The sequence below is a fragment of the Mytilus edulis genome, chromosome 6, assembly GCF_963676685.1.
Source record: "Mytilus edulis chromosome 6, xbMytEdul2.2, whole genome shotgun sequence".
Lineage (NCBI taxonomy): Eukaryota > Metazoa > Mollusca > Bivalvia > Mytilida > Mytilidae > Mytilus > Mytilus edulis.
The window spans coordinates 2,825,198-2,932,612 of NC_092349.1; the positions used below are offsets into that span (position 1 = coordinate 2,825,198).

The following is a 107,415-nucleotide window of genomic DNA, read 5'->3' on the forward strand; positions in this document are numbered from 1 at the left end:
AATGGAAATGGGGAATGTGTCAAAGAGACAACAACCCGACCATAGAAAAAACAACAGCAGAAGGTCACCAACAGGTCTTCAATGTAGCGCGAAATTCCCCCACCCGGAGGCGCCTTTCATCTGGCCCCTAAACACATATATACTAGTTCAGTTATAATGGACGCCATACTAATTTCATTCTTTTTATTAACAATATTAGACTTTTTAAACCTGGTTCCTTTAAAACACATGCGATCCTTATTTATTGCCTTATATGGAAATATAGTAATAATAATGGGTTTTGAATTGTATGATGCAGATATACTCATGATAGATACCAGGATTAGATTACGCCAGACGCGCGTTTCGTCTACAAAAGAACATCAGTGATGGTCGGATCCAAAAAAATTAAAAGGCAAAAAAAAGTACGAAATTAAAGATTGGCTGTCTTCATGATTGTACAAAAACTACATCTATCTTATTGCATTGATGCACGTACATATCAAAACTAATAAATGTTGGAAAAAAAGAGAGACCCCCCAAAAAAAAACCAACAAAGACGTAACCGATTCAAAACTTTTCATGTAGCAGTTGAACCTGATTCCAATACTTTTGATGTTGCAGGTGTACCTGATTTTTTTATTTTTGGTGTTACAGGTGTCAACTTTATCTAATGTTTTGATGTTGGAAGTGTTTACTAATTTTCATCCTTTTGATTCAACAGGCGTACCTGATTCGTATAATTTTGATGTTACAGGTGTACCTGATTCAACAACTTTTGATGTAACATTGATGTTCTGTTTGATCAGACACTTGGCATCTGTTAATAAGCCAATCAATGGATTTGACAGACTTCCTCTTCCAGTAGAGACAACTGCAGGACCTGATCTAGCTAGACTAAAATGGTACAGAAATAATCTAGCTCATCATGATAGTAATAAAATAGATACTGCATATTTCAATACAGCATGGAATGACATATCACTCGTAAGTGCAATACCAATAATTCACAAATATACTTTCAAGATTTAGGGGTGGCCCAACATGTTTTTTTTTTATAAAGATGCTAAAATGTCTTACAACCCTTTACCAACCCTAACGTGACGGTACCCAAATTACACCTATTTTGACAGTTTTTTTCAACTACGTTTTTTTTATGATCAAGACAAACATATCCATTTTGTGTTTATTTTGTATCCGAATCCTTCTTTATTATATAGTTACACCAATTTGATTTTCAATTCATATGGAATCTTAGAAAAATTGGTCTGAACTAACCTCCAAACCATCAATGATTCTGTAATGAGGAGAACCCAAATTGCATCCATGCTTAAATTTGCATCGTCAAAAGTCGAATAACAGAGCTTATGATTATTTTTTTCAAATATTTTGAACAATTGGATATATGTCCATGCTTACTCTCATTTTTTAAGAAATGGATACTTGAAACATATAGTATTTGCTAATTTTAAAAAAATGACGTTTTGATGACGTCGCATGGGGACATTTCAGTACATTTTGCTTTTTCAGTAAACACTACATCTGTTGAAAAATACTGTAAACGTTTTGTGTATATCTTAATATATTTACCTATGTTGAAAGACGTGCATACTATCGGATCATAAAAATACAACTTGTTTAGTCTTCCACTGCTATTGTTGCAATTTGGGTACCGTTACGTTAGATCCAAAACTTGCCATACTGTAACATCTCGACCACAAAGCATATTTCTAAACAAAGGTGTTGATTTTCAAATCAATGAAAGAAAATAATTTGAAATAGTTTATATTGAAATTTTCTAACAGAATCTCGTTAGTACGTTCATCCAAGACATCCGATGAGAGCTATAGTTGGCTATGTACTCTGAGTAGAACCATCATCATTAATAATTTTAAATGTTATGCTTTCAAATATATAACAATCCTCTACTGGGACATATCATATAATAACTATCTCGGCGATAGTTATGGAAAACACTGGCCTTCCCTTTTGCAAACAACAATAATGTTATATCTAAGGCCGTTGGTTCTTCCGGGGAGCATATGCCATTGACGAACTATAAATGATAAGGAGACTAATCTGTTTTATATATTAATATATACCACGTTTAAAAAGCTTGAGGATATCTAGATCGAAAACATGATATGCCCTTAAATTAAATTTTATTGCCCGATCTTGACCGATTTTTCTACAATAATACAGTCCAAATTGATAAAAATGGATCAACCTCGTTCTGATGTATATCACATGATCAACGTTAACTGTTCACTCATGAGATTGTCAGTAATTTGGATTTCCCGAGGTAAAATTTTTACTATTGTTTATATATTTGCCTATTTTTTAAAAACCAGAATGGACACGCTAAACTCTCACCATCAAAATAATTAACACGACAACACATTGGACCTCACAGATTCCATTCAAATACTTTTGTTGCAATTTATAAATTATCAAACAAAAGTCAGGTCAGTAATACAGGCTCCTTAAAAGTATTTTTGGTTTTGCTTACATATATTTGGTCTACAAACAAGGATGGCCTTTTTATTTTATCAATTTGGACTGTATTATTGTAGAAAAATCGGTCAAGATCGGGAAATTGAATTTAATTTAAGGGCATATCATGTGTTCGATCTAGATATCCTCAAGCTTTTTAAACGTGGTGTATATTAATATATAAAACAGATTTGTCTCCTTATCATTTATAGTCCATCCTAATTTATTTACATTATATGATTTTCTTGCTCTCGTCGTGATTTTGTTCAACATATGTATTTGATTGGAAAAGTTGGTAGTTCAGATGACAGTAAAATTTGTTCAACCCCATTACATATCAAGTCAGTCTATCTGGACCTTGTGTTGTTCATTTTGTTTTGTCTTTGTTTGTGTGCTGCTGGTAGATATCGTCTGTTGTACTTACCAATAGTTTGGCGTAATTCATACTACAAGTATCATTTAAATGTATTATGTCAATGTTCAACATAACAAAGACCGTAACCACAGTTAACAGATTAAAACAACTGAATAATTAAAAGGATCCGAAAACAAGCTGTGAATTATGTACATACTAAATTGTGTTTATTTATTTTGAACTTACATGTTATATGATAAAACTAGTTATACTAGTTCCCATCTATAAATAATTACTACAAATAGCAAACGGGAAAAACCCAATTTAAAACATATTTATACACAAATAAGATGTTTTGTATGTTCAACAGTTGACAATTTTACAGAGTTGGTTTGATTAGAATTCACATTAATTATTGGTCTAACTTCCTTTTTTAAGCAAAGCACCCACAACCTCCTATGAAAATAACATATAGTTTAATCATTTGCTTTATTTCAACTATGATCAAGCATCTTTAATTCAAAATCAGTCAATTTACATTGTATTTGCTGGAAGTTTCTAAACCAGTTTTGTTGCGAAATTTTAAACTACTGTTTGTTCAAGACTAGTAGGGTTAACCTTGTAAACAAATTACCCCCTCGTCTCACACATTAGTTAAGTGCTTGTCCCAAGTCGGGAGCATGTGATTCAGTGGTGGTCATTTGGTTTGGGTGTTGTCTCTTTTACATATACCTCATTTTCATTCTCAATTTTATTTCTTTAGTTGCTGTTTGCCATAATATTTCTTAGTTTGTGGTTTAATCCTAAATCATGCATGAGTTTTCTAATTTATTTGTTTTAATTCATGTTCATGCTGCTGGCTTTTATCATTGTTTATAGCTTGCTATAGCGTATGGGGTTTGCTCAATGGAGAGGTTACAAGAAGACCAATAGTAGATACATCATTTTCGGTTTTTTGTGTATATTTGTCTTATTGACAATCATACTCGTTTTTTGAGTTTACCTGACACACAAAAAATCTGTCATTTTACTAAATCTTCTCTCATATTATAATTGAAATATATCCATGGAAGAAATATACCTTAAACTTAAACTTAAACTGCATTAATGTTGTATGGTATTAGTATAAAGAGGGGGTAGGAGGGTCCTGATCCAGGAGTCCCGGGCTTAAAAACACGGAATCCCGTGGTCCCAAATTTAACTAAACTTAAATTTAACATCACGAAATTCAAAAAAACAATTCCTGGATCCCAAAAGGGTCAATCCCGAAATCCCGAGCTTAATCACATACGATCCTGGAGTGTCGATAAAGGCCATATCCCCCTCTATAAAGAATTGGTTTTTTTATTTTTCCCATCAGAGACGGTTTTGATAAAATTATAATCCTGGTACTTGAATACAAATAGTGTTAGGTCCGGTAAGGGCCGATTTTGGCCTCAAATTTCAAGTTCATCTAACGAAAGATTTTGGACACTTTTTAAACACTTAAGTGTCTATTTCAGTTGATTCAATAAGTTTTTTGGAAAGATTTTAAGTGATTTAGTCATTAAAAACGCTCCAATTCAAGCTTAAATATGAAAAATCCATTAAATATGCCAAAAAAACGTCACTTTTCAGATGGTTTTTGTAAAAAATGAAAGTGGGCCGCATCCGTGTTCATCCTCAACCTTTATATATGTTATGTATTATCACCAAATACAACTTACATTTCAATATTATGAATGAACACGAATGCGGCCACTTTCATTTAAGACGGAAACCGTCTAAAATTTAACTAAAATGCTAAAATTGTGAAAATTTCAGTAATTTAGCATGACTTAATGGTGCCAGTACCCGATATATGTCCATTGTATTGTCAAAAACAGCCCATATTTATGTAGCAGAAGCATTCTACTGTCCAATAAATAACTAAAAGTTTATATTTTAACGATTTTGTAAAACTGCTATATTTTGAGGCCAAAATCGGCCCCTCCCGGAATTACTCCTTTGTTTCAACATCATTTTTTTCTAAACATGTAATGTCCCTTATTTCTGTTTCAAATATATTTGCGAAGAATACAAACTTTTCATTGCAGTTGTATCCCTTTTCATCAATGCTAACTTGAAAGAACATTGATCAATTTTACGGGACAAGGTGATGCAGAGATTGATCACCATATAAATTACAAATATGAAGAGATTGTCAAACATTTAATATGAAGTCCCTGAATAAATGTGATCCGGATCAGTTTGAAAAATCGTGCAAACAATTTATACTTGTGCTCAACTTTCAATGAAATGATTCGCCGAGCGCAGCCTGATACGAAAAAATTGAAATGGTCTAAACCCCGCTATCATGTTTTAAAACGTTACATTATGTGTGTATGTGCCTGGAGACCGTTAGTTTTCTCTTTTGAATTGTTTTACATTGTCATTTCTGGGCCTTTTATAGCTGACTATACGGTATGGGCATTGCTCATTATTATATATATATTATTGAAGGCCGTACAGTGACCTATAGATTTTCATGTCTGTGTCATCTTGGTCTCTTCTGGAGAGTTGTCTCATTAGCAATCATACCACATCTTCTTTTTTCATTCTTATACAAACTATTTTATTTTATTTTTAATGAAAGATGTCTTGCCATTGCACAATACTTTGCAATCTGACATTTGTTTGCTTATTGCGCAATACTGTGCAAATGAAGATTAATTGCTATTGTGAAATATTTTTGCTATAATGCAATATTGTGATAATGCGCAATACTGTGCATTTTGATATTTATTGCTATTGCTCGATACTGTAGAATTGAAGATTTCTTGTGATATTGCGCCATATTGTGCAACTGCAGATATTTCTTAATATTGCTCAATGCTATGAAATTGAAGATTTCTGACTATTACACAATTATACTTATTTTTTTTATATATTTTTATATATCAGAAATAATTAATGGAAAATGGAAATTTTTTAAGGAAAAAGAACTAAAAAAATATGACCCCCCCAAAAAATCTTTTTTTTTTTTTTCCTTCTTGGAGTTATTACCCCCAAACTTTCAATTTATAGTATCTTAGAGAATCGTCCATAGATTTGATTTCTAATTCGAAATTTGGTCCAAAGGAAAATTTCAATCAATTACATTGATACCTTTCCTGAAACAATAGGTTTATATCTATCAAGTGGTCCAAAAAAAAAGTCATATGCATTTCTGCTCGTTTTTCCATAAAATTGCATTGAAAAGATCGAGCGCAAAATCTTTGTTGATAAACACTACAATAATTATGGACCTATGGACGGTACGGATAGGAAAATACGGACTGTCAAACAGATAAATGGCCTATGAAACATGCTGAAAACAATTTAAATATTCATATAAACCCACTAAGAAAGCTGTATTATTCTTCAATTATCTAAAAATCAATCTTATTGTACAAAAGCTTTCATATTTAAGGTAGCACAATACAACGATTTTTTCACTCCCAATCAGACAACTTTAATATAATGAAATTATCACAATTTGATAGATTAATCCTTCTTCTTTCTTTTGGTACCTCATTTATAAAATTTAAAGAAAGATAAGTGGAATTACATCAGTTTAAAGATGTCTGATTGGGGATGAAAAATCTTTGTATTGTGCTTCCTTAAAAAAATCTAAACTTGTAACTGTGTATTGCTACCTTAGTGGGTTTTGTTGTGGTAGCAATACACAGTTGTGAAAAAAAACTTAAAATTGACAATCCTAATTTTTAAACAGCTTCTTTCCCCTCCTTTCTAACAAATAAGGCTTTATATTTGTGTTATGCATGTATATATTTATAGAAAGAGAATCTTCCATAGATTTGATTTCTAATGGTCATAATGGTGAAAAATAACCCCTTTTGGGTGTAACCATGTCAGCAATCTGCATTTCTTTGATACAAAATATAGCATAAAAGTGGGGTGAACATGCCACAAAAGTCTCAAAATTTTGTCCAGAGGAAATTTCAATCAATTACAGTGATACCTTTCCTAAAACCATAGGTTTATATCTATCAAGTGGTCGAATAAAAATCAGATGCATTTCTGCTCGTTTTTCCTTAAAATTGAATTGAAAAGATCGAGCGCACAATCTTTGTTGATAAACACTACAATAAGTTATGGACTTATGGGCGGTACGGATAGGAAAATACGGACTGTCAAACAGATAAATGGCCTATAAAATATGCTAAAACAATCTAAATGTTCATATAAACACACTAAGAAGGCTATATTATTCCTCAATTATCTAAAAATCTATTTTATTGTACAAAAACTTTCATATTAAAAAATATCACCATGGCCATAATGCGAAACTAAACTTGTAACTGTGTGTTATTACCTTAGATGTGCTTGGCCGGCGAGGCTGTTCAGGATCGAGTTATTCAGTTATTCATTTATTCATTTATTAATCTTACATTCGTGTCCACCATATTATAGCTCTTGTGCGTACAAGGTTAACTTTTTTCTAGCTAAGTTGTACCTTATAGTATTTCAAGGTTTTTGTTATTAGAGAACTCATGACAAATGCAGGATTCAATTTGAGAACATGGAAGTCAAATAGCAATCAACTTAGCAACGAAGATACAAAGGCAAACGTACTTGATAAGGATAGCGAGACGACAATTCTTGGAATGCGTTGGGATGCGAAGTCAGACATATTGACATTTGCGAAACAAAATGAAGATAGTATAGATATTGATAATTCACAAGCGACAAAGAGAGAAGTATTGCGTAAATCATCGTCAATTTACGACCCACTCGGAATTCTTGGACCAGTGACTGTAAGAGCTAAGCTACTGATACAAACATTATGGAAAGAGGGATACGATTGGGACCAGGTGTTACCTAGCAACATAGTCAAATCATGGTATGAAATTTTAGATACCATCCGAGATGTATTAACTGTTAATACGAAAATCGCACGACATTATTTTAAGGATCAAAATGAGAACGAAAGCAACGAGAAAATAACATTGTTGATGCCAGCCAACGCGCGTATGGAGCCAGTGCCTACTTATGTAAAGGAAAGACTTCTTCTCTAGTAATTGCAAAAAAACGGATCGCTCCGCTCGCAAAATTGACATTACCAAAGCTAGAATTGATGGCTGCAGTAATAGGAGCTCGAATGGCTAAAAACCTCACGAAAACCCTAAAACCACAACGCACAGTACTATGGAGTGACAGTCAGATCGTTCTGCACTGGATTTCGTCTTTAAAATCATTTGGAAGATTTGTTCAGAATCGTGTGATAGAAATTAAAGAAACAACACAGCACTACCACTGGAAATACGTACCAACAGACTCAAATCCAGCCGACCTTCAAACTCGAGGAATATCATCAACGCAATTCAAAGAATCGACTTTGTGGATGCAAGGACCGTCATGGATATCGGATGAGACCAGTTGGCCTACATGGACCCCACAAGTTAAACAAGAGACTCTTTTGTTAACGACAACAGATGACAGCGATAACATAAAACCGTCTGTATTAAATGGAATTTCTAAAATAATCGATCTATCAAGATTCTCGTCATTGAAGAAGTTACTACGAGTTACATGCTACGTGTTTAAATTTGTGAATATATGTAAAAGTAAGCGACCGTATAACTTGTGGAAAAATGCTAGACACGGAAAATATATTACGAAAGATGAAATCGACCGCGCAACTCGTACATGGATTACAGATATTCAAAATGAAAAATTCAGTAGTGAAAAGGAGCAACTCGCAAACCCGTCACATGACAAGAATCTACCATTAGTAAGACAATTGCGCTTGTTCATAGATACAGAAGGTGTCATTCGATGCGCCGGGCGCATACACAATTCAAAGTTAGACGACTCCGCGAAGTTTCCAGTGTTACTTCCGAAGAAAAATCAAATTACGGACTTAATTATATTGAACGCGCACCTGCAGATGTTGCATTCTGGTGCTGGACAGACAATTACGCAAATCCGCCAATAATATTGGATACCCTCCATTAGACAATGCGTTAACCACATCGTTCAGAAATGTGTAAAGTGCCGAAAAGTGACCGGAAAAGCATTTCCACAACAAATTTCGCCTCCGCTACCGAAGGATAGAGTCACCGATATGATTCCGTTTACGACAACTAGTGTTGATTTCGCTGGACCACTATTCGTTAAAGATAATGGACTTGTTACAAAATCGTATATTTGCCTATTCACATGTGCTTGTATTCGTGCCGTTCACCTAGAACTTGTTTCAGATATGACAATCGAATCATTCAAATTAGCGTTTAGACGATTCGTTAGTAGGAGAGGAATTCCCAGTACTGTGTATTCCGACAATGCACTAACTTTTGTTTCCGCTTCACATGATATTCCGAAGGAAATGAACATTCAGATCAATTGGAAATTTATTCCGAAAGGAGGACCATGGTACGGTGGATGGTGGGAGAGACTAGTTGGAATTACGAAAACGACATTGAAAAAAGTGCTCGGAAAATCACAAGTAAATTCTGACATATTACGAACAACTCTGATAGAAATCGAACGTGTAATCAACGATCGTCCGATTACATATGTGTCGTCCGACATCCGAGATCCAGAGCCGCTAACGCCGTCACATCTACTGCAGGGAAGAAGATTATCACAAGAGAACAATTCTGATTCAGAGGACAATAATTTAAATTTAGATTTCACAGAAGCAAACAAACGTTTTAATCATAAAGTAACTTTGATTGAACACTTTGCAAAACGATGGAGAATGGAATACCTCACCGGATTAAGAGAATTTCATCGCGTCGCCGGAGACCAAAGCGCACATGTGAAAATCGGTTCCGTCGTACAAATCATGGACAATTCACCGAGAATGATGTGGAAACTAGCAGTAATAGACGATTTGATCACCGGGAAGATGGAGTAGTGAGAGCAGTCAAACTTCGTACATCAAATGGACTGATTACAACAAGACCAATTGTGAAACTAGTTCCATTGGAAATATGAACTGTAATTGTTAAAAGTGTTTTTTCAATACCCTTTTTATGAACAATACATGAACAGTAATTGCATTTTGCGGCCCCCAGAATGTTGTGAATTAGTTATAGTTTCAGTTTAGTATTTTATACTCTTTTATTTGCTTAACGTTTTACCGCCATTTACGTAACAATAGGCCCGCAACGTCGTCACTTGACGACGTCTCTTTGTATATCTTAGACTCTAATAAAGCATACGAAACATTGAAGACGCTTTTGTGTTTACTCGCCTTTATTATTGATACGTCCAAAACAGTGGTTATTACTTTTTTCATATGTTTATATATATAGATGAACACACATGTATGTAATTATTTTCCGGTGTCCACTATGCTTTCAGCAACACTATATACACGTTTACTTTTCTACATTGGCTAGAGGTATAGGGGGAGGGTTGAGATCTCATAAACATGTTTAACCCCGCCGCATTTTTGCGCCTGTCCCAAGTCAGGAGCCTCTGGCCTTTGTTAGTCTTGTATTATTTTAATTTTAGTTTCTTGTGTACAATTTGGAAATTAGTATGGCGTTCATTATCACTGAACTAGTATATATTTGTTTAGGGGCCAGCTGAAGGACGCCTCCGGGTACGGGAATTTCTCGCTACATTGAAGACCTGTTGGTGACCTTCTGCTGACCTTCTGCTGTTGTTTTTTTCTATGGTCGGGTTGTTGTCTCTTTGGCACATTCCCCATTTCCATTCTAAATTTTATATTGTATTCATTTATGCCCTATAATAGATATGAGCGAATAGGGTATACAAGTAATTGTCAGCAAACTGCAAAAGAAATTTCTTGTTGGCCCCTAATTCTTTACCTGCTGGTACCAAAACCCCAAAAATCAATTTGGTATTGAACCATCTAGAAAAATGTCATAGAGATCCATTCTCTTAGATTAAAGTTATTGTCCGGAAACTTAATGTGTCTTTAGACGACGCCGACGCCGACTAAGACGACATCATACCAATATATGACGCCAAAAAAATGTTTGCAGTCGTATAAAAACTAGTGTGCACAACTTTCAAACAAAGTTTGACTGATTCAATATGGAGAAGCGCACAAGTTATAAAGTCGTGCAAACTATTTTTGAAAGTAATGCACACAAATTTTTAAAACTTATGCCCACAAGATTACAGTTTCTGTTCAATATGTACTACTTTCTGGTATGTTATTTCTGGCCGGGCCCAAATTAGTGGTGTGTAACACCTCAATGGCAATTTTAATCATGTTGACTTATTTACGCATACTACCGTGCTGCACATTTTGCTGTTTACAGTTGATATTCATCAATAATATTAGCAATTGAGCGACAGTAACTTAACAACGGTTTGTCTAATGCTAAACAAAATTTCAGGATAGATACTCCCTAACTTCATGAACATTTTCACGAGTCAGATTTGCTCTAAATACTTTAGTTTCAGAGATATAAGCTAACAAAAGAATTTCACCCCTATGTTTTATGTTTTGTTACGGTGTCATCTTGGTTCACGGGAGGGGTCTTCGGATATGTTTTTAAAACTTAGGGATGATTTAGGCCATACTCGCTGTTTTGTTTTCTTTGTTACAACAGTTGCAGAGGAGAAGACGATACAGTTTTGACCCAATATTGAAATTTTTATGAAAATTAGCTTTTTTTTCTTGATTAAATGAAATACACGTATGTAAAAAATATATACCTTTCTGTAATACTTTTTGAGTAAAATGGGGCCGAATTTTCAGATATTTGCACAAAATTGGGATTACTAGACGTATTTTCCATTCGAAAGAAATACATAACTTATTTATTTTAAAAGATGAACACAAGTTGTTGTTTGCCCTTAAATTATCTGTGATTTCTGATTTATTAAATATTTTTCATAATTTAAGCATTTTTTTTACAGATAACTCATGTTATCAAATATTCATGACGGTAGAAATTAACGTCATGATTTGCTGTTTATTTATCAAATCTAAAGATATGCATTATGGACACTTTCTTGAAAAATGGTACAATTAATTTTCTTACATAATCAAATCAAATGTTATTTTAAAAAAGATGTGTCCATTATCTCGTTTTTAAATTAAATCAGTTTGAATGATAAAAATCAGTCGAAAAAATGCATCTTTTCCCGATATGTCCCAGTTTGACGTCGCGAAAACAATATTTTACGTTAGCAGCGTCATTACCTCCCCTGTAAACTTGGACCTTGGTTCAGTCACATTTTCCCACAAGAGCCTTCGCAATTTTTCGCTTGTTGTTGTTTCAAAGAAAGATTGAATGAATGAAATCATCGAGCAAAGTTGATTTTTTTGTAATTATCATATGTGGAGCAGGATCAGCATTCCCTACTGGAGCACATAAGATCACCCCTAAGTTTTTGTGGGGTTGGGGTTGCTTGATCTTTATTTTTCTGTATTATGCTTTGTAAACTTTTGCATGTTTTTTTTTTAGTCATGGCTTCGTCCGTTTATTTTTCATTATATTATATATTATATTTTAATGTCCCTCTGGTATCTTCCTTCCCTCTTTTTCACCACATATGTAGGTTGCTATGCAATAAGCAGTGTTACTTAAGATATTTTTAAATATAATATCATTATGCACATGATGCATAATTGATCTTTTTATGATATTTTTGTTTTTATCAGGTATTTATATTTTTAAATTGTGCTTGTTATCTATGAATTGGGCGTTTTCATTTTTAAGTATCAGTTGGTTACTAGGCATTTATGTCATGAATTTGTGTTACTTAGGAGAGTTTCGCATATCTTAAAGCACAATTTGACTGTAATTGTGTGGATTTTCTTTAAATCACCAGCAGACTTCAAGTGACACATTTTGTGTATTTTGTTAAAAATTAACATTGAATATTTACAGCCTCAGTTAGTTGCTATGCAAAACAGATGATTGCCATGGAGATTTTATGCATATTTTCCTACTTAATGAATATAATAATGAATGATGAATAACTTTTGTGTGACATTTATTTTGTTAGTACAAATTAAATCATATGACTTTTGTGTAATTCTTTTTATAATATTGACCCCTATTAGGTGACAACATTTGTAGTTTTGTACAAAATTGCCTCCGAAACAGCATAATGTTGGGTAGCTGCCACCAATATAAATACAAAATTCTACCAAATTTTATTTTTTCTTTGAATTATATGAGTAACTCATTTTTGTCAGTACCATATTTTATATTATATACATCTGAATTTTTTACAATTTGACCCAAAAATTGCTTATTTTTGTGTAAAATTTATAAACTTGAACCCTTTGATTTTGCTGTTACCATAGCAACCATGAATAAACATTTTTTTAGAAAAGATTTTTTTAGCTTATCATTTTAAGGTTATATTATTAAAATATTTACTTGCAATGGCCACTTTTGTTAATTCTGATATTATATTTCACGTCGGATTATCCTATTTTTTTACCTCAAATAGTGTCTCAGATTCACTAGTTTCTATTGTAACCATTATTTTACTGCCAAAAAAGTATTTTTTCCTCTCAAATGATTGCTATTGTTTGTCGTATGATGTTTTAAGACTAAGATGTTTATTTTAAGCAAGGTGTGATGATTTTTTTTTCCACTTTCCACCTGAAGCTCTATGCTTATTGACACAGCCTTTTAACTGCACCCTAGTGGATTTGAAACCCTAAAGCATTTCCAGATTTATAAAAGTTGGTCAAACAAGTAAGAGGCTACATGAAACAGTACAGTCAGGGGGAAATGCTAAGGAAAGGGAAACAAAAATAAAATCATAAATTGTGATGGTTATACATGGAGAATTTGTTTGACCTTATTCATTTAACATGTTTTTTTTTTAATATTTGCGTGTAGGCTATTAGTCGGTTGGGTGGTCAACCAATGCATCAAGAGTGCCAAAACTTGAAGGTTAAAATCTTAGATCAGTCAAACCAGGAAATTATGCTCGAAATCAAACGATCACAGGAAGATATGAAAGAATTGAAACAAACAATGGATACTATTGGGACAGAGCACTCAGAAGTGACAGAAAATCTGAGGAAGTTACAAGATTCATACAGTACCCTACAGACTGAAAAATTAGAGGTTACAGGAAATCTTAGGAAGTTACAAGATTCCTACAGTACTTTGAAGACTGAACACACGGCAGTCACAGGAAATTTGAAGAGATTGCAAGATTCCCACAGCACTTTACAGACGGAACACTTAGAGGTCACAGAAAGTCTGAGGAAGTTGCAAGATTCCCAAAGAAATTTGCAGACTGAACACACAGAGGTGACAGGAAATCTGAAGAAGTTACAAGTTTCATACATAACTTTACAGACTGAACACACGGAAGTCACAGAACTGTTTAGAGACCCAATACCATTGAATATCAGAGGTATCTTGTACTTATTACTACAATAGGGATATCTAGGTGATCTTTTCTGTTGGTTTAGAAAGCGACTAGGCAAAATGGAAACAATTCTTTAATAGTTTGTTCCGGACTGAAAATGTGTTACTTGACATAAACACTTATCAATTATACAAAAAAATCAGGTGGTAGAAAATTACATTTAAAACATCTGATTATGTCTGAATTGAAAACCCTTAGATACATATCTGATATATATCATAAATTCTACCAAAGTCTAAGAAAGGATAATTTGATACTTAATATTAAAAAGAACAACTTTGGGATGTAAGTGTTAATTTTATTGCAGAAAAGGTTGTTCAGTCTTACATATATCTTTAAATCATATGACCTTTTTATGCCCCACCTACGATAGTAGAGGGGCATTATGTTTTCTGGTATTTGGCTCTGTTCGTCCGTGTGTCCGTCTGTGCGTCCGTCCAATCAGGTTAAAGTTTTTGGTCAAGGTAGTTTTTGATGAAGCTGAAGTCCAATCAACTTGAAACTTAGTAGACTTGTTGCTTATGATATGATCTTTCTAATTTTAAAGCCAAATTAGACTTTTGACCCCAATTTCACGGTCCACTGAACATAGAAAATGAAATTGGGAGTTACAGGTTAAAGTTTTTGGTCAAGGTAGTTTTTGATAAAATCGAAGTCCAATCAACTGGAAACTTAGTACATATGTTCCCTATAGTATAATCTTTCTAATTTTAATACCAAATTAGATTATTACCCAATTTCACGGTCCATGGAACATGGAAAAGGATAGTGCGAGTGGGGCATCCGTGTACTTTGGACACATTCTTTTATCTTATAGTTTAATATGCAGCTTTTGTTTTCTCAAATTTAAATGTAAATATTAATAGGGGTAATATTAACATTTAAATTTGAGAAAACAAAAGCTGCATATTTGAGAAATGACGAAAAGGCTTCCTCGGACCTTTACCTTATATTTGCATTGGAATATTTTGGTATATTACCTGTTGAAAAAAAAAAACCAAAAAAGTAAATCCTTTAGGCAAAAAGTTTAGATCTAGTAAATTAACAATTAGTCGTATGTCGAATCTTCTTGATTTTTGTTAATTGTATAGTGCATGGCAGGTCTTTAACTGTTTCTTTAAATTCATAACTTGTAATGATTTTAGAAGAATTAGAATTTGTATAAGCATTTCTATCGTTGAATACAGTATTTAGCCTTATACATATAGTAAGGTGTTTTGGATTGCTGTCTCATTGTTGTATACTCTTTTTTTAATGCAGCCAATCTTAAAAGGACTTTAACATTTTAGGGGTAATTTTTGTTTTTGTTCTAGCACTGATTAATGAGAAATTAGAAGCTTGGGAGGAAGCTGACGAAATGTATATAGAAACAAATGGAGCAAACAGTGTATTTCAGTGTATTAAAAAAAATGGATGTGTTGTTGTCACTGGCAGTTCAGGTACAGGAAAATCCTCATTAGTGCGTCATGTAGCTCTAAAGATGCAGAAAGAAGGCTATGATATATTACCAGTCTCAAACCCTGAATGTATCGTCACGTGGCACAATCCAAATAAAAAACACCTGTTTGTAGTGGATGATTTTTGTGGAACATATTCTATAAATCAAATGCAGTTTGAAAACTGGAAAAATTTCATGGAACAAATCAAAACAATAGTAGAAAAACACACAGTAAAATTAGTTATGTCTTGTAGACTACAGGTTTATAATGATAAAAAAATGAGATCTTTGTCATTTTTTCAATCCCGTGAATGTAACCTTTTATCTGAAGGTTTGTGTCTATCAAGAAAAGAAAAGCAATCTATCGCTGAACTTTACATGGTTCCAAACGCTTATAAGATTAGTGAATTTTATGACATGTTTGACTGTTTACCTCATTTGTGCAAATATTACAGTAAAAACACTAAACTGAGTATTGTAAATTTCTTTAAGAACCCATATACAGTATACAAAGCAGAGATAGACAAATTACAAGAAGAGGGAGCACATGTTAAATACTGTAGCCTTGCTCTATGTGTCATGTTTAACAATCATTTAAAAGAGACTTTATTTACAGAAAGCAATGACAAAGGTATCGAAATCGTTATAAAGAATACGTTTGAAGCCTGTAAAGGGGTAGGAGGAATTTCACGATTAGCAATTCGCGATGAGCTAGTCTCACTTACTCAGTCGTTCATCAGAAAGGATGGTGACATTTTTAGAACTATTAATGACAAGCTGTTCGACTTTCTTGCATTTTACTTTGGCAGTGTTATGATCGGATGCTTAATTGAATATGCTTCAAGTCGTCTTATTTGTGAAAGGTTTTTGTTAAAAAAAGAAAGCAATAGTGATGAATTTATCATAATTGTACCACAAGAGTATCAGGAAATGTATATGAAGAGGATTGTAGATGACTGGACAAATGGAAATATAATCAATGTCCACGATAACATTAATTTAAACAACCAAATCTTCAGACAAAGTTTCTTAAAACATATTAAAGGTTTAGAAATAACGAAACAGCAACAATTGGCTAGTTCATATGACAAGTGTAATTATAATAGCACTTCATTGATACAGTGTTGTCTTAAAGGAGATATTGATCTAGTAACGTGGTGTTTAGAACATTGTAGCAGTAACGTAAACCACAGCCGTATTGGTGATGAAGAATCACCTCTGTACCTTGCTTGTCAGAAAGGTCATCTTGAAGTAGTTCAGATGTTACTAAATAATAAAGCAGACATCAATAAGGGTGTATATAATGGATTCACATCTCTGCATATTTCTTGTTACCATGGACATTTTAAAGTAGTCCAGATGCTTATAAAAAATAATGCAGACATAAATATGTGTGATTATGACGAAACTTCACCTCTATTTGTTACCTGTCAGAAAGGACATACCGAAATAGTGAAGATGTTATTAAACAATAAGACTGAAATTGACAAGTGTAGAAATACTGGAGAATCACCTCTGGCCGTTGCTTGTCAGAATGGACATACTGAAGTAGTTCAGATGTTAATAAACAATAAGGCAAATATCAATAAGTGTAATGCTCATGAAATATCACCACTGTTCACTGCATGTTATAATGGACACACTGAAGTAGTTCAGTTGTTAGTTAAAAATAAGGCAGACATTCATAAGGGTTCAGATACAGGAGCAACACCTCTGTACGTTGCTTGTAAGCAAGGGCGTACTAAAATAGTGCAGATGTTAATAAGCAATAAGGCAGATATTAATAAGTGTGATGCTAATGAAATATCTCCTCTTCACATTGCATGTGCAAGAGGAAAAACTAGAATAGTTAAGATGTTAATTTGCAATCAGGCAGCCATCAATAAGTATACACATGATGGTGCATCACCTCTGTATATTGCTTGTAGCCAAGGAAATACTGAAATAGTTAAGGCGTTATTAAATAATAAGGCAGATATTTCTAAGTGCAAAGGTAAGGGATTATCACCTCTGAGCACTGCTTGTTTTAAAGGACACATCGGAGTTGTGAAGGTCCTAATAAACAATAAGGCAGACATTAATAAGTGTTTAGATAATAGAAAATCACCTCTGTTCATTGCTTGTAACAGAGGACACACTGAAGTAGTACATATGTTAATAAACAATAAGGCTGACATTAACAAGTGTACAGATAATGATGGATTATCACCTCTGTTCATTGCTTGTTATCGAGGACATACTGATGTAGTAGCGATTCTAATAAACAATAAGGCTGACGTTAACAAGTGTACATATAATGATAGATTATCACCTTTGTTCATTGCTTGTCAAAGAGGACACACTGAAGTAGTAGCGATGTTAATTAACAATAAGGCTGACATTAACAAGTGTACATATAATGATGGATTATCACCTCTGTTCATTGCCTGTCACAGAGGACACACTGAAGTAGTACATATGTTAATAAACAAAAAGGCTGACATTAACAAGTGTACAGATCATAATGGATTATCACCTCTGTTCATTGCTTGTTATCGAGGACATACTGATTTAGTGCATATGTTAATTAACATTGGGGCAAACATCATTAAGTGTAATAAATATGGAATATCACCTCTGCACATTGCTTGTCTGAAAGGAAATACAGATATAGTTCAGATCTTAATAATCAATAAGGCAGACATTCTTATGTGTGCCGATAAAATAGTGTCCCTTCTATTTATTGCCTGTCAGACAGGACATACTGGAATAGTGCAAATATTATTAAAAAATAATACAGACATAAATAAGTGTACTAAATCTGGACATTCGCCTTTGTTTGTTGCTTGTAAGGAAGGACATCCTGAAATTGTTAAGTTGTTCATAGAAAATAATGCAGACTTAAATAAGTGTAGAGATGTTGGAGCATCACCTCTGTTCATTGCATGTCAAAATGGACATACTGAAGTAGTACAGATGTTAATAAATAATAAAGCAGACATGCATGAGTGTAATGATGAAGAAATGTCACCTCTTTACATTGCTTGTCGCGAAGGACATACTGAGGTAGTGCAGATCCTAACAAACAATATGTCAGACATCGATAAATGTAAAAATACCGTAGCTTCACCACTATTCATTGCTAGTCAGGAAGGGCATAGTCATGTTGTTCGGCTTTTAATTAACAATAAGGCAGACATTAATAAATGTAATCATGAAGAAGAATCCCCTGTCTTCATTGCCTGTAAGAATGGACATAGTGAAGTTGTTCAACTTCTAACAAACAATCAGGCAGACGTTAATTGGTGTAATAGTATTGGAGCCTCACCTCTCTTCATTGCTTGTCAGGAAGGACATACTGAAGTTGTTCAGTTTTTACTGAACAATAGATCTGACATAAATAGGTGCGATGCTGAGGAAACATCACCTTTGCATATTGCTTGTCGAGAAGGGCATACCAAAGTAGTTCAGATGTTAATTAACAATAAGGTAGATATTGATAAATGTGCATATGCTGGAGCAACACCTTTGCATATGGCTTGTGGCAACAACCATCTTGAGGTTGTACAGACTCTATTAAATAATACAGCAGATATAAATAAGTGTAGTGATGAAGGAATATCACCCCTGTCCACGGCTTGTTTTAAAGGACATATCAAAGTTGTTCAAATGCTAATTGAAAATAAGGCAGAGATGAATACGTTTTCAGATACTGGTTATTCACCTCTATTTGCTGCTTCAGAGAATGGAAATACTGAAGTAGTTCAGATGCTATTAAATAATAATGCAGACATTAATAAGTGTAATGACAAAGAAGTTTTACCACTACATATTGCTTGTGAGGAAGGACATACTGAAATTGTTCATATATTAATCAATAATAAGACAGACATTAATAAATGTACAGAAACTGTACCCACTCCTCTTTTTATTGCTTGTCAGGACGGGCATACTGAAGTAGTTCGGGTGTTAATTAGCAAAAATGCCGATATCAATAAATGTTATGGCGACGTTTCACCTCTACAAATTGCTTGTGTTGAAGGGAATACGGATGTTGTTCAGATTTTAATAAACAATAAAGCAGACACAAATAAGTGTACATGTAGTGGTTCCTCACCTCTTTTTCGGGCTTGTCAGAATGGAAATACTGAAATAGTTCAGATGTTAATAAACAATAAGGCAGACATTAATAAGTGTAATGATGAAGACGTATCACCGTTGTTTATTGCTTGTTACGAAGGACATACTGAAGTAGCACAGATGTTAATAAACAATAAGGCAGACATTAATAAGTGTAATGATGAAGAAGTATCACCTTTGTTAATTGCTTGTCAAGAAGGACATACTGAAGTAGTTCAGATTTTAATAAACAATAAGGCTGGCATCAATAAATGTACAGATACTGAAGCAACACCTTTGTATATTGCTTGTTTGTCAGAACACGCTGACGTGGTGCACGTGCTATTAAACAATAAAGCAGATGTTAATAAGTGTTGTGCTGAAGAAAAATCACCTCTTTACATTGCTTGTTTGAATGGACAAACTGAAGTAGTACAAATGTTGATAAATAATAAGGCTGACGTCAATAAGTGTAGTGATAAGGGAGTATCACCTCTGTTCATTGCTTGTTTCAAGGGATTTACTGAAGTTGTTCAAATGTTAATTGAAAATAGTGCAGACATTAATAGGTTTACAGATACTGGTTCCTCACCTCTGCTTATTGCCTCTGCGAATGGAAATACTGAAGTAGTTCGGATATTATTAAACAATAGTGCAGACATTAATAAGTGCAATGCCAAAGAATGTTCATCTCTGCACATTGCTTGTGGGAAAGGTCATACTGAAGTTGTTCAAATATTAATAAAAAATAAGGCAGACATAAATAAATGTACAGAAACTGGATTAACTCCTCTGTCAATTGCTATTCGGAATGGGACTACTGAAGTAGTTCGGATGTTAATTAACAAAAAAGCTGACGTTAATAGGTGTGATGAAAATGGCGATTCTCCTCTTGACATTGCATGCTGGAAAGGGAACATTAAAGTAGTTCAGATGTTAATTAAGAAAAAGGCTGACATCAATAGGTGTGGTTATAATGGGAAATCACCTCTGCACATTGCTTGTCAAGAAGGACATACTGAAGTAGTTCAGCTGTTACTTTACAATGAGGCAGACATTAATAAGTGTACAAATACTGGAGCATCACCCCTGCTCACTGCTTGTCAAGAAGGACATACTGAGGTAGTACATATGTTGATAAAAAATAAGGCAGCTATTAACAAGTGTGATGAGGAAGGCGTAACACCTCTGTTAAGTGCATGTCAGGCTGGGCATTCTGAAGTAGCTTATATGCTTATTACGAATAAGGCTGGCATTAAGAAGTGTAATAATACTGGAGAATCACCTCTGTGCATTGCTCGTAAGGAAGGACATACTGATATAGTTCAGATGTTACTACACAAAAAATCTTTAGGAATATCAGTTTTCCCGTTCAGCAGTTCTGTCCGGACAATTCGACATTTACGGGGAATGGAATTAGGTGCTACAAATATCAATACAAGATTACTGTGGTATTGGAGACAATTATCTATCAATCAATTACTTAATGATTGTCTAAGAAAGACATAACCTGACTCAATGCCAAAAATATTTGACATTGATAGAATTTATGACCGTTAGTTTAAAAAACGTGTATCTGTACATATGATATGTTTTGAATTTGAATTTTAGTAGCGATAAAAATATTTTCAAAGATATTGCTAAGATGTTAAATAGGTCATTCAAACATGTTTAAGGATCAACCATACAAATTGGGGATATGTAAAAAAAAAAAAAAAAAAAAAAAAAAAACACGACCAAAGTTAAGATAACAGCCGAAGGTTATTGATAGGTCTTCAACACAGCGAGAAAATCACGCACCGGAAGCGGTCCTCATTAGGCCCCTAAATAAAAATGCAAACTAGAGTTGTCTCATTGGCACTCATACCGAACCTTCTGATATTTAGTTCAGTGAAAATGGACGTCGTACCCGTATCATAATAACAACTAGTTTTAGAATGATTTTTTTTCCGATGCAAAGACCCTATGATTGAGTCAATATTAATACCAAAATATGCCATCTTTAAAGATAATACAACAGTATCGTTATAATATCACTTCTAAATAAGTCTGTTTAAAGGTAAGTTAGTGTTTAAGGTGAATGCAAACAATTATGTGCTTAGTAAAGAATATTTCCATAAAAGTTGGATGTGAAATTCCCGCATGTTTAAGATGTCTGCATGTTAGTTCAGGTTAACGAATGATGCTCTTTTACCGATGATAAAATTAGTAAATTTGTTGACCAGTTTGTGATTTCGAAAATCCCAGTCTAATAATTTTTCAGTAACACAGATATTTCTTTCGTTAAAATCAACAAGTTGAGACATATGAACAGTTTGAAATGGTGACAAGGGAACTCACAATCTAAACATGGATAACTAGCAAAATTAAATGAAAAATAATGTCTTTTATGAAAAGGAGTAGTTCCGGTAAGGGCCGATTTTGGCCCCAAATTTCAGGATCATCTAACGAAAGATTTTTTAAACTTTTTAAGAGCCATTCTCTGTAAGGACCAAAATTAGTGTTCACACCTATGTCACAGATTTTTACCATTCTTTGTACACATACTACATAACTAATATACTTAACAACTAACACTTTAAAAATTGATTTTGGGCTTTGTTACTATGGAAATGGCGGCCATTTTGATTTTGGGCTTTTTTTTCAATGAAAATTCTAAAAAAATTCCTAAATATCAATTCTTATTTTCCCGTTATCCTGACAGTAATTGATGCAGATACTTATCACATCTCAAAGCTGTTACCTTTGTCTTTTTAAAAATATATTACATATTTGGCTGACAATTGCGTACATATGCTTATTTTCTATTGGAGAAGGGGGTGATTCTGACATCTAAATGAAAACCAGATTTCACCAAAATTCATTGAAGCTTTGAAAAAATTTCCAAGATAGTTTTTTGAAAAGATTGTCAAAATCATAAAGATAAACCCCCCATTTAAAAATTAAAAAATATTCAGGGATGTGTTTTTTGATTTAAGAAAAAAAATGTGGATTGAAAACTATGGGTCTATGAATTATCTCCCCTTTATTGTTCTTCTTCATTGAAAACATAAAGAAACAACAGGAAGTACAAGGATTAATGCCCAAAATAAAGTGCAGACGAAATGCAGACACTGATAAAACCATTATAATGTTGGTAAAAATAAGATATTTCAAGGTAGATAGTACTATGGAGTGCAATTTCTCTCTAAAGTTTGTGGATTGTGATAAACTCATTTGATGAACCTCTTGCCAAACACTGAAACAGTGAAACACAGGCAGTACATACATGTACCAAATGTTTGCTATTTTTTTCTGAGAATGGTCTTAAACCATCAGTAGCTCTAGATCTTCACATCAATATTGTATTTCAATTAAATGAAGAAAAAACAATTCAAATTGTGCACGTCGCATGTTATGCCAACAAAAAGTTTTCATCCAGATATTGACCACATCAAGGATTCTGGACTCAAGTCGTTACCTTACAGAACTAGCCTTAAACTAGCAAGTAGTGGACCGAGGGAAAAGGATTTTATTCATCTTATTAACTAGACAAGAATGTGAGTAATGAAAATAAAATGAAATTGTCATGCCCCCCCCCCCTTTTCCCCCTTTTATAGTTTGGATTAGTTTATGTAATATTTAGATTTTCATAATTATCATTCATCATTGATTATTTGTTAAACATTCTCAATTACTAAGACAATGCAAACATTTATTTAGTTTCAAAACAGATATATAATTTACAATGTACCTCCTTTCATGACTTTCATGAGTGTAAGAATTGGGGTCCTCTAATTTTTATGTATTATTTACTTTTTACACATTTTCTAAAACAAATACTTATTCTGTACAATTGTAAGGAAAATGATTTTATAGTCAAAATGTAGATTTCTGTAGTAATTTGATTTCTTTTTAATGTTTGTCCTTCATTCTGAGATTTATAATCTATCTTGTCAGTGGCAGATCCAGAGTGGGGCCCACTGACTGACATAAGAGTGGGGCCCGCTTCAGTCAAGCTTCAGTGATTCCCTAGACAAGCAACTATTTTTTTTCCTAAAAAAGGGGGGGCGGCCCCCTGGGCTTCCCCTAAATCCGCCTCTGATTGTATAACCTTATTTTGTTTTCCACAGTTATTCTTCTTACTTTTGCATCCCATTATTCTCTATTTTAATTATGATCAATTATGTGTGCTTATTTACAAAATGTATCTCCAATTATTATGTTCATATTTATTTTTTAATTCAATAATTTGCTTATAATAATTATTCTTTGTTTGGTAAACCCTATTAAGCTTCTTAAATGATGTGTTCATGGTTTAATCTATTATTTTTACAATTTATGAATTATTTGTTATTGATTTCAAAACAGTACTTTAGCTGTAAAATTGTCAAAAATTTAAAACTCCTATTTTCATAACACCATTGTTGTGAATATAAATATTTGATTTGCATTTAATATCAAGCTCCCCACCCCCTCCCCCAAGATTAAATGTGAATTCTATATCCCTCCTCCCCATCTCTGAGATTTGATCAGGTTTTTAAAACATCCTAAATAATGAGTATCTTTTAACAATGGTTTGAAACTGTAAATAACCGGCTTCCCCAAAAAAAATATATTGAAAAAAAATTGTATAATGATAGAAAACAGATGAGTACTCTGTTGCAAATAAAATCTGTGTATGGTTTATTACCTTTTACTTTAACATATGAATAATTGGTATGCAATATTACAGCTAATTTCTTAATGCATGTAGAATAAAATTTTGGTTAGCCTGCTTGCTTTGTTTGTATATTGTACACTCATAAGGATAACACCCAATTAAATTCAAATATGATATATAGGTTTAACTATGCCAATATAAATTGTTTAAAGATGTCATTCTTATTTATAAAGCTTGTATAAACAATTATACAAACAAAGCAAGCAAGAAAATCAAAGTTTTACTTTGTAAGCATTAGGAAATTAGCTGTAATAAATCTTGAACAGCAATACATGTATAGATTAACACAGAACTTGTTTCAATGTTTAACTGTAGTTTTATAAATAATTGCTATCATTTTTTCCAGCATGTTGTACTTTGTTTCTGAAGAAAATAAGAATAGATGTCAATGATGCAGTACTTGAAGGTGAAATGAGGTAATAATAATATATTTTAAAAAGTAATCCTTGTTTCTTCACCAAAGGTTCAGTATGTGTTTAGCAATAATACTATGATATACAGGTACATATTTGTCATACAAAGTCTTCACAAACACGGATAGAGACAGGTAGGCTAGAAAAATATATATTAGAGAGTCTTGTCCTTTTCACAAATTGCACCTATTTAAATTTATTTAAAAAATTATACTTAACTGTATCATAATAAATTTTTTTGTCTATGAAAAACTAATCATTTTAACAAAAATTACAAACCTTATTTGCTGTTTATATTGCTGATTCTTATTTTTATTCTCCATTTATATAAGCTGAATCAATTTAATTGTTGTGTAAATAATTATTATTCTTTAAAGAAGATTCTATTTATACTAAGAACTATAATCAACTTTGTATTTTATGCAATTGTTGAGCAATGCTAACTTACATCAAGACAGATTCAGATTCAATATTTTATTATAGTCTCACTACTTGGAATTCATATACAGTACATACAGAGTATATAAACAATATAAGACAGCCAATATACAAATATTAAACACAAGTAACAAGACATCTAACATGAGCGATATTTTCCAATTAACAAAGTTCCATAACTCATCAGTTAAAAGGTAAAATTTGTCACAATCAGAAGTGCTGACATCCATTATTCCTGAGGTTGTGTAATCATTGTTATAAATCTTCCTTTCTCAATTTTATTCTTTAAAGAAATTTTATCAATGCAGACTGTTAATGAAAAGGTGTACAGAAAGCAAATGTTATATAAAAAATAATCATAAAGTGATTGCATAGAATTGAACCCCTAGAAACTATTACTGGCAAAAATAAAAATATATTTTTGCTGAATTATTGCCAATGAAAATTATCTCTACTAGAGATCAAAGAACATAGAAGTAAACAGTATAGGTCAGCTATGATCACTCAAAAATGTCAGAGTCAATATTTTATGTGCCCATAACTGAGTTATATTGTAGTAAGTTACAAATGTTCCTCATTTTTTTTTTTATCTTTTCAAAGCCAGATTTATTTGACATATTCCTTAGAATTAACCAGGGGAAATAGCAATTCAACATGATGTCATCAGAAACCTTATATTTTTCAGAGTGATGTAACACAGGCAAGAATTTAAGTGAATGAAACAGCATCACTTCTAAAAGTAGCATGGAATTTTTATCACAGGTATTATTTAGACAGACAGATTAAAAAGTGTTTTGCCTTGTAAATCAACAACAACAGTTTCTCAATCAATATTTTAAAATTGTGTTTAAACGTTTTACTAAACCCCTTCAAACTAGCTATATATAGAATCGCCCTTTTTTTTGGCAAAGGGGGGGGGGGGAGGGGGGTATTTATCTGATAAACAATCTGTTGTCCAGTTCCAGTCAAAAACATTTGGGAATCTAAACTTAATACCAAAATGTTAATGCTTACAAGTGATTATAACATCAATTGGCCAAAATTAGAGCCAATTTTTTCTTTTAATTAGAAATATCTATGCAATAGGGAGAAACATGACTCAGAAACATTACTTTTCTATAACTTTTTATAAATTGCTTATTATTTGACCCATTTCAATGCGATTTTATTCTTGTATTTCGGGGCTTCTTTCACGTGCTGAATCTAAACATGTATTAAGTTTAGGGATTTTGGGTCCCTTTTTTTAAATGGGTCCATTGAGGGTCCAAAATTTAACTTTGTTTGATTTTATCAAAAATTGAATTATTGGGGTTCTTTGATATGTCAAATCTAACTGTCTATTTAGATTTTTAATAGTGGGTCCTGTTTTCAAATTGATCTACACTAATAAGGTACCAAGGGTCTAAAATTAAACTTAGTTTGATTTTATCAAAAATTTAATTCTTGAGATTAATTGATAAGCCCAATTTAACTGTATATTTAATTTTTAATTTTGGGTCCCGTTTTAAAATAGGTCTACATTAAGGTCCAAAGGGTCCAAAATTAGACTTCGTTTGATTTTTACAAAAAAATAATGTAAGGGGTTCATGCTGAATTTAACCATGTATTGTGATTTTTGGGCCCTGTTATCAAATTTGTCCATATTGAGGTTTAAAGGTTCCAAAACTGTTTAATTTCATCAAACCATTGAATTCCTGGGGTTCTTTGATATGCTCAATCAAACTGTGTATTTAGATTTTTGATTTTGGGTCCCATTTTCAAATTGGTCTACATTAAGTTCCAAAGGGTCCAAAATTAAACTTAGTTTGATTTTAACAAATATTGAATTCTTGGGGTTCTTATATATGCTGAATCTAAACATGTGTTTAGATTTTTGATTATGGGCCCAGTTTTCAAGTTGGTCCACATCAAGTTTCAAAATTTAACTTTGTTTGATTTCAACAAAAATTGAAATCTTGGGGTTCTTTGACATGTTGAATCTATTTAGAGTTTGGATATTGAACCATTTTAGCTTAATTGTCAAATGTTTAATCACAATCCAAATTCAGAGCTGTATTAAGCCTGGTTCTGGCTATGCAAATTGGTTAAAAAGAAATTATATGCCCAAGACCTATTATGGTATACAAATGTCCTCCGTCTATCTGTCCAGCGTAAACATATCGCACCATAACATTAGAAGGACTTTTCCAAATTTCATGAAACATAATGTAGTTGTTACTTATAATGGTCAAAATGATCTGTATACGTTTTGGTAAAAATAAGATTAAACCTTTTTGAGTTACAGGACTTTGTAACTAAAAAAGGGGTGTGTTTTTTTTCACATGTCCCGCCGTATCTCAAAAATGATTTATGATGATTGCTTAAAACTGTACAAACTGCTTAGTTATGTTAATCTACAGATCTGTTTACTTTTTGGTGATGATTCAAAATGTTTATATTTTAGAGTTATTGAGTTTTCTGGTATAAAAGGGTTATTTTGCACCTGTCGCGCTGTATCTCAGAAAGTGTTGATGATTATTGCATAAAACTTACACTTAAGACAAAGGGCGTATCATACACTCATGGCGCAGCAGTTTATTGAGTTCATGTCTGACATGTTGATGACGGATAGACAAACGGACAACAGTATGCCCTAATAGTCCTGTAAATGATGTATAAAAAGTGCATAAATAATGCACTCAAAAGTTAACCATGAAAGACACAAAACTATCTTTTGAATTTTGTGTAAGCATCAATCATTAGGAAAAAATTATTTAAACTAGTGAAAATTGCTTATATCTAATATTTGATTAAGTTTTTAAAATAAAATACTTTCTTTTATTTAGAAATAATCCAGCAGTTTCCAGATTATGAATTTCACCATGTTAATGAGTTTTACAAGCAGTTAGAATGAGGTGTTTTTCAGAAGAAGAAATGAGTTCCAAGAATATATATTCTAAAAGTTCCAAATCTGTTTATTGTAATAGATTACTTGAAATAATGAAGAACATTATTACAACTGTTTTTCCACAAAATACTGAAGATGTCCTTCATTCACTGACAATGTAATAATAATAATAATAATAATAAATTCTTTATTTAAAGAGGGTAAACTCAGTTAGTTATTGAGTTCTAATAACCAGGAACAGAAACCTCAAGCATTACCAAAAGGTTCATTTTGTTCTTTTGTTGATTCATTGAAAAAGGCTGAATCTTAGCACCACAAAAAAATACTGTCATTCTAGACACAGACCATGTTGTATAATCAAGTTTATCAGATGCTTCCAGACATATCTGAAAATAAATATTATGTGACATCTAGCTGCAAAATAAAACTGATTTCAAGTTTTCTGTTAATCTCTTTTGTTAATGCCAATTATTTTGTCATAGTCGCATCTCAAGTTGCATGTTTTACCTGTAACCTCTAGAAATGTATCCAACTGTTATACAAGTGAGTGGTTTAACTAGCTATAAACCAGGTATAATCCACCATTTTCTACATTAAAAAAAGGTCTGTACCAACTCAGGAATATGAGAGCTGTTATTCATTCTTTTGACATGTTTTAGCTTTTGATTTTGCCATTTGATAAGGGATTTTCCATTGTGAATTTTACCTTACTTTCATTGTGACCAAATCACTACTTTCACTTTAAACAATTTGTTTTTTTCAAATGTTTTACTTTTTCAATATATATATGCAACTGATAGGACCAATTAAATATTAAACATTTCAAAGAAAACAGTAGCCAGAATACTTAGAAAGAAATACCCCATATAATAATTGGGAACTATATTCAAAGGCCATGGAAAAAGGGAATTAATTGTGGTCTGAAGCCAACTGCAATGTTCTTTGTAATGTGTTTCCATAGCAACTGTTATTGATATTCATTTTGAATAATATAAGTTGTGTATCAAAACAATTCCTTATCAGTATGGTTTTACAAAGTTAAATAAGAAAAATTTTGAAATTGACGAATATAACCACTTACTTTCTTTTAATCTGCACAATGCAATTTCAAGTTTTGCCAAATTTCAGAAAATTTTGAACAATTTTTTTTTTTAAACAACAAAAAACACACAGCCAATTTTTTTCTTGGTGAAAGAGTGATATATGAAGATCATTTTGGGGGCATAACAAATATATCTGACGTTGGGATAAAAAATAAAATCATTTTGAAATTCACTAAAAAATGCCTTTTTCAGCAGTTTGAAAAAATGCAAAATCAGCACTTTTCAGATACAAGTTTTAATGTTTTGAATTGGTTCAAGACAATGTCTGTTTACTTTAATGTGTTATTTCAGACCTTTACTTGTTCAGTATACCTATGATTTAGGCTAAAAATGTATATTTGTTAAAAATAATGAAAGTTGAAAAATGATGCATTTTGAGATTTTGCTACTCTGTTTCTGGGCTTATATATATGGGACCTGTAACCATAGCAACAGAAACCCCAAAAACAAAAATGAAAGTTATTTTTGTTATCAGGGCATCATATGGGCTTAATATTGAAAAGATATCGAAAATCTGTGACATTGGTGTAAACAGTCCCTTAAATATCTTTGGTTTTTTAAGTGTATATTTCAATTGCCTCAATAAGTTTATGTGAATGATTTTAACTGATTAATTCATTAAAAACGCTCCGATTCAAGCTTAAATATGAAAAATCTATCAATTATGCCAAAAGCGTTACTTTTCAGATGGTTTTTTTTTCGAAATGGAAGTGGCCGCATCCGTGTTCATCCTCAACCTTTATATGCGTTATGTACTATCATCAAACACAACTTACATTTGAATATTATGAATGAACACGAATGCATCAACTTTCATTTTTAACGGAAACCGTCTAAAATTTAACTGAAATGCTAAAATTGTGAAGATTTCAGTAATTTAGCATGACTTATTGATGCTAGTACCCGACATATGGGCATTGTACTGTAAAAAAACAGCCCATATTTATGTAAAGAAGCATTCTACTTTCCAGTAAATAGCTTAAAGATTACATTTTCACAATTTTGTAAAACTGCTATATATTTGGGCTAAAAAGGGGTCTTACTGAACCTACTCCTTTTGTGTATAAAGCTTCCTGTATTAGATATGGATATCAAGATCCAGGAAAAGGCATTATTAATGTTTGTATCAGATGTTGTTGGTAATTAATTGTAAATAATACGTTACAAAAACAGGTCCGCAATAAATGGTGCATAGTTTGTCCCTGTTGGAATTCCGATAAAATACGACGAAATAAAGAATCTCCATAGCGAACAAAAATGTTTTTTTTGGTTGTAAATATTTAACGCAGGTCTAAATTGACTTGATTGTTGTTACTAAAAAATTACCTAAATGAGTTTGAACATATATATTCCCATTCTGGCTTTTTAAATATCCATTTCTGACTTTTTTCGTAATACAATTAAGCCAAAGGGGCATATGGGGAAGAACAATAAAAACTTTGAACTGATTCAAAGTCATCAATATTATTATGCAACTTATCAAGTAATTCCAATGGATTGTTGACCCTCCCAAAGTAATTAATTCCACTATTATCATAGGCTTAATATGCGAGCAAAGCTTAAAAAAATATTGTATCTGTGTGGAAATCGTACTACTACGAGTGTATTGTAAAAGCTTTAGAAATAATTGAGCACTCAGGTAATACCACATACAAAAATAATAGCTTTGAGACGAAATAATTCACACTTGTAAGGTGTTTTGGCAGCACCAGAAGCCAATACAAGGTTGGAACTTTCATTGTAGTCGGTTATGCTTGTAAAGAGGTAAAATGGTGTGAGACGAACTGTTGATGAAATTGTTTTTGCCTTTTACAGAACCTCAATCTAAAATTTACGTCAAACAATAATGATACTTTTATCAGACTTATTAGCAAGGACAAATCCAAATTCCTTGAGGATGCATAAAAGAAGATGTGGTATGATTGCTAATGAGACAATTCTCCACAAGAGACGAAATGACGCAGAAATTAACAACTATATGTCAGCGTACGGCCTTCCACAATGAGTATAGCCCATTCTGCATAATCATCTATCAAAGGCCCCGAAATGACAAATGTAAAACAATCAACAAACGACACTTACTGAATACAAGGACCTGCCTTTGGAAAGGCACATACATACACCATATGGCGGGGTTTAATATTTTAGCTGTATCCCGATCCTCCCTTAACCCGTGACCGCGGTGTAACAGTAACAACATATGAACGAACTATAAATATCAGTTGAAATAGCTAAACTCGTCAGATGGATACAAATAGAATTACATCTAACAATAACACAGAGTAGACGTAGCAGGGTACTTGCATATCCCAACAATAAAAAGACACTTAGTACTGATTTGAGAGTACTTACAGTTACTGACAGTTAGTTCAGAGCCACTAACAACTAGTCAAAAAAACGACTAATCAAAAAATTATGTCATTTCCAGCACCTCCGTCGTTTATTATTGTACTTAGGTACTACTATGTAAATTGGATGGGAAGATCTTTTCCATCGACGTGTATACAAGTTGGGTGAGTGATGCTAAGGGTCATGACTTATGTTTATGTCAGGCTAATTTTAAAGCCACACTTTGCGTTTGCTGGAAATGTTATTAAGGCTTTTCGTCTTCTCTTGTAAATGGTGGTTTGTATGTTACAGATGAGCTAGATCGTAATGAAATTAATATCTTGTAATGTTAATGAAATATTCCGTCGTTTTCCTCTTGTATCATCATTTGTTTTTTCTCATATTCAGTCGATGACCAAATTGAAAAGAAGATCAAGCATCACACATCCACATCTAACGCTTTTTATTTTACCTCAACTCAAATATTGATATGCCCTACACTTAAAGTGAAATTGTTGTAAACACTTTTGATAAACTCTTATATTTCTTTTGAAATACCATATGCTGTAAGTATTCGCAACGAGCTCTTGCTGTAGAAGCTTTCAGAAAATGGACAAAATTGACATAAAGCTGCGTTTGTCATTCTGAATATGGTCGATGATACTACGCAAAGCAAATATGTGATCAATTTATTCTTTACATAATCCTGTTTGCTCCTCTCTTACCTAATTACAAGTTACATCTTTTATTCGTTGGACAATTAATGTGGTCAGTATTTAACTTGGAATTGACATAGGGCAAATACCTCGCGAGTTGTAGTCCCCAAGAGCTCCCTTCCTGGCTTACTTGTTTTATTATGCCTTTGATTTGGGATTATTTTCCCTTCCCTTAATGATGTAGATAGTGATTGAACAACTTCAGCTGTAAGTTCTGTGTCAGCTTTGAAAAGTTCTGCATTTAGATTTTCATGTCCGGGTGATTTTCTATTTTTAACGATGCTATTGCTGTTATTATTTCCTGTTAGTCTAGTGAGTTTGTTTTTCAAAACTTGAACCGCTACAATACTTATTGTTTCGTCATTGGGAGATGACCTGCTAAATGCTTCTTTGATGTGTTCTGTTCATCTGGCTATTTGGTCGCCTTCGGTTAGCAAGTTTGACTTATTTTCTGATTAGTTATGAAAAACATAATAATTATAATGATTTTTTTCTACTTGAAACAATAAGTGATAAAAATTATTATTTTAAGATTAAAAGTATTAGTTTGTACAGTTTTCTCTGGGAGTCTGTTCTAAAAATAACAGCACATTATGAGAAATTTGATTTTGTTTTGTTTAATAAAAAGAAATAGTAGCAAAAAGGAAAGTATAGAGTTATCGTAATTGCTGATTCTTCTTTTATTTACTAAATTAAAGTCTCTGTATAATTTTGGAATTTATCCTTACATTAGTGTTATAAGATACAAGAAAATTTCCAATCATTATTTGAATTTTTATATTAATGTAGAGCCGTATCTTATTGTCAATAATAGCTAGTACGTAATTTGACACATCCGTTTCCGTATCCTATCGGTAATAATAACTTACCCGACAAGAAAATCGATACGATTGTTGAGTGTCAAGTCCCGTCTACATAATATGTCCAAGGTAAGATTAAAGAAGAAACTGCAAGGATTACGGCTTATTTATCAATCTTTTGATCATGATTATCAGTATATTAGGTACAATGCGGTAATAATTTTAGAGATGATTAAAGGTGTCATCACGGGTGTTGTTTATTTAAAAATTATCAATATTTTTCGCTTGCTTAAAATATTAAATTATGAATCAAATGTTATGAGTTAGAATTTTCTGTTTCTAGCACTGTCTTAAAGGGGCACTAGATACGAGATATGTAAAAAAATAAAATAAAAATATGATTTATTTTGTTTTATCATTAAAGAAAGTGAAACAGTGAAACAGTTATTCGCAGTCAAATAATTTGTTAAGCAGTTAATATGGTTCAATTTTGTCAAAATAAGTTAAGAAATATCAATGGTGTGTTATTCACTCGCAAGTGAATAATTCGACCTCATTGAATCTATATTCATGTAATTTGCAATTGAACCTCTTAGTTAGAGACGATTAACGCATACATGAATGCGTGTTCAGCTATTAAAAGAAAAAGAATGTTACATTTTGTGTAAAATTAAAGAATAGTTATTTACCGAGGAAAACTTAATCATTTCTGATATATTTTCTCGTTTAATACTTTAATGAGAGGAAAAAACAATGAACATAAAAAGAAACTTTGCAGATAATTTTCTTTCCCTTTATTAAACATTTTAAAGGTGCACTAGCTACGAGATATATAAAAAATTTAAAGTTTGATTTTTCTCTGTTCAATCAATAATAAAAGTGAAATAGTGAAATAACATTTCACTTTTTGCAGCCAAAAAGGTTCAATTTTGTCAAATTACGCTAAGAAACATATAGAACCAGGTTTAATCCACCATTTTCTACATTTGAAAATGCCTGTACCAAGTCAGGAATATGACAGTTCTTGTCCATTCGTTTTTGATGCGTTTTGTTATTTGATTTTGCCATGTGATTATGGACTTTCCCAATTGATCTTCCTCTAAGTTCAGTATTTTTGCGATTTTACTTTTTTTTTGATACTTAGTTATTCGCTTGCAAGTGAATGAGTCGACCTTTTTAAATCCGTATTCATGTGAACTTCAAGATAACCCCTAGCTAGAGATTGACAACGCATGCATTGTACGTGTACTGGTTATTTAAAGAAAAAGAATGTCAACAATGAAAGTGAAACTACGGTAAATCATTTGATTACTAATTCGATGCACATAAAATCATTCTTATACGGTTAATTACAATGAGAAACATCTATGTTTAATCTATAAAAGAAAATCAAACAGACCTATACAAATCCAATTGCACGTGTTGGTTTAATCTATTCGTATCTTTATTTTTGTTTACATCGCTTATATGGTCATCTGAGGTCAAATCGATAGTTAATTAGATGGCGTCTGGACTAAAATACACACGAAACGAACCTATATATTATCTACCCCATGCTCTGTAAACTGTTTATTTTAGACTTTTGATAGTTTGGATCAATGTTTTACATTGTTATAAACCAAAAATAAAAATTTGAGTCAAATCGGTTACCATGAATTTGACAGCTAGTGCCCCTTTAAAGAAGAAATGCAAATGTATTATCAAAGCATAATCTTCATTAATGTTTCAAATGGATAGTGTGTTAGTCGATAACCAACTTAAAAAAGAAGAAGACATTTTTAATTTGTAACATGTGTAATAATTGACTATTTAAAAAAAATCCTTTTTACCGATAACAATAACAGACTGAATAAGTCTAATAGGATTGTGGGTGTGCTTCATTTAATTACCTAGCACTGGACTCAACAGCAGTTCGTTAATAGATGAACAGTTTGGTTTCCTCCAACAAATTTCAATTTGGTCTGAATTTGGAATAAACAACATTAGATGGAGATCAAGTCAAGAAAATGACCACCTGTTGATAAAAATGATAAATTGTAACAATACTTATAGTAGGGGAGGGTTGAGATCTTAAAAACATGTTTAACCCTGCTGCACTTTGGCGCCTGTTCCAAGTCAGGAGACTCTGGCCTTTGTTAGTCTGGTAGTATGATTTTTAATTTTAGTTTACTTGTGTATAATTCGGAGTTTAGTATGACGTCCATTATCACTGAACTAGTATGCATATTTGTTTATGTACCAGCTGAAGGACGCCTCCGAGTGCGAGAGTTTCTCACTATTTTGAAGACCAATTGGTGGCCTTCGGCTGTTGTCTGCTTTATGGTCGGGTTGTTGTTGCTTTGACACAATGCCCATTTCCATTCTCAATTTTATTATAGAACAATTCAAATGGTTAATTGTATTGACAATTTTTCTAAACTGGTCAGACAATAGGTTTTGCAATAGGACAAAGTTTACTGTATGAGGAACAACCTTTTACTAAATTAATCAGCTTAACTGTGTTACCCTTTGATAAGTGTGTAGAGGTGAATACATACTGAAATTGGGAAAACAAAGTTTATTAGCAATTCGTATAGTGATAGGACAAAGCTTTCTAGATAAGCACAGTAAAAATATTCAGAGCATTTTGATATAAAATGTAGACAAACAATAGCTTGGGGTATTATCAACATACACTTGTGGGTTTGCTTTGTCATATACTTGCAACCTGTATCTCATTTTATTCACCTTATTTAAATTGATCTATATACATTCTCGTGTAATAAAACTAACCTAAAGGTACAACGTAGGTATCCAATATTTAATCACGATTGATATCGTTTTCACTTAGGTTATTATCTGCTTACTAGTAAATCTTATTTTATAGGTCGTTTTTAAAGCACACTCTTAGCTTCAGTTTAATGTCAGAATTTTGAAAGCAATCTTATAGACAGATAAATATTAAAAGTTGAGTTATGTAAAGACTGCAGATAACATCAAAGTTGATCTAGCGTCAATACTTATTTACAGCAGTATTAATTTTACCAAGAATGCAACAGATATTATGGTTAATTTACATTAGAAGTAAGTCTACTTTCGGTTTCAAAAATCTTGCTGTAGTATTTTATGAACGCTATTTAAGAGGTTGGCCATGTATTTGATTGTACAATTAAAAATAGTGTGTATATTTGTCCGCTTAAAAGTATGTCCGAGTGTGGCTGGTTATCCTACCAAGAACGAATTATTTTTACCAAATTAAAATAACTTGTCCTAAGAACCCTTTTATCTGACATTAATGTTTTTGGTATATTGATTTTTCAAGACCTGATCAATTTTTTTAAAATAAACAAAACAAAGTACATTGAGCACAATATTCTATGGATACTATACATCAACATTTATCAAAGAAATACATACATTTGTACTCAGATAAACAAACTAATTTATATTATTATCCATAACTATAATTGTGAAGAAAGGTACATTTAAGCATGGCGTATGATGAAACAAATATATTTTCTACGAATATGAATGATGTCATTTTTAAAGTTAAGAATTACAGTGACAACTACAATAAAGATATATAAAAAAAGATGCAATCGTATTACAATGCTTATAATACATGATATGACTTGTTAAGGATGCACACCTCTGAGGAGCCAACATTTCTAGAATTAAACTTTTTTTCCCTAAACCTGTTTTTTTGGTTTATAAGACTGTAACAAAATAATTGGTGAAGAAAAAATCATATGGTGGTGCACTTCTTTTTTTGCTACGGCCCTTTGAAAATGATGATTTTCCCATTTTTCATCGATTTTTACCTATTTTTGGGCTATTATTGTGAAAAAAATCACGGTTCAACAATTAAACTTTTTTTCATACTTTCTATAAAGATGGAGTGGACCAATCTGAATAACTTTTACTTACAAAAACTATAGGTAGTTAATATAAAAAAGTTTTATCATATTGTGACGCTTTTTTGTGTAAAATTTACCATGCTGTCAATTTTGTATTTTTGTGATTTTTCTCAGTTTTAAGAACAAAATGCATATTATTTCAACTTTTTTGTTATAAATGATTGAAAAAATACATATCTAAGAAATTTGAAAAGACCAAAATGATATGGGATGTACATGACTCTTGTAAAATCATTTTTTGTATCCCTCACCCATTTTCTCATAATTTTGGCTAAAAATACTGACTTGATTGGTCGTAAAATTTGAAAACTGGATTACTCAAAAACCATTCCTTGTAAATACACATTTTTTTCACAGATTTATGTTTTATTATAATATTTTTAAAATTCCTTGATATTTTCAATTTTTATCACATATTTTGGAAATTATTGTAGAACGAGATTTCAACGAGACTGAACGAGACTGAAAAGTCAGAAGAATACATCCTTAAATATACTTATCTGTAAAAAGGTGTAATTGGTCTGAAAGTTTTGTCGAGCTTGTTAGTATTGTTCTTGACCATAGTCCAAGTTCCAATTACTCTTAAAAAACTGTTTATCATGGTTTTACGTCGAAATTGGTAAGTCTGTTTTACAGTTTGTTTTAAAAGTTATATTCTATGACCTTAAATAAATATCCAAAATTTCAACCCCAATAATCTCTAAAAGTAGCACATGAAGGTATATTTTTATTACATATTTGAATGACTTAGGTGAAAAAAAGGTTATATGTAAATTTTCGTAAAAAAATCTTCATGGGATCGAAACTGTACCGTATGCCCTTAATTAAAGTGCTCGCAGTAAAGAAAACCTTGACGATCAATGACTGGTAAAAATCACAACATCCTTTGTGTTTTTTTTAAATCCTCTTATCCAGTCCTTCCATCTTTAACTTGTTCAAATTTCATTTTGATCTTTATAAAAATATTAAAATATTCACTCTGAAGGTCATCTACATTCAATTTGGCATATACCACACCATTTGGCTTACACGTCTTACAAAGGATACACCCGTCTGCTCAATAGCAAACAACATATGCCTATGTATAATATATGCTATAAACACCATAATCCAATGGCACTGAGACTAATTGTTAATGTCAAATGAATGGTTGGAAGGAATATTGGATCACACCCTCTGATGATACATTTGTATACAATATATGAAGGGTATGCAGATTATTAGTAACAGAGATATTATATAGAAATAGGAAGATGTGGTATGAGTGTCAATGAGATAACTCTCCATCCAAGTAACAATTTGTAAAAGTAAACCATTATAGGTCAAATCTAAATATTCATTTTAGAAGATTAGAATTATTCTTCTCTAAATCCGCCCTTGATCATCATCTTGTAAGGGTGTACATATTATTATTTATCTGGTACTGTGAATGACACAGTTTTTAACGAAAGATTAGCTGCTGCGTGCGTCGAAGAAATGGGATATTGAATCATTATTTTGCATAGCAAATTTGAAACCTGCAAACTGATATAAAAAAAAACATACACTTGAAATAATCTATACATTTTTGATATAAAAAAAAATGCACATGCAATATGAAATTTTAGGGTATATAATTGCAAAAAAGTAGGTATATAACGTAAATATATATTTGTATTAGAAAATAGCAAGTTACCCTCTTTTGAGAACTTTTCATTGCATCGAACTAAATCAATGTTATAAAGTATTCATTCATTCATTGAATGTTGCATAATGTTTCAGTTGCCTAGAACCACAGGTCGTATATTAATATTGTAGTAACGTCTTTATGCACAGCCTTATCACATAATAAAAAGGTATACATAGATGGTTTTGTATTTAGCTTTTTATACATATTTGGAAGAAGTTTTATTTTTCAGGCTGAGCTAACTGTTAAAAATGGGATAGTTTCTTAATTGTAAAATTGAGAGACAATTAAAAACAAATGATGGCACCCCTTTCTGAAGAAGAAGAAAATTACATTCGATTAGCTTTGTTATTGAAAGGAGTGTCACCGAGAGCAGTCTGGGCTTAATTTGACAACGAATTTCCACCTACTTATCTACCTTCAACACTGAATACAAACTACAATGCTCTTTATGACTTGAAATTAAAGAAAGTTTTGAACCAAGCTCAGTGGAATCTTTTGTTTCCTAGACATGATATGCTTTATTCGACAAAATAAAAGGGAGATACAGGTGTTACACATAATGACATGAACACAAAAAAGAAAAAACCAAAGTAATATTAAATTGATCATTCAGTCGTTAACAAGAATCATATTGTCTTTAGTATATTTCAATCTATAAATCATTCGGAGTCTAGGCATACTGGAATAGATGTCAAAAATTAGATATCGCCCAACACAACATACCAAATCCACATTTATATAAACACGATCATTGTGAAGATTGATGTACACAAAGAAAAACTACTGGAGAGGTTTTTGACAAGGGACGAGCATAATAACATTGCGCAGACTGATAAAAAAAGACAGATTACATTAGATGTATTTGAGTAGGGTTATTCACATTAACATTGAGAGGTTAATATGAAAAAAAGACAAACGAGGTTTCTGACTTCCGACAGGCACATTTTAAACAGTCGATGCAAATAGGAATCACCATAATAGTATAAAAAATCATAATCTGATTAAAATCGAGTAACAAAGATGATTTGTCAAATATGATATATGAGATAACAATCTTTGACTTAAAAAATGTTAAAAGGAAGACAATACACATTTTATAACAAGCTCTCATCTGCCTATATTGGTTATGTTTCTTACTTTTCGAATAAGCTCATGTCTTTTGATGCAAATGTACGGTATTGATATTTCAATCTGTCGGAAATTTGTGTTTTTCAATGCTTAATTTCATTTGTATATACGCAGAAAATATGTTCATTACCCGTATTTCACATATATTCTTAAACTCTATTCGTTCCATTTTACCAGTAGAATAAAATAACAAAATAAATCGCTCGTGTTTAATATATTAATGGTATTATCAATTAAGAATTTAGTTTTTTCATGGTTTCAGTGTTTTTTTCCATCAAAAAATATAATTCTGTGGAAAACCATCCGAAGTGCCATTGGTTCGAGCTATTTCATTTATATCGTTGTTTTAAGTGGTGGATATTACTTATCTTTGCATCGCAAATAAGTTTTCGAATCGTCTTGACATTTTTAGATAATATAACATATACATATATAATAGTTGTAAATCAAGACAAGTTCCTGTTTCTGATCAGTGTGTAGCTAATCTTTCCAAACATCCATAAGCCGAATGCCCGAGTTGAACTTTAAAGTTGAAAAATTCAACAGAAATTAACAATTTCTACAACTAGTGTTCAATATTTAGTAGAAATCAGCATTCATAAAGTGTGCTTTCCTCGATGAATAAGGTTCCTGCATATCCATGCATGTGTACGTGTGGTAAGTAACTTTCCCTATTATTAATTTTTCATTTTTAGATGGTGATGTTCCTTTGGCACCATCTTACGGTGTTTATATTTCACAACTTGTTCGCTATGCCCGTGTCTGTTGTGACGTTTTTGATTTTAACGAACGCAACCTATGTATTACTGGTAAATTATTTAACCAGGGATATCTTTACCATAAATTACTTAAAACCTTTACTAATTTTTCCATCGATATAAAGATTTGGTTGTATCTATAGAAAACTTATTTCAAACGGGATAGCACATCCTCATTTTTACGGAAATGTTGTTAACCGTGCCCGGAAATGATCCATGTAAGGTAGCAATACACAGTTAGGAGTTTAGTTTCGCATTTTGGCCCCGGTGGATTTTTCAAATAGGAAAGTTATTGTGTAATAAAATTCATTTTTAGACAGATGAGTGCTAATTTAGCCTTCAAAGATGGTTTATAAGTGCATCAAGATTATTTTTTACATGTTTTATGGGCTGTTTTCTGTTTGACAATCCGTATTTTCATAGCTAGACCGGCCATCGGTCCAGAAATTAATGTACTGTTTACAAACACTCTTTTTCTACACGAAGTTTTTGACGCAATTTTACAAAAAAATGAGACGAAAGACATATGATTTTCATTGGATTTGCTGAATGATATATGTACACAGTTTCAGAAAAGGTATTACTTCAAGCGATTGAAATTCTACTTTTAGCCAAATTTTTGGGAAATATGTGACATCTTTCCCCCCCTTTTTGCAATATTTTATAACAAATAAATGCAGATTGTTGCCATGGATACACCAAAAAGAAATTATATTTTACCATTTTATATAATGGATATAAAATCTATGGAAGATTCTGATCACATACATATGCCCATATATGACACAAACAGGAAGCTTGATATTGCAAGAAAGCAATGAAAAGGGGATGGTAAAATTCATAAGGGCAAACTTTAGTATTTTTTCCTAACTGTTTATTGCTACCTTATGGCATACTTACCAAGCTCAGAATTGTATAATTTAAGACTTTTCATGCCACAAATCTATTAATATTTAGATTCTAAATCACCTTCTGAGTAAATTAAGTGTTTAAGAATGACAATATATGTCAATTTTATTGTTTACAGTCCTTAGCAACCAAAATTAGACATTTTGACACAAGGCTTATATTTGTACTCTATCGGCTTAACTCTTGCTTCTGATGGATTGGGCTACATGTAGTAGCCTAAGTATTGAACGCATTGGTTTTTTTCTTGCGAATATATCAAATTATTGTTTTTATCAAGATTTCATGTTACATTTTGGCATATATTAAATGTATAGTTAAATCAGATGTAAGAAATTGATTCCCTATCACCAAGTTTTTTAATCAAGTCTTTGGTATGCAATAAGCATAAAGATTAACATTTTTATGCTTGAAATTGCTAAATTTTATACAATGTTGCATCATCAGAGATCTTATTAAGATATTCAACATTAAAAACTGACAAAAGAGGTACAGTTTTTAAGATTTGGCTAAATATTGAGGCAGAAACAAGATTTTACACTTTGGCTTGGCACCTTTCTTTAAAATCAGTTTTTGTCGCGTTTCAGTGTCAACTGCTAACCTTCATAAAATATTCATTACTCAACCAATTTTCAAAAATGAAAGGCCATTTTACTCGTATTAGCTAGCAGAACTCAGAAAATAAGTTAAAAGGGAAAATTTGAAAAAAATATATACTATTAAGGTAGCAATACACAGTTAGGAGTTTAGTTTCGCATTTTGGCCCCGGTGGATTTTTCAAATAGGAAAGTTATTGTGTAATAAAATTCATTTTTAGACAGATGAGTGCTAATTTAGCCTTCAAAGATGGTTTATAAGTGCATCAAGATTATTTTTTACATGTTTTATGGGCTGTTTTCTGTTTGACAATCCGTATTTTCATAGCTAGACCGGCCATCGGTCCAGAAATTAATGTACTGTTTACAAACACTCTTTTTCTACACGAAGTTTTTGACGCAATTTTACAAAAAAATGAGACGAAAGACATATGATTTTCATTGGATTTGCTGAATGATATATGTACACAGTTTCAGAAAAGGTATTACTTCAAGCGATTGAAATTCTACTTTTAGCCAAATTTTTGGGAAATATGTGACATCTTTCCCCCCCTTTTTGCAATATTTTATAACAAATAAATGCAGATTGTTGCCATGGATACACCAAAAAGAAATTATATTTTACCATTTTATATAATGGATATAAAATCTATGGAAGATTCTGATCACATACATATGCCCATATATGACACAAACAGGAAGCTTGATATTGCAAGAAAGCAATGAAAAGGGGATGGTAAAATTCATAAGGGCAAACTTTAGTATTTTTTCCTAACTGTTTATTGCTACCTAAACTTGTCGCTCTTTTAAATAAAATTATTCTAAAAAGTTACCTATTCAACACTGCAATAAGATCATTGAATATTGTTTTTATTGGTATAGATATTGATTTTGTTATCAGTAAATTAAAAGCTAACTAAATATTACTAGTACTAGAACACACCCGTGATATCGCGGGTCCGTGACTGAATTAAAGTATATAACTATGCGCAAGCCTTATTTTAGTATTAGTATTGTAATCTGATAAAGTCATGCCGATTATAAGATGCACAGTTTTCTCTGCTTTCAAATCTTTCTGTTTGAACCCGTCGAACTGGAACTTATCAATTATTGGTAATATTAATTATTTGGAAAACAAAAGGTCCTGGAATAGAGTATTTTTTTAATCAACAGCATTGTTTTATATTAGTTATAAATAAAGTTGAATTCTTTGATTCGCTGTTTTACGTCATGCCCGCTAACAAATTGAAAACTGTACCTATACGCCTTATTTTTAGTATTCGTATTGTTATCTTAGAAGTCTTACTGATTAAAATACTACAATAGGTAACAATTTGACAATTTAGTAGTGTCAACCCTGTGATTATGACCCGTGTATATAGCATATTAATCCTGAATACACCGTTTGGTGGTGCGCCTGTCAGATGCGGAACGTACAGATAAGGTAATAGGTAACAGGTGAATATACTATTGGTATCGATATCGGACTCGACCCGGAACTTCTAAATTATTGGCAATATTAATTACGTGGAAAACAAAAGGACCTGGAGTGGTGTAATTTTTAATCTACACCTTTATACTATATTAGTTATATATAAAATTGAATTTTTTGATTCGTCGTTTTTACGTGATGACGGCTGACAAATTGGACCTCGTAATTTTAGTATTATAGATGTTATATGCATATACATATTCATGGATCTACAATCTGTCGATACCCGTAACTTTGCATTGCACAAGGTTATGTTTTCTCTGGCTGTTTTTGACGTCTTTACACTAAATCCATTGGATGTTGGATGTGTACGGATTGATTGTTTAGTCTTAGATGCATGATTTTTTTATTAGTTGTTAGTGGCTTTGAACTAGCTGTCAGATAAATGCGAGTACTCTCAGATCTATTCATTGTGTCTTTTTGTGTCGGTATGTATAAGTACCGGGCCACGTCCACTTGTATTTTTGTCCACCTAATGAGTTAAGCTTTTTTCAACTGATTTTTATAGTTCGTTCTTATGTTGTACTGTTATACCACTGTCCAAGGTTAGGGGAGGATGGGATCCCGCTAACATGTTTAACCCGCCATATTATTTATGTATGTGCCTGTCCCAAGTCAGGAGCCTGTAATTCAATGGTTGTCGTTTGTTTATGTGTTACATATTTGTTTTTCGCTCTTTTAAAATTTTTTTTTTTTTACATAAATAAGGCCGTTAGTTTTCTCGTTTGAATTGTTTTACATTGTCTTATCGGGGCCTTTTATAGCTGACTATGTGGTATGGGCTTTGCTCATTGTTGAAGGCCGTACGGTGACCTTTAGTTGTGAATGTCTGTAACATTTTGGTCGTTTGTCTTTTGTGGATAGTTGTCTCATTGACAATCATACCACATCTTCTTTTTTAAATTATACAAATAGGTTTTTAATATAAAAGAAGAATCATATAAAGGGAAAAAACTCAAAAGTCTTTAATACTTTCATAGTGATTAAACACGAGAAAAAGACTAACAACTGGAAAGCTTTCCGATTAGGGACAGGAACATTCACAAAGGGTAGACCAATATAATCAATGACAAAGCCATGAAGAGGTGTATGACTAGAGACAAACACAATAATATATGGAAGACTAATATAAACTACTGGCCAGAAGATTTTTCCTGCAACACCATATTTCTATATAAAACAAATATAATCAATGATATGATATTTGTAAATGACTAACAAAAAGTATATAATGCTATTTAAATCGTCTACCATCCCGTCTTTATATGTTGTATATCCTTTAATAAAAACAGTTTAAAATTAAAGTCTATCTGATAGAACCGATTAACATTAAATGAATAGGCGTACATATATTTATAATGTTAATCAAATTTATCATTATATTGTGATTTTTAGTGAAAAGTAATAATGATTCAAACACTTCATTTATCGTCCTGTATATACATATTAATGTATGAACTAGATATGCAATGACTGTAATTTTTGTAATTGCTTCTTTTCAGTTCTATGACTAAAGTAACTATGATTGTTCAATGATTCTCAATATAACAGGTGTACCTGATTCTCAGACTTTTGATGTGACATTGATGATTTGTTTGATCAGAAACTTGACAGCAACGTCTCAGCCAAACAATGGATTTGACAGTCTACCACTACCGGTGGAGATAACTGTATGTGCTGATCTAGCTAGGATTAAATGGTACAGAAATAAACTAGCTCATCATGAAAGTAATACAATAGACAATGTTTACTTCCGTACAGCATGGAGTGTTATGTCAGCTGTAAGTTTATTCTTCATGATAAGGCTTCCTCTTCATACGAAGGTACAAACATGAGTCATTGCCCTTTTCAAATCCCTTTATTCAACAAATGTTGCTAATCATAGCAAAGACATGCATTGTATATAAGTTATTTGTTGCTTACTAAGGTACTTGTCATATATTTGTATGGTAAGCTGATGTTTAAGCTTACATGTACACCCTCTTTTTTACGGAGACGTTTTTTTTTCTACCGTGCTCGATAATTTAGAAACAATCCTGTTAAACTTATCAATCATTTAAAAAAAATCTAAAAAGTTACCAATCTAACACTGTCATTAGATCTTTGAATATAGTTTTGATTAGTATTAATATAATCAGTATATTAAAAGCAAAATCACTATTATTGTTATATACATATGCGCTTTCATATTTGTACAATCTTTCGACTCCTGTATCTTGGCATTGCACATGGTCGTGTTTTTTTCTCTGACTGTTTATAACGTCTTACACTAAATCTAGTAGATGTTGGATGTGTACTGATTGATAATTTAGTCTTACATGCATGATTTTTTATATTTAGTTGTTATTCGCTTTGAACTAGCGGTCAGTAACTGCGAGTATTCTCAGATATATACTAAGTGTTTTTGTTGTTGTCGGGATTTACAAGTACCCGGTCATGTCCAGCTGTTTATATGTGTTTCTGATTGTATCAATCTGATGAGTTAAGCCTATTCCAACTGTTTTTTTTTATATTTCGTTCTTATGTTGTACTGCCAAACAAGTAACACAATTTTAAAGGTAAGGGATGGGTTTTGGGTCCACCTAACATGTTTAACCCCGCCACATTCTGTCTGTATGTGCTTGGCCCAAGTCAGAGGCCTGTAATTCAGTGGTTGTCGTTTGTTGCTGTGTTAAATATTTGTTTTTCGTTCATTTTTTTGTACATTAATTAGGTTGTTAGTTTTCTCGTTTGAATATAATTACATTTTTGATTTCGGGGCCTCGGGTTATAGCTGACTATGCTTTATAGGCTTTTCTCATTGTTCAAGGCAATACGGTGACCTAAAGCTGTAAGTTTTTGTGTCATTTGGTCTATTGTGGAGAGTTGTCTTATTTGCAATCATAACACATCTTCTTTTAATATGTAATTAATTTGTAGTTTTCTGCACAATATTGCTATAAAAAAAGATAAAGCTAGCCTCAATCCACTCACTCTTTGCAATAGGTGGATGATAAGATTTTACCATCTTTGGACCTGTTTCTTGTTTCTGTAGATATTATGACTACTATTTATCAACAAATAAGAAGCAATGCACACTTGGGTTATCTAACGTACAAGCATATCTTTAGATAAGAATGAGATCCTTGGAAATTAAAAATCATTCCTAGCCAATGAAAAAAGATCGAGCAACAATCCAAGCACTTGCCTTCTTTGTATTTAGAAACATAAATTTCAACTAACTTCGTACAATTAATTGTCATTACTAGCTCATCTGTATGTTCTACTAAGGAGTGGTACCGGTGTGTTAGATTTACCCAAACTTTTGTAGCAGTGATAGTTAGATTACAGAAGTACTGTTATAATGTAACTCGCATAGTGTCATTTACCATAAGTAACTATAGATTATGAAGAACATTGAACAACCACTGGATTTTTTTTTAATCACAGTACATAAATTGTATCAAAACCTTCAAATGTCCTTCCAAAATGAACCCTTGAAAACCCGTTCAAAAGAAAATAGTACACAGTATATACAATGCTTTTCCTCATTGAACCGGGTTGATTAACGAATCAAAGTTTTTCCAAAGAACGTCTCGTCTTCTTTCTCCAAGAGTTAGTCTTGGCTTACAATAATTAAAGTTGTACATCGTTTTATATACTTTTGCAGTGTCCACTTTTTTTTCTTTGTGCTATGATGTCCCTTTTATGGTCGATGGATCTTGACGTCAGGTTTGCAAATATTTGGCTTTTACCGTTCATGATGTATGAAGATCCAGAGTTGTTATAGTGTTGTTATCATTTCTATATCCTCGTATTTATATTCTATGTGTTATGTCGGGAGGATTGGTAAATGTCACATTGTTTACTTTAATGCACTCAATCATTTTTTTCTGTTAACTGCACAATCGTTTTTATATAGCGTATTTGTTTTCCCAGGAATAGCTGAACGCAGCCGTATTTGGAACAACTTTTTCTAATTTTGGGTCCTCAATGTCTTTTTACTTGATTAACTTTTTTACTATTTTGATCTGAGCGTCACTGATGAATCTTATTTTGCGAAACGCGCGTCTGGCGTATTAAATAATAATCCTGATTCCTTTGATAACTAATTAGGCTTAATTGTATGTTCGTTTGGATTACTGTTTTGATATCTTTATAATATGTTGGTCAATTATGTCTATGGATTGCTGACACAATTTTATCAATATAACGAAATTTAACATAACTGCCATAAATGTGTGAAATCTACACGTCGTGGATTTCAGACCTATAGTTTTATACGTCAGACGCGTATTTCGTCTACACTAGACACATCAAGTACAATTCACGTTACATTTGTCACGTTTACGGTCGTTTAATGTGAATTTCACTTAAATATTTTCACGAAATTACATGTGCATGTATACTACCCAGTATAATTGGCAATTCTTTGAATTTATCAGGTTGATATCAAAAGGACAAGACTGGTAATACAACATTATTATAGCTTCAAAATAACAAGAAATAAAACAAGAGGAGTACAACATGAACTCTTAAATGGATTTTGAATATAAAGTTTATCTTTTTTATAAATATCTTTTTCAAGGCACTAAGTCGGTTGGGTGGTCAACCGATGAATCAAGAATGCCAAGACTTGAAGGTAAAAATCTTAGATCAGTCAAATCAGGATATTATGCTGGAAATCAAGCAATCACAAATAGAGACAATAGAACTGAGACAAACAGTAGAAATTTTGAAAATAGAGCACTCAGAAGTTACAAAAAGTCTGATGAGGTTACAAGATTCTCACAGTTCTTTACAGACTGAAAATTTAGAAGTAATAGAAACTTTGACCAGGTTACAAGATTCTTACAGTTCTTTACAGTCTGAACACTCAAATGTTAAAGAAAGTCTGGGGGAGTTACATACGGAACACTCAGAAGTTACAAAAAATCTGAAAAGGTTACAAGATTCTTACAATACTTTAAAGACAGAACACGCAGAAGTGACAGAAATTTTAAAAGACCCAATACCATGTAACATAAAAGGTACATTATAGTCGAGCAATTGAGTAGAGGTGTTACACGGGGCTATATTTTTCAGATTTGTGCTTTTACAAATGTTAGATAATGACCGTGTACTGATAGACATTTTATGATTAATGTGAAGAACATTTTTATCATAATAGCTTTATGGTCAAACATCAATGAGACCAATTCTTATCATTTAAAACCTTTGCAGTAAGTTCTTGTTATCTCACCAGGCCTAACTCCGTTTCTGTCGTCCATCACGCTTTTCAAAAATATTCTACATAAAAAAAAACTACTTGGGTATCATGATTAATATGATTAAATTTGATTTTTATAATTATTACGTTTAGCATTAAGTAAGTACATTATTATATTTAACGGAAACAGTTAAAAATCTGGTGACAGTAGGCTAAAATGTCATAAATTTCCTCAACATACTAACGTTTTAAGATTGACATCGTATATGTCTTCATTAGTTCTATACATTGATGACGAATCTAGTGGACTGCTGGTAAAGGAATTTACATGGTGTATAAAAATAATTCTAAAATGACGGCCTGTTATCGTCAACCAGTATAATCGCAATATATCTACCTTTAGCGGATCGAAAAAGAAATAATCATTGAATTATATGATATAACTAAATTAATATTATAAAAATTGGGTAAAATGGATCAGCCAAAACACGTATATATGCTTTTTTTTTTTTTTTTCGTTGACATATTTGTTTTATAGTGATTAAATTATAACACAATATTGACTGCTGTATCCCTACTTATCATGTCTTTGTGTTTTGTTCAAACAGTGTTGTCAATACAATGGAATTTTATTTGATTGCCATACATGCGAGATGTTTATTTAGCTATGAAACCAGGTTCAATCCAGCATTTTCTACATAAAAAATGCCTTTACCAATTCTAGAATGTCCGTGGGAAAGCTATTGACAAATGTAAACTTTGAAAAGTATATCTTCTCAATATTTGTTCCATTTGAGCAAGGAGGCTTTCAATTATGGTTTGACGGAAATACGTTCTGGTAAATAGTAGAAATAAATTGAAATAAAAACAAAGTTTCCACTCAATGTTATCATTTCCCTCTTTAAGTAGCCAACGACGAGTAAGGCAGAGTTAAATTGGATAAAAATGTTGATATGCGAACACATTCCTGGAGTACAAAATTCAATTTATTGTTTTACAGTTCGTATAGAATGCTAATTATGCGAATATATATACAGCTAAATCAGAGTAAGTCAGCGGTAAATTTCACAGGAATCGATTGATATGCAGCAAAGATTGGCACTTTTTAAATTTAGTTTATAATCAAAATCAACAGGACCTTATTTCGATGTTAAACATTGAATGTGAAAAGATTGAGATCGCAAATGCTTGTACAAAACTCGAGACTACCTTTTTCTTAAAATTAAGTACAAAATAGAAGACTTATTTTAGTGGATCCTCAATGCTCTTCAACTTTGTACTTGTTTGGCTTTATAAAATTTTTGATATGAGCGTCACTGATGAGTCTTATGTAGACGAAACGCGCGTCTGGCGTACTAAATTATAATCCTGGTACCTTTGATAACTATTATCTACTTTATGAAAAAAAGTAATCATCATTTTTAACCTGCACAGACATATATTCATGAAAAGCAATAGTCCTCTATTAAATATATCTTTGACAGGAGCAAACCGGGGTGCTCGATAACTTAGGTATGAAAATAATAAGCATACTTAGGAAAATTGTAACATAATAAGGACTTTTCTGAACACTCAGAAAATTGGTGACTTAAAAGATTTTTTAATTTTGTATGTAAATTCATGATTTTTTCCTCTTTTTTATCAACATGCAGTAAAGATTAGCAGTTTTTAAATTTTGAAAGCTTCTAAGCAATTATCTCGATAAATACTCAAGATAAAACATCGTGTATTTGCATGTATATTTCTTATAACACCGTTTAACACAGAATTTCTATAAAATAAACAATTATTATTAAGAAATATCTTTTGATCAGTATCGTCACCGGTATTGTTTTATTATTGACTTTTGTGAATTTTGTGTTGTTTTCGTTCACTGGATATCCCACCGAATATAACATTTGTTATCAATTCGTTTAATGGGTTTGAGCTTTTGATATTGCCATTCGATTAAGTACTTTCCGTTTTAGATATTTCTCAGAGTTCGGTATTGTTGTTACTTTATTTTTTTCTTTATAGTATTTTCTAAAATTTTGATATGAGCTTGCTAATGACCAAATTACAGTATCAAGAGCAATATATGGAAAATATTTATTTTCATGTTACCGTATGGTGCTAATGGATGGACTGAGTATTTTATTACAATTGACAAGTATATACAGTCTAGGGTGAAAGTTTGTTACACATCAAGTACTCTTTGAAACTTTCATAGAATTTTATAAAACTTTAATCCACTATTTTCCTCACGGAAATTCCTGTACTAAGACAGAAATATGACAGTTGTTGTCCATTCGTTAAATGCGTATGAGTTTTTGATTTTTCCATTTGATAATTTGAAATAAAGTACTTTTCGTTTTGAATTTCACTTGGAGTTAAGTATTTGTGTTATCTTACTTTTTCCATGACACTCTGTATGCATGGTCATCCTTTCATCCATTAAGATTATATTATTCTTAGAAAATTTCAACAAGTGAAAAGAGTCCGTAGATATGCCATGCATTTATCCAGTTTTTATTATGCTATACTATCTGGAATGTGGCAAATATTAAACACTCAAAAATCAAATGTTATAAATATTCATTAAAAGGATTATTTTGGCTCAAAATAGTAGATACAATTTTTTCAAACTGAAAAAAACCCACCATTAAAGTATATTCATTTGCCCACTTACGACAACACATTTACGATTTAAACATGAATATAAATATATCATATCTTTGACCGATTCTGTAAATTCATTCACAACCTTAAAGACGTTTTCGTCCGATGCTCCTCAAATATAAAAAGTAAATAACAAAAATAACCAAATTTCGAGGAAACTCATAACAGAAAGTCTGTAATCAAATGTCAAAATTAAAAGCTCTAAACATATCAAACGAATAGATAACAACTGTCATATTTCCGACTTTGTACATGCATTTTCTAATGCAGGAAATGATGGATCTAACCTGGTTTATAGGTTGCTAAAGCTCTCACTTGTATGACAGTCGCATATAATTCCATTATACTAACAACGATGTGTGAACAACAGACCACACCATGGATTGCTATCACTGTCCTATAGTTAGCTTTACCAGACATCTCATTTCATAGAATAACTTAAGTTAGTATTGAAGTAATTGTATTATTCTTATCTCATTCATTTATGTTTAGGACGAATTAAGGAGGAATTAGAAGCTTGGAAGGAAGATGATCAACTTTTTGTAGAAACACATGGAGCAAAAAGTGTATTAAAGTGTATCAAAGAAAATGGATGCGTTGTTGTCACTGGAAGTTCAGGTACAGGAAAAACATCTTAAGTGCGCCATGTAGCACTAAAGATGCAAAAAGAAGGCTATGTTCTATTACCAGTATCAAACCCAAAAGAAATTATTAAGTGGTACAATCCAAGTAAGAAAATCCTGTTTGTTGTGGATGACTTTTGTGGAACATATACTATGAGTCTAATGAAGTTTGAAAACTGGAAAAATCTGATGAAAAATATTAAAACATTAGTCGAAAAGAAACCAGTCAAATTAATAATGTCTTGCAGACTGCAGGTTTATAGGGAGGACAAAATGATATCTTTGTCATTTTTTCAATCCTTTGAATGTAATCTTTTGTCTACAAAATTGCGCTTACTAAAACAGAAAAACAATCTCTTGCTGAACTTTACTTGAAAACAAACGCTTCTAAGATTAATCAATTCTATGACAGTTTTGACTGTTTTCCTCTTTTGTGTCAATTATGCAGCAAAAACACAAAACTGAGTATTGTAGATTTTTTTAAGAATCCATATACAGTTTACAAAAATGAGATTGACCAATTACAGACAGAAGGAGCAAATGTCAAATACTCTGCACTTGCTTTATGTGTTATGTTTAACAATCATTTGAAAGAAGAATGGCTTACAGAAGATAAGAACAAAGACATCATAACAATTATAAAGAACACATTTGAAGCTTGCAAAGTAGTAAAGGGAACGTCACGATTGGTTCCTCGCGATGAACTGGACTCACTGTCACAGACATTTATCAGAATAGATGGTGGCTGGTATAGAACAATTCATGACAAGCTGTTTGACTTCCTTGTATTTTATTTTGGCAGTGCTATGATACATTACTTACTTGATAATGCGTCTAGTTCTCTTATAGGAAGCAGGTTTCTATTTAAAAAAGAAGTCAATAGTGATGAATGTATAATCATAGTACCAAAACAATATCAGAAAATATATATTAATAGATTAGTAGAAGATCGGTCAAAAGGAAATGTACAGGATGTCTTCTGTAACATTAATATGAACAGACAGTTCTTCAGACAAAGATTATTATTACATATACAAGGTTTAGAAATATCAAAACAGAAACAATTAGCTAGTCTATATGACAAACATACCAATTCTACTCCATTGATACAGTGTTGTTATATAGGATATATTGATATGGTTACATGGTGTTTACGTCATTGTATCGGTAATATAAACCATTGTCGAAATGACTCTTATATAGCACTTTTATTTGCCTTGATGAGAGGATATACTGACTTACTTCAAATGTACGTAGACAATATGGCGGATACAGAGCAGTCTAGAGACAGTGGAGCATCACCTCTGAACATTTCCTATCAGGATAGATATGCTGACGTAGATCACATGTCAATAAACAATACTGCAGATATTAATAGACATGTAGATGTTGGCGTATTTCCACTTATCATTGCTTGTGGGAACGGACACACTGAAATAGTTCAGATGTTAATAAACAACAAGGCCGAAATTAATAACAGCTAAAGAGATGTATCGCCACTGTTCATTGCTTGTCAGAACGGTTATTCTAAGATTGTTCTAATGTTGATAAGAAATAAAGCCGACATTAATATAAGGGCATAGATAGTGGATCATCACCTCTGTATATTGCTTGTCAGAATGGACATACTGAAGTAGTTCAAATGTTGATTAACAATAAAGCATATATAAATAAGTGTACAGATATCGGAAAATCCCCTCTGAACATTGCTTGTCAGGAAGGACATACTGAAGTAGTTCAGATGTTGATTAACAATAAGGCATATATAAATAAGTGTACAGATATCGGAGAATCCCCTCTATTCATTGCTTGTCAGGAAGGACATACTGAAGTAGTTCAGATATTGATTAACAATAAGGCATATATAAATAAGTGTACAAATATTGGAGAATCCCCTCTGTACATTGCTTGTCTAAATGAACATACTGAAGTAGTTCAGATTTTAATAAAAAATAACGCAAACATCAATAAGTGTAAAGATAAAGACGTATCACCTCTATTGATTTCTTGTCATGAAGGACACGTTGAAGTAGTTCGGATGTTGATTAATAATAACGCGGACATTGAAAAGTGTAATGATATAGAAGTTTCACCTCTGTGTATGCCTTGCTACCGAGGACACACTGAACTAATTCAGATGTTAATCAACAGTAAGGCTGACATTAATAAGTGTGATGATAAAGAAGTATCCCCTTTTTTCATTGCTTGTCACGAAGGACACACTGAAGTAGTCCAAATGTTGATAAACAATAAGGCAGACATTAACAAGTGTGATTATGATGAAGTATCACCTTTATTCATTGCTTGTCAGGAAGGACATACTGAAGTAGTCCATATATTAATCAACAATAAGGCAGACATTAATAAGTGTATGAATACTGGAGTATCCCCCTTGTTAATGGCTTGTCTAAAAGGTTATACACAGCTTGTTGAACTTTTGATAAATAATGATGCAGATACTTTTGTAAATTAAAGATATTGTCATTCGAGGTTCGCTTTTGGTGCAGTAAAGTTGTAAGCTTGTGCTTAACCTGAGTATGTCTGAGAATAGAGAAGGAAGTCCAATGTCCGAAGGTGAGACTGAGCATTCACACATTTCAACCGGTAAATCACAAAGTAGAAACCACATAGTAGAAGAGCGCCGTGATTTAGCTGATACTTTTGAACTTTTTAAAGTGTATTTTGACAATAAGCTAGTAGATCTTAAATCAGATTTGGTCCGTGAACAGGACGTAATTTCCAAAAAGTTAAAAGAAGAGGTTTCCCTTAAATTCAAAGACGAGGGCAACAAAATACAATACAAATTTAACGAGGAAACTATTACCGAGTTAAACAAGGTTTGTATCTTTGTTCCCCGTTCAGAAACCAAGGTGTCACGTATCATCATAGACCTCATAGATAAGGTTAAGGGCAGAAACAAACTGATACGCATAGCAGATACTTCAGCCGGTGGTTGGGCTACTGTCAGAGAGTATGAAGCAAATGTTATCGCTTCAGACTCTGAAGATGAAAAGAAAATCCGCTAGGCGGAGTCCAGAGCCATGCGTTCGACTAAAGACAAATCCCGACGCCAAAATCCCTACAAGACAACTTCTAGACCGGCTCCCGTTGAAACTGCTCCTAATCCTTATTATTCCAATCAGTATCAGCGTCAGAACCCGCCGCCCTTTCGAGCTGGCAGCGGGCGGCGTGAGCCGTCCCAGCACGATATGGGCCATGCCTGTAAACAATTTGGCCACTGGAGGAAGAACTGTCCACTTGTCAAACGCAACCAGTTCAACTTCAACAATACACAACAGAACAATTAACAATGAACAGTTAGTTAATGATAAGTATTTATATTTATTTTCTGAATTTGATTGTGATTATTGTTAAAATCATGATATTGAGATTTTGCTTAGACAAGTAAGATTTTTTGAAAATTTCAAATCTAACACGGGTATTTTTTCTGGTGTAAAGGGAAGGTTAGCTAAAAGTATTCAGTACTGGGAGCATATTGGTGCTAACTCATTTATTTTAGACACACTGAAAAATGGTTATCTTATTCCATTTATTGATACTCCTTCGATCATGTACATGAAAAATAACAAATCTGCTCTTAAGAATGATGATTTTGTTAGCAAATCTGTAAATGAACTTGTTCTTTCAGGTTGCGTCATTGAGGTCCCATTTCAACCTTACATTGTCAATCCGCTCAGTGTAGCTACTCAAAAGTCTGGGAAAAGGCGTCTAATTTTAGATTTGAGCACTTTGAATTTATCGGTAAAAAAGGAAAAGATTAAATTTGAAGATTGGAAAATAGCTGTGCAATACTTTCAGAAAAATGATTATCTGTATATATTTGATTTAGAATCTGGTTATTTTCATTTGGATATATGTCCACAGCAGCACACGTATCTAGGTTTTTCGTGGGAAGATAAATTTTATTTCAAATCTAACACGGGTATTTTTTCTGGTGTAAAGGGAAGGTTAGCTAAAAGTATTCAGTACTGGGAGCATATTGGTGCTAACTCATTTATTTTAGACACACTGGTTATTTTCATTTGGATATATGTCCACAGCAGCACACGTATCTAGGTTTTTCGTGGGAAGATAAATTTTATTTCAAATCTAACACGGGTATTTTTTCTGGTGTAAAGGGAAGGTTAGCTAAAAGTATTCAGTACTGGGAGCATATTGGTGCTAACTCATTTATTTTAGACACACTGGTTATTTTCATTTGGATATATGTCCACAGCAGCACACGTATCTAGGTTTTTCGTGGGAAGATAAATTTTATTTCAAATCTAGCACGGGTATTTTTTCTGGTGTAAAGGGAAGGTTAGCTAAAAGTATTCAGTACTGGGAGCATATTGGTGCTAACTCATTTATTTTAGACACACTGAAAAATGGTTATCTTATTCCATTTATTGATACTCCTTCGAGCATGTACATGAAAAATAACAACTCTGCTCTTAAGAATGATGATTTTGTTAGCAAATCTGTAAATGAACTTGTTCTTTCAGGTTGCGTCATTGAGGTCCCATTTCAACCTTACATTGTCAATCCGCTCAGTGTAGCTACTCAAAAGTCTGGGAAAAGGCGTCTAATTTTAGATTTGAGCACTTTGAATTTATCGGTAAAAAAGGAAAAGATTAAATTTGAAGATTGGAAAATAGCTGTGCAATACTTTCAGAAAAATGATTATCTGTATATATTTGATTTAGAATCTTGTTATTTTCATTTGGATATATGTCCACAGCAGCACACGTATCTAGGTTTTTCGTGGGAAGATAAATTTTATTGCTTCACTGTTTTAGCATTTGGTCTTTCAACGGGTCCTTACATATTTACAAAGTGTCTCAGACCATTGGTAAAGTATTGGAGAAAAAATGGTATAAAAATAGTTTTATATCTTGATGATGGATTTGGTATGAATAACGAAAATAATGAATGCATCAAAGATGCTGAATTTGTGAAAAAATCACTTTTGAGTGCGGGTTTTCTTCTGAACGAAGAAAAATCAGTTTTTACTCCTGTACAGAAGTTGGAGTGGTTGGGAATCATTTGGGATTCATGTAATTTCACTTTATGCATTCCTCAAAGGAGAATTGACGAATTATTACAATCTATTCATAATGTTTTCAGAGAAATTCCATATATTTCTGCCAGAAATTTAGCCCAGGTAACGGGTAGAATTATAAGTATGTCTCCTGTGATCGGAAATATTACTAGAATAATGACTAGATATTGCTATATGTCTATTGAAAGTAGAATGTCATGGGATAGTTATTTAGTTTTAGAAAGTAAAAGTTTTGTGATATCAGAATTAAAGTTCTGGCTTGATAACATTGCAAATGTAAATTTTAAAACATTAAATCAATATAGTCAGTCACATGTAATGGTATATTCTGATGCTAGCAGCATAGCTGCCGGAGCATGTACAGTAGAGTTGGAAAGTAAAAATTTTCACACTATCTGGAAATCCACTGAAATGTTAGAGAGTTCCACGTGGAGGGAACTAAAGGCCATAGAATTGGCGTTGATGTCTTATCAACATGCATTTGCTGGAAAATCCTTAAAATGGCTATCTGATAATCAAAATTGTGTCAGAATTGTTCAAGCAGAAAGCATGAAAGAAAAACTGCAAGATATAGCAATTTCCATTTTTTCTATTTGTTTACAAAAGGGAATCTCCATTAACATACAATGGATTCCGAGAGGTGAAAATTCGAAAGCTGATTATATCAGTAAAATCATTGATTATGAAGACTGGGGAATTTCAGAATTTTTCTATACTTTTATTAACGACCTTTGGGGTCCTTATACAGTCGATCGTTTTGCTAGTTCTCGTAACACAAAATTAGAAAGATTTAACTCTTTATTCTGGAATGTAAATACAGAAGCTGTAGACTGTTTTACTCAGAATTGGTCTGGTGAAAACAATTGGATTGTACCACCTATTTACTTAGTATTGAGAGCTATAAAACATGTAATTGCTTGTAAAGCTAGAGGTACTTTAATTGTACCAAAATGGATATCTGCGACCTATTGGCCTTTCATTTTTGATAAAAATATGAATTACAGAGATTACATATCTGATGTTATTGAATTTAAAAATACAAGTGGTATTTTTGTCAGTGGTTCTAATAGAAAATCCATTTTTGGCACTGAGCCTTTTATTGCTCCAGTATTGGCAGTGAAGTTAGATGCGACAAGGATAACAAGGTCCTAGTGCACTAATGTGTATTGTAGCTGGCGAGGTTGAAGTGACGAGGTCCTAGTACACGGATGTGTATTGTAGCTGGCGAGGTTGAAGTGACGAGGTCCTAGTACACGGATGTGTATTGTAGCTGGCGAGGTTAAAGTAACGAGGCCCTAGTACATGAATGTGTATTGAAGCAGGCACGGTTGTTGTTGATAAGGCCCTAGTGTGTATATACATTGTAGAAAGCATGGTTGTATTCAACACGGCACTAATGTATATAGCATTGTAGCTGGCATGGTCAAATAAATATTGGACAAGGTCCTGTTATGTTTACAGTGGCATGGTTCATTTGTATATTAGTTTTTAATACTTTGACATTTTATAATGTTTGTTTCACGATTGCACATTTTTCAGATATTTTTCGAGTTGGTAGATGGAAACAGAATTCAGATATTTCGGATGAACTTTCTACATTGAAAGCTAGACTACCAGAGTACTGCTTGAGCTCACGTTCTCTGAACACTCGTAAAAAGTACCAGTATGCCTTTAATGCTTTCTGTAAGTGGACTAAAATACATAATATTACTCCATTACCTTCATCTGATTATACAGTTTCTCTATATTTGATTCACATTTCACAGAATGCAAAATCGGCAAGCAAGATAAATGAAGTAATATACGCCATTAGCTGGGCACATAAACTGGCTGGATTTAACAATCCTTGTACATCTGAATTAGTAACGTTTGTAAACGAAGGAGCACAGAGAAAATTGGGACATTTTATCACTAAGAAAGATCCTATTACACCAGACATTTTGCGAAAGATTGTTCATACTTATGGTCATCTTAATAGTAATCTTAAAGACTTAAGAACTGTTTGTATGTGTTTATTAAGCTATGCAGGTTTTTTTAAGGTTTTCAGAACTAGTTAATTTGAGAGGTATCGATATAAAGATTTATTCTACACATGCAAATTTATATTTGGCGAAGAGTAAAACTGATATTTACAGAGAAGGGAGGGATGTGGTTATTTCTAGAACTAATCTTGTAACTTGTCCTGTCTGTATGCTAGAACGATATCTCAAATTAGCTAGTATTACATCAAATTCTGATCCTTTAATTTTTGTAAGTCTGATAATTCTTATAAACTTAGAAGTACAGGTCCGTTGTCATACACGAGAGCTCGGGAAAAACTACTTTCAAGTTTACAGAGTATAGGCTTAGATAGTAAAAAAATTGGACTGCATAGTCTCCGTTCAGGAGGGGCATCGGCTGCTGCAGCGGCTGGTGTAGAGGACAGATTGTTCAAAAAGCATGGTCGGTGGAAAAGTGACACGGCAAAAGACGGTTATGTTAAAGAGTCTTTGAAGGATAGACTGTTTGTAACAAATAATATTGGGATTTAATTTTGTATTTTTTCTTTTATTTTTTCTTTACCCTTTCTTTATTTTTCGAAGCTTTGCTGCACACTGTCAGGCGAGCTGATCCCATACAAAGGTGTTGAGTTTATTTTGTAAATAATTTATGTTCGCTTGAAGTTATGAATTAGAACATAAATATATTTATTAAAGTTATGTACACCGGTATGTAAACATTACCACGTGTATTTGTTTATGAAATTACACGTGTTTGAAAGTATATAATAGGTTAAATGTTTTTCATTGGTCGAGGTAGAACTGACCATAATATTTGAATAAGGTCATTTCAAATATTTCGTGCTATACTTTTGGCGGTTTTGTAAATTAAAGATATTGTCATTCGAGGTTCGCTTTTGGTGCAGTAAAGTTTCCCACCCTCCCACCCGACTTAATGTATTTTATTTGTGTTATTTTTTATTAATGTGAAAAATAATGTGTGTAAGAACAGAATCTTTATTTGATTCATAATATGTATTTTCGTACATAATGAAAATTGTTTTTATTTTTGTAGATTGGTTTTTGTGTTTGTTACCTGCAGCGGCCTAGGCAGACAGTAACACTGATGAACATTTTTTACGTTGCATTTGTTTTTAATGAAATTAAAGCTTTGCTGCACACTGTCAGGCGAGCTGATCCCATACAAAGGTGTTGAGTTTATTTTGTAAATAATTTATGTTCGCTTGAAGTTATGAATTAGAACATAACTTATTTTAGCCCACCTAGTTCGAGGTCGCTTTTTGTCTAACGACATTTTTACGGCGACTAATTTAGGCCAATAAGGCATTAAAAGGCCTTCAGATGTCAGAGCGATAAAGGTTAAACGTTAAAAAAATAGTTCTCTTCAATTTCCTCCGTTTGCATTGCATATTTGGTTATGTTTTAATTTTCAAAATCATGGTAAAGATGTAAAAAGGGATCGCTCATGAATGTCCGAAATTATAGAAATCCCTTGGAAGTTAATTTTCAATGGACATACTTTTATTCTACTTTATGTCTGAGTTATTTCTGGATCCAAAACTTGATAATATGTACCTGAAATTTAATGTAATTTATTATTTTCAAATCTTTTATGTTGCTAAGCGATGTAATAAAAATGTTGAAGCTACGTGGTGTTAATCCATTGACTGAAGTTCCGATTATCATTTTTGTCGTGCCTGCGACTTATGCACGTGGCAGAAAGCTCGGTATAGGTATAGTGATCAAGGGGCGGCGGCGGCCTTGACTTATTACTAGAGAAGTTTATATTTTAGAAGGTGGAAAACATTGGTGCTTCACACTTTGTATATAGATGTTTTATGTTAAGAAGTGTCCGTCTGTCATATGTCCATTGTCCTTCTTTTTCATGATTCATTGACTACTTGAACAAATATTAAGATTTTGTGTAATTTAAATTTCTCTCTTATTATCAGTAATATATATTTAGTATGTGCGTACCTTGCAAGGTTCTCGTGTCTGTCAGAGAGTTTTCATATGACCTCGACCTCATTTCATGGATCAGTGAACAAGGTTAAGTTGTCGTGGTCGTCCATATATGAGGTCAAGGTCAAATAAAACCTGCGAGACTGACATGTACATCATACAATATTTCCAAACACCAAATATAGTTGACCTGTTGCATATAGTATTAGAAAAAGTCCAAAACTCAAACTTAATTTTAACCACTGACTTATCATGAAAACGAGGTCAAGGTCAGATGACACCTGCAAGCTAAACATGCACACCTTATGATAATTCCATACAACAAATATAGTAGACCTATATCATACAGTAAAAAAAACCCAGATCAAATCACAAAAACTTAGCTATAACTACTGCACCATGAAAATGGGGTAAAGGTCAGATGATAATTGCCAGTGGGACATGTACATCTTACATACATTCCATATACCATACATAAGAGACATATTGCTTATAGTATCTAGATCACCAAAACTTTACCGTGTTCACTGATACATGAAATAAGGTGTATGTCGAGTGAAAACTGTCTGTCAGGCATGAGGACCTTGCAAAGTACGCACATACCAAATATTGTTATCCTGTAACTCAATAAGAAAGACTTACTTCATTAAAGTCACTCACTACTGATACATTGTATGAATGAAATGTAAATTGATACTTAAAAGAACCCCAATGATTGGAAATGTACGGAGAAATCATTGAAGCAGGTTACTTGGATTAATCAAGAAAGTCTACACAGATAAATTTAAACTAAATCTAAACAGCAGACTGATGAAGACCAGCCCCCACTATCTACTTTGTCAAGTGGATAATAGGGGCTGCTTATAATAAGACTGATCTAAACAGTAAAGTATGAAGTAACATTATATCCCTCATTTTTCAGTGAAGAAAGATAGTCACTACATCTACCTAGACAAAAGCTGAAATGATTGCTAAATTAACTTACATCCGCAATACATGTAAGATTCTGCATGAATACATACATATATATGCAAAATGAAGATATCAAAAAATCCTTTCTAAATATTGGACTTGATTTTAAAATATCTGATGTCACTAGATTTTCCCCCAAACACTTATATCTATAATGTTATATCTTATAAGTTAAATTCTGCATTACTTGGTGACTCACTCTCAACCTTTATTATGAATGCTGTATTATCAAAACACATCAAGCATAAGATAGAATTTACTGGCAGTTCAATAAGAGATTTTTACGTAGCCAATATTGTAGTTTTGATTCTAAAGATGAATTGTCACAATATTTCATAGTTATTTGTCAATTATCTGCAAATGGTGAATTCCTTTTACGCTGATGAGAATCAAATAACAAGCTATTACAAGAACTTACAGAACCTGAAAAAAGTTGTTGACACAACCCAGGTAGTTAAAATATTAGGATTGCGTTGGAACACAGATCACAATACTCTAAAATTATGCTGGAAATATGATTGACTGTTGGTTTTCCTGTTTGAATGGGTTATACTAGTCATTTTGGGGCTCTTTATAGCCTGCTGTTTGGTGTGAGCCAAAGCTATGTGTTGATGGCAGTACTTTGACCTTTTATGGTTTAATTTTACAAATTGTGACTTGAGTGGAGATTTGTTTCTTTGGCACTCATACTGCATCATCTTATATCTATTGACATAGAAATAGACCTCATCATGAAAAGGGAATATCTAAGAGAATCTTTCAATATCTATGATCCACTCAGGATCATCATTACAGCTACCCAAACAAGGTCTTTACATTAATCAGCTCAATATCTGAAAGAGCAGGTTGAATATATTTTTGTCAAAACATGCATTAAAATTACAAACAAGTTTATTTAAATAATAATTTATTAGATTTTGTTCGTAAAGTGCCATAGTATTAATAAAAAAAAACACATAAATTACAAAAGTATCACAAATTACACAACTGTTTAAATATAACAAGACTTAACAAATAAATAAAAAAAATCTATTTTTCTGTGTTTTTTTTTTTTATAAAACTCAAAATATTTCCAGAATTATTGCCTATTAAAGTTCTAGTTTCATCCTAAACTATCTTTGTAACATCTTTCAATATGTCACTTTATATACAGATATGCTTCAAATGGAAATTTTTATAAAACGATTGTTGAAGTTGGTCTTCGACTAACATCACATTTTAATAGAAGCACAATGTCTGAATAAAAGAAATAGTTAAGGTATAAATTGACAGAATTTATGTTTTGACTTGCTGACAAAAACATTTCTTTAAACATACTTTTAAGAAATTATACGTCTAACTTTAAACTCAACATATATCAGACATGCTCAGTTACAGTACAATATAAGGGCTGTTACAAATTGTATTTTATGCTAGGGATCAGAAGGCACTGCATTTAAAACTTGATGTGTGGTGATCATTTTCTGGATGTAGAAACAAAGTCTGGACAAAAATGAAAAATAAATTCAGTAAATACTTTGAATTCATTAATATTCATTGGATACCAATTTTCGTGGATTTTTTGGGTTCAAAGGAACCATGAATTCAAATGTTCAACGAATTACAAATTTTCTAAAGGAATGTATACAGTCTTCATCAGTACAACGAAATGAAATATCCACAAAACTGCAACTTTTCTTGAATACACAAAAATAAATGAGTTCACAGTACTTAATTCAGGGCAGGGGATTAATTTAAAAACAGCCTTTTTACTCCCTCCAATCAATTTGTTTTGGAACAGCCCTTAGAAGCAAAACACAAGTATAAACACAAGCTAATTTTTCTTCATCACAGAGAAGAAATTGTGAAAAAAATTAAAAAGTAAATAGATGTATACTTAAATCTGTAAAAATAAAGTTGATCACAGAATAACACAAAACAAATTTAAACAGAATAAAGGACGGAGTTTGATACTGGAATATGTGGATGCATTTTTCTGGACTTCAAGATATCAATGGGTATATATCTACCAAAAGATATCTTTGGTATTTGTTTTAAAAAGTTTAAAAATTGTAACAAGATATTCTCTCTAAAACCATTTATCGTGTTTCCTCCATGTAATTGTCTTCATATCTTTAAAAGTTTAAAATCACCCATGTCTGTTTTCAAATCTGATTTCCGTTTTTATGCATTGCTATTAATACAGAAATCAGACCTATTGAATTCTAATTAATTAGTGTTATTAACAAATACAATTATTAGTCATTACAAAACACTGGCACTTAATTTACAAAAAAACTTTATAAAACTTATTAGTCCTTATGGACCAGCTAAAGTGGTTAGCCCTTATAGATGGGCTAAAGTGATAAGCCCTTATGGATGGGCTTAAGTGATTAGCCCCTATGGACCAGCTAAGCTACAATATGGCTTTCTACACTCTAATGATTACGAACACATTATTTACGACAACTAGAACACACATTTACCATTTGGCAATTTCAATCTTCATAAAATTTATAGATTTCAAGGCCACATATAACTTCAAATAACATCATCAACTTAATTCTCAATTTTACTTGGAACAACTTAAAATTATTGTCATACATAATTTTCAGTTATAATTGTGTTTTATGATTTTTGTTTAAAATAAATTGCCATGGGATTGTTTTTGGAAAACAATCAAGTTAATTGATCATTATGTAAATTTAACAGACTCACTCACAACTTGTATGTAACTTCCTTAACTCAGTAGCATGTACAAATTAATATAAAAAAAAATGGTTTCTGTTAAAAATAATCCCAAAACACTAGTCTTTGTATTCAATTTCTTGTTTTATACCCTTCTGAGTTTTGTGCTAATAAGAATATACCAAACACATTCAATTAAAATATATATTCTGTACAAAATTTTCATTCATACATATATTCTAATATTTTGAAGGCCAAAACAAACTTATCCTTAATATATAAAATTACATTGCTTTAGATCTTATTGAATTTGTATGATAGTAAGGATATGCCTATCGGATGATGATACTATTGTTTTGATCTTAACTGAAAATATAAATATAACCATGAATACTTCAGTTTCATAACTCATTGAGAAGATATTTTTTGTTTCTCTACAAAGTTTAACATGTTTAAAATATAATTACAATTAAAATGCACCATTCTGTGAAAATAAAACATACACATATAAAACAAGTGATTCTTAACAACTTTTAAACATTCATATCAAAATCAGAATACATCCATTTTGTTTGTAATAATATGAGACAAGCTGTAAACTTTTAAACATTAAATTGGACGGACTATAGATCAGTTGTACTCTGAACTGTGTGACTCTTGAGCTCTTGAGGCCCACTGATCTGAAACCTTGTCAACAGCGAGAAGTTTAACTTCTTGTTCTTTCCTTTTGACTTTGTGTGTCTTTGCTCGTGTTTGATGTGCCTCTGGTGTCATCTTTTGAAAATAAACATGTTTTGAATGGCTTCTTTCTTCTCCCGGCGCGGATCTGATTGGTGGAAGAGGATGTCGTTCTTTAACCTCTATTGATGGCTCGCGTTCTGGTCGTAAAAACTGTTTGGCCTTTTCTATGGTTGGTGATTCTGATCTTGTACTTGAACTTCCAGAGCTTACTCTTAATGGATGCCTTTCTAGATCTTCCTTATTTGTTTGTGGTTTAACATGCCTTATATTACCTCTTCTAATCTTTAATGTCACTGGTTCTTTTGGCGGAATTGGTAATATTCTAGCTTCTGCTACATAAGCCTTGGTCCCAGATTTATGAGCTTCAGCAACAAATGCTTTTCTCTCGGTACTGTGTTCTAACTGTAATTTTTTAAGTTTATGAAGCTCACTTGTTAAATAGGCTACTTGATTAGCTTTTGATTCATTTTCTGCTTTAAGTCTATCCATTTCCTGAGAAGTTTTACGATTTTCGTCTAAAAACTTCATTTTTTGTTTTTTATATGAGATCTCATAGTCTTTTATATGCTTATCTTTCTTTTCAATTTCTGACTCTAGTTGTTTTGACTTTTGGGTTTGTATCTTGAGATTGTCTTCTACTTGAGTCAACTTAGAATTTGAACCTAAAATCACAACAAAAAAATATTTAAAATATTTCTAAAAAGAAAAGTCTTCATTCGTGATATTGTTTAATCAGCTTTGTAAATATCTCTTGTATGAAAAATAAATATTCTTGTACATGAAATATCAAGATAAATGATTTCTCTTCAATTTTCTTGACCTTAAAATAAAATTCTCCTTCTCATGTTGTTGCAAAAAAGTATTGGTTATGAATTTTCATAATTATTTTTTTCCTCTGATTTCTGAGCATTTTCTAAATGCATAAAATAAGGCATTTGGAAAATTTTATGTTGAAGGCCCACTATTATTTTATTTCGGTTGGATTCTTATAAACACAAGATCATTACAAGCTTGACATCTGTCCATTGTTGTAAATATAACTTTTAAATTTCATACATCTTGTTACCTTTTTTTCAGGTTACTCAAGACTTTTTCCCTGAACTCTGATCATAAAATACTATAGGATTTCATCTTGAACTTGATTTCCAAAACAGACAAAATACTCAATACACAATGGATACACAACAGTGTTTGATATTCACATGTTAATCATTTACCTGGATCTAGAAAATCTGCTCCTATTCCTTGCATATTCAACTGAAACGTTAACTCTGAAATAAAGAAATAATGTATAACATTGTACTTGTATAAATAGGATTGAAATACATGTGATTCAGAAGTGGTTCTCGATTCATGTTTTTTATATAGATGCTTAGCAGTTGTCGTTTGTTTATGTAGTTCATAAGTGTTTCTAGTTTTTTATATAGATTAGATCATTTGTTTTCCCATTTGAATGGTTTTACACTTGTAATTTTTGGGAACTTTTATAGCTTGCTGATTGTTGTGAGCCTAGGCTCCTTGTTGAAGGCTGTTCCTTTACCAATAATGGTTAACTTTTATAAATTGTGACTTTGATGGAGAGTTGTCTTATTGGCATTCATACCACATCCTCCTAGATCTATTGACTTCATGTACATCCTTTATCTGGTGCCTGCTTGAAGAGTTTATATGTTCAATCAAATAACAAGGACTGATTCACTTATCTGTTTGCTTACAGCTACATTTGGACATGCACATGTAGGTGTATGTTGACTATATATTTGTAGATTTTATTTTGATAAACATTTTTACCATTTACAATTTACCAGTTTATATTAAATTAATTTAGTTTTCTGCAAAGATTGAATAAATCAGTAATAGATGCCTTGCAAAGGCAACAATTCCTCCAGTTAACTGGGAGAAACAATAATTTCTGACATGTTAACATGAAGAGCTGTTATCTGCTCTTTGGTCAATTTGTTGTCTCTTTCCCATACTAATTTTATATTTGAAGATTGTTCTGATCATTTTCAGTATTAAGAGTTTGTCTCCATCATTTTGTTTTTCTATAATTGTAAATAGTTTTCAAGATAATAAATATAACCAAAAATTACCAAATTGCCTAAAAATCTACATTTAACAATGTTTAAAGGACAATAACTCAAAAAAGCAGCAGTGGTTGACATGTTGTTGCTGTGTATATAATTTTTTTAAATTGTTTTGTTCATATAAGTCATAGTTTTGTTTGATTTTTTTTTGTAATTGGTATTTTGGACATATTATAGCTTGGGTATGCAGGGTTCTCACTAAGGAGAGTCCATGAGTCCTGGACTCATCAAAGTCTGTCTGGACTCACCATTTTCAAAACTGGTGAGTTCACAGATGCATCAACTTTTAAATATTTTATATAAACTAAACCACTGTGTCTAAACCACACCGGCAAAATTTGTTCGGACTCGATGGTATCTAACATCCGGCACAATGACGGAACATTAATAGACAGAAGAAAGCTAGGTTTCTCCTTATTTTCTTTTTTTTTTATGATATCGAAGAATATATATACATATACAACTATTTTCTATTGTGATATGCAATATTGTCTACAACCGTTCTATATTAACGGAGAAATAAGTAAAAATGCACGTCAAAATGACGAATTGAGTGAACCTTGCCTCGAAATTGTTTAATTTCTCGTTAAATTGTTCACATTGTACGGAAAGAAAGGTGCGGGAAGATAGATACTGACACGGAGATTGCAAAACTTGCTTTTATGAACATCTCAATACTTGTATTTCTGAGTATGGAACGAAAGAAATGGGTCATGTCAAAATGGAACTGGCCGGTTTCGTCAATGTGTACCACCCGGTTTGGTCATAGATTTCACAATACATAACCCGGTTTGGTCAAATAAAAAAAATTATAATCGCATTGCATTATTATTGATAATTTAACTTCAGTGTTAAAAAGGAGTTTTAAAATTGTGAACGGGTCGTTGGGAAACAAGTTCTTTCACAGGACAACGGCTTATTATTTACTAGTATATGATTAGTCTCAGATTCAAATAAATAATAAGCAAACACTAGAATTCCTACTCTTATAGAACACAAATAATTTTAATTTTACTTTGCATTAAAACATTTTTAACAGCAGAATAGATAGAAATGAAGGTTATAACGCAAATTGAGGTTAAAGCTCTCAAATATGCGTTTTCTATATGATGGAAAATATGTTTAAACTTGAAATGAGAGTTAAACTTTGTGGTCTTAAAAAATCAAAACACACAATTGATATGTGATTTTCTCGTACAATAGGATGGACACCTTTATAAGTAATCTAATCATTCTATGTATGTAATCTTTTCTATGAATGATCGTTAAAAATAAATCTTCTTAAGGATAAACGTTGATGATAAGACAAATGTATATATGCATGCATAATTGACATGGGAAATGAATGTTGATAGGAAGAAAAGGATTACAACTACCATGCATCAAAGGTGGGGTCCGGGGGGGATGGTGCAATCTATACGTCTTCTAGATTCGCCACTTATCTTATAAAGTGTATACCGAATTAAAATATTGAAAGAAATAAGAAAACAGGGACACCCGCGAAATCAGTTTATGTGAGTTTGATTATGTTTATTATAAACATTCTCATTGATATTTTTAAACAAGCGACGACACTAAGTGATTCGAATTCATAGCGTTTTGAACTATTTGTATAAAGCTGCATATGTCAAAAGTTAGAAGGTTTGACTGTAACATATACAAGTATGGAACACAGATCTAACGGATTTTTTTTCCAATTTGCCATGTCCATTGCCCTTGCCCTTGACCTCATTTCTATATTATTTTTCCTTTGGCCACAGACCTTCATCATAAATTGAATTGTGACCATTTAAGCATTTGTGACATGTCAGTGCGTACATGTAAATATAAATAATATGTCTTATTTTATTTATTTATTTATTGAAAAAAAACCCGCCAGTGAAGTTGTTTGCTATGTCCGATCCGATTCGTGAAATTTGAAATTTTCAGTTGTTACACATTTTTTTTTTAAATTCAAGAACGGTGTAATTTTGTTTGGAATTCTTGATTGTTTTTGGCTCACTTGACCCAACAGGAAAAGTTTTTTTTTTCATCACTTGGCACCGGTCGACCGTCGTTCATTATCTTTCAATACAATTTTTTACATACATGTTCACATCTAAAATTACTAGGCTGCATTTAACAAACCTTATTTAAAATCATATGTCTTTTTTAATTATAATTAGGGTATCTAGTTTTAAAAAGTTTACTGTGACACCGCTTGTCAACCAAGATGGCCTTCATGGCTAAGAAATAAACAAAAGGGGGGGGGGAGGGGGCATGCAAGTGCATGATGTCAATTATTTAAAAACAGCCGTAGACATAGACAATTCGAAAGGGCCAGATGATTATCTTCAAAATTTTGAGCTCTAACATTTGTCCAATTACTATAAAATTCTCAGATTAGTTCTTAAAGGAGTTATTGCACTGCCCTTAAATGACGAATTAGAAGTTCTTTTTGTCAAATTCTATCTACTGTGGATTCATTTATTTTCGTGGGTATCAATTTTCGTGGATAGAGAAAAAAAGACATTTCGTGGTATACGTAAATTCGTGGATCGCTTTTTCTATCACTAGTAAACCAACCTATGACACGGTAATTAACAACTTATTTTCCATGAACAGTTTTAATCAATTTTAAAAAGTAAATTATCACTGATATTCGATATATTTATTATTGATTTAATTAAACTACTTGTATCTTCTTTCAATAAAAAAACACGTGCTATGTTACAATGTTTATCGCTAGTCAACACTATACTAAAACTACATAACATAACCGGAAATAAATATCCGACTCCATACACATTTTAATATCGGGATTATTCTTCGTTGAATTCTTAAATTCGTGGTTCGCTGTGACCAACGAAACCCACGAAAATGGTATACCACGAATAAAAATGAATCCACAGTATTATTTTCAAACATATATATAAAAGTCATATAGCAAAAATGACGTAGGAAGTCAAGAAGATATACAAATAAATCGACTTGGCCGATATCCTAATAAAACTTATTGACCTTTAATTAAGAGGTAATTTCATTGCGTTTTTACACGCCCGTCACAATTTTGACAGGACGTATTATTGTATACATCCGTCCGTTCCTCCATCTATCAGTCATTCTGTCCGTCCGTCCGTCTATCTATCCGTCTATCCTTCTGTCCAGCGTAAACATGTTGCACCGTAACTTGAGAACAGCTTATCTAGTTTTCATGAAACTTAACAAAGTTATTTCTTGAAATGGTCAAACGATCTGCAAACTTTTTAGTGAAAATCAAATTAAATCTTTTTTAAGTGACAGAACTTTGTAAGTAAAACAGGAGTGAATTAACATGTCGCGCCATATCTCAAAACGATTTATCATTATTGCATCAAACTTTACACACTTCTTAGTTATATAAATCTTAACTTCTGCATACTTTTTGGTGCTGTTTTAAATTTTGTTTATTAAGCGTTATGTAGGTTTTCTTTGTAAAAAAAGGGGGGGGGGGGGGGGGGGGTCACATACTGCGATGTATCTCAAAACCTATATAAAAAATATCATAATGTTAATGTTAAAAAAATAATTAGATATCAGTGTTTGCTATTGAGTATTTATATTCCATTTAAAATTAGTTTGAGGATCAGTGAAATAACGGATACGACTTTCATAAGGAAAATGTGTAGTACTATTATTACCTATGTAAATAAATGTAAACACGCTAAGTTTACTTTATAATAAATATATATTTAAATTCTTTCGAAAGACAATGTTCAGATCCGTGTTAACGTTGCTTTTCATAAATTGTTGGTTTTAAAAAAATATAAAAAACCGGGTGATATATATAGACGAAACCGGGTGTTGTGTAGTAAACAACAATGACGAAACCGGTGTATTTTAATTTGACATGACCCATTTCTTTCGTTCCATACACAGAAATACAAGTAATGAGATGCTCATAATGACTAGTTTTGCAAACATTGTGCCGGATGTTAGATACCACCGAGTCCGATCAAATTTTGCCGGTGTGGTTTAGACACAGTGTAAACACAGGAAAACACAAATATCATCATTGTATAGCAAAATTTTAAAAGTTATCTGAATTTAATGTCATTTCATTGCTCTGTTAGAAAATGGAAATTAAAATTTTACATTTTATTGCAATAAAATATTTTCTTCTTGCTGTTGGACTCGTCATGGCTAAAAATGACGAGTCCCTGGACTCGCCTTCAAAAATCCTTAGTGAGAACCCTGGGAATGGTTTTGGCTCACTGTTAAACATGTTAACATCTAAGTTTTATGTCGTTTGGTCTCTGGTGTTGAATTGTCTCATTGGCAATCATACCAAATCATCTTATTTTTATAATGTGTCTGATTTTTCTTATTTTTACCAAAGTCAGATTTGCTTTTACTACTTAGTTTTTGATAGAAACTCAAACTGCATTTTACCATAATGTTCCACTTTAAGTCATATACAAAAAAACTTGATTTAGGTAAAGTTTTTACCTGTTTGGCCTCGAAGTTTCAGAAAACAAAAAAATTTAACATATTAGATTGTAAACAAAAAATAAGTCCTCAGTTTTATTTGTATTTTTCAAGCAAGACAGACTATAAGGGTTCTTTCTTCTATTTAACTTTTAAAAGTATCAATTTATCACATTAAGTTAAGTAGCTTTTATAAATATAAAGATATTTTCATGATAAAAACTAAGCACAAACATGACAAAGGAAACAACGATTCAAGTTATTTTTAAATCAGGTTTCATATGATTCAGATTGCCATATGGCCTTCAACAATGAACAAAGCCCATACTGCATAGCCAGCTAGTATTGCCCTGAAAGCACAAGTGTAAACATTTCAAACAAGAAAACTAACGGCATAATTATAGCCTTTAGAGCCTAACAATCGATGAAAACTATTGATTTTTATGTGAGTTGCAGGGTTGACAGATTAATGTCTCGATAATAAAAACTTTCATTCTAAACCAATTTTTTTTCTTCCTATCTTTTACCTGAACATTTTTTCTGAAGATTTTCTATTTCCTTGTGTAAGCCTTTTAATGTTTCTGCATGTTCTTGTTGCATAAACAGGATGGCACTATCTAAATTTCTTTTGTGTATTGCAGCTTCAGACGTCATGGTGATTGGTGTTAATGCAAGCAGGTAAACTGTTCAAACTGAAATGACATTAATTGATTAAATTATGTATACAAAATGTCTATATCTAAGTTTCATTTTTCTTGATTTAGCTGGTTTAAGATTTTTGAACACACATGACATTTATGTATATACAGTCGACTCTCGTTATCTCGAAGTCAGCCGGACCAGAGAAATATTTCGAGATACACATAGTTTGACTCAAACGAAAAACGAAAGTTTGACAGAACAAGGGACACAACTCTCAATAAATCTGGGTGAATATGGGAAGGGGATCGATATTCGGGTATCAGATCGATGTAATTACAGTATTTGTATGTCATGGTCTTTCATTATTATAATAACATTACTTTTACCTATTCAATTGTTTCAGTTACAATTTTTTCCTATGGCTTTTATCTGAGAGAGTAATTTCAATCGATAGTTTCGTTATTCAGGTTGTTTATAGTTGACACAACTGTTTATTCTTGGATACGAGAGATTTTAGAAAATTTTGATTTTTCTTCATTTTGTTTTATCTCACTCTTTCTTTTCAAAAGAAAATACAACAAGATTAAAGATGCTGATTGAGTATTTTTGAGGTGATCATCAACGGAAGTCATAATCCTTACCTTATACGTGACACAAGCTCATTAGTGTAAATCACAATTAATTGTTTTGTTAACATTTTAATACGTTTTCATGAACATTAACAATGTATCACTAATTATTAATAAAAATTCTATAAAAGATAATCTTATGTAAACACTCGTGGAAATACAAAATGTAGCATGTCATACATCAATATAGTGGTCAGTGACTGGAAATTTAATTACAATTACACGTGTATTGTCAGATTAACTCTTCAATCCATTTAAATGCTGGAGGTCATGTTTTGACATATGTGTATTAGTTCGAGATAAATAATGAATTCCAAATGCTTTTCTTAACCTAGGGATTGTAAATTTAGGTGGACTCAACTGAAATTTTGAGGAGTCAAATTCCATACATTTATATGTAACAAAGTGTGAGACCACCTGAAAACTTCGACGCATCTAAAATTTTGAGTCAACCGAGTTCGAGACGAGAGTTAACTGTATTTATATATTGGCGAGGGAAGAACAAAAAATTTGCGAAAGCAAATTTACAGATCTAACATTGTTGGGTTGATGTTTAGACGAGTTGTATATACATAATGTACACAGCCATGTATCACCATCACTGTTGGTGATCCGATAGATAAATCTGTTGTAGAGTTGTCACGGGCTTAGACGTACTTATATATATATATATATACAACTCATCTAAACATCAACCCAACAATGTTCGATCTGTAAATTTGCTTTCGCAAATGTTTTGTTCTTCCCTTGCCGGGATTCGAACCCATGCTACTGAGATATTGTGACACCAAATTGCCTGCACGGTAGTCTTCCCTCTAGACCACACAACCACCTGGGCTTCATAAAAATAAAGCTTTCGTTGGCCAGGTGTTACCTTTCCAAGTCAGTTTTAATCTAGCGTCGTACTATATATATAGCTACACAGTACATGATATATAAGGCATGGAGATGTAGTTTTTTACAGATCAGCTAAATTATCTATAGTAAAGGATCCTACAAATTAATGTTAGATACAGTCACAGAAAATAATTATATTTATAAGTACGTCTGAGCCAGTGACAACTCTACAACAGATTTACCCATCGGATGTATTAGAATAAAAATCAAGTTTATTTTCCTAGCAGCTAGACAAATAGAAAATACATTGTAGCTGTCTTATTCTTGCTTATTATTTTCTAGAACTTGACACCAATATGTATGCTTTGCATGATGTGCTTACTATTTTATGTCTTGTGCTTATCATATATATGTCAGTGTTCTCCCATGGCTGTTTTAGCACAGCGATTTTTAGCACTAATTTTTGGTAAGGCAGCAATTCTACAGTAATGAATTTTACCTTTTGAAAACAATTGAGAGGATATGATTAGAAAAACAAACCCCAAGCTGAAACGACTTGAGAAATTCTCGATGTCCAGCTTGGATGAACTTGAAGCCATTTGAATATTATATAACGTTAAGGTCAGAAAAATGACAAATCATTATGCTAAAAAATGTCAATTCCTGTCAAACGTTGTAAGGTTAACAGTACACTGCTATAATGGGTTACAAAACCATACACAGAAGATGACAATGACTTTATTGTTGGTCCTACATGTTCTGAAACATCACCTGTTAGTGATAAGAAATCTTCACATAGACAGTCTGGTATAGACCCATCATAGAAAAGACTTCTCCTTGGGTTTTTAACACAGATAATATGAGGAATTTACATAAAGAGAAAAAAAAGATATTTCTTCTACATGTATCATGTCTATATCCAGACAATAACATTAGCAAACAAAGGGGTAACTTCCATGAGCATGATGAGGACATCATTACAAGAGACAACATCAATAGCATTATATAAGAAAAACACAAATCAATTACAAACCAACCGCGCGCCGCGACAAAGTAACTGAGAATTGTTGAAAATCACATGCTTACCACAGTGCTATCCAAAAATCCTGGGGAGAACACGTACATTGTATGTACACATGTATGTCGAATAAAACCTCTACAGAGCTTATGTTATATTTTTGTATGTATACCCCACTTTAAATCAAACTTTTATGCTTATGCTTTGAGTATTTTTTAAATTTTGACTCAATGACTTTGAGATGATGAACAGCAATGAACATAATCATGATAATGAAAGGGCTGTTCCTTTGCTTTTTTGTGTGTTTTTACTGTGCATGTACTACTGATTTTGAGTCACGAATGGATACTCTATTATCCTTTTGTACTTTTGTTTTTCTATTAACCTGAAGATGGTTTTACACTAAATGATACTAGGTAAATCAACTTAATTGGTCTTTAAATTAAGTATTTATTATTAATATTATGCTGTCATTGAACAATTGTATCTTATTGTGATGTGTAATAACATAAGTAATCTACATGATATAATGCGACCTAGACAATCTATTCAAATAGCATGATTAGAAAAAATTGTCATGTCATTGACAGTATCTCACAGCAGTCAATAGTTTTACAATATAGGATAGTGAAATCTGACCTTGTCACACATGTTCCGTTTTGAATCCGGGTCTGTTCGCGCCCAATCACATTCGCACCCATTAACGTTCGCGCCCTTTCACTTTCGCACCCAAAGTCTGTTCACACCCTACACGTTCGCGCACAATTTTCATTGGTATTATTTGTATAATTTGGAATCAAGTTTTGGTAAGCATGGTAAGTGTATTGCTATATATAAATATTTGTTTTCATTGTTTCTACATATAGTTAGATTCTGACAACGTTTTCTTAAAGTGTTGAATAAATCTTAATGATGTTTAGGCAAATGTACTGCTCTATATAAATATATTTTTTCATTTGTTTCTAAATTAAGTGAGATGCTGACGTTTTTTTATGTGTTGATAAAATCTAAATCAGGTTTTGGTTAGTGTATTGCTATAAATATTTTTTTTTACATGAGTTCAAAGCAGCCAAGCTGTTAAAAACAATTATCTTTCGAGTTTTTGATTCAAAATCTTCAAAGTTTTACTCATACCAAGCTAAATACATGCAGTATTTACATCCAAGCAATTTGCAAGTTAAAACAACAATCATGATTTTTAAGCACTCAACAATAACACCAAATTTAGCTGTGTATAATTTACCAATTAGCAGTAATCATACATAACTAACATTTAATAATTAATCATAAAATTAATAAAAAAAGTTATATTTATTATATAAATATATAATTCCTCAAATTTTATTCAAGAAAATAGAATTATTTGGTATAAATTGGGCGCGAACGTACTTCGGGGGCAAACATGTGAGGCGCGAAAGTATATTTTGCGCGAACAGACCTGATACCGTTTTGTCAGACTCGAAGATGTCTGATGCCACAAAGGTATATAGGTAATTCTTGTATGACCTAAAAAACCTGGGATCACAGATTCTCATGTCAAGCGTTGCAGACTTCCAAATAACAATAAGGTTTATATAAAATATTTCATAAGACAAAGGGGACATTATTTTTCCTTTCAAATGGCAATGCCAATCACTGATCTGGGGCACAAATTATTCAAGTCAATAGAACATATGTTCAGGACCGGCTTCGAATTTTAACAAAAACAATGCCATTCAGATATGTAGCCTTTCCTCACAACGTTATAAACGGGCGACATATTTTGACAAAGAGCAAATTTTAGAACGATTAAAATGAACAAGGTCCGTCTGAGAACATAATTTCACATTCGTAATAAAAATCGGTTATGCCATGTGTTATTTAAGAGGAGGGAGATTTTACGATCAATTACTTTACATTCACGTCGATAGCATGTTCACCAATGCTTGTATGCTGTGAGTAAGCTTTAATTGGTTGTTTACTGTCGCAGCAACATTTTCAGTCCAGATGGTTTTCCTTCGCTACAAGAATGCCGCTGAATTGTGGGTAAAATGACACCGGATGTCATTAATTAGTTTAACAAAATATATAGTTGAGATAATCTACAGCTGAATGCAAGCATATTAATTTTAAATTCAAAGAAAACCTATATAGAAGAAGAAAAATAAGATAAAAATAGTTCTCATAGTAACGAGATGTAAACAAAACGCCTTTCGGGATAATTTATGCTTTTGAAAAGTCCAGAGGTATATCGAACAATCATGAAGATGTCACAGAGCTCAACCAACGTGATTGTTTGGGAGTGGATGAATGAATTTGGACGGTGGAGACCGTATGAACCTAACGTTACACAATACATAGAAAATGCCTATCAAAATAATTCCAATCAAGTAAACCTGAGTGCAGCCGACAGCTCCTTATCTTCATACGCCATCGATTTTGTCACCACTTGCCAGATACGACTTGGAACAGGTGTATAACCGTTTATTTTTTTTCCAGATACACAATAGCATGGGTTCAAAGCGGGACCTGTCAGAGTTAAATTAAACATGAATAAATACATACTTTGCCTTTGACACTATTCTTGCCCTGGTATCTAGAATAAAGAGAAATGAAACAGGAAAATTTTATGTTTCAGAAACCAAAACTGAAAAGCCTGACCATAGAGCCGTTTGAGAGGTTTCGATGTTCGGGCTACATGTCGTTTCAGCCATACATCACTGCGGCAATGTTTACTTTGGTCATTTAGGTTACATTATGGTTTTATTCCTAATGTCTGTGCATATATACTTTTCAATGTTTTTATTAACATATGATACAAATGTAGGTATGGGATTTTGTTAGTCGGTTTGTCTGATATCAGAGGAAAAATGGTTGGACATGTAACCTGGTAACAGCCATATTAAGCTTGTTTGACGGGACAAGTTCAATCATTCTGTAGAAAATAAATTAAATCCATCTTTGATTATATCAAAGAAATAATCAATTATTAATTCTAATATTATAACCTATTATCGTCAACCAGTATAATCACAATATACATGTATCCACCTTTAGCGCAAACGCAGTACTTCATAAAAACGACTGTTCTGCATTAGGACCAACTTATGCATACTGCCAGATATTCTCAATTATACCTAGGCCATGGTTTCAGATACAATATATTTATCTCTTTTTTTCTACAGCAAAATGAACAAATCCATTTCAATTCATTTTTCATGACCCAGTAGAATTTCATAAAATGAAAATTCCACGAACATGACCAAAGGATGCTATTGTCTTGGCATGGCAATGAAACAAGGTGACGTCACAAGTATGTTTCTGAAAACAAAAAATATTTTTGGGACAAGTTACATCATTGTACATTGTATAATTCCATTTTGACAAATAAGTTTTTGGTACATGTTGGACAAGTTGAAAAAAAGTTATTGTAGATCAAGAGGCCTGACAATGTTATAAAAGATATATATATAACATTTGTATAAATGAAAGTATATACATTGTACATGTATATCAAAGTGTCTATAAATATGAAATAAAACCTATGGCTGAAACCTCTTTTATTACGTGGCCAAAGGGGTACCCAGACAAAACTCCAAGGCCTAATCAACCAAGGACAATCCAACTCGCCAAAACTTCTTTACCCCCTTAGAGCATAAAAACAGCCCAGGCTTAAAGGGAAACTTCGCCAAAAAATCAAAAATTGATATTATGTTTATTCTGTATAAAAATGCTCAAATTCATAGATATTAAAGTTTTATTCTGCTAGATAAGAGATCACCATCGATTTTAAATTTAGAGTATCAATTCTCTGCTGTCACCCATTATGTCACCTTCTCCGATTTGCAGTCACGATATGTCTAAGGACCAAAACTACAGTAACCCGATGTAGTTGTAATTGAGTGTCGATATCTTGTCAATTGTACGGTTGTTTTATCCGACTAGTTAACTAGTTAACTTACTTGATACGGAAAATTTTCTTCTTTTCTTTTTAAATAACCATGATCTGTTATTTTTAGACTGATAATATAGGAATTTAATAGTGAAAAAGTCAAAATTTCAAATCATAAATAAGTCTTCCGTGAAACTTGAATTGTTTTCGGAAATCTAATTAGTTCATAATTCTTTTATGTAATAAACTTTATTCAAATAAATTAGGATCTTCGCTCCACTGATCACCCGCATGGCTAAAGGTATTACTCCCAAAGATATTGTAGGGGGTGTGAGATGACACGTCCAGGTATTCAAGCGATTTCCTGTCGAGTTTGCAAATTCATGCATTGTTTCACTTCTTAGTGTATTGATAAGTGTACACGCCCGATAACTTATAACTTTCCATTTTGAACTATTAGGTGTATAATATGGGCAGGAATTCGCTAGTGAAATTTTAGGGTCAATAGTGTTTATCCAATTAAAAAATAAAGAAATCATGCAAATATGGAGAATAAACATTGTTTAAATATCAAAGTGGGTTAGTCTTTATTGCCACATGCAAAAAAAATGGATCCAATTAAAAAAAATCAACAAAAAATCAGCACTTGTTGTGTGCTGGCAGTTGAAAACTGTAGACAAAAAGTGTGACATTTCTGCAGTGGCAAAACCCCTAGTCATATTTAGAATATGCCTGAAGAATTGTTCTACTATAATAGTTGAAAATCAACTGCAAAATGATCGGTCTATCATTTAGAAACCCCATTTTGTACAGAATCCGATTATTGCTGCAAATAAAATACGTTTGAAAATGGACAAGTGCATGTAACTTTTCCCGTCAACAAATGTTACATGCACCTTTTCATTAGCTGATTAGCTTTGGAAACAAGTTATTGGTCCAGCATGGCAAATTTTGAAAGGTGTCAACAATGGTTACAATTTGGATTTCATGATTTTTATCAATCAACTGAAGTTTGAAAAATATAGAAGGTAAGAAAATTTATTTCATTTTCGTGTCAATACTGCCCAATAATACTCATCTTTTTATAACAGTTGTATACTTTTTATAGTAAGCATTACCATAATTATTTTTTTCACATTTCAACCCACTGACAATTACATTAAAATGTGGCTTTGTCATCTTTCACACTTGGCATCTACCAGTGAGCAAGCAGATGATAAGAGAGTGGGACCAGGTTAATTTGACCTCACAATGAAGTGTTACATGCACTTTTTGTGTAAATTAGGTTCTTTGATAATGATGTGTGACTTGCTTTGCAATTTTGTCAAAAAATATAAGTTTATCTTGTATTTAAACAGGTTTGACCCTTACGATATTCATTTTATTGCTGGAGAGATTTCTGTACATAACATTGACACGAAAATATTTACCAAGGAAAGGTGTCTATGATACATGCAAAAGCTTTTTTTTGTACGGTTTGCCTTATCAATCTAATTTTTTACATGAAATACCACAGATTAATTGCCAATTTGATTAACTAGTACTTGTATTCATTCTCAGCATTATAAAGATAACTGGCCACTTAATTTGAAAACATAAAATGTAACATTGACACCAGAATAAAAACAATATTACTTTATTACACTTAAAGCATAATTGGCCAGTGCATAATATTAAATCAAATGTAAATTTATGCTGTATTCTTAACAGAGAAGTTGTTGATCTTTCTTAATTTCTAGACTTTACAATATTTACTTTTAATTCTTATCGTTTAAAGACATGTAACATTGACACATCTTCTGCGTCCAGGTTACATGCTACAACCTAATAAATGTGCATACAATTATTCAATCAATAAAATCTTGTTGAAATTTAAATTTGCTTCATTAAAATGATATTAAAGAAATAAATGAGTTTTAATTATTTGTGTTTATTTTTTTCCTGATTGACTAGCAATTTTTCCTCATCATTTGTTGGTGTTCCTGTCAATGTTACATACATAACCCTGTCCCAGAATTATAATGTTTTAAAAGCATTGATTTCCAAACCTCTGTTATGAGCTTTAAAATGAGGATATCTGAGTTTATAAATGACTAACATCTGAAATATTGTCATCACACAATTTCTTTGATGCTCCTATGATAACTTTATGAGTAACATGGACTACAATTTTTGCATCAGGTCTTTTTTGTGTTATATGAGAAGATTTTACTGTGTTGAAATCAACAGTTAATCTAATTTTTAATATTCAAAGTTAATATTATGATACTTATTTTAAAAAATAATGTATAAAGGAAACCCAAATTAAACTTTTTTTTCATTAAGAAATTGTGTATGTAACATTGACAGAGTCTATTATTTAGACTTTTACATGTTCAGGCCAGTGTTACATGCGTAAACAAAACTTACTGCCATATGGAGCTATTATCTTATTTTTATTTTACAAAATTAAAGCGTTTTCATGTTTTCCTGTTTAATTTGTCTTTTAACACTAGTTAGTAACATTGACAACAATATTTTGTGTCAAGATTTTTTTATGTTACATGCAAATGTATTACTTCCTTAAAGTCAGACATTTATATAACATTTTATAACCTAAATGATTAATTAGATATTACTGGGCAGCAATTATATTATTTCTCCAAAGTTGACTATTAAGCACACCACTTTCATCTTCTGGTCTTCATGTATGTAACATTGACATACAACCTTTTACTTTCTGTCAATGTTACACGCATGAACAGAACTGATAACATTTACTAACTCCTTTGCTCTATAAAGAGTTTATTGATAATTTAACTTGTTTTACCACCATCAAACTTCATCTTTATTTCTAAATATAGATATTCTTTTTAGAAGTGTATTTTCTTCATTGACAACAAAATTGGTGTCAGTCTTGAAAATTTACATGCAATTTTTAATAAAAAAAAAATCTACAGGCAATATAAACCTAAGAAAGAAAAAGATGACCAGCAATAAATGTGATGAAGAAAACTCTCAGGAAGATGCTGCAAAAAGATACTGTCCCTGTCAACCAGTCAGATGGTGATGTCCCTGGCAGCCAGACAGATGGTGATGTCCCTGTCAGCCTGGAAGATGGTGATGTACATATCAGTCAATCAGTTAGTTGGTGATGTTCCTGTCAGTCAGTCTTTGATGTTCTTGTAAGCCAGTCAGAGGGTAATGTCCCTGTCAGCCAACAGATGGTGATGTCCTAGTCAGCCTGGCAGATGGTGATGTTCATATTAGTCAGTCAGTTGGTGATGTTCCTGTCAGTCAGTCATATGGTGATGTTCCTGTCAGCCAGTCAGATGGTGATGTCCCTGTCAGCCAGTCAGATGGTGATGTCCCTGTCAGCCAGTCAGATGGTGATATTTCTTTCAGCCTGTCAGATGGTGATAACCCTATCAGCCTGGCAGATTATGATGACTGTGTTAGCCAGTCTGATAAGGTCCCTATTAGTGAGTCAGGTGGTGACAGTCCTTTCAGACAGTCAGATAGTAGTGTTTGTCTGTGTCAGAAAACCAGATGATGGTGACTGTGTATGCAGACATACTAGTGATCTCCAATTTGACCATTCTACAGCAGTGTAGAAGATAGTTATTTCAAAATCTTGTTTATTTATCCCTTTTCAATCACCAGTCAACACATGTATCATGTGTATTTACTGATGCTCATTATAGAAATCATGAGGAATTCAATTTGTAACATTTTTTTTTAATTGTTATGCCAATAATTGACATTCCAGAATATCTTTTGCATTATAAGAGGTTCAGGCTCCTTCTGATTTCAAAATATAAATAATAAACTCATCATGGATACCAGAATTGAAATTTTGTAGGCCAGAAACGCTTTTCGTTTACAAAAGACTCTTCAGTGACGCTAATGAAACAAAAAAGTAAAAGAAGGCCAAATAAAGATGAAAAAAGGGCTATGGTCTAGTGGGTGTTGGTTTTCTCTTCTGAAATGTTTTACACTGGTCATTATGGGGCCCTTTAAATTGTGGCTTCCTGTAGTGTAGGTAACAAGTTTTCAAGATGAAATGGCATTGAAAAATCGAAACATGATATTTGAGAGTTTCTATATTATTGTAAATTTTATAATCTATGCATGGATTTTGGTTCTGATTGAGGGTAGATTAATTGTTGTTTTGTTTTTTTTCTTTTTTCAGATAGATAGTTGAAGATGTTGGAGACAGAAAACAAGAAACAAGAAACTTGTTTTGAATGTTTGAAATAAAATTTATTGTTTAAACCTTAAAAAGTTATCATAAATGTAAGATTAACCAGCAGAAATAAAACGAGATATGGGGTAATATGTCTATCAGACAACAACCTCAAAGATGAAACCCAAATTGTTCTTTATAGAAGTTATGTAAACGATTGAAAATAAGATTCTCAATAAATGCAGCTGTATCAACCTCTCGCAGATTTGTCCATATTTTGTCTTGGTTTTTCATACTATTAGTTTTAAGTGTAACTGTGTCACATGAATGAGGGATACATGTAATCATTTTGAACCCTTACTTTGTCAGTATTAGTTATTGAGTGAGAAACTTGTGGATGCTGATGGTTGTGTGGTTGTCTTCTGATCAATCTCATCCCTGTGCATAAAAAAACGGGTTGCTTACTTACTGACATAAAAATGTTTCATGTTGTGGAAATTTTGGATGACTCCTTCATCAATTGATCTATCTTTTATCTTAATTTTATTTTTCTGGTTATTTTGACATTTGAATATCTTTTAATTTAGCCTTCCATAGTGTACCACCATGAACAAGCATAACTACTGCTATAGTTAAAAAATATGTCTGCTGTCTGAAATTTAGGTGAATGGTTTTGGTATTAACCACTATTTAAATAATATCATATATGAGAAATGTGGCAGTATAATTGTATAATTTACATTCAGTAGGTTGTTTGGAGGCTTTTTATATCTTTTAAGGTCAATTCTGGCATGGTTCATTATTCATATTTTTTGTGTCCACGTTACATGCAACATTTAAGTCAATATTTTATGACAGAAATGAGAAAATTGCAAAAATATTAATACAATTTTTTAATGTGAGGGTAACACAATGAAAAAGAGCCTTTACATGTTCAGAAAGAAAATGATTCTTACTGTATTTATCTCTTAAACATTGCATGTAACATTGACAGAAAAGTAGAGGAAACTTGTTTTCACAAAATTTCTGAAAGAAATGAAAATACAAATTTTAGAGTTTTGATGATAGACATGTTTTGTGATCAATATATATGATATTGAATGTTGAATAAGTTAAGGAATCATTAATCTCAATTTGGAAAAAGTGTCCATGTTACATGCTCCAAATTCATTATTTGCTTTGGTTCCAAACTGATGCAAGTTTAAAAATGATTTTTTTGGTTACAAATAGAAGGACACCATTTGTAGCAATAATTTGTAAAAAATTTAGAAGCTTATAATGATTTTTATTTTTTTCTTACAATGTCACACTAAAGTAGCATTAGTGAATTCCTGCCCATATACATCTCTATCTTGCGTGTCCGAAAGTGATATTACTAAACTCATACGCTTGTTTATGAATAACATTTCTGGTGAAAAGAAAATTATTTATAAAAATATAAATAATACCAAAAAAAAACCAAACAGATTTGATGAAATAAAAATCTATATACATATTTTTTCCAAGGGTAAATTTGGTAAAATGTAATATATACCCGTTGTCAATGGTGAAGGCCAGAAATATTGATTTAAAAAAATGTACGCACTTGTCGACCATTCGTATATACGCCTGGATTATAAGTTACGGACCTCTAGAGCAAATTAAAACATATACATGTATACATAGAACATAAGAAAGAAACATACATTTTGCGTAAATTGGGGTAAAAGTTTTGTAAAATGACAAGTCCACGTATGCCAACAGTATGTAATCATCAAATGACGATCTAGACTATAAAATTGAGAAAGGAAATGGTGAATATGTCAAAGCGACAACCACCCGACCATAGAGCAAACAACAGCCGAAGGCAACCAATGGGTCTTCAATGTAGCGAGAATTCCCGCACCCGTAGGTGTCCTTCAGCTGGCCCCTAAAATATGCATAATAGTACAGTGATAATGGACGTCATACTAAACTCCGAATTATAGTATACCAAAAGAAGAAGAAGAGGAGATTTAAATACAGGTCGATATATAACTTTATTTGGCTCATCGAAGTTATGGACATTTATATATCAATTAGATTGTTCTCGAAAAAAGGAAGAAATTCGCCATCATCACAATTGTTCCGACATGCATGTAATATATACGCAACTGGAAGTACACTAATACCGAGGGATGTGAATATTTTCCAGGAAAACTATAGAGTATCAAAGTTTCAAATCAATTTCGGGATTTATTTTCTCTCTTGATATTCAATGACAGCAATTTAAAGAATAAACTGCTTGTCCGTTTTAGTGGTATTCTTGCCAGTTGAAACAGACTTATAATTACATTAAAAAATAGGGAGAGATGACATTTAATTCGTTCATTTTTTTTTAATACATCGTTGGTCAAATAGCTAAAGTATTATATATAGTTACGGTGTGAGACAAAGAGTATTTTAAGAAGGACATTCCCGATTATGTATAAATTTTGTTGATGTTTTTCACACTTGAAAAGCATATCTGTTCGTAATTTGTTGATTCCATTCCAATTAGATCCTTTAATTTCCTGTCAATCTTTTAAAACATCTTTTTTCAAATATCTGAAGTATTCATGTGTTGTGAGATTTAAAATATTTTGATGAGCAGTTTAATTCCTAAATAGGTAATTAAAGATCACTTTGGATGGACTAAATTATATAATTGCAATTGTTAATGATCTGTTTGAAATATTTAAGGCTGCCGTTCCTAATTTGAAATAGTACAATTTTTAGTTCATAAACTCGTGTTTAGAAGGCTATTTTTATTTATAAATTCTTCAATTAAAATAATTCAGTATTTTATCGTTACTAAAGTAATCAAAAGTCATAATTCATTAAAAGTGATCTTATGCAAAATTGAAAATATACAGCTATCCAGTTATTGTGCGATCTTATTATTCCCGTTAATTAATTTTAATTAATTTTTTTTACATTCATGTGTCTGAAACTTTGTCTGACTCCCATTTACAATTGATACGAAATGTTGTTCACACCTGAAATGCCAGTGAACCGTGACGCCTAGAATTCACTGAATGAGGATCAAAAGATAAGAATTACATAATGCTAATCTTTTAATTACCTTGAGTTAAACTACGCATTCCACATTCTTTAGGTGTCACAAAACAATACACATTTTATTGTTTCCACCGTACAAGCAAGTGAAAATGATTGCTGGAATGAAGCAAAAAGGTCAGAATACAAACATGTATTTTTAATACACTATCGATCATGTCAGTTTCGTATGTTTGTTAAAAAGTATTTTTAGAAACAAAATCATAAAAATGTTCTATTGTATGATTTACTTTTTTTTATTAAAATTCGTTTTAAAAAATCCACACGATCTTATTTTAAAAGTTGCATGGCTATCACTTATTTTTCGTTGGTTAATAGCTACACCAAAAGTCGTCGATGCGCTTTAAATCGAGTTATTAGATGGTTAACGAACAAGACTTAAATGAGATATTTTCACTCCCGGCATGCATCAAAGACTTAAACTACGTCACATAAGTCAGGAAGTTTCAAAAAATAAAATTAATAATTCCCAATTTTCTTCTTTATTAGATTTCATATCAAAATAAAACTTGGTGAATATGTTTTTTATGGTATTATGAACATAATAAGATGAAAAGTGAAAAATCGCGAATTATCCCTTTAAGGCCACCAATAAATCTTCAAAAGAGATGGAAAAAAACAGCACCATGAGGCAGGCTCAAGCTTTCCCTAACAAATGTTACATTACTTAAAAACTGTTCACTTACTTATACATGTTATATGCATTTTCCATTTTCTGAAGGTCTATTATCATGATTATTTGAAGATCTTGTAAACATTGGTAAATGATAAAATCTACCATTTTAATTCAATTTATAATTTGTCGTATTGACATTTAAGACAACTGCTCTTGGAATACATTGTACATACATGTTTCAGTATAATGGATCCCTTTAACTTGACAGAAATGAGATAATTACTACATGTATTGCAAAACACAGATTATGTAAAAGACAAACTTGAGTGCACATACTTCAACTTACATCATGTATATACATGATATATGTATTATAACCTGATAATCATTTAAAACATCACACCACAATTAAAAATAGGAACTGCCATGTGGAGATATACTCTATTGGGTAGTTGCAATCCTATTTTGGGGTCAATTTTCAGAATTCATTGCAATCCAGGTGTGAATTATACTGCAAATTTCTACATTTCATCAATGCTTTCATTTACACATTGGCATTTTGAAAATAAAACTAGATGAAAACCTTAGCAGTATGTCATTAGCATGCCATTCATGCCAAGATCTAGAACAAACATTAAATTACAAATCAAATAACACATGATGGTTGTTGTTTGTCTATGTCGAAAATGTTTGTGTGTGTATTTTCTTGGAGGAGTCTGTAGTTTGTCATATTGTACAACATTTGTATGTAATAATTCCTGTCATAAATCTATCTAATAACTATCTATAATACTAAAATAATGAGGTCCAATTTATCAGCCGTCTTGGGGTAAAAACAACAAATCAAAGAATTCAACTTTATATCATGTATATAAAGCTAATATAGGTATGATAGGACAATGGTGTTGATTAAAAATTACACCACTCAAGACCCTTTTGTTTTCCACATAAGTTATATTGCCAATAATTAACAAGTTCCGGGTCGAGTCCGATACCGATACCAATAGTATATTCACATGTTACAATGTACCTATTACCTTATCTGTACGTTCCGCATCTGACAGATGCACCACCAAATGGTGTATTTAGGATTTTTCCATATACACAGGTCGTATACATGGGGTTGACACTACTAAATTCAATCATTGTCACATTGTTCCCTTTTTTAATCAGAATGACTTTCTAAGGTGACAATATGAAGACTAAAAATCTGGACTTAAAATGAGGCGTATAGGTACAGTTTTCTTTTTCATAGCCGACAGAAGTAAAACAGCGAATTAAAGGATCCAACTTTATTTAAAACTAATATAGGACAATGCTGTAGATTAAAAAATACTTCATTCCAGGCCCTGTTGTTTTTCAAATAACTAATATTACCAATAATTGATAAGTTCCAGTGCATTTTAATGACTTAATCAGATGACAATACCAATACTAAATAAGGCTTACGCATATATACTTTAATTCAGTTACGGACCCGCCATATCAAGGGTGTGTTCTAGTTGTGTATATATATTCTTATGCTTCTTGTATTTTTTTCAGGAACAGCTAGGCCCATTAGAAGGAGCACATACCCTCCATCAAGCCTACCAGGAAAAGGCATTGTTTGGCAGTGGGAGGGGGATGTTAGGGGTCAGTGGCACATATATGACATGGAGGTTGGGTGTTTGATAGAAGATTACTATTCACAGACTCCCAGATCTAATATATTTGATCTGTCAAAATCAGCTTTAAAACTTCCGTATCATATAGATTTTAGCAAAATGATTCAAATTAGAATTGAAACTGGACGTGTAAGAAAAGTTCGCAGAGCAACCACAAAGCTAGCTTATCCGTCAGGAAACGGAACGAACTCACCACCTCAACATTCCTCAGTTTCCATGGTTTCCACTGCCAGTACAAGCAGTAATGGTACTTCAAATTCCTCTTCTAAAAGTCCAACGAAAAGTTCTGGGACAAGTCCAAGTCCTACCAAAAAATTTAAATCTGGACACACAAACTCTCAGACTGCCACAGCACCAAATCCTATTGGTGCCGTCACATCTAATAACGTATCTAATTTTAATCCTAGTGCAGTATATACCACAGCTAGTCAAAGTTTCAATCATGTGACTCCTAATTATGGAAACACTCCATCTAGTCAGAATTCTAATCAAGTGAATTTAGCATATGGTAGGCGACTTACGAGGAGTTTTGTCAATGCTAATTCAATGCCTCAAAGCATGGCCAATCAAATGCCTCAAAACATGACCAATCAAAATGTTAGTCATATGGGTCAAGGAAATAGCAACATAGGACAAAATAACAATACATTTCCAAACTTTACACCTAATATGACAATGAACCCATCAAGTCAGTATCAAAATATGCCTCAAATGGGCATGTCTGGAAATATGAACAATAACATTGGTAACATGCAACCATCAAATTTTCCAATGGGACCATCAAATGCAGTGGGTCAGGCATTTTATGGAGGACAAGCTATGTCAGCACAGTATGGAATGTTCCCAGTGCATCATGGGTTACCTGGTGGAAGCATTGTAAATATGGCTCGTAGGTTAGTATATATGTATGTTGGTTTATTGTGTGTTCTTTTTTCCCTACCATTCCTACCACTTGATAGCCCCTATCAATGATCACTACATGTATCTGTGAATCTAGTGTACTTAAAACCTTAAACTATACAGTGATTGCCTGTTACTATGGCATCAGATTATTTTCTTGTAACGTTTTACTGGAAGGCCTCAGATGTTCAATACATATGGACTGTCAGATGTATTTTAAACAATGTTTGATTTAATATTATTATGTGACCTTGATATTTGACTTTGAAATTGAAAATCTTGAATGTTTAAATGAAGATGCTTCTACAAGATTTTAATTTCCATAATGTATGGCTAATTCTTTTATTTCAGTTAACAGGGTTAAGAACATATTTGATAAAGCTTGTTATTAATATAAAAAGATAAGACATGTAAATATGTTTCTCAATAACATAATTTACATAAATTACACTAAAGACAAAATAAGCATCACAATGTTACAATGACAGGAGAGATAATAGTCACATCTTTCAATTCTTTACATTGAGCAAGAAATAGATTGATATCATATGCAAGTGAAAAACAGGAAATCTTCCTCTGAAGATCAAAGTTACACATCCTTCAGCAAGGTGACACTTAGAATTTGAATATATTAATTAGCAATGAAAAGTACTAGTATATTAAGTTAACATTATTAACATGTATATCTCTTTATTCTCTTTATAGTGGCCATCCTGCAGCATCTAGTGGCATGACTTATCCATCAGGTAAGGGAAGAAAGTCAAGAAATTTTAATTTGCTAAAAACTGGGAAGTTGATTATCTCTTAAAACCATGAAAGAACATTCAAACCTGTTTATAAATGAGATCTTGGGAGTAAAAATTACAGACTTTATGAAATAGGTGACATGGAATTATATATATGACAAGTGAGATGTTAAGCTTGCTTTAAAACAAAGGTTTAATCCACCATTTTCTACATAAGGAAATGCCTGTACCAAGTCAGGAATATGACAGTTGTTTTCGTTTTGTTTTATTTAGTTTTGGACTTTCCCCTTTGAATTTTCCTTGGCTCTGAGTAATTTTGTTATTTATTTTTGAATTGGGATCAAAATGCACAGAATTTACTTCACTGGGAACAGAAGTATTTGACATGGCAGGTTTTCACCTAATCAAGGTGATCTGAAAAAAAATTTGACTAATTATATCATTTGTATATATCTTTTGTTTTACAGGTTCCAGTACTGCAGTAAGATCTGGTTCTCAACATTTAGACATACCAGAAGAAGCTAAAATACCAAACATTAATTCCAGACAAAGTAAAAAACAAGGTATTTTATGCAAATTGTCATTTAAATCAGTAAATCATAAAATACAAAACAAACGTTATTTCTGCCAATGCAGAGTGAGACACTATATCTGCCATAAACTGTTTTTATTTATGCATTAAAGACAACAACATTTGTAAATTACTGCAACCAAACCTTGAAAAAACTGTATAATTAACTTAACTGGCATTTCATTTTCTTAATTTACCTATCAAAACTGTTTACCGTAGAATCATGATAATCTAAATTACACTTCTTTAATTCAGAAAGTGGTTCAGTTTCAGAGGTTTCAATGTATTATACAATTTTAGGTAAAACATCAGATACAGAAATATTTGAACAGTTTACAGAAGTTATTCAACATCCTCCTGCCGATGAGGTAAATAAACATAATTGTTTTACATTGTCTTATCTGGGCCTTTTATAGCTGACTATGAGGTATGGGCTTTTCTCAATCTTGAAGGCCATACGGTGACCTATAGTTGTTAATGTCTGTGTCATTTTGGTCTTTTGTGGATAGTTGTCTCATTGGCAATCATACCACATTTTCTTTTTTATATAATGGATTTATTGGTCTTCTCATTGTATATGGTGGTAATTTTTTAAATATATCATCATCATTTTTTGCTCACCTGTCATGTTCTTGACAAACTGAGCCGGCAATTTTCATTTCATCTAAAACTCATGAGTGATATAAATGTGTTAATTTCACTTTTGATGTCTAATTAATATAAAACATAAACACATCACTTGACTTGATGCACTAGTCTAGTCTAAATTATGAAATCAGGTACTTCAGAAAACTCACTGCAGGATTAAGGCCTTACCTGTTGTTAGTGTAGCGATAAGTGAACAGAACAGAGGTCCAGTTTAATTATAATGATAACAACTGTGTGTCACTGATTCAGCAATAATTGTTACTTTCAAATACTGTGGATTCATAATCATTTGAGGATTTCATGGATAAAGGTAATGAATTTGAATGTTCAAAAAATTAAAAATTTTCTATTGGGTTTATGGTGATTTTGGCAAAACCACAAAAACTTATATTCAATTTAGTATGCAAGATTTCCTCATTTCACCAATAATTAGCATGTAGGAAAATAAATGAATCCACAAAGGCAGTTAAACAAGAACAAAAATTCTCAGTCACAAGTTCTATGACAGATGGCTATGTATAATTTTAAAATGAAACTGGATTTTTGTCTGTTATTGACTGTAGGTTAACAGAGATTTTTTTAACCATGCATGCATTGACATTATGATACAGAAATCTCTTTTCCTAATCTTGTGTTTGTCACAGAATTTTGACTCTAACATTGTACATCACAACCCAGAATTTGTGTCAAAAAGTGTTTCCTAGAGTCAGCTTAATCCAGGGCTTTCATTCATAATATTATATGATAAAGGGCCTTTTCATTGTTTTTGTTAACCAAGGGTTTATATTGCAAGACTACACGATTTTTTTATTAAACAGAGGCAAAGAAAAACAATGAGTTATGTTTGTGTTCCTTTGGCTATAAAAGTTTAAGGTGGTACCAAACATCTTGACTTAAATAAATTTGATTTATATAATTTTCAAATTTTTTTAACAAAAATAATTAACTTTAAATTGACCCTTTGACAAAAATATAAGAATTTCAAAAATCTTAAACCGCATACTTAATCGGAAAAATATAATTGGATATAAAGCAGTTTGACAAACCCTTATTTTGATCATTTATTGAGAAGCTTTATATACCTTTACAATAAGACTTGATTAGAACATTTTGCTGATATATTTATATTTTCAGAGTTATCTCCCTGTAGTGTTATGTACCACCTTAGTATTGTAAAACCAAGAAAAAGTTAGGATAGTTTATATTTAAATCATTTATTGTGCTTTCTAAGGCTTTATTTTATTAGCATTGTGATCATATAAAGCTTGTTGATGTGATCTTAAGCAAAGCCTTTATTAAGGATAAATATTATCACAACTATGATACATTTTCTGTTTTAGGACTGTTGTATATGTTGTGAAAAATTGAGTCATGCCTCAGGATACGGAGAGGGTCAGATGGAAAATCATGTTGTTTATCAACTCAATAAATGTAGTCATATGTTCCATAAGTTGTGTTTGATAGCTATGTATGACAGTGGGTCTAAGGTAACATATTACATTTTTTGTTATATCTGCCTCTAAGCATAATGGAAAAAAAAATCCCTCCAAAAACCCAAAAAAACAAAAAAACACTAAAATAATTGATAAAAACATATAAATTTCAGAAGTATTGAAACCAAATATTTTATTTTTTATGAAAGTTCAATCTTTATATGCATTTTTGCTATCTGCTGAGAACCTGCCACTTTCGTGTTAAAAAAACCCACCAAAATGAACAGTCATACAAATAAAATTGAGAATGGAAATGGGGAATGTGCCAAAGAGACAACAACCCGACCATAGAAAAAAACAACAGCAGAAGGTCACCAACAGGTCTACAATGTAGTGAGAAATTTACACACCCGGAGGCGTCCTTCAACTGGCCCCTAAACAAATATATACTAGTTCAGTGATGATAAACGCCATACTAATTTCCAAATTGTACACAAGAAACTAAAATTAAAATAATACAAGACTAACAAAGGCCAGAGGCTCTTGACTTGGGACAGGCGCAAAAATGCGGCGGGGTTAAACATGTTTGTGAGATTGTGAAATGCAACTTTGTCTTCAATGATTTTAATTCTAACAATTAATTTCTGTCTAAAAACAAAAGTCTTACTAGTTCTACTATTTAAAAAAAGAAGTGGTAAGTCATGCTAAAGATTCCAGCAGTTTTACAAAGAAAGCAGTATATGCATAATACTTAGAATTCTTCTTTCTTTTTGAAATTATTAAAAAATTTGATATTGCTATCATTTAATAAATAACATATAATGATTTAGAAGGAATAACTTTACCTTTTTTTATTTTGTAGAATGGTAGTATGCAGTGCCCAGCATGCAAGACAATATATGGAGAAAAACATGGAAATTGTCCCAAGGGTGTGATGGAGTACTGTATAATGTCCCAGGCATTACAGGGGTTCCCAGACAGTCATACAATCAGAATATTGTACCATATATCCCCTGGGGTACAGACACAGGAACACCCACATCCAGGAAAGAGATTTACATGTAGGGGATTCCCCAGAGTGTGTTTCTTACCTGATAATGATGAAGGAAGAAAGGTACAGTTAAAATTAGAATCGGATAGTGAAGTTCTCTCCCTTGTCATCTTGATGACCACAGACCACAATTAATTTCTCGATAAGTTATTTAAAATGTTTTGTGTCATTGTAATGATTGAACCTAGTCTTTATGTCAAATCTCTTGTGTGTTATGTACAAAATTATATTCAACATTCAGAAAGAGTGCACTCTAAGGTCTTACAAATTCAGCCAATACATAGGGAAGTTCTCTCCCTTGTCATCTGGAAACTTTGAAAAGTCAGACATTCTGTATAGGAATTATCAGGAATGTCTTGTTTAAGCTGGCATTCTTTTCCTACAGCTAGGAAGTCATATTTTTTCTGTGAAATTCTGTAGCCCCTCTTATCATTGAAAAAGAACTGAAAGATTATTGCATATCTCATTGTATATTTTTTTCTGTGAAATTCACTAGCCATTCTCTTGTAGTTTAAAAAGGACTAAAAGATTATGTCAGGTGAAAGCTGATCTATAAATATGTCCCAAACCAAACAATTAAAGAATTATTTTATTTTCAAGTGATAGCTGAATTGAAATTCAAATGACTATAATCTATATAATGAAATACCAGATCATAGCTTTTCAAAGCCATTATCTCAAACATTGCAATTTCTAATGGTTCAGCATTTAAAAAACTTGTGTTATTTCCATTTTGCAATTCTTTATTTCAGATTTACTTTTCGGGACTGGGGTGTTATCTGAAAATGTTGTCAAAAAATTGTCAGAATGTTTTTATTTTTGCCAGTTTTAAAATATTTGTGCCAAGTGAAATCAAGGTTATTTGTCTTTGAGTCCTGATGAAGGTATATTCATAAAAATGATTAAGATGCATGAAAATAAAAAAGTTTCATATTTGAACAGCAGATACAAGTTTCATGAGTTTATGCAAATCTCTGTGATCTCATTAAAAAAAGATGACGCAGACTCCAATTATTTCTTCATTTTAGATATTAAAGCTACTGATAGTTGCATGGAAGAGGAGATTAACATTCACAATTGGACATTCTACAACCACAGGAGAGACGGATACAGTCACATGGAATGAAATACATCACAAAACAGAATTTGGATCAAATATTTCTGGTCATGGTTTCCCAGATGACAAGTACTTTGATAATGTACTTCAGGAACTATCTGTACAAGGCGTAACAGAAAAGGATATATGATTTGATTGTACATATTCATGCAATGTATTCGTGGAATGTGATTACATGAAAATAAAATAATTTAGTTTTTTATGTAAGTTATACACTTAAAGAGATCAGATCTTAGAGAACATGATATCAAATCTCATTGTCAACATAATTTAAAATTATAGTATTAGTTTTATGTTTAGTACCTTGACAATAAATTTTATCGCACCGCAGGTAAATTATCACGTTGTGATTGGTTTAACGCCGTCACATGGTGACCCCCTATCAGACCGTAGGGGGTTAGTAAATTTCATAGGGGGTTCATGACGCGTTAATGGTGACGTCATCTATTAATATTGTTGTGTTTCATTGTTTATTTTTCAACAAAACGCAGCAGAAAAAGTCTAGCGTGCGATAAATTCGTTATACGGTTAACTACTGACCCCCTACGGATCCATAGAGGGTGAATAAAATCCATAGGGGACTCGGCCTCCGGCCTCACCCCCTATGGATTTTACTAACCCTCTATGGATCCGTAGGGGGTCAGTAGCGAACCATATAACTTATAATGTTTCATCATGTATAATAACTCATTTGATCATATGCTACTGTTGTGGTCATTAGGTCATTTGATCATGTGATACACATTTGTTCATGTATTAACCTTTTGATCCTGCATTATCCATTTGGTCATGTTATACCCTCTTGATCCTGTATTACCATTTTGATCATGTGCGACCTATGTATTACCCTTTGATCATGGGTTATCCATTTGAACCTGTGATACCTATTGGATTGTGTGATATCTATTTGAACATTGATAACCAATAGAATTACTCTATTTAATGACTTAAATAAATAAATCATTTAAAAGGAATCTATTTTTTTGAAACTATTAAAACTAGAAGTTATACCAACACAAAATGACAACTTAAACAATAGATTGGCTATATAACATTTTATCTTTTCAAACAACAAATTAATTAACTTTTTCTAAATTTACACAGAGGGTACCCTTATTGACATTTTTATAGCTGGTCTCTTATTTTAAAGGCAGTTATTGAATCTCCATGATAACTGTACAATATCAAAAAAGCATGAAATGTGTTCTTAAAGCACACATGATAAATTTTTGTCTTGTCTGGGTGATGTATGTTGCAGAATGCCAGACTCCAGTATTCTTATATGGCAGCTGTAACAGTGTAAGCTTATTGTTTAAAGGCTTCATGTTTCAGAAACAGCTGGATAATTCATATTTGGTGTACATATACTTTTGGTCTAAAGTTTTTGTTTGACATGTGTCATGATTCAATGGTCACTAAAAACTATACTATTTTTAAGGGCTGTTCCAAAATTGATCATGGTGAGGGGCATTGAAGGTTCTCAAATTTATTGTATTTATTGTGGGTTGTTGCATTTTCCTTACAGATATGTAAAATGAAAAATTTATATATGAGTGGTTGTGGTTTAAAAGAAGTCCCTCATAGCCTCTTTAGTGCATTTAATTTTGGAGCAGCTCTAATAAGGTGTATATGACCTCGTTTTAAACTTCAATATCAAGGATCATTGATAACTTTCAGTTAATGTGATATATGTAAGAAATTGATCTAAATGACTTAAACATGAAATAAGTTAAATCAATCATCATTAGTTAAGCAGGCAAAACATTTTAGCTTTGCATTCTTGTTATGATGAATAAATTATACAACATGTACAATGCAATGGATATCTCATTAATTAAATAGATACCTTTGATATTTTAAATTAGAAACAAGAGGCCAACTAGTGCATTAGATAAACAACAAAACTTAAAGAAGTTCCTACAGACAATGACAACATTCATATAAAGTATAGTGATAACATTTGTTGTCTTTAAATGATCCATGTTATACATTTATTTGCTAGATTTGTTAAAATAAAAGTAATTCATCATTATGTATTATTTAAAGGGAAATTCTTTACAATTTTTTTTATATATAATATGGTCTTAATCATGATTGCACAAGAACAACTTAAGTAACTGTTTAAAATCTTCTTCAAGGGTAGCCGTAGGGAAATTGAGGTTTTCATAAAAAATGTATGTGATTTTTACATGAATGAAATAAAATTAACTATGTGAACCATCCAATTTTCTCTAGTAAGATTTATGCCTGTATTCTTTTACTTTGCTGACTGTTGTTTATATTTGATTTATTTTTTGTTATTGGTAAACATGGATTGTTCTTTCTTTATTTTGCCTGCATGATATATTTACATCCTATCTACTGGATTTCATTTCATTGTATATTTAGATGTATAGCCTCATTTGTTACTTTACTACAACAACAATAAACATTATATCTTATTTTTCTCTTTATTTGTTTTGTTTGTGATACATATGAGACACTGATGAGTCGTAAGCAGAGAAAATGCAAAACTGACATGATAAACTTAAAAACCAGATATCTGATATGTTCTTACAACACCTGGTTAGATGCCACTTTGTTTGTCTTGTTTGTGATAAATGTGGGACACAATGTCCGACGAAATGCAAGACTGGTAAAGCAAATTTATAAACCCGGTATCTTTGAAATGTTTTTACATTCCCTGGTTCGATGACACTGATCCAGGATTTAACTTGAATATGACAGCTTCAGTCATTTATTTGAAAATTTACCCTGAGTAAATGATGAATTATTCCTAAATGTGTTCTACCCTCGGTCATATATGCCATTAGTAAGATCTGGCGTAATTTTTAGGAATTTTTGGCTTTGAGTTCCTTCGATTTTGATTTGATTTGTTTGATTCTAGTGCCATTATGTATCTTGGTTAGACAACATGAACATCAGGGCCCGGTTGTTCAAAAGGCTGGATAAAGTTATCCACTGGATAAGCTTGTCCATTGGATAAATGTTTATCCAGTGGATTGCTATCCAGAGGTTAAATTGTGTTGTTCAAAAACTGGTTAAGGATTGTCCAGCTATCCACTGGACAAAATGCTATCCGGAGGACAACTCCTATAACCAGAGAACTCTTAATGATATTATTCAAGCTCTGTTTTAGAAAGTACATCAAGATTCGCGAAAAGTCAGAAAATGGCATTTTCCATACATGTATGTACCTTTTTCTGTATATTAAACTATGAGCGTACCTACGGCCCACAATGATCATATGCAAGAAATTCATGTATGTTGATGCAGTTCAAATATTTAAGTGTGACAAAGGTACGCTCATAGTCAAACAGTTAAAAAAAATCGTCCTACTCGGATCTACTCGTAGTTTTCATTGAATCATCGAAATTTTAAACGAACTGCAGACCTGGGAGGATTTCCGGTATTCACTGGGATCCGACGACAGACTTATCTTCGTTTTTTGATAAGTTGTTCATACTAAAACAGTTCCTTTTTTTTACTCAATTTCAATATTAAGAACCCGGTGACACAGACGTTAATCATGTCCAAGCATAAACATGTCTTTTGTAGCGTAAAAACTGCAAAACTTTGTTAAGAATGAAATCTCCGGACAATGGTGGTTTCTTAACAGAAACACATTTTGCATCAATATTCTTTACTCAACAGATGGATATTGATGTTAATTTTGTACATCACATGTATTTTTTTTATTAATGACGAGGTCGTCGCCCTGGAATGTACAAACTAGGCGATTCAGCCCCGGATTCATCTTCATTGACGCTTTTAAGAAAGGTGCTTTCTTTCACGTCCGCATTTCTATCAAGTATGGCATGCCAAATTAACATTTATGGCAACGATTATCATTGATGACGTAAATGATTTACAAAACTGTATATTAATGAGGGCCTGGGCAGGGTATTGGGAGCATGGGAGAGAGGGGCAGGAGAAGAGAGAGAGGAGGCGGGAGAAAGGAAAGAAGAGACAGGAGAAAAGCGAAAAGGGGGTAAAAAAGGAGACAAAAATGCCCGGGGGGGAGGGGGGGGGGGGGGTTAACTTCCTATTATTGGGTATACGGGGATGTGCCAAAAATATGGGTAATGTGGCAAATATTTCAGGCATGTTCAGGACGATACAATACAATTTGAAACTGTTGTGTCTAAAAGACGCATTTCTAATGCAGCCACCAAAAAAGGTTACTAATAAAAACATTCCGTCAGTTGTAAAAGTGAAAGATAAATTATAATACATGTTTTTAATACAGTATATTCTCTGTATGATGTAAACGTTTGGGTAGTGTGCATAGTTGCAGACAAACCTTGCAAACTATATTAAATGTAAGTTTAACATTCTGTCATTCGTGAAAAAAAATACAATAGAAAATCTGAGAACATGCATGCATCCTCTATAAGTAAAACACTCGGTACATTATAAAATGTCCACCTTGAAATTGTACACTGTAGAAGGAGGAAGTCGGACTATGTGCTCTGCGTATCTTTATATATTTTCAAAATACCAAATTTAGCAAACTGTCATTTAAAAAAAGTCTTGACTGAATATGCGCACTTTTGGTATAATTTTTTTAATATATTTTTTTGAAGTTGACATAAAGAAAATGTAGCACTTCGAAATAAGTTGTATAAACCCAAAGCTAAATCCTATTACGTGAGGGACGGGTGGTCAAATGGACACGGGTAAAACAGTACGCTCGCGGCATTTTGTCGAGGGACCAAAATATATAATAAGCGTTTAGGAATGTGTTCTATTTAACAAAGCATTTGGTGACAACATTTATTTTTTAATAAGCAGCTCATAGTGGAATATAGTTGGGAAATCTCAACTGTACATCATGTCCAACTGAACAACAAAACACACCCATTCCTGTACACCGGCAAGTGTAAATTAACGTGTACCGAAATGATATCAAAATTCCGATTATTCCTTTATTCTTGGCCGCTGGGTTTTATTTAATGAATCGTGTAATTGTAAATTTCAAGAAATATTTTTTTAAATACGGAATTGAAAGAAAAAATATGTAACAGGGTCTGAATGATCTAATTTTAGTTTGTCCCAACGGGTGTGCATTAAGTGTTGACATCCCAAAATGACAGGCCTTTGTTAACTTTTTATTGTACTGGTATGGATAGTAAACCCCACATTGACAGAAACAAGTGCCTGTGCAATAATATTACAAAACGTGTTACACTTGGGACATATAGGGAAAGTTGTGCGCCAAATTAACCAAGTTCAAGGACAGTTTTATTCTTCTTCGTTGTTAATTCCATTCCAAAAATCATTTTCTGCCTGATTTTCAACGACTGCTTGTTCTATGTATTTCCGATAAATTATATCCTGTATTATTTTCCAAAAGAATTTTATTTCTATTTTTTTCAAGCAGCGTTTTTCGGCAACCATTTTAAAACGAATTGGTTTCTTGCGAAATTGCACTGAAAGTGTCACAAAAATTCCCTGTATTTTCACACATTATGCTGTGTTTATAGTTTGGATTTATACTTCTAAAAAAAATCATCGGGAAACGGCGTGCATCAGAATAAAGCTGCATGGGGTCACACGTTCACGAGTCCTTGAAAGGAAAAAAAAGTTTGTTTCCAGGTTTTGGTGAAAAAAATAATTTGTTTTGGACCCTGAGTAAAAAAAATTGTTTGTTTCACCCTCAGCTGCCACTATATGTAATGCTAAAATTGAAAGAAAAAAATTGTCTTCGGTTTGTCGCTAAAAAAATAGATTGTTCTTCGCCGAAGGCGAAAAAAAAAGTTTGCACAGAAAAAAAAACCATAACCCCCCCCCCCCAGAAAATCAAATGGTTGCTGCCTAACATGGCATGCCTTTTAACATATTCAAATAAATAAAAAAAACTAATTTATTCATTTAATCAGATATTAAATCAATAAAACAAACGAATATTGCATGTAAAACGCAAATCAAGCATTTTTCAAACAGTAAAAATAAATTTGCGTTGATACGAAATTGTTAAGGCCAGCATGGTTGCAGCTAACAGAAAAATAACAATTAATACAATTTAAAAGCTCTATCATTCTTAAAGGGTATCTTTGGATTTTTCTGTGTGAAAGACATATGCTGTGCGTCAATGGATTGCAACTGACTATTCTAAAACACGAAAAAAATGCGCATTTAAAAGTTTTTGTTTTGAAAATAATCACCACATTTACCATAGGAAAAATGTGGTGATTATTTTCAAAATATTATCATATCATTGTTTACATTGGGTCTCCATTTGCTGATCAGAGAAATACATGGACTGTCCAAATTAAACTGTTTTTAACCATTTGTAAATATTACTGGGTTGGTTTTTTTACTCTTTTATTTGTGCATTTCCTTCTCCTCTTATAGATATAGGAAGATGTGGTGTGAGTGCCAATGAGACAACTCTCCATCCAAATACCAATTTATAAAAGTAAACCATTATAGGTCAATGTACGGCTTTCAACACGGATCATTGGCTAACACCGAACAATAAGCTATAAAGGGCCCTAAATTAATAGTTTAAAACCATTCAAACCGGAAAACCAACAGTTTAGTTTTTATCTCGTAATTACGAGATAGTTTTCCTGTTATTACGCGATACTTATTACGTAATAACGAGATAACAAACTACTGATCTCGTAATGACGCGATAGTTTTCTCGTGATTACGCGATAAAACAGCTTCTTATGAAGTAAATACGCGATAGTTTCTCGTAATCACGCGATAATTATCTCGTAATTACGTAATAGTTATCTCGTTACTACGCGATAGTTATCTCGTAATTACGCGATAGTTATCTCGTAATTACGCCATAATCATCTCGTAATTACGTCATAATTATCTCGTATATCTCGTAAATATGAGATAAAACAATGATTATCTCGTAGTTACGCGAGAATTGTCGCTTAATTACGAGATTATTATTGTGTAATTACGAGATATTTACCCGTAATTACGAGATAAAAAAATTGTGAACCTATTATTTAGGCCATCGTAATTTTATGAATTAACTGTTAACAAAACTTTAAATTGTTTGAAAAACTACGGATAATCTATTCAGGAATAAATAAACCTTAGTTGTATTTGGCAAAACAAAATCAGAATTTTGAGACTGTTATTGTCTTTTGACGTTTTTTTATTCGACCGTCACTGATGAGTTTTTCAACTTCTGCTGAAATTATTCATGCTCTGTTGCTGTTAACACCTCAAAAAACGAAACAAATGTCTAGTGTACAAAATTAAAAAGCAAGACATCTTTGACTATCATGATGCGGTTTTTTCCTTTAATATTCAATGTTTATTTTATTTTTTTTGACGTGTGAATATCTGATTACAAAATAAACGAATATGTTTAAAGTCATTATAGTACTGCTATTTAGGAGGAGATATATGATTGATTGAATGTTGTTTTCTGACCATCCAGTGACAAATACTTTATGCATGCATATTTAAAACGGAAAGTTTACAATGTAGAGAATAATTTGCTATTATAAACAAGATATACGAGGTAGCATGCATTGTCGTTGAAAAAGAACAACGGGAAGGCGGGGTACAATTACTTATCATAAGTCCAATAAAAAAATTCAACACCATAACCAAAAAATTACTCAAGATACATAATTTAGATCATAAAAGTGTTGGATAATTTTATTTGATCTTAATTATTGTTACACTTACACAATTAAATAATGAAAATTGTCTCATGGTGTCTTCTTATGTCATATGAATTACAATGTATGTTATTATTCACAGTTCTGTAATTTATATTCGCCGTCTGTATTTATATTAAAAGATTGCCTTAAAATGTTAACTTGGCATGCCATACTTGATAGAAATGCGGACGTGAAAGAAAGCACTTTTCACAAAAGTGCTAACGGAGATTAAAACATTCCAATGAGACGATTTCGTCAATTATGAAACAAAATGCGTATAGGCAGCGTTTGAGTATGAACCAGTTATTAGTCTATATTCATTTTTAATTACGTTCCCAAAATTTTCTATGAAGTTTGTCCCAGTTCCGTCTAATTTTGTGTCAATATTCGACGGTCTGCTAAAATGTCACTTTAAATTAATGATTAATAAATACAGGAATATCCTGTTTTTCTGTCTCAAATATGTTTAATGTTAGTCCAAAAGAAACTAGCTATTATCGTGTAGCATGAATATAAGTATGTCGTCGGATCCAGTGAATACCGGAAATCATCTCCGGTCCGCAGTTCGTTTCGATGATTCAATGAAAACTACGACGATATTTGTCATTTTTAATAATTTTTTTTTTTAACTATGACCGTACCTACGGCCCACTAAAATATTTGAACTGCATCAACATTTATGTTCAAGAAATGTTTGGTATAAATATGATCGTGGGTCGTAGGTACGCTCATAGTTTAAAATGCAGAAAAAGGTTTTGAAACTGCAATTTTCAGTCTGCCCTTTTCGCGAATCTTGAGGTGTTTACAGCAACCCCAGATAGCAAACATGTGTTGGGCCAATATTGGCATTCTGTTGGCAACACTGTTGGGCCAATGTTGGAAAACTATGTTGGGCCAACGTCATTTTGCTCATCGGCCCTCTGTTGGCCCAACATGTTGGGTCTTTGTTGGCCCAACATCAGTATGCCAACAAGGTTAACTATTTGCCAACAGTCTACCAACGTCGTCTAGTTTTAAAATTATGTTGGACCAATGTTGGTCGAACAGCAGTATGCCAACGAAGGCTTCAGTCTGTCAAACATGTTTTCCTGCATTTCATGTTTTGTATTAAGAAATATTTATCTCTAATATATAATGTATATTATACAGGCAGGTCATTCTCGGCTGTCATGTGGAGAGTGTGATATTACACTCGTGTCATATGAGCAGCTGTTAGTTAACAACTTGCAGAAACTATATTCAAATTTTATTTGTTTTTTTGGGCTGGTTTCAAGTATGTTTTGTTTGTGCATAAAATTATTCAATCATTAAGATAAATACATTTAAATGACTACACAGATTTGAAAATATTAGATAAAGAGAATGAAGAGCACATTTTTTGGTTTGCACTTTGAAATAATATCTAAAAAAAATTAAAAAAATCTGTGGTATAATACGGGGAGATAAGAACTTAATACGTTGGCATATTGTTGGCACAATGTTGGCTCATATTTCAATATTGTCATGAAATATCAATGATATGTTTTTTTTTATAAATATACTGTTTTAAAAACTTTTGAATTATTCAAAATACTAAGAATTTTCTAGCTCTTGGCACAGACGGTTTAAAATAGTCCTATTTGGGAAGACTTTATTATTTGATTTTTTACTAAGTCCTCAATGCCCTTCAAACACAATCTATAGTCTCTATGATAACATAGAATCATTCAAATAAAGTTCGAATAAAATTGGTTCAGTAGTTTCAGTCAGAAGATCTTACACTGAACAAATGGATAACGTAAGTCAAATATCGGTGGGCAAGCTACTTTAAAAATAACAGTTGGTAAGAAAATGTTGGGCCAACATTGGGCCAATAACACCAAAATGACAGTTGGTGGAAAGTCGTTGGGCCAACAAGGGGCCAATAGTGTCAAAATAACTGTTGGCTGAGCTTTATTGGGCCAACAAGGGGCCAATAGTTTCAAAATAACTGTTGGCTGAGTTTTGTTGGGCCAACGTCGGTTTCTTGTTGTGCTGCCAACGCCAACTATTTACCAACTGTGCCAACCAATCACCAAGGTTGGCCCAACAAAGTATTGCTATCTGGGACAGAGCATGAATAATATATTGATGTTTACAAAAATACAGGATTTTTTTTTTTTTAAATATAGTATTATAATTAATGGCAAGTCACTTTTTATTTGAACGAAATAAGGGGTCGTTCTCTGAAGCTTATCGTACCTTGTCCTTTAATTTAAGAGACTGACCAGTATTTCTGATTATTCTATTGTGCTTTCCAAATCGCAGTTGGAAAATTTATGCGATATGAAAAACAACTTGTATCGTATTGTTCATCAACAGGTGCGTTGGCCGAGCATCTCTTACGTCAGAACGTTTGTGACGTCATGTAATAATTTAAAGTAAAAGGCGTTCTTAAAATTTGTCCGAACTGATTCTTTTCACTTTTTAAAAATATTACACTATAACACGCAATGCAACTGTAAAAAACAATCTAAGAGTAACTGGAATGGCATAATTTCTCTGGGTAGGTCTTTTCAAATCATCATAAAGCAAAATTGTTTAAACTTTTATGCTAGCTTCAGAAAATCTTTACCTAGCCTGAAATTCTATATCTGGTTCGCCGTGAAATTTACTATTTATGCGTGGTTTTTATGTCTACTACACATCATGCAACACATGGGCAGCCATATTTAGCCTCTGGATAAGAACTTATCCGAACCCTCCCCCAGACACTGGACAAATTTTGTCCGTGGTTAAGCTATTTTATCCACTGGACAATTTTTGAACAACCGGATTTGTCCAGGGGACAAAAGTTATCCAGTGGATACAGACTTTATCCTGTGGATAACTTTATCCAACCTTTTGAACAACCGGGCCCTGGCATACCAAATTCTTAGCATTGTTTAAATTAAAACTACTCTAATGGTGAATCTCTTATAAAGAGAACAAATTTCCTGTTTTATCGTAATCATCTTATCGGTCCAACAGCATAGTCTGAAACATGAAGTACGGTATGCTACCACTTCATCATAAGACGTTATATTACTAAGGTTACCTGGAATCATCGCATTTGTAATATATTAAAGGTTTAGGTCTTCAATCTGACAAATTCTAGAAACAAATCTTAGCAAGAGGCGACAGTAGTTTATCAAATTTTTACTCGAAACCCAGTTGAAATATACCAACTGATTGAAAGAAAAATAAACCAGAAGGCATTACATGATTTCAAGAAGAAAGAGTAAGACTGTATTGTATCATGCTATGCAAGAATTCCACGCAATGCAAATCCACTACAGCAAACCTTTCACGATATGGAATAGAATTATATCCGTATGTTTTCAGATCAGACGACTTTCATGGAGTGTAAAGATCTAAGACCGCTAAACTATGTGTTGAGTATGAGTTGAACCCTAGACACATCGTATCGGCCAACCAGTTCGTGATGGTGACTGTAAAACTTGTATAATGTCGATTTACATCGTTCTGCCTGATTTCACTGCTTTCACAGGAGATGTGGTATTGGAAGTTAAATGAAGCAAATCGTCAAGTCTCGTTTCTATGTATGTTGGCGTTTGTTTTTGTTGCAGTTCAGTGTTTTTTTTTTTGTTCCGTTGGTTTCCTCTTATAGTTGATGTGTTTCCCTCGGTTTTAGTTTGTAACCCGGATTTTTTCTTCTCTCAATCGATTTATGACTATTGAACACCGGTATACTACTGTGGCACTGGCTACGGTTACATGGAAATGTAACAATAATAAAAATATTATTGTTACATTGGAGACTAAATGCCGGAATGCATGGTTGGGTAAGGACCTGTTTAATTACGAATGTAACAATAATTATTGAGGCTACGGTTACATTGCGTTATTGTTACATGAAAAAAGGCAATGTACGATGGGACTAGTAATATGTACTAAATAATAAAAGTTGAGGACATTTATAACATACAATTTATTTACTGTAATTTGTTATTTACAATGACCATTTCTACAAATCCAGTAAGTTGTTTTTAAAGTCCGACACATTTTTGATGAACGAAATTACGTCCTCCACGGATACGTGTACATACAGAATTTCTTAGTATTTAAGTTACAGTTAGCAAACTTTGCTTTTGATTATCAATTTGCGTCAAGTTATAAAGCTGTATGAAATGTATGTCTTGATATTGTTTCATTTTCGTTTATGCCCGCGTCACACTGTCCCGATTTTTATATACGATGGACACCCGAATGCGAAAATTGTAAGTTCGTACGAAGTTGGTCCCGATCTCGTTAAAATACCCAAAAGTGACCGAAGCAAGTACGATGAATAACGAAGTCTATACGAGGGTGCCGAAAGTATATACTTTAAAAAAGTGAAACCATTGAACTATATTTTTCGCCTTTGAAGTCGCACTCCTAATCTTGAGTAGTATCTTTAAGAACATCAAAACCATTTTTACGTAGTAAAACTATTCAAGTTGTACACCATTTGTTGAATAATAATATTTTATTATTTATCAGTATTAAATTACAAGTATTATTTAGTACATATGAAAGAATGAAGCAATACAACTATAGAAGATTTAAGTTTGATCAATCTAGCGTACATTGCTGTTTTTCATGTAACAATAACGTAATGTAACCGTAGCCTCAGTAATTATTGTTACATTTGTAATTAATCGGTTCCTCACCCAACTTTGCATTCCGGCAATTAGTCTCCAATGTAACAATAATATTTTATTATTGTTACATTTCCATGTAACCGTAGCCAGCAAAGTATTATTTCTTCCAAATTCATTAGGATGTTAAGTATAGCTCAGAAAATTTTGATGTTCTTAGCCGTCCATAGTGGAC

The 107,415-nt window shown here is 32.3% G+C and overlaps 6 protein-coding genes, 2 long non-coding RNA genes and 1 pseudogene across 11 annotated transcripts; 8 read left to right on the forward strand and 1 right to left on the reverse strand.

Moving 5' to 3' along the window:
* The first annotated feature begins 8,915 nt into the window (after window positions 1-8,915).
* On the forward strand, window positions 8,916-9,710 carry LOC139528995 (uncharacterized). The gene has a single exon (XM_071325234.1). The coding sequence runs from the start codon at window positions 8,916-8,918 to the stop codon at window positions 9,708-9,710; it is 795 nt and encodes a 264-aa protein (XP_071181335.1).
* A 4,018-nt stretch (window positions 9,711-13,728) lies between these two features.
* LOC139528997 (ankyrin repeat domain-containing protein 17-like) lies at window positions 13,729-21,227 on the forward strand. The gene is made up of 2 exons (XM_071325235.1): window positions 13,729-14,167; window positions 15,496-21,227. Exons 1-2 carry the CDS (start codon window positions 13,729-13,731, stop codon window positions 21,225-21,227), a joined length of 6,171 nt encoding a protein of 2,056 aa, XP_071181336.1.
* A 1,508-nt stretch (window positions 21,228-22,735) lies between these two features.
* Window positions 22,736-28,305, forward strand: LOC139526941 (uncharacterized). The gene is made up of 4 exons (XR_011665225.1): window positions 22,736-23,257; window positions 24,767-24,836; window positions 25,957-26,033; window positions 28,097-28,305. It is a non-coding gene; the product is annotated as an uncharacterized lncRNA (long non-coding RNA).
* A 2,040-nt stretch (window positions 28,306-30,345) lies between these two features.
* LOC139528998 (uncharacterized) lies at window positions 30,346-53,503 on the forward strand. Its single transcript, XM_071325236.1, has 5 exons — window positions 30,346-30,400; window positions 45,102-45,331; window positions 48,118-48,559; window positions 51,889-52,014; window positions 52,518-53,503. Exons 1-5 carry the CDS (start codon window positions 30,346-30,348, stop codon window positions 53,501-53,503), a joined length of 1,839 nt encoding a protein of 612 aa, XP_071181337.1.
* A 158-nt stretch (window positions 53,504-53,661) lies between these two features.
* On the forward strand, window positions 53,662-54,492 carry LOC139528999 (putative ankyrin repeat protein RBE_0220). The gene has a single exon (XM_071325237.1). The coding sequence runs from the start codon at window positions 53,662-53,664 to the stop codon at window positions 54,490-54,492; it is 831 nt and encodes a 276-aa protein (XP_071181338.1).
* A 6-nt stretch (window positions 54,493-54,498) lies between these two features.
* Window positions 54,499-60,331, forward strand: LOC139525945 (uncharacterized). Its single transcript, XR_011665056.1, has 3 exons — window positions 54,499-54,593; window positions 58,621-58,764; window positions 60,136-60,331. It is a non-coding gene; the product is annotated as an uncharacterized lncRNA (long non-coding RNA).
* Window positions 58,849-59,612, forward strand: LOC139528930 (integrase/recombinase xerD homolog; annotated as a pseudogene).
* A 2,574-nt stretch (window positions 60,332-62,905) lies between the features above and the next one.
* On the reverse strand, window positions 62,906-77,126 carry LOC139526955 (coiled-coil domain-containing protein 92-like). 2 transcript variants are annotated; one of them, XM_071322136.1, is made up of 4 exons: window positions 76,974-77,126; window positions 72,484-72,648; window positions 66,641-66,694; window positions 62,906-66,085 (listed from the first exon to the last, which is right to left on the reverse strand). In XM_071322136.1, exons 2-4 carry the CDS (start codon window positions 72,608-72,610, stop codon window positions 65,313-65,315), a joined length of 954 nt encoding a protein of 317 aa, XP_071178237.1. In that variant the 5' UTR covers window positions 72,611-72,648; window positions 76,974-77,126; the 3' UTR covers window positions 62,906-65,312. The 2 variants fall into 2 exon arrangements, with proteins under 2 accessions (XP_071178237.1, XP_071178238.1); XM_071322137.1 differs by having other exon boundaries at window positions 76,979-77,114.
* A 154-nt stretch (window positions 77,127-77,280) lies between these two features.
* Window positions 77,281-97,380, forward strand: LOC139526949 (E3 ubiquitin-protein ligase DTX4-like). 3 transcript variants are annotated; one of them, XR_011665227.1, is made up of 9 exons: window positions 77,281-77,533; window positions 88,352-89,366; window positions 90,079-90,119; window positions 90,587-90,682; window positions 90,991-91,058; window positions 92,679-92,825; window positions 93,634-93,885; window positions 94,851-95,285; window positions 95,576-97,380. XR_011665227.1 is itself a non-coding variant. In XM_071322131.1 (8 exons), the coding sequence occupies exons 1-8, from the start codon at window positions 77,287-77,289 to the stop codon at window positions 95,067-95,069; spliced, it is 2,085 nt and encodes a 694-aa protein (XP_071178232.1). In that variant the 5' UTR covers window positions 77,281-77,286; the 3' UTR covers window positions 95,070-97,380. The 3 variants fall into 3 exon arrangements, 1 of the variants encoding a protein (XP_071178232.1); XR_011665228.1 differs by having other exon boundaries at window positions 95,587-97,380; XM_071322131.1 differs by having other exon boundaries at window positions 94,851-97,380.
* Window positions 97,381-107,415: the final 10,035 nt, after the last annotated feature.

Coding starts and splice junctions, on each gene's coding strand:
- LOC139528995 (XM_071325234.1), top strand. CDS start 8,916: ATGATTCCGTTTACGACAACTAGTGTTGATTTCGCTGGACCACTATTC.
- LOC139528997 (XM_071325235.1), top strand. CDS start 13,729: ATGCTCGAAATCAAACGATCACAGGAAGATATGAAAGAATTGAAACAA. Junction 14,168..15,495: donor AATACCATTGAATATCAGAG/GTATCTTGTACT, acceptor TTTTTGTTCTAG/CACTGATTAATGAGAAATTA.
- LOC139528998 (XM_071325236.1), top strand. CDS start 30,346: ATGGATATCAAGATCCAGGAAAAGGCATTATTAATGTTTGTATCAGAT. Junction 45,332..48,117: donor CATGGAGTGTTATGTCAGCT/GTAAGTTTATTC, acceptor ATCTTTTTCAAG/GCACTAAGTCGGTTGGGTGG. Junction 48,560..51,888: donor AATACCATGTAACATAAAAG/GTACATTATAGT, acceptor ATTTATGTTTAG/GACGAATTAAGGAGGAATTA.
- LOC139528999 (XM_071325237.1), top strand. CDS start 53,662: ATGTTGATTAACAATAAAGCATATATAAATAAGTGTACAGATATCGGA.
- LOC139526955 (XM_071322136.1), bottom strand. CDS start 72,610: ATGACGTCTGAAGCTGCAATACACAAAAGAAATTTAGATAGTGCCATC. Junction 66,695..72,483: donor TCTTCAGAAAAAATGTTCAG/GTAAAAGATAGG, acceptor TCTTTATTTCAG/AGTTAACGTTTCAGTTGAAT. Junction 66,086..66,640: donor AGCAGATTTTCTAGATCCAG/GTAAATGATTAA, acceptor TTGTGATTTTAG/GTTCAAATTCTAAGTTGACT.
- LOC139526949 (XM_071322131.1), top strand. CDS start 77,287: ATGCTTTTGAAAAGTCCAGAGGTATATCGAACAATCATGAAGATGTCA. Junction 90,683..90,990: donor CAGACAAAGTAAAAAACAAG/GTATTTTATGCA, acceptor ATACAATTTTAG/GTAAAACATCAGATACAGAA. Junction 93,886..94,850: donor ATAATGATGAAGGAAGAAAG/GTACAGTTAAAA, acceptor TCTTCATTTTAG/ATATTAAAGCTACTGATAGT.